The sequence below is a fragment of the Lissotriton helveticus genome, chromosome 1_2 (genome assembly GCF_964261635.1).
Source record: "Lissotriton helveticus chromosome 1_2, aLisHel1.1, whole genome shotgun sequence".
NCBI lineage: Eukaryota > Metazoa > Chordata > Amphibia > Caudata > Salamandridae > Lissotriton > Lissotriton helveticus.
Window position 1 is genome coordinate 205,276,316 of NC_136058.1, and position 144,179 is coordinate 205,420,494.

The window sequence follows — 144,179 nt, forward strand, 5'->3', positions numbered from 1 at the left end:
ACCCTGAGGAAATTGAAACCCTTCCTACCAGCCAAAGACTTCCAAACTGCAGTACAAGCACTAGTAATCCCACGAATTGAATACGGCAGCACCGCCCTCTGCGGTCTCCCGCTAACAACCACTGCACCCCTAAGAGCCTCTCTAAACGCTGCAGCCAGACTCATCACTGGATCAAAAAAACACTCGCACATCACCCCTGACCTGAAAACACTGGACTGGCTGCCTTTTGAAGCCAGAATACATTTGAAAATCGCCTGCATGACACACAAGGCCCTACATCTGAGCTCTCCCGAATACCTCACTCAGAAGCTGTCAATCTCTAGCGGCTCAAGAAACACTAGAGGCACAAACAATCTTCTGCTAAAACCTCGAAGATTCCGGAAGGAAAAAACTTATAAACGCTCTTTCTCAGGAATGGCACCCAGGATCTGGAACTCACTCCCTCCTGAAACCAGGCTCATCTCCTCCATCACACTTTTTAAGAAAGAAGTAAAAGCTATTCTTATGGCCAAATACACTTGACGTATTAGCATGGAGCTGGAAAGACTCTACACAGAACTCTATGACTATGTATTTCACCTGTATGATTATCGCTACTGACTATCTATGTACGCATTCAACTGTAATATTTGTATTATTGATGTGTTGTACTACTTTGATCCCTCACGTACCTACCCTCCCCACCTAATATGTTTAATTCAACTCTCTTGTTGGTATTCCCGGCTTTGTAAAGAGCTCTGATATCTGCAAAGATCTTGTTCGCGCTATATAAAACTTTCAAAATAAATAAAATAAATAAACATAGGAACCCCTGGCCGATGGTCTTTATTGCCTGCTAAAGAAGTGTAGGAGGGAACAAGATAAATTACCAATTATACATTTTCCTTTCTCGTCAGACTAAAGGACCACAGACCACAGACTCCAGATTCAGGTTTTGTTCATTTATTACAAAGCCAAAAATAACAGAATATAGTCACATCTCAATACCAGAGTAAAAAGATACACAAATACTAATACAGAGCAAAGCCTACGAATATAGTTCATTTGACACAATAGGCATAACACAATGAGCTCCAAAATCAGAACACAACTAAGTGTAGACGCTGTGTCCAAATCTCTTTTCATTTGAATTTCAGTAAATAAAGAAAAGTCTGTCCCTACTCTACCTCTAGAGTGACATCCCTACCTAGCTTCCCAGTTGAATTCCCCTGAAAGGTGTCAGCACGTGTTGACTTCCTAGGAAGTACACTCACATTAAATGGGTCAAGTAGCGTACATCTATGGAGCTCGTTATGAGATGCTACCTTTTCTCATTCCAAAGCAGAAGTCCTGCAAATCTGTCCCTGTGCCTTATACGAAAAGACAAAGTTACATCGAGGTCTGCCGGGACCCCTCAGTCCTCGCCTCGCCGGAGGCCGACACCAATTAATGTTCCTCGGACGGGAGGACTGCCCTGGGGATTCGCGGAGGCCCATGCCTGGAGCTGGGACCGATGTGATCTCAGGATCATCATCTGATGCCTGCGGCTCACCATAGTCTCACCTGAGGTGGCCCGCTGAGTACCGTTGAAGTGTCATTACCGGCGTCAGGAGCCTGGTAGGGCCGTACAGTGCAGTCCCCCGTTGCTCACATGAGTTGGGCCTTTTCTAGAACCCCCCCGTTCAGCACCCGAGCAGCGGCTCCCTGCCGCTCACCAGAAGCCCGTTGCCGTGGCCCCGAAATCCACTGACCCGGAACTGCCCCAAGGTCGCTTTAGGCCTGCTGGGTCCCCTCAATCCTCTCCTCGCCGAGGGCTGACGACAAAGTTGGGCCACTGTGGCCCCGCTGAATCCCCACCCGGGACCTGGTTGGTCCGAGCAGTGGCTCCCCACTGCCTGCCCGAATCTTGCCGACTAAGACCACGCCTGCAGACTGCACTGAGTTCGCTAGATGCCGATGTGGGATTCTGAGCCTGCGGGGACCCCACACGCCTCGCCTGTGGTCGATGCTGAATCTGGGCCACCGAGGCCCCCTCCTGATCCTCGCCTGAGAACTGGCAGGTAGTTCTGAGCAGTGGCTCCACACTGCACGCCTGAGAATTCACCGAGATAACCCAGGGATCCCATGAGCCCAGCGCATCACTTGGGCCCAATGAGACCCGTGAAGTGGAGTTGCACAGAAGCCGTATGAGGCTGTTTCGATTTGATGGGGTACTTGTGGGTTCGGCAGGAGCCACTCTGTCCATGTTTTGCTCTAAACCTCCGATCGAGTTCTGGATCATTGCCTCCATTTTGAGTTGCGGTTGAGAGACGCTGCCGAAGGAAACAACAAACGGGGGTACTAGTGGTCTGTAAGGGCTTATGAGATAAATGCTTACTCAAAAAATGTTGTGTGCGTGTATGAGGACTACTAGGTGAAGAAAAGAAGAAAAAAAACATCAGCCCGCCCATTGGCGGAGCTTCATCATTTGGGATTTTTTGTGTAGACTGGTATCCACCAGGTAACTTGCTTTAGGAGATTGCAAGGGAACTACTGGTCACGGATCCACCAGTGATGAGCAGCCAAAAAGATGTTGTAGTAGGGGGCTGTGGGAAAACAAGGTGTTGCAGTTCTCAAAAAAGGTTTATAGTGATAATGTGATGTTAAAATTGACTATCACGGTGCCAAACACCTCTCTCACGCCAATATTCCTGTTATCTTGAGAAACAGCAGAATCCCCGAGTCTCCGAGCTCCCCAAGACCTCCCTCCTCAACTCACCAGCATTCAACTTCTGCCCGCCCCTATCACCAACCCTAAACCCCTTACCTGCATGCTCGTGAACTGCCGCTCGGCTGTCCGACATGCGACCGAAATCTCAGAAACCATTCTTAACGAGGATGCTGACATCGCCTTCCTCACTAAAACCTCGCTCAAAGTCCACTCTACACCCATCCTTGACCTTCTTCCCCCCCCCCCCCGGCTACTCTATTCTCAGAAAAGACAGACCTGAAAAAATAGGGGGAGGTCTAGCAATCATTTATAAAGAACTACAACTCTCCCCAATCAATAGCACTGACTACACAACCTTTGAATACTGAGGAGCCGAACTTAAAATAAAAAGCTCCCCCCAATACAACTTCATAACATCTACCACCCTCCTGGGGAACCTCTTCCCATTGCCGAAGAACTATCGGACCTTCTTACTAAATCGCTACTTTCCAACTCCACAAATCTCTTCCTAGGAGATCTTAACCTGCACTGGAATGAACCCGATGACCCTGCAATCAACCTTCTCAATAGCCTTCTAGAGATTAGCGACCTCAAGCAACTTTGCCACTCACCCACCCATGCCAAAGGAGCTGTTCTAGACTCCATAATTTCCAACCCTGATCTGACATCCTTATCCGACATCATCCCTATCGATTGGTCTGACCACCATCTCATTCTGTTCACGATCTCCCCTCCAGCCCCACCCGCCCCTAAAAAAAACAATAATATTACAACTGTGACCATAAATCTTAGGCAAATCCCCACTGGCGCTTTGGGACATAAACTGAAATCCCAACTCCGTCTCAACCCCCCCCTCTTCAAATGCGAATTAACTCACTGAGCACTTTAACAAAACTGTCTCTGAGGTTTTAGACCAACTCGCCCCTCCAAAAACGAAAACGCTAAAAAATGTCCGCTCTAAATCATAATTCTCCCTCGACCTTAATAAAGAAAGACGCTCACTGAGACTGACTGAAAGAACATGGAGACAACACCCTTCCCCATCCCATCTTGCCCTCCTCAGATTTGCAAGATCCTCCTACAAAACAATTTTTTTTGAAAAAGCATCATTCTTTTGTCTACAACTCTCTCGGGCCAAAAACAGACTTAGAGAACTGTTCAACATTATTAGAAATCAAACCTCACCTGCACCACCTAACCTGGTGGCCTCCATTAACAAATATGAAGAAATCAACAACTTTTTCAGTGGAAAAAATCGCAAAAATAGACCGTGCTTTCCTCGACACTCAACCCTCCCCCACCCATCAACACCCCCTGGATACGACACCCTATTCACCCCTCTCTTTGAACTCACCCCTGACTCCTTCACACCTCCTCCCATAGTACATCCCTCCTGAACCCCTTCCCACTATACTACCGCTTAAAAATAATGTCTCATGGCTTAACTTCTACCCCGTTTCTGAATAGGAAGTCTTTAACATCCTAGCCAAACTCAAACCATCCTCCCACACTAAAGACCCTCTCCCTTCCGCACTCGTCCAAGACCTCAAACACGGCATTGTCCCCTACTGGACCAAAATCATTAAGCTCTCCCTCTCAACAGGGAATGTTACCATCTCCCTTCAACTCGGACAAATCATTCCCATCCCGAAAAATCCCAAAGCTGACCCCAATGACCCTAACAATCTCTGCCCTATCTCCAACCTCCCCCTCCTCTCCAAAGCCCTCGAAAAATGCGCCCTACACCAACTGGACAAACACATTGACACATTCACCCTTCTAGACCCCCTTCAATCTGGCTTCCTACAAAGGTTTCAGCATTGAAACCGCACTGCTTAACATAGTCGATGATATCCACTTATCCCTGGACAAGGGCGAGACCTACCTACTCATCCTCCTTGACCTCACCGCTGCATTTGACACAGTCTACCACCCAACCTTACTCAATGCACTCAAAGATCGCTTTGGCATTAACGGCACTGTCCTTAACTGGTTCACATCCTACTTCCAACATGGAACCCAACAAATTAAAATTCAAAACAGCCTCTCTAGACCAACTTCTGTCTCCCTAGGTGTCCCTCAAGGATCCATCCTCTCTCCCGCCCTTTTCAACTTCTTTATGGAACCCCTTACCCTTATACTTAAACAAGCAAATATCAACTATCAACTGTACACTGACGACACCCAACTGTACTATAAAATAAAATCCCATGCCGATATCCTGCATCTTAACACTGCACTAACTAAGATCCAAACCCGGTTCCATAACAACCATCTCAAACTCAACCCTAACAAAACTGAGATCATCCTCTTCTCTCCCAAAAACAACCCTCTCCCCTTTCAAACATGGATCGCTGACCTTAATGCCCTAAACTGCTCTCTTTCCCTCGCCGAATCTGTCAAATCACTCGGCATCACCCTCACCAATAAACTCACACTCAACTCCCATGTAAAGAACTCAGCAAAAGGTGCACTTTTCACACTCCGGCATCTCAAAAAAATCAAACCTTTTATTCCAGCTGAAGACTTCAAACTAATTATCCAATCTCTGGTCCTATCCAAAATCGTCTACGGAAATGCCCTTCTCTCTGGTACTCCCAAAATCCACCTTGTCCCCATCAAATCCGTCCTCAACCTCGCAGCTAGGCTAACAACTAATTGTAAACGTTTTGACCGCATCTCCCCTGCCCTCTAGACCCTCAAATGGCTCCCTATCGAAGGCAGATCCTCCTATAAAATTGCATGTATTACTCACAAAGCCCTCTAATAGAACAGTCCAACCTATCTCACAACTAAAAACAAAAAAGCTGACTGTGCCCGAACGCTGAGAAGCACCAACACTCTTCTTCTCATACCCCCATTCTAAAAAAATAACACCTTGAAATCCCGCTCCTTCTCTAGCAAGGCCCCAACCATCTGTTTCGCCCTCCCCAAAGACCTTCAGTGCAACCCCTCCTATGACAGCTTCAAAACAAACCTTAAAATTCCCCTTCTCTCTAAATTTTGGGGTAATTAAATCCCGGATCCCCTCTCTGAATACTCCCCCCCTTCTTTAGGCAACCCCGCCTACCCCTCACACTCTCTCACCCCCACCCTCCTGACACCCTCCACCCCCCCATCCCCTCACCATACCCTCCCTCTCCCTAATATGTCCACTAAGTCCTCCTTGGCATACTGTAAAATTACTATTTATAACTACATTCTGGTTCTTTCAAGTTGTTTTCTGTTTATCTTATATGCACTCTGCTCAATATGTAATCTTAATTATTCCTTTAATTTTTGTATGACCATTTCTATAATTTGTTTCGTCTATTGCTTTTGTTGTTTTCTTTTTTATTATCATTGCTGATGTAAAGCGCTCTGATACCCTTGGGTGGAGCTAGCGCTATATAAAAACCTTTCAAACAAACTAACCCTTAACAGGTCACATGGTAAGTTATTCTATGAACATCTCCTTTGAGTAACTTTTCACAAACTCCAATTAATTTGAATCCTTCTACGACGACATTGGTTCCCAGGTTTCACCAGGCACGAAAGGTGTCCTCCCTTCTCTCTGTTCAAGTTCTTCAAAGACATTCCTCTCCTCCTGTGTATCTTCTTAAATCTAAAATAACTAGGTTGAATTCCTGCACCTGCAGTAGGGACGAAAGGAAACTTTCTACACACATATAAATTCTAATTAACTTATAACTTGAGAGCACCTCAAGTTGAAAAGTACAATGGTCCAAACTAGTACAAGCTAATGAAAGACTGAGGTTGCAGGCTCATGTGTATTCTGACCCAACAACTCACTGTGGATATGTTTGTTCTGCTGGGAGTCCTATGTGCTGTCTCAAAGAGACTGCAAAGTGACTTGTGCCGGTATTTGGCTTTGAAAATCTGATCACCCGAATTATGTGTGACAGAATCAGACAGTCTTGCTCTTTGCAGTCAACAGCAGTTTCAAACTGGGATTTGAGTCCATGTGTGTCACCCAGATTTCATGTATTGTAAAGTCTAGACTTGTAAAAACTTTGTGAAAAGCAGTAACTCTGGTATCATTTTCTCTTCAGAAACATAAACCTCAAACAACAAATCCATAAAGATATTAGCTTAAGGGTATTTGATAGCTGTCTAAATCGTTTCAGAGTGAATATTAGCACAAAAAGAGAGATAGTTGTCATCCTACACAAGAATCCCAGATATTTTACACAAATTATTTTTAAACTATCTGTTCTTGGTGGCATCTCTTTCCAAGCATACCATTTAAAATCTTGTAAACCTATATGCGGGCCACTTGAATTATGTGATTGTGTGGCTGTGGCGTTTTTCGCATAATTATACATTTCCCGCATTTGCCACATATAGCAACATCTGCTGCATAATCTGCAGATTAAAAAAAAATCTACCTCAAACGATTCAAAAGTTAATAAAAATGCAGTTACGCATGTTGCCGCGGAGTGGAAGGCTCAATGCAAAGGTTGACTTGTCCCTTTTCTGTTGCTTATTCCTGCATTGGAGTGTAAACTGGTACTATACCCGGCAAGCAATACCCAGGCAGTGTAAAAATAGCAAAATAATGAAGTAATACTATCTCAATTTGTGCCTTATCATACTGCATAATTTGCATTTTTTCGCTGCACAATTTACTAAACCCTGCCACAAAATGTAGCCCTCACCTTCCGCATAATTCCAGTGACCATGCCTATAAGTCTCAGATGCTACTTTTAATGCCAGCTGCTGCTTTTCCTCGATTAGCTATGCCTAGCTCGAACTTCAACAGAGGCTCTGCCAAGAAATGGAATGAACATGCACCCTTGAATAACAATATTCAAATTAGTGTAAAAAAAATTAGGAGCTCATAATATTTAAATAGGTAATTAGTTGGCTCAGCAAGAAGTATAAAATATAGTGCATTTTAAGTCCTCTCTGTAAAATGGAAACATGTTATAATATGCGGTGTACTGTGTAAAATACATTCAGAAATACTGCGCTATCAGTGTTTTAAAGAAGAATGAATGAATGTCCTCTTTTTAAAGAAAAATATTTATAACGCCGATAAGTAGTTTAGTAGAAACAGGTTTTACTGTTGCTGTCGGAGCTTTGCTGTTGTTGTATACCTATCGAAAATGGCGGCTCGACTGGGAAGTCGCAGAAGAGCGATCGAGGCAGGGACGGTTGGCACTCTTGTCCTTCTTCCGTGTCTGAACTGGTACCTGCGCCAGACAAGAGCAGTCGATTGCCGATCACCACGGTCTCTCGAGGGTTTTAAGCTGAGATGCTTGCTTTCGTGCGTTTTCTGGAGGATAACGTCTGTTATGTTGTGCCCGTTTCCTGCGTGCAGGACTTTCGGCCTCTTACTCTGACTGACTTTGACGATCAGCAGATCTATGATGTCTTCCGGGGCCCAAAGGTGGACGAGAGCAACGGCAAAGAGCAAACGGGGCCCAACCTGCAACGAGCTCAGATCCTGGCATTGGCAGGTGAGTTTCTGCCCATTCTTATGGGAGTCTTATGCCCCGGTGTTGTAGCATCCTACTTCACATTCTCAGTAGACATTTAAGTGCATCGTCCAAATTCGGTGTCATCAGTGCCTTATCTACATAGCCACCATGGCTGAACCATGTGAGTATATTTTCCTTTCCATGCACCTTTGCTAAAATGGATAAATGCATTGACACGTGTCGAGTGACATCAAACCTGTGTCCCTTATTTAATTAAATAGTCGCAGCAGCTCAGGAAAAAGTATACCAGATTGTAGTCTGAAGGGAAACTATTTAAAAGACCCAGATATTAGTTTATTGGATGGGGCGAATGATGTCAAACAGAATGGAGCTGTATTTGTGGTAACAGAAATAAATAAAACGGGGTAAGCTACAGGGTGTGTCCCGGGAAGAGGCTGCAAGACACAGGGAGGAGAAGAAGACCTGCAGATGCACTTGTAAAAAGTGCTTGTTAGGAAATGAAAACAAGCAACACAAGTGAAGAGGCTTGTGTTCCTGGTGGGAATTCGGTGCTCCTGGCTCTGTCCCAGAAAACACACTAAAGACAAGAGGATGTGGTGTAGCAGCCAGAGCTGCCAACTTCAGACCTGGGGACCACGGTTTAAGTATTGGCATTGGCTCAACATTCTCTGATTCCGGGCAAATCATCTAATCTCCCTGCGACTACAAAATATGAGTGTGGAATGTAACTGGTGCTCATGCACAGTGCATTTTGCTAAATTGCGAGCCAGAGAATTTAACTAGTTAGAAACGCATAACAATTATCCCTCCCTCACACGTCAAACCATAGAAAATGTGGTGAAATCAAATTACTTGCTGCTGGCTGTAAATTTTGTATTTTTAAACAACTAACAGGCTGTTTGTGGGTTTTGCAGCAATTTCTCTTAGTTTTTAGCACTGTGTAACAGCTCTGGTGGACTGGGTAAATAGTAAACAGTTTGAAAGAGGGGTGATTTGGTTTGAAGGAACGCTGCATAATGACGCTGTAAAGCAGCCTTACTTGGTACTCACAGCAAGATCCTGCCACTGCTGAAAGCCAATCTGCCAAAAGAGTTGAGTTCCATCTTGGAAGGAGGGGGAGGGGAGGTCATGGAGGGGTCAGGGTGAGAGAAGTGCAGGTACCAACGAAGGAAAGACGACCGAAGAAGATCTTGCTGATGGATGCTGCTCGCACAAAGTACATTTTTGAAAGGGTACAAAGCTGAAAACACAGTTTCCCAAATGTACATGATGCCAAAGCTCCAAGTTGTTTTCAAGATCTAAAAGTTGCCAGCTGCAGCCATTGTAGAAGCCATTGTAGAAGTCTTGTCTTGGGTATAGATGTTAAAAACGCCTTAGAGTAATTGGAAATAAAATAATGTTCACTTGTTAGGCAATTGGTTTGGTAATGTGCAAATCCATTGAAATGAATGGTGTCTTATGATGCAGTTGAACGTAGTGTATTTAGGGCATATGGCATCCTTGCTACACCTCTGCTGTATTTGCTTAAAGTGCCCTCCATTGAGACAGCTGAAAATGCAAGGCTTGGAGAGAGGGGAGAGGTAGTGGCTTTGTGGCCAGAGCTGCCGACTGTAGAGCTGGGAAACCAGGTTTGAGTCTTGGCATTGGCTCAACATCCTGTAAGCAAATCGCTTAATCTTCCTGTGCCTACAAATATAAAAATATGCAAAGAACTTGCACCAGATAAAAGAAATGTTAAATTTAGAAGCACAGCAGCACAGTCACCAAGAAGTTGTTCGAAAAAAGCAGCGAGCTGGTGTACTTGCTCATAATTAAAATAACAGAGACGTTTGAAGTAGATGGAAAGCTTTACTAAGGTCTCAGGACACTGATAAGTAGAAGACACAGAGAACAACAGGAAATAATATGCTACAACCAAAATAAACGGAGGAAAAGTATGTGGCAATCACACGAATGAATGAAAAGGAAGCGCTGGATGCAAGTCCCTTTGAAGATTTTTAATAAATTGAGTAGATTTGAAAAGTACAGTGCAATCACTGTGCAGGCGAAAACCTAAAATGGCAGAGAACCCTTTTGGTTTCAGAACTGTTAGTCCAGTGTTTAATGAACAATTCTGTATTGTGACCCGCAGCCTGTTCAGGTTACTACACAAAAGAAACACTTTTTTTCTATGGGATTGACCTTCCTGATCTTCTGTCCTTTTGAACAAGTGTTGTGTATCTTTCAAGATCATTCTAATTTAATTTGAAAGATGTTTTACATCAGTCGGGCCATGCTTATGTTTGAGGTCTAGAACCAACCCAGTTTGAGGCTGATGTTACACTCTGGTGTCTTCCTTTCTAGGTCTGTCATCTTGGGAGCACTATGTAAATGCATATCTGTGTAGGTTGTTTGTCGGGCACTATCTTGCTTCCTTCTTGCTTTCATCTGTGATCAGATAAGAACTTCTCTTTTTTGATCTGTTACATATCTGAATTCTTAAATGCGGGCCCCACAATGCACCTTCAGATCGAAGAACTACATGATCCCTTAGGCAGAGTTGCTTTGTCCTTATTCATGTGCCTACTCCCTATTTGTGGGAAAGTCCTTGAAACCCTTTTACAAACTTCCATTCTTGGTTCATTGTTCACTCTCCTCTGGCTAGTGAAATGCTACAACCATTACAGTATTTAGAGTGAGCACATCGGATGAAAGCTCTAGATTGAAGGCAGTCCTGTATCATAGCAACCTTCAGAAGGGTTCCCATTTACCTTTAACTGAACCTGAGCAATAAATGGTGATGGCCAACCCGTAGCATCGAGGAATTTCTTCCTGATGAGATCATTCTAGGAGTTGGGGTCGATTCCTGGGCTTCCCCCATGAAGTTGTGTCTACATCATGCTTAAGCAGTCATTACCAATCCAGGAGTGGCCCTATTCTAATTCGAGCAGGTAGAGAATCTTGTTTCGTAGTTCTGTCTTCCCAAGAGTGAATAACAGACTGCAGTGCAAGGCGTCGGCTTTTAGACTGGTGTGTGGACAGAGCTGCATCCACACTCTGCAATGGTCAAGGATCTAGCACTTCCACCAGTGGGCCACAGGTTTGTTTCATTCCCACAATTGCCATCTAAGCCTCTGGTGTTTTTTCTGATTGCAGAGCACATGCGTCTGAATCACTAGATTGAGCCTCACACACCTTTGAAATTCGTACTGCTTTTTAGGTCTTGTCTAGCGATGTAGCGCCAAGCGCTGCACGCTAGCGAGACTATTGTCGCTGTGTAGCTAGCGAAGTGGGACATGAGATGTGCACAACCTTACCAAAGCCATTGCAGACAATGGCTGTGACTGCGCGCTTTAGGAGACACGTGCTGTGAACGCGCGCGTCTCTTCTTGCGCGCTCCCACACTTTCACAGCGCGTGTCTCCTAAAGCGCACGGCCACAGCCATTGTCTGCAATGGCTTTGGTAGGCTCGTCAGCAATGCGTCCCCTCGCCGGGACACGAGGTGGACGAAGACGTCAGGGCCCGCTGCAGCAGCTCGAGGCACTCCAGCGCCAGCTCGACATAGGCTTGACGACACTATCATCATCATTCCAATCTTTATTTCGGCCATTTGGCCATAAAAGATAACAATACACATATACAATCACGATAAATCAGCACATTTACAATGTAAAACATTGGAATTACATATTATTAAAAATGCCTTAAAACTGTAAATCTTAAAATTAGGTGGAAACCAGCGTCTTTAAAATGCGGTTGCGGGTGTGCCAGACATTGGTAAAAAATTTTGCCAGTGCAAACACAGTTGGGCCTGAGACATCAGATTTTAAAATCCTATACATTGGGGCATATTCCCTGCAGCCCATGTTCCTAATCAATGGAAGAAGCCATTGTTTCCTCGCAACCCTGTAAGCTGGACAAAAAAGGGCCACGTGTAAATCAGTTTCCTCCGTGGCGTCACAGGCCGGACACTGCTTGGTGGAAGGAAGTGATGACCAGGAGCTGGTGAAAGACCGAAAGGGCAATGTGCCGTATCTCCACTGGAGAAACAGCTTTCTGGTAAGCACTGGGGAAATGGCGTCCAAAACCCCCTCAAACCTATATAGGTCCTTACTTTGTAAAAATACAGAGGATAATGACCCTTCAGCCTGGCTGTCTAGGACCCTAGCTCGTTTTTGTTCATGGTATGCATTGGCCAGGGATCTTTTAGAAATATTTGGTGCAGCATTGGCAGGGTCTGTCCATAAATCAGAGAACCCCAATTCCATACAAGTATTTTGGATGTGTTTTATCCAGGGGATCCGAAGCGCTTTTGGATGGGTCAATAGTTCCATCAATTCCGTCCTATAGTTTGCAAGATCGTTACTACTCCACAGCCTACGCCAGAAGGCTATGGGTCTCAAACCTATTTCTTCGGCTATTGGTCGTAGACCCAGATCAAGCCTCAAGGGGAGGAGCGGGGTGCTGGGCGGAAGCGCGGCTATCTGTCTGATGAAATTATTCTCCGTTAGTGACAGACTACGACAAGATATGTGTCCCCACAGTTCCGCCCCATACATGGTCGTTCCCCTAGCCTGGGCCTTGTATATCTGGATGAGCGACCCCAGCGGTCGGTATGAGGAACCATTCATCATCCGGGCGATGCCCCCAGTAGTTTGTGTCAGTTTGAGGTTTGCCCTACTCTGATGGGATCCCCAGGACATGGTTTCATTAAGAGTCACACCGAGGTATTCGAATGTGGAGACTCTCTCGAGCCGCGCTGCTCCTAATAACGGGTTCGGCCGCAGTTTTTGGCTCGGATTCAAAACCATAAACTTGGTTTTGGCCGCATTAATTTCTAACCCCCTGTCAGAACAGAAGGCCACAAATGAATCGAGGATCCTCTGTATCCCCATAGGGGTTTTAGATAGCAGCAGGGTGTCATCTGCAAACATAATTGCAGGCACCCTGCTGCCATTCAATTTGGGGGCGTCGGTGTAGTCAGTGGCATTCAGGTGGGCGAATACCCCGTTGACGAAGAGGCAAAACAGGGTCGGTGCCAACACACAACCCTGTCTTACCCCTCGGCCAACGGGGAATCTTTCAGTGAGTTCCCCGGACCTCCCACACCTCACTCGAGCATAGTTATTGTGGTGTAGCCTCTGCAAGATTAATAGGATGTCCGGGGGAACGCCCATCTCTGCCAGGACGCTCCAGAGTTTCCCTCTGGGTACCAGATCGAAGGCGGCCCGTAAGTCCACAAAAATTGTGTAGAGACTGCCGCCCTCGAATATTGCTGCCCTCCAGTAGATGATGTTCAATCTAAAAACCTGGTCCACTGTGGAAACTCCCTTCCTAAATCCCGCCTGGTAGGGACTAAGGACACCCACCTCTTCCGCCCAGTCCTGGAGCCGATTCAGCAAAACCCTGCCAAACAGTTTCTGCGCTACATCAATTAAACTGATGGGTCTGTAGTTGGCTGGGAGGAGAGGTGAACCCTTTTTGAAAATGGGCACCACCTCCGCCCCCAGCCAAGTACTAGGGATTTCCATGCCGCTAAGAACTCCATTGAAGAGAGCAGTAAGGTAGGGGGCCCAAACGATGGGCTCCTGCTTGAACAGGTCCCCGGGTAGGCCATCCAATCCCGGCGCCTTTCCCGAGGAGAGTCCTGCTATAGCAGCAGTGACCTCGCCCAGTGTTATTGGATCCCCTTCATAATCTGGCCAACCAACCTCGGTGTCAGTAATAAATTCTCCCGGCTCAGAGCTGTATAGGGACTGGAAATGTGCCTGCCACACCCCTGGAGCGATGTTTGGCTCAATTGCCGATTGGAGGTTTCCCGACCCCCCACTCACTATCCTCCAAAACAGGCGGTGGTCTTTAATCGCTAGGGCCTTAGTGAGTTCTTCCCACTGGTTTTCCTCCCATTCGGCTTTGGCGTGGGCAACGAGATTTTTATAGGCCCGTCTACTTTCTCTTAGGTTATCCCCCCCTAGACCCTCCTTGATAGATCTAAGGAGTTCCCCTTTTGCCCTTCTGCATGCTGGGTTGTACCATGGGGATTTGCATTGCCGCCCCCTACTTGGTTTCCGTATATTACTGAAGAGGTTAGGGGCCGCTGCTTTAATGAGGTCCTCATGAGCCTTACATAATTTCGCCTGGGAGTCTTTGTTAATCACCTCGGTCTCCAAACCCCCCACAATTTCCAAGATGGGAATTATCCCGTCGTAGAGCATGGGAAGTTTCTTCTTACTTGCAGCCAGATGCTCCCACCTGATTCTTCTCCTACTATTTTCTAGGAGAAGCGCAGGTTTGCTCCCCTCCAAAGCGGTCACGGGAGTCTGGAGGCCAGGGTGAACAAGGTCGAGCTCAAGTGCATTATGGTCACTATCTACCCTTTCCCTTACCCTAAAGTCCCGAATGGTTGGCCACTTCACTATTTGGGCCAAGACATAATCCAAGCGGGACTCTCTTCCCACTCTATTGTAGGTGGTTCTACTGGGTATGTCGGATCTAATTCGCCCATTGCAGGCTCTGAGTCCGAACTTTAGTGTAAGGGCTGTGATTTGTAGTGCAAGTGGGGTCCATGCCTTCGGGGGGGAGCTTCAACCGTGGGCACTGCCCATCTAGCCTCTTCTTCCATTGAGAATCCCTCCAGAAGACCTGGCAATGGCTCAAAGTGAGAATTAAAATCCCCTCCCACCACATAGGGTAAGTCACTTGGTAGCTCAGATAGATAGTTCGTAAGTTCATCTATGGGCGGTGATTCCCTGACAATTCCCACAGGCCTGGAATAGATGTTGATTAAAACAAGTTTAACTTGATTTGGCCAGGATAGTAGGACCGCAAGAATATCATCAGAGCTGACTGGTAGCCGTGTTACCTCACAGCCTAGGTGAGATGCGACCCAAGTTGTGAGCCCGCCTGACGGGCGGCCTTTACCCTCCCACCTTGCTGGGATAAAAAACGACTGATAGCCTTGGTGCACATAGTCTTGCCTTGCCCAGGTTTCCTGAAACATACAAACATCTCCAGTCTCAATGTAGTTTGCCCAGTCGGGGTCGGCCAATTTGTTAGCCATTCCGGCAACATTCCACCAAATTAGTCTCAAATGTTCAGGGGTGTCGGTTGCCGTGCCAGAAAGGTGGGCAGAGGCGTTTTCAAACAGTGGATCAGTTGATGGTTCAAGAGCATTGCCAACAATGGGGGCGGATGGCTCAGGGAGTCTGGGGGAGCCATTATCCAGAGTCACAGAGTTGTAAGTAGGCAGTCAATCGACCCCATCCAGACCATTCAGGCAGTTAAAGCGGTTAAAGTGGAAATAGGGCGTATCAGGTAATTGGAAATTTGGGAGTCGGGCATGATCTTTGTGTCTGTGTCTACGTTCCACCCTTGTCCAATCTTCATGCGGTGGATCATAATGCATGCGAATTGGAGGAAAGAAAAAGGATACTGGCAGGGTCTGAATAGTAGAATCCAGTGAACGATTCACCCCTTCACAGATCTGCAGAACAGTACCCGGGTCTTTGAAGGTTACCAAAATACAATCCCCTGTTATTGTTTTTCTCGTCTTCCCTAACCAGGGGACCCTTCTGACCATAATAATCTCATTGTTAAACTGTGGTGGTAGGGGTCGATTCCAATTCAGCCATTTGATGACTTTTTTCTTCAGGGAATGGAAGTCTTCGTTTTCTCCTCTTTGTAATTGAGGGGCGCCTGCTAGCACCACTGTTAGCCTGTTGGCTTCTGGAGGCAAGTCTGGTCTCCGTGGTCTTGGGGCGGGCCGAGCCGGAGAGGGAGAGGATGTGCTAGCAGCTTGGGGGAAGCCAAAGTTGGTCCCTGTCTGTGAGCTATGAGGGGCATGGTCTGTTGGTTGTAGAGGCATATTGGTTAAGTTGTTGCACGGTGCGGGAACTTGAATAGCCATAAGTGGGAGCAAGGGGGGGGCAGTGGGAGCACCCTGAAGAGGGACTTTGGTAGGACCCTGCGGGACTCCTGTTTTTGAAAGGTTACCTGTTGGAGGATTAGACCCCGCACTTTTGGATTGCTTGCTAACTAGGGTGTTCAAAGTAGTAAGAGATGCCTCTAGAATGGTAAGCCTGATCTCGACTTTTTTCAAGCTATCACTAATGGGCTGCAGGAGTGAACGAAGTAAGAATTCTATACTCCCTGAGGTTGTAAGAGAGGGGGCTATATTAGACGTGTTAGCTACTAAGTCACTGTTGGTAGTAACTATGTTGGAACTTGAATCCTTAGAGGGGATATCGATAGGCGCCATATCATCATCCCTGCCATGGGAGGGTGCGGTTTTGTGTTTTTTACCAAAATCTAAATGGGATAGTTTGGATTTCCCCTGCCCCCCCCTTGTCTTCCTTCTACGTTTACTAGGTGGAGGCCCATGCAGCTCCACCACAACACTGTGCTTTGGCTTGCCTTTCTTATTTTTGTTCAGTGGCGGGGTTTGGGTAACCAGGTCTACTGCCATATGGGATGACAAGGATGGGGTGATCTCTGTGATCTTTTCAGTCAGGATACCAGGGATGTTTGGGGTTTCCCGTAGTAGTAGAGGAAAGTCCTCTAAAGTTGGTAAATTTTGGCTATCAGTAGGGGTACCCTCCTCTTGGGAAATAGGATACGGGATTGTCTCGGTCAGGGGTAGATTCGATCGAGCGACGACGCTCCGCCCTACGCCTCTCCAAGGAGTTTTCTTTGCCCCCATCTCCTTTGACGGGTTTGAAATAATTATCCAACGTCCCTGTGTTGCTTCCCCCCGCCCTTGAAGGGGTTTCGCTAGGTGCCGGTGAGGGCATCTCCATATTCAGTTCCTCAGTTCGGCTGGAGATGAGAAGAATCAAATGGAAGAGGGTTAGCTCAGCCCAGCCTCTTTCGGCCCCTGACGGCCACAGACTGTCCCGCCCTTGTCCCGGGCTTCTCCCGGCATGCTCCCGCTTGCTCCCGCTTAGCGGGAAGTGTGCTCGACTTTATACAGTGGTGCAGGTAACCCTTTGGTGGGAGGACATGGGGGTGTGTCCAGCGGGGAGAGCAGCCCAGGTGTGTTCAATGGGCGCGCAGGGGCTCCTGGAGACTGGAGTCCCTGCCTGCTCGCAGCCCTGCCGACGCTCTGCCCTGCCTGCTCCTCCTCCTTAGCACAGCAGCCCCACGCTGTCAGGCACCTCCACGGACACGGCGCTGCGGGACCCGCGAAGCGGGTCCGGCGAGGTTCGAAGCGGTGGCTGCGCTTCCAACACTTGCAGCTACAGCGGCCTCAGGAGCTAGGAATCCTCTTGGGTGGGGTCAGAGTCCGCAATCCGCTGTGTCCCACGATCCTGCAACCTGCTGACTCGGGGTAAGGTTTCTATCAGTAAAGAAGGCACAGCAAGAGGCGTCGCAGCAGCAGCGTGGACTAGAAGCACGTCATGGCCAAACTGGACACAAATGTATTGGAGTGCTGTACACCAGCACTATTACATTACACAAGGACACGTTGATTTTTCTTTTTTTGTTGCTAATCACAGGTGCTGTTTACGTGCAAACCCTGTGCTTGTTTTTAAAACAATGCCTCCTACGGGGTCTCTCGCACCACCGTAGGGATACGTGTCTGCTCCCTTTGCTCATTATATCCTAGGGGGGAGGGCGCGCACCCAGCATCAGAGGCACGGCCACATTCGCTACCCCTCTGCCCCATGGAACATTCACGCATAGCACCCCAGACAACAGGCGGAATACCCCTAATCCAATGGAGCACGAAGTGTCCAACCAACGCCTGCATGTCAATGCCCAACTAGCTCCCTCGCTGCCTCCAAAAATACCCCTACAGGCAAGTGTCCGTCCCAGGTCCATGCACAAGGACCCGCTCCAACCTGGGCCCCTCCTGCAGTTGCATTAAAAAAAAAAACAGGACTACAAGTACAGCAATCGAAAGAAAAAAATACCCCTCCAGGCAAGTGTCCGTCTCAAGACAATGCACAAGGACCCGCTCCAACCTGGGCCCCTCCTGCAGTTGTATTAAAAAAACAGGACTACAAGTCCCACAACCTAAAGAAAAAAACCGAACCAGAGCAGTACATCAGGTGGGAGCTATGCTCCCGTGCTCGGAGCTAGAACGGACACCGGCGCAGAGTTGAAGTCCTCCCACAACAAGTTTGCATAGTGCTTACCACATCAGGCAGTCGTGAGAGCACTTTGTGTACATGTTCTGGCAGCTGTTGGGTCCAATATACATATATATTTAGATTTGCACATCTCCGTGTGCGGGGCGTGGAATCACATTTTGGGCCATCGGGTAAGTAGCAAGTTGCACCGTGGTGCAGTACGAGGCTGGGACAGTGTTCTGTGTCTGTTCGTGCTGTATGGTAAATTTGTTTGCGTCATGGGGAACAACCAGGGAGGTGCCCTTGTCTTGGGTTGCCGTTGTGATAGTCCTATCAGGTTACTGTGTTTATGCGATGCTGAGGCTATTCCCACATAATTAAAAATGTACCACATAATCCCCCCCCTTCTGCACTGCTTACAAATTTCGATAACATATTTACTAGATAGAATGCATTAACAGCACTGCCACGTGTCGAACTCTGCAGTGGTATACTGTTTAGCTACAATAGTGTTCAAATTGACTTCATAGTGAAGCAGTGTGGGACAAAATATGCTGTACATTGACCCTCCATGTTACTCCAAAGTGCCAGCAGACGGACATCCGATCTCATGCCAGCGGGAACACACATCACCAGAGTTTTCTTGAGTTGTTTCTTGTTGTCTGAAAACTGCAGTCCGCTCCCTTTGCCCTCTACAAAACTGGGGGGTGGGCTGGGCAGGAGTGCACATAACAGAGGCAGGGTTACCTAAATAGAAGAGGCACCCCCCAAAAAGAAATGCAGGCAGGTTCGCGGGGGGAAGACCAAACAAACAGAGAGAACAGAGGAGAACCCTGCCGAAATGTTTTCCTTTTTTTCCCTCTTGAGGCCCTATATAGGGTCCTATATATTAATGGAACAACCCATATGCAAGTCAAAGAGCAAAACCAATGATGTATAAACAATTACTTTTATTATTCATTTTTTCTTTTTTAGAGTTCAAGATTAAGTGCAAGGATGCTACAAAAAATGGCATTCATTTCATTATATGACCATTAGATAAAACACACAAACTAGATTATCTGAATATACAGTCCCACACAAACCGTTCAATCTTACATTCATAAATACACATTCTCCACTCATACCCATACAACTAATCTCTCATTCTGCAAATAGTCACAATATTACATTAACGCCATCTGATGGATTGATGACCGGATGACAAACAGATGATCCAATAAAGCAAAGGTGGGGGCAGGAACACAAATAGGACTGAAGATGGACAGAACAATCCTGTTGCCCACAAAAATAACGCCAACGTGCGTTTCGGTGTCCAGCCCAGTAGGGGACCACACCTTTGTCAGGGCCATGATGTAATACGCAGAGGGGGACAAAACATCAGTGTGTACTTCACATAGAGGTAGGTCGTGATAGTAGGTCAGTCCGGGAGGACATCCACTTGAAAATCGCACGATAGTTTTCTTCAATTGTGCGCCACTTAAGAGGTGTTCTGGGGTCGAGTATCTTCAATTATAAAATTCTATATTTAAAAACGGTCCCACACGGATCATAGTATCTTCGGTAAAACGTCGTCACCATAGGGTCTGGCGTTCAAATAAGCATGCTGTATGCAGGCTGGCGTCGCCAAGGTTTTTAGGTCACGACCTGGCTTAGTTAAAATGAATAGCTCCCATTCTTCGTAAGTTCGGCAAGTACGTGGATAATCTCACCGGGACCATCCAAGAGGCAGGGTTACCTCCCTTACACTCCATTATGTCCTGGAGCTGTGTGCCCAGCACACCAAACAACACAAACACCAAATGGACAACCACCATCCAATGAGAACAGAGAAACACACCGGCCTTGGCTCTGGAGACAGTGCTGTTTGTGCGGAAGGGGCACAGAAATTGCAATTTTGTGTTGCACGATTTTTTTATCCTGCAAGTAGCAGCAAACACCTGGTTAGGGCAAATGCACCAGAGGTTTATCCGGAGCTCAAGTATTTAAAAGTACTTAAAGATGTGATAAATTCCCAAGATGACACAGGGTGTGCCTGCAGGACGCCGTAATTGTGCACAGTTATCGGTTTTTACAGTATGCAGTTCAGCCACTGGATGGGGGTAGGATTTGTAAAGTGTGCCCAGGATCACACAGTGTGCTCATACAGCGTTTTTATTGTCTACTGGACCATTAAAACAAAAATTGGCCAGTATACTAGTCAAATTGCTCTCCAATGACCCCAGGCAAAGCAGACACTCCCTCCAATATATCACAAAGCGCACCCAGCTTCGCGACGGCAATCAACAGACTCGTCAACCGTCATTGGAAATGTGCACCGCACAAACAAGATGTCTTATGCCTCCCATTCTGGATGCATCCATTGTCCAACTTAACACTGCACTCACTTAATGTGCAGTGTTAGTGCTTCTTTACAGGCATGTCATATGTGTGTAATTTTATATGCAGTACTAGTACTTTTTCATTTGCAACGCAATAACTCAAACTTTCTCTAATGCGAGACCTATTGCATTGCAAATAATTGTTTTATGGATTGCTGACCAAGGGTCCTGAGTCGCTCAGATGCCTGTTTCGTAATCCTCTTCTGCCCAAACAGCTGTGACATCCTTTCCATTCCGGATCTCCTCCAATAGGGATGTTGCAACCCTGAATCTGACGCTCTTTGCACCATGCGACCTAGCACTAGCCCAGTCCGAAGCAGTGTTGGTATTTGGGATCCTTTTCATGGGAGACCAGAGGAATATGCAGGATGCTACAGCCAGCAGGCAAGAGCTCCGATTTAGGCGAATGTCTTTGCACACACTCCGCCAAGCCCATACTTTTTTTTTCTTTTTTAGAATTATGGCATACATATTTTTCATATGGTGCAGCAATTCCGAGGCATTGTCAGTTAGATAAGTAATGGATCTTGGGTAGTGAATTGACTCCCTTCCAACTCTGTCACCCTTTCAGTTACCAGGCTGACATTTGACTGATTTACCTTGGCCTAACCGTCTCCAGTCCTATATGTTTCACCCTGCAGAATAGTAAGCAAGTAGTTTCTTTACATTGTGTGGACAGCAGATATGTACTTGGGATTCAGGCTTAAAATAAAGTCCAAGACTCTGTTCCACAGTCAGAGTTTTGTGCATTGCCACCTAAACGTTAGAGATTCGGTGTATCAGGGTCTCAATGCAAAAGCCATAAACCGACTTCAATGCATTCAAAATATTGCAGCAATACTGGTCTGAGAAAGTTAGTCTGTCATCTCAGCCCTACTTAAACACTTTTCCTTTGGATGAGAAATGGATTGAAATGTAGATGATCACGATCGCTGTTTGAAACCAGTGGAGCAGGGCAGCCCCAGGCTGGTGGTGCTGAGAAGGCTTCTGGTCTGCTCCAGGTCCAGAAGGCTGTGCTCGTCCCAGCATATGGACTTATGCTCTCCTGCAAGAACTCACCCCTGGACTTCAGCTGTCTGATTCAGAGCAAGCATCCATATGGTAGACGTGCTCCTAGGCTCACATCAGCATGACACTGCTGTAGAATCCCTGCACTCATTTTGTGCATTTGACCCCAAAGAGCTTAAGGGATTGGGAGAGCAGATAGGCCAGGTCACAGGAAGGTTGCACAGACTGACAGATGGTAGGCAATGGGGCATGAGCCAAGGAAGATCATACTTTTTTGGGGGGGGAATGTTTTTATTGGCATTTTCTCGAGTTCAGTACAGAAACAGTATGGGCTTCCAGAGAACATGATCTTCTTCAGTATTACATCAACATTATCATTCAACAGCAGTAGCATACATGTCAACAACAAATGGACTTTCATAGCTGGTAGTTCACGTCAGCACCACCCCCCATCGGGTATCGCTTTGAGTCATTGATCAGGAGACCGTAATGCTTTATCTCCACGGTTTCCATATTTTCTCGAACTTTTTGGGACATCCCCGTGCTATTTAAGTCGTTTTCTCTCTTGACATATACATGTCCATTCCCTTTCTCCACGTATCCATTGAGGGGCTCAGTGTGGCTCCCCATGCGCGTGCCAGGTCACGCTTGGCCACCACTAATCCTGAATTGAGCAGTGTTAACTTTTTTCTGGGGAGGCCAACTTCTGTATGTATGCCCAACAAAACAAACAGCGGGTTCAGGGGTATCTTCTCCTCTAAGATATCTTTTAACTCTTTCAGCAGGGTTATCCAATATTTCTGGATATGCTGACATTCCCATATCGTGTGGAAGTATGTACCCTTGGTCATGTTGCATCGTAGGCAGTTGGGCGTATTAGCCCTCCCAATGAGGTGCAATCGAGCTCTATCATAGTATGCCCTGTGCAGGTATTTGAATTGAATCAATCTAAGGCGGGGCTTAATGCCCACCTCCCGGGGGTGCATCAATTCTATTTCACATTTCAGGTCTTCAATCTCACCTAGGTCTGCCTCCCATTTCGATCTCAATTTCAGAAGGGAACCCGGTTTGTTGTTTATAATGGTTCTATATGTCCAGGAGACTGCCTTTTCCCTGATTTCACCTATTAGGAGCCGTCCCTCTAAAGGGGCGTATTCGGGGAGGTTGCCTATGTCTATTTGCTGTGCCCTCCACGCATGCGCTAACTGCAAGTATTTATAATATTGTGTCTAGCTCGTGTCGTACTCTTTCTGGAGGGAGAAGAATGTTACCAGCTCATTACGGTTTATTATGTCTTTAATTTGCGAGATTCTAGTTCCCGAATCCAGTCAGCTTCACGATTTCTTTAAGTCGTCCCTCCATCCAAAGTGGGGTTTCTCTGGTCACCCGATTGTCCACTTCATTTGCTGTTCTGTTTTTTTCCATGCTGCACCACTATTCGTGTTAAGAGTTTTGCGGAGCCCTTCCCACTGTAGAGGTAGTGTGTGTGCGGGCGCCTTGCAAATTGCGTGCGTTCCAGTGAGTATGTGGGGTGGTCTCCCACCACATGTTCCCATTCATTTACAACGATTAAGTGAGCCGCCCAGTAGTATGCTGTAATATCAGGGAAATGCCGCCATTATATTGATTGCGTTGCAATGTCGCCAGCGCTGTCCTGGGGGGTCTCCCGTCCCATAGGAACGTTCTCAATGTGTCATCAATTTTAACGTCTGGTATCAGTTGATATGTGTTTTGAAGAACATATAAGAATTTTGGAAGCACTATCATTTTGTAAACCGCTGCCCTGCCCAGCAACGTTAACGGTAAGGATTTCCATCTTTCTACATCCGAGCTAAACTCCTTGAGCACCCTTTAGAGATTGCGATTTAGCGCCTCTGCCATAGAGATATAAATTCCAATATATTTTATGCCATTGGGGGCTATATGGAGCTGGTTAATGTGACCACTTGACCCTCCACCCTGACCCACTGGATAAAGGCACGATTTCTCCCAATTAATTTTGTACCCCGCATGTGCGCCGTATTCTTCACAACTAGCCATGATATTTGGGAGCGTCGCTTCAGGGTTTGTAACATACAGGAGTATGTCGTCGGCATACAGTGATATGCGCTCATCAAAGGCCTTGTCCGCTCTCCCCCGGAAACCCGTTATACACGGATGTGCTCGGATGACACATGAAGAGGCTCCAACACCAGAGCAAAGAGGAGGGGGACAGGGGACATCCCCGAAGTGTTCCTCGTCATATTGAAAATTCATGCGAACTAACCATTAACTCTTGTTCTGGCCAGTGGTCTCTCGTAGAGAATGGTGATCCATTGCCTGAAGGTAGGGCCAAATCCAAACTCCTCCAGAGCGGCCATGAGAAAGGGCCAGTGGACGGTGTCAGATACTTTCTCAGCATCGAGGGACAGGATGAGGTGTAGGTCTGCTCTTGTAGTTACTACCTCCAGCCAGTTATGTAGCCTCCTAAGATTAAGTGTTGTCGACCTCCTCGGCATAAAGCCTGACTGGTCTTGGTTGATGAGACCGAATATTACCACCACAGTATGCCTGTTGGCTAATATTCTGGCCAGTATACACTTCTGTGGCGGTCTATCCTTCTTAGGAATTACCATAATTGTGGCTATCCGTACATCTTTGGGGAGACTACCCACCATCTGCGCCTCTAAATATAACTTGGGGAGGTGAGGCCTAAATAGTGTCCTGCCCTGCTTAAAGAATTCAGGGGGAGCCCATTCGGCCCCGGTACTTTCCCAGTTTTCAACTGACGAATGGCTTCTATGATTTCTTAATTAGTTATCTTCTTGTCCATTGTCAGTGATTCGCTTATTGCCAGTTTGGGGAACTGTATTTTCTGTAGATTATGTCTTTATTTGCGCTGGCTCTGCCAGGGAATGTTGTGCATAGTAGGCCTCATAGTACCCAGCGAAGGCGTTAGCTATTTCAGCGGGAGTTGTATGGGTCTGATCGTCTGTATCTGGGCTACCCATCTACTATCTAGCTCTTTTTTGCTAAGCCATGCAAGCAATCTACCCGTTTTATCTCCAGCGTCGTATAGTCGCCAGTTCATGTTTTGTATTGCGTGTTGCGCATCCTTCTTGGCCAGCGCAAAGTATTCTCTTCGGAGAATTTGTATTCTCCGCAACCGGGAGGGGTCGTCGCTCGTGATGGCCTGTGTTTCGATCTGTAGGAGTTGGAATTCAAGCCCTGTGATCTCCTCTCATTCTTTCTGCTTTTTATAAGCTAGAATGTTCTGGGCTCTATCCCGCAGGACGGGTTTATATACTTTCCATAATGTAATGGCTGAGTCTGCAGACCCCATGTTTTCTCGAAAGTAGAGTTCCGAGTCTACCCTAATTTCTTAGCACACCTTGGGGTCGGTCCCTCAATTCCCATGGGTTGAGCTTCCATTCCCCGGCCAGGCGTTTTGTACGGACACCTATCGTGAGCCATAGGTGTGAATGGTCCGAGAGACCCCTCGCCAGGTATTCTATTTTTTTAACCTCCCTTATTTCTCCTGCTGGTACTAGTATACAGTCTAACCTCGAGAAGGCTTTGTGGACACCTGAATAAAAGGAGTAAGCTTTGGTTTGGGAATGTTGCCTTCGCCATTTGTCGATTAGTGTCAGTGTGTCTGTGAACCGTTTAAGTGGTGTCTCTTTGGGGCCTCCTGTTGGTAATGTCATACGGTCCAATGTGGGGTCCATTACATCATTGAAGTCTCCTACAATAATGTGGGTGTTGGAGCCCGCTTCCAGAAGGACCGCAGCGAGCTTCTCTAGTGTTTGTCTTTGTAACCTGGGGCGTGCATATACACTAATGAAAGTGATGTCTCGCTTTATCCCACACACCCTTAACCGCAACATATGTTCCATTTGGATCTATCCAGGTGCGCTCGGTTCTAAATGGCAAACTTTTCCTGATTAGAATGGCCACTCCTCTCGCCCCGGTGGAGAACCTAGTGTGGGCTAGTGTCTTGTGTGCCCTTTTAGGAAGATCATTCTTGACAGCTGATGAGAAGTGTGAGACACTGAATATCCATAATCGGTGTACCACATGATGGCTCCTGTGAGGTGTCTTCTTTTACCTGCTGGTGAAGCGCTTCAGCTGCAGCGGTCTCCACAGCATTTCAGCAAATATTGATACACTGTTTTGTGGGTTACTTGGCTCTAAGTTATCAGTACTGTCACCTATACTTGGGTTGAGTGAGGATTAATAACTACTACCACAGATTGCAAAATGTGTATGCCTTTATGGTCTTTTGTGTGATAGGGTACCCACCCCCCAAACACATTCTATTTACTGTCCCTCAGATTTTATTATCCATACTATATTTTGCTTTGCCAGAACGGGGGGACCCTAAGAAAAAATCCACATTTTTACATAAGATGGATCCTTAAATTCACTTTGAGTCATACATTTTCTGTTTTCTGGTTTTGTACTGGAGAAAGTTGTTGAATAATTTGGATATGAGGAGGAATTTTCGTTTTCAAATGGCATTAACTAGGCCTACTGTTTCTCATTCTAGGTAATGTGAGTGAGTTGGCAGTTAACACCAGTTTCACCACTCGTTTGGTGACGAGCAGTTCCTTTTATTTTGAAAATACTCAGTTTCTAGTCCTTTAGTGTTTGAAACAAGTTATAAATCGGTAAGCATACTGCTGAGCAGGCATGCGTCTCTTTTAGAAAAAACTGTCTATTTAGACACTACTAAAACCTTGTCAAAGCCCTTATAATGTTGAGGCTGTTGCCATGGTAGACTGAACAGTCTTAAGTAATTGGTAGAGTTCCTATGCTCCACACCCTCTGTTCTGGGCGTTAATACTGCTGTGAGTAAGGATTCCAGATGTGAAAACAACAGTCATCTCTAAGTGAAAGAATAAATGTATTATCGCCCACTTGTTGTACACCCTAGAACTATGTTTTACTGTAGGGGGCGCTAGAGGGCGCACAACCAACATGGCCGTGCGCTAGCAAGGCTTCTGTCAGTTCGGGCGGAACTTCTAACATAACCCCCATCCTGAGTTAAATAACTAGTCTTACAAGCACCTGCACGGAGAGCCGAAACAACGCTGACTGTCGTGGTGCAACTTCCAGCAGGAAAAAACAGCTGAGAACTGAGCCGGGGAATCTCCGCGTGGAATTCTGATGCGGAGCGCCGGAGAGATGCCGCGGCAGTGAGAATCAGGCAAGACGAGGGGAAGACTGGGCCCCGCTGGAGGAGGAGTCGCGTGGGCAATAATTGCCCGAGCCGCTGCGGATGCGGGTTCGGACAACACCTGCGCGGAAGGAACTGCGGTAGAGTTGAACTGCAGCTGGTTGAGCACTGCCCAAGCGCCTGCAACACGGTAGGGAGAGGAACTGTGAAGGGAGCGGTTGGACGGGAGAAGAGGGCTCCCACGCGGACAGTGAGCGGCGTGATCGGCACAGGGGGGGGCACCATATTAAAACGTGGAGTGCCACAAACACCCCACAAGATGTGCGAAGGGGTGACGAGGGGGATGACCATATTGAATCCCGCCCTACTTTGCTCATGGCCACAAGTACTGACGTGATTGAGGGAAGAGGAAGCTGACATTTTGTGTTGCTGCGCACGGCGGGAGATCGGAGGGGAATTGAGTGCGGAACCCATCCTCTGTCATTAGGGCCCCCTGCACGGCATCCCAGTGACAAGACAGGGGACAGCGACTGTATAACCCTGGGACGGACGGCACAAGGAGGCAAAAGAAGTGGGACTGACACACCGCCAATATTAAGCCAGAGTCCATAACCCAGTGGGAGTTAGTGTGAGCCCGAGGCTGGAGACTTGAACAGCGAGGAGGGTGCCAGGGAGCGAGGGCAACCCAACGTTGAGCCGCCAGCCCCCAGACCTCAGTAGCAAACCCCGGCGGGACAGGAAGGAGCTGAGCAGGGAGACTTCCAGCTGTGCCCAAGTGGTGGGCCCACACAACCCAGAGTGTGGGTGACAGACGAAGGCAAGACCCACAGAGTAACAGAGCATATGTGGGGCACAAAGACCAAGCGCGGCCAACAGGACCCAAGCATAGCAGGAGCAGGTAACACAACTAGCCTCTGGAGACGGGGGTAAGGGGCCAACAGGAAGCCAGGAGGGTTTGTTCGCCCTACCACTATTCCCTGATCATAGAGAGACGAGGCACCGCCAACATGGGGCGCACAGAGGCTAAACAAGCCAAGCTTTCGTTTGACCCCCGCAGAGGGCAGAGATCGAGCTCAGCGGAGCAGAGAGACATGAACCCAGCGGAACATCAAGACGATGACTGGAAAACACTCCTGCTAGGCATGAAACAAAGCCTCACATCTATTGACGCTAAAATATATAACATGAACGTCAGAATGGACTCTGTGGTGAACAAACTTGAACAGCATGATCAGAGAATCAAAGAGGCTGAAACCCGGTTGTCGGAACTGGAGGATGGAGCAGTGGCGGTCCAAGAGGCTAGACGCAAATATGCAGCAGTGAAGAAAAAACTTTTGGCACAAAACATCCCGTATGCCATGATGTACCCCGCCAAACTAAGAATCACTCACCTAGGAAAGCAACATTTCTTCACAACCCCCCAACAAGCCGAAGAATACCTCAGGAGGAACCTTAGAGTAGCATCCCAGGAGGCAGAGGCTCGCAGACGCTCTAGGTCCCATTCACCCCTGTTGAACCCGGACTGAGGGACTGGAATTGGAAAAGCGTACTGTAGACTGACACGGCCGATATGTATTTTGTGAACATCTCCAAGTTGGTGACGTATTAACAATGTTAATGTTATACTGTTTGTTCTGCCCGGACACTCACCTCAGACCCACTAAGGCAGCCAGCTTAATCGAGTGACGCTGCGGGTCGGTGAAATAGTGGAGGTGAGAGGGCGGGTTGTGGGCCCCTAGTGTCCCCATACAAGTGCAAACCCCTTGACGTCCCTCAAGAGAGGGGGAGACCTTAAAGGACTTTTGCATTATTGAGGGGGGAGGGACTACATGCCCGGCGAGTTGGGGAAGCCGGTGTGGGTGGGTGGGGGAGGGAAGGGGGAATGTGGGGAAGTTCATTGTTGTAGGGATGGGCAATCGACAAGGCATGCATGTAGTAGACATAGGCAGGAGTTTAGACAATGGATGATGGTGCTAATGCTGTAAAAGAAATTACAGTTTTATCTTGGAATATACGAGGACTGAACGACCCAAGGAAAAGGAGACCGGTGCTTAGGTATATGGATAGACATCATGTCCAGGTGTCTATGTTGCAGGAAACCCACCTAGCCCCTAGGAACCAGCCCCAATTCGCAGCAAAATGGGCATCCCATCACTGTTTCGCATCATACTCTACTCTAGAGGGGTGGCCATTGTTAGAGGAGGGGTGCAGTTTGTGCAGGGAGGCATGGAGATGGGTGTAAATGGAAGGTACTGTCTGCACTGGGGGAGGCTGAACTCCCATGAAGTAACGATTGCCAATTTTTATGGCCCCCAACACGGAAGAGACACACGTCTTACTTGTGTGGGGCAGGTTTCAGACAATTGGCACAACTAACGTGATCTGGGGGGGGACGTTATTACAGTCGCAGACCCATCGAATGACAGGTCCCGCGTCAGTCCCATCCATTACACCAACACGCAGCGGACATTAAAGGACATCATAACTACCAATTACTTGCTAGACACGTGGAGATACAAGCACCCCACACTGAGAAAAGGGACACCCTATTCTGCGGTGCACGTGTCCTGGGCCAGGCTAGACTATGTGCTGGTGTCGGTGGGCATGGCGCACTGGGTGGGGAGGGCGTCCCACCTTGCCCGCACATATTCAGATCACTCGCCAGTCATGACTAATCTGCGGACCCCGGTCAACCATTCCCCATATATTAACTCGCGGCTCAATTCTCAGCACCTCCAAGACTCAGTGTTTAAGGCCGAAATAGAACAAGAAAGTCAGGATTTTTTTTAACATAATGTGAACTCGGTATCCAGTTTAACAACGGTGTGGGAGGCATTCAAGGTTACGGTGCGGGGCTGGTGTATTTCTAAAGGGGGAGGCATCCTAAAAGATCTACGCAGAAGCTTAGATAATCTGGAAAGTGAACTTAAAGCACTCGAGAGGGACTTATCGGAGTGAGGCGAGGTAGGAGCCACTAGAGCCGCAGAGTATGAAGAAGCAGCAGATAGAGAGTGTAAATTTAGGGGGAAAGCTCACAGGGCGCGTATAAATGGGCAGGGAGACCGCCCAGGGAAGGCATTGGCGAATGCGGTATGACCCTCTAAATTTGTGAATTGCATTGTTGAAATACAGGATGAGAAAGGCCAGACGCATAGGAACCTGCTGGAGCAACTGAACACGTTCGTGAACTACTACACAACACTATACACCTCCCAGAGGTGCTCCCCTTTAGACCTGCAAAAATATTTTGGAGACACGGCCCTGGCGTGGCTAGGAGATACCCTGCAAAAGTTCCACAATTTGGAGCTGGAGGTAGACGAGATCGCGGAAGCCATTATGCGTATGAAATCCGGACGAGCGCCTGGGTCTGACGGACTGCCAGTGGAATTTTATAAAACATATGTGTCGATCCTGGCTCCGATTCTGAAGGCAGTGTACTATGAAGTGATGGAAGAGGGGAGGTTACCAGCAACCATGAGGGAAGCCCAGATAATTTCATTACTAAAGCCAGGAAAACCCCCAAACTCTTGCGACTTCTACCGTCCGTTATCGCTGCTAAACTGCGACACTAAAATACTCGCTAAGGTGCTGGCAACCCAGCTCAACCTCCTGATGGAGAGACTTGTTTGCCAGATCAGGCGGGCTTTGTTCCAAATAAAGCTACGTCCCATAATCTCAGAACCTTGCTGTCAGTAATGCAAGATATAGACCCTAACAGTGCGGCGGTGGCAGTCACTAAAGCATTCAACTCTGTTGAGTGAGATTACTTAATTGGAACACTAAGTCATATGGGAATGCCATATACCTTCCTTAATTGGGTGAAGCTCCTGTATAGCAGTCTGCAAGCCTCGGTGCATGAGACAAGGATGCCCGTTGTCTCCGGTCCTTTTCGTGCTAGCAATTGAACCTTTGTCAGCGAAATTAAGGCAACGCCATAAGCATAGGGCCCTAGTGTACCCTGCTAGGTAACTACTTATCTCCCTCTATGCGGACAATATAACACTATACATTCATAAACCCCAGGAAAACTTAAATCCGGTATTGAGGGAAATCACTAAATTTGGAGCTATATCAGGGGTTCAAATTAATTGGGCCAAGTCGGAGGTATTCCCACTGACTAGTAAGACTGCTCAGCACCAGCTGGACTGCCCGTTGCAATGGGAGACAGAGGATTTTAAATATTTAGGAATCCACGTCACCAGGGACAAAGACAAACTAATGTGCACAAACTATGGTAAGGCCATCGATAAAGTTACAAACAGCATATCCAAATGGATAAAGCTGCCCCTCTTGATGGCGGGAAGGATATCCCTTATTAAGATTACGATTTTACCGAAATTCCTATATTTATTTATCAACATACCGTACTACCCAGGTGTTTTCTTCATCTGCACCCTCAAAACATAGTTGGTACGGCTCATATGGGGAGGGAAACAGACAAGGCTCAACATTTCTTTTTTTTAAACTATGTTTTATTGCCGGCTTGCACAGGAGCTATGCAACATTCCCAGCTCCAACAGCAGAATGATACACTGAGCTCCCAGATTTACTGTGCAGTATTTGATGTTTAGATGCTAGTTTGAGCTCTTTGAGTCAATTGACTCTCCTGGATAACTCTTTATTGTTTGTAGACCCATCATGTTAGGTTTTCTGTCTGGGTCCTTTCTCATTAATATTGCAATGGAGGAAGGATTCAAGATAGCAGAAGCCAAGGGAATGATGGTTCTCTGTGAGCTCTATATCATGTCATATTATTTTGTCGGATTGTGTATAATACATTCCAATAAGCGCAAGCCCGACAAAGATTGTATTACTTCTAAGTGGTGTTGCCTATTGGTGCCATAACCGTTACACTTCGAGGACTGTTTGCATGTGAAAAATATAACCATCTTCTTTCCTCTTCTGAAATGCATTTTAGATAACAAATCAGAGCTTGAAATCAATGTGTTGCGGAAAAAAATAAAAATTCCTAAACTTTCTGGGGGCAGCCATGAAGACTCTATGAGAGACCATCACGTGGAAGACAAAGTGAAGCTTAAACACAGTAAGGTATCAGTTTTGCAACTTTTTCTGCTTCAGTTTGTATTTGAATGCCATTGCCTCAATGTTTGTAGAATGACTGAATTTGGTTTTGCCATCCGTGATTTCTGAGATGCCTCCGATCGTACCTAAATGACTCATTTCTACGTCTGTTCTTCAATCATTGCTGCAGAATTAGATGCATTTAGCTTAGTAGAAAACGTGGATTTTTGCCTACTTGCAATTTATTAATGTAATTTTATTGGGCATTGTCTTATCATATCATCGCTTCTAATCCACTTTTTGGGTCTCGCTGGCAATGCATCCGCAAGCGGATGCATGTGTCCAGCTGGAGACGTATAGCGATCAGTCTGGGGGGAAGGAGGACAAGAGGGTGTACGAGCTTTGTTAGCCTGGATTCGTGTGCGCGAACGCGCACGTCGCGTCCCGCGCCGTACACATGCGCGCGCAGACAGACACTCGCTCACACACACACCCCCTCCCCCACAGTCACACACACGCACTCCAAGACACATACACACACACACGCACGCACACACACACACACAGCCCGCCCCCCCGCGCGCGCACACACATGCTCCCCCCCCCCACAAGCTCAGCAACCCACTCACCGGCTTCCTTCGTTCGGCGGCTCTCGTGCGGCGGCTCTCCTCAGCTGCAGGGCCCGGCAGCAGGACTCTTCTTCCCTCCTTCGGCACCGGGGCGCAGGGTAGGCTCCTGTCTGCTCCGGTGCTCCAAACAATCGCGGCTCTTCCGTGGGAGGCGGGGTAGGCTCCCGCCCTCCTACTTCCTGTTTCCGGTTGTCGCGCCGGCCTGCCTGACTTCCTGGTCGCAGGCCGGCAGAGTGACGAGGATGTTTGATTTGCGGTATTTATTTATTTATGCATCTTTACATAGCGCGGACTTTACCCGAAGGCGGTATTTATTTATTTATGTATTTATGCATTTTTATATAGCGCAGACTCAGGGCCGGCTCTAGGCGGCCCTGTGCAGGGAGCGTTGGTGTGGGCCCCGGAAGAGGGGGTACGGGCGGGGCAGAGCTCAGGAAGGTGACAGTGAGATTTAATATTCGCCCAAGTTAATGTAGAGATCTTCGTTGTATTATTTTAGTAAGTCAGCATACTTAGGCAGCGCGAGCGGGGCGATAGGCATAAAATCATTTTACCGAAGAGCAAGTGCTCAAAATCGTGAGAATCTTAACGGTCCCTGTATTAAAAAAATGCACACATTAAAAACAGCACTTGTACCTATTGTCGAGAATGTAGCCGGCCATCAACCTTAATGACACTTTCACTTTCGGGGAAAAGCTGTAGGTCACTCTTACCCTGGCACAATGGCCTGCATAAGCGACTTGCAAGGAGCGCGCCGCTGCCTTTGCTTTTGCGCTGTCTAGCATGATCTTGACTGTGCAGTCTCTCAGCAGGCGGGCAGCAGCTGGCACACTGCAGTACTGCAATAATATGTTGGAGATGAACGAATCGATCTCCGATTTCACGTCGCAATGTGGAAAGGCTGCCTGCACCCTCATGATCTAGGGACGAGGTGCCCACTTCCACCTCGAGCAGGCCGATTAGCGGTTCCTTAAGTGTATGTATCTCCTCCTTTTTGCGCCAGAATTTGGAAAGGACAGTACTACTACTCCAGGGTCACTCACTCAGTCAGAGTCAGTGACACCCTGCTCCAATGGATAAGAAGCCAAGTAAATGATCACACACTGCTACTGGTCATGGGTGGATATTTGGGAGGGCAGCCTGGAGGCTCCACGTGCCACCTTCATTCAGGTCGCTTTCTACACAGATGTAAAATGGGGTACATTTATATCATGATGTTAATATGCTCCGGGATTTTGTTGTTACCATATGACCTCAAAGCTGTCCCTTCCTTGCCACAGACCGTAAAGTTATTCTACATCATGAACGTAGACTCACAAAAATAGCAGCAGACGTGACATCACACACCCTTTGTCCCCATGATGACATCAAAGGAAAGTGACATGAAGTATTCTATGGCCGATTCACACACAGAGCCACGCTTCTTACCACAGACAGCAGAGCCACACCTCTTACCGCAGACACCAGAACTATGCCTTTTACTTCAGACAGCAGAGCTATCTGGTGCCTGGCACAGTCGGTGATTGTGAACAGAGAGATTCTGAAGGGTCTCTTGCAGCCCCCCCATAGTTCCGGAGCGGAGTGAAGGCCGCAAGGCGCTTTGTTTCTGCACTCACTACTCAGCGTCCGACCTCGCGCTGCAGCGGGCCTCAGCTCGGGCCGGCCGCTGCTGACATTCAAGCCAAGATCATGTGAAACCCACACACCTTCCAGGTTCATGACGTTGACGCAGTCAGTCAGACTAGTCAGTGACACTGACACTGCAGAATCAGAATCGACTCTACATTCAAAGAATGAAGAAGTAATATTAAACGCACCTGGCGTAACCCACCACGCGCCAAAATCCTGCCAGGGGCCGCCAGTGTTACTAATAAAACTACACAAGACACAAACGATAGAGAACTGTGGAGTTTTAGAGAATGTTTATATCATTTATGCTTCACCAAGTGAAGGGTCTTGATTTGTTTTGTTTGTATTGAAATCGTTGTTTCTACCACACTTCTGAACTACAAAAGATGTGCCTCATTTGTCCTTTCCTAATTGCAGACAGATTTTGAAATATGAGTAGAGTTAATTTACGAGTATTTAGATTTTCTGTGCACCTGGGAAATAAATACACGTTCAGCAGCCTTTCCATTCACCCAGTGAGACTGCCACACAGTTCACTTCACAAAATCCTCTCACTTTGCAGCCAGAGAAAGAAAACGAAACACTAGTCTCCCTGTTAAAAGAGTAAGCAGCAGTTTGCCAGAAGACAACGCCTGACATTTGACTCCTGTCTTCGAAGGCACCGCAAAGATGGCAAGATAACATCAAAATGTAAAGGCCTCTTCATTGCTCATTGCCTTCTGAACTCCAGCACGAATATTGTATGATTGGTATGGTATCCGATCCGATCCTCGTCGTCGTGGCGGCCCCTGGGGTTTGGCGGCCCTGTGCTGGTGCACACTTTGCACATGCCTAAGGCCGGACCTGCCGGACTTTACCCGAAGGCGTCAGAGCGCTTCACATTAGGAACAGAAATGAAACATAATGAGAAACATTACAAAAGAACAGGTTGCAAAAACATACGTTACTTAAGGTAATAGTGACAATTGTGAGCAAACAAAATACATGAGGTAGTAAAAACTATGAGCAACCAAAAATACACGAGGTAGTAAAGGTAATAGTGACAATCGTGAGCAAACAAAATACTTGAGTAAAAATTGTGAGCAACCAAAATACATGAGGTAGTAAAGGTAATAGTGACAATCGGGAGCAAACAAAATACTTGAGTAAAAATTGTGAGCAACCAAAATACACGAGGTAGTCAAAAGTGCACAAGAGGAAATGAAAGTGACAAGTGTGCAGTTATAAGAGAAAATAGAGTATAATTAGAGGTATAGTCCTGCAATAAGTGCTAAACACTCAGGCTCAGGAACAAGCGTTACATGGGCAAGGTGGCACTTGTGCAAGTATCAAAGGTAAAGACATGTGAGAGGTAGCAGCCGTGTGTTGCAAGGGCAGAGTGGTGTGTGCATGTTACAAAAGGGCACCGAACACCAGTACATGGAAAATACTGCAAAAAGGCAGACCCTCCAATCACAGGCATACACTGGGAAGGCACTTCCATGGTCATGGAAAGTAGAAATTATCAGTAGTGGGAAGTCTTCCTCACAAATAGCAAGGGGACGTGAATTACTTTTGGAGGTGTCTCTGGAGGAGGAGAACTTTGAGGTCCCTTTTGAAGGCCTGGGAGGAGACGGTGGTCCGGAGCTTTTTTTTGTCCTCTCGCGGTTTGTAAATACAAAACATATTGCATTACAAATGCTATAGGTATCACATTTGCGAAAGTTATAACTATTGGCATTGTAAATGACGAAGCTATTAATTTAGCTATTTAAAAAAAAAGAAACAAATAAAAACTTTGCCATTTACAATACCAATAGCTCAAACTTTCCTAATGCGAGACCTATTGCATTGCAAATGCTTGTTATAACTGAGGCTACAGCTTGTACCCATCTATAGTGCTCCATGCTCTAACATTTATTGTGAATCCATTTGGCCCATTTGTGAAGGGTAGTTTCAGCATGTCTGCAGGACTGTCCATGAATGTCATTTTCTGAGAGTAAATACATGTTTCACAACTGGCCTGCACGGATGTCCAGTAAGTTGAGCTTATTTAGACCAGAACAAGAGATATGTGCTTCTTAGCAGTAACCACTACCATACGTGAGAATTCTTGGCTGATTCTTCATTCCAATTGTATTTGTAAGTGGTTTAATGTTTTGGGTCTTTACAAGATAATACAGGTCATATGTATCTGTTTGTGAATAGGAGATCATTGATTGTTTTTTTTCAAACTGAATTTGCTTCACTGTAATAATGTGCATTTCTTTGCATTTTATATTTTAGGCTTAACACACATATGCATGACTATCAATTTTGTTAAATGACTACTGAACGCTTGCGCTTCTCTTGAGTTTCACACACTAGAGTATTGCACAGAATCCTCAAAATATGACAAATATTTAATATTTTCTGGTGTTACCTCAATAGTTGCTGTGTGCAAGAATGAGGTTCACCTTGCATTCTACTGTGGGATCAGGGTTCTGTATTTGTCTAACTGCAGTGGTTCTCTGGTCATTATTACGCTGTAGAAATACAATCTATTGTCCATACAAGAGATGTTGGAAAAAGGACTGAATAAGCAAATCATTAGCTTGCATGCCAGAAGAATTTTTTACATAACTTCTCACGGAGACTATACGTGTACAGTCAACAGTTGACATAGGTGTTTAGAAAACTAGAATGAAGAAATACCAGCGGGAATAAAACAAGACACGTTGGTTCAAAATAAAGTCCCAAAAAGTTTAGTAATTCCAAAAAGCACAAAACTAGCACTGGGGTATTCCGAGAGAAATGTTTTGTATCCAAATGACAAAGCTGTAGTTAAGCTTCCCTGGTATTCTGAGGCTGTATTGTGGATATTTGAACAAGAGTTATCTGCAGGAGATGTTAAAAATGGGACTAGTTGCACTTCATGCCTGCCACTCCGGCACCATCATCATATTCCTCCCCACACCCACCTGTTTGTCAAATATTCCTCCTCACACCCACCTCAGTTTGTCATTGACAAGAGAGCAACTCATTACTTTTAGTGTATGAACTGCCTTTTTAATTTTAGAGTTGCTCCTTTCTCTCACAATACACTTCATATCATTTTACGCAGACCTCTCTATGAAGAAACGAACATGGCCAACATGTTGTGTGTGGTATTTCAAATCATTGCCTAGACTTGAAAATTGCATCACAAATTTAGCACACCTCCTGTATTAATGTCCATGACGAGTCAATGATTGATTTATTCATTCCCAAAGATAGGCAATTTGATTCACACTTTGTTCAGTTCAAAACAACAGCAAATGGAGAGAAGTTAAACTTCAAGAGACCTATTGTTTTGTATGTCTAAGAAAATGCAAAGAATGTATTTAATAGATATTTTGAAAGCTTAAAGATTCATCAAATTCCTTCTCGCGTTCCTTCCTTTCAGTTCTCATGTAACTTTTTTAATCTATTGTCATTGTTTTGCTATTTGTCTGCACAGTCTAGCCTTTCATCTTCATTTTCAACCTAATGGTATTCAGATTCCAAACAAGTGTAAAAAGAACTCAAATTCTAATATTCAAGAAGAAAAGCAAAACCTAAAGCATAACCAGCCCAACCACTTTACCTTTGAAATGTTTCATTTCAATTTGTTTTTACTCTTTCATAGAGCCTTTTGTTTCATCAGACAACTAACACATACAGCAAGTTTTTAATTCTCAGTATCCACGAGGTTTCCTTTAACCTATCCGAAAAAATATGAAACGTGCACCATATTAAAACCCACAGTAGCTCTTGAAAGTAAAATTGAGTACTTTTAGACATAAATCAATTTACGTTGTGCACATTTAATCTAAAAGACATGCCCGATCTATTTCCAGGATTATCTAAAAGTGAGAGTCCACATCCAAGGTCCTTGAGGACTTCATTTCTAGTAAGACATGTGGAAGAAGGGAAAATGTTTTAGTAAGATGGCGGAAATGAGAGTGTGTCCTTCTCTTTAGAGGATGTACATGATCAATCATTACAATTCATTATTTGGGTATGCCTTAATTGTTTTGGTTTGCTTCTGAATTATTATATGTTGCCTACTGACATCATTTATATAGCCCACACCAACTGAGTCGGTCTATTGATGTGCTTGATTCATTTTTCGTTTCCTGAATTTCCACCCTTTTCCACACATGTTCGCATACGATAATCTGGTTCTTTTGGTCCAATGAGTTTTATCTCTGGTAAGCAGCATTCTCATATGTGTTATCATTCCATATCTCTTTCCGTGCCTTTTTCCTTTGTTGGGTCACAATATGGCTGGGTAATTCATCATAATTAAACACGATTTTCGTTGTTTTCAGAACTAGGCTTCAAATAATTACTTTTAAACTAGGAGTTTATATGAGTCATTGGCTACAGTAGAAGTTGCTGTTTGCAGTATAGTGTTAGCAGAAAAGAGTGGTGTGGCTCACTGGTTAGAGGCAGCAGACCTGTAAGCAGAGAACAGCCCGGGACCAGGGTTCAATTCCCGATGCGGCAGGGTCTGGGACCAGGGTCAACGGGCTCGATAATTCTCGCCTCAGTGCCTACTCTAACCAGGGAACACACTCGGTAACTCTGGGCATTAAGCCTGCCTCATCTCTACAACGGCCGCCGACAGACGCCGGGGATGCCTGGTTTCACCCTGGAGATACCCAGAAAGGGACCATCTCACAGGGAAAACCAGGACGGGTTCCCCAGCGGTCTACAGCGCCAGGACACTCGGGTAGAGTAACAGTGCGCTTTACAAGAATCCCACATTTACATTTACCATGTAGACTGCCTTTTAAATAAAGCAGTCTAAAAAAACAGAAATGCAGCCCGATTTCCTTAAAGGAAAACGGGATGCATTTAAGAAAGAAAAACGTTTTGGTTTCATTTTTTCAGAGTAAGCAGTGGTCCGAATTTTTTTCGCTGCCCAACACAAAGGGGAAGGGGTTCCCTGGAGACTACATCCGGTTTGAGAGTGGCTTACCACCTACTTGAAGTAGGTGGTAACTGCGATTGTTTTATGACCGCATCATACATTCCAATGTGATTCGCTATTAGGAAGAGACACCCTTGGCACACCCCTTCCTAATAGTGGCTCACAAACCCTATTATGCGAGGCGGTACTAGGTTACCAACTCGCAAAATAGGATTTGGACATACCACAAACCTTTTTAGCAGTCGCTAAAGAGTCATACATCTGTCCACGAGTGCACAAATGACCGAAGATTATTAATGCATGGACTGTTCTCCGGAAACATTTCAGTTAACAAAACATGTCGGAAAATATTTTGTATTGTAAATTCACTTCATTGTGAACTTTCTCAAGTAAAGATTTTAAGGATTGCCGAGGAGCACTTTGGAATATAAGATATTCGTAATAAAACTTTACTAAGCATGGAAAATCCTTACTGCAGTCATCATGTTTGGTTCTAGCTACTATCTGGAAATGTTGGAACCCCAAATATACTTGACATTTTTTTGTTCCACCCCATATGAATGTTTTAGTTAGGGATTGTTCCTGGTATACCTTTAAAGAACAGCATTCCTACTTGTGTATTCTGCTTTAGGCGGTTTGCTGTCGTTGCGCCCCAATGTAGTATACTAACTTGGGCGCCTGCTTCTTTCATCCAGTTCCTACCTGTGTATTTTGTGTAACTTGATTTGCTGTCCTTTCATCTGTATGTAGTGTACTAACTTGGACTCCTCCTTCTTACACCCAGAGGCTTGATGGAAAAAAGGTGACGGAAAATGCTCACAAAAGTATTGAAGCAGTTGTCGCCCGACTCGAACAGCAAAATGGCCTGACACAGACTCAAAACTCTAGCTGTAATGAGGACATCATTGCGCCTTCGGATATCATTAGCGCAGACCATATGAATAGTGCAACCATCCCTCGTGCCTTGTATGAGGAGTTGTTGAGAAACTACACAGCGCAGCAAGAAAACATGAGACGCATCCAGGTAGATCTGGAGAGAACGCGAAGACAGCTTGTACAGCAGGCCAAGAAACTGAGAGAGTACTGGACTCTGGTGTCAGAAGTGAAGGAGCTGAGAGACCTCAACAGAAGACTACAAGATGTGCTGCTTCAACGGTTGGGCAGTGGTGAGTTTGCTGGACACCTGATGGATATTTTATTGGGCATGGTTAATTGTATGCTGGGGAATAGTGTCACTGGGTAAAATACCAACTACCTTGCAATCTGGGAGCGAGTTGCACAGACCCAGTGTGGCCGCTGTGTATCCCATCTGTCTCCCTTCCTTTGTCTGCCCCACTCTACCTTCCAGGAAAGATGTATAATTTGGATTGGGACTCCACCAGTGTGAACAGCGTGAATAAGAAATGCACAAGAAGGCCCCTAACTGCCCACATTTCACTTGCTACTGCTTCCTGTATGTGGTATTCTGTTCTGTTGGTGTTCCAACCGTTGATGCTCCCCCTTCCACCCACGCTTCCTGGAAGTAGACATATGTCCATGCTTCTCCAAGAAAGTCAGTGAATAGGCATAGATATCCACCCTAATATTGGAGAAGAGGATGATGTACAATTCGAATCCAGCCTTCAGATATGTGGGTAAAGTATTCTCATGTGCCTTGCCGAAATGTCTCTGCAAACAGAGACTGAAAATCCAGGTGCACAATGTGCTTGCATGCTCAGTAGTGGTGGTTGGGCGTGGATAGATGGACAACGCAACGAGTCAAAACACTGCCTTCCTTGCCACACCCTTTTGGTGCAGAATGGTTCGGGGGTGGTGATTGGAGAGTGTGCAGAGCAGCAGGGAAAAGAGTGGCAGACAGGGAAGGGGTCTTCGCAACCCTGCTCGCAGAAGAGTGGCCAGCTAGCTCAGTGCCCTAAAGCGATGATGAGCAGAGAGCTGCGAATGCGGACTCATTTGCCAAACTGAAAAGATAGGCTACCATTTCTAATAAATAGCTTGGTAATTGAAATGTGTTGCCATACAAAGGATTTAGCTCTGCATGGGAATCGGATTTATCTGAAAGCGAAACATGTTTCTTGATTTTTTTACCAAAGTTAATTTACTGAATATTATTATTCATTTATGAACAAAGTGGACACAACTTTGTCTGCTTCAGTAATTGCTGTGACAATTTAATGGTATTCAGAACTGCATGAATATTTAACATCGTGCGATGGAGTCAGAATCATACTTAATCCGAGATAATCAAGCACATAATACAGTAGTCCCAGTAACATAAGCTGACTATTTTTTAAGTTATTTTATTAATAATAACAGAAAATCTGATTTAATGGATATTTCCATTGCTGTGTGACATGTGAAATTCCAGAAATGTAATGAATACGGTTGGTGTAATTCCCCTGCTGCTTCTCTTTTATGATTTTCATGTGTGTCCCATTATGTCATTTTTATGGCATGTTTGATAGTGCAGCTATCGCCAGACAGTTATGTGAGCATCACTAAAGCTGGGCTTTTGTTCTTCCCTTATGATGGGAGCCAGGTGTACATGATTTTATTGGGCAGACGTTGTGTGCTGTCTCAAAAAAGCTGCTTGCCCCCCTCTCAGTTGTGATCATTGCGTTTATCCAACTACCTAAGCTTGAACTTTGAGGAGCACACCGATAACATTGGAATGCATTAAAATGTCTCAGATAACTCGATCATTTATTGTGTTTTCTCTGCCAGCAGCACAGACGGGAGGAGGGCAGTCACTGACCTGCATGGATTTTTATGACTAGTTTGACAATGCAACTGTCACCTAGCCTTTCAACATCACTAATATTACTCGGCAATTCTTTGCTTCCACACAAATACATATTTATTCCCAGGCTTTTCACTCGTAATGCTTCACATTACCAATCTACATTCCTTTAAAGCCAGACCTATTAGCATTGCCAATGCATGTTTTATACTGTGAAACCATGTACCTTTTTTAAAATTTGAAATATACAGCACGAAAATATCAACTTTTAATTTTTAAGTCCGGCCATAAAGTGCAGCTGCCTTGAATCGAGTTTTCACCCGGTATTTACTTATACATCAAGGTGGCTTTGGCTTCGCCCAGAAGATTATTTTTCTCTCATTTCATCTCATGCTGTTGGTAGTTCGGTGTATCAGCCCACCTTCTAAGATGAGCCCCCCCCCCAATTTTTTTTTTAGTCCTCATACATGCCACCAGAAGATATAAACTCTAGATGGGATCTTTCTGCGCCTCCCACACAAACGTACTCGAATGCCGCCCCGTGGTCTGTGTCCGGCATACAGAATTCACCCGGAGGTAAGGCTGTCTCCTAGTCCAACTCCCGTTCCCCCTGCTGAACAGACATAGGTACCAGGGAGGACAGGACAACAAACCTCTGGCATAATCATTGGACCAATATTAGTTCTTCCTCCAGGCCTCTAATGCGGACCAGATTTTATTGGCACTCGCTTCATCACAAGCCATGTCTGACTGACTGATCAGAATGATGTTTTTTAAACAATCTGCAAATATAGGTGGAGCCTCCGACTTCCATACTCTACAGATTTCTCTTCTGGCAATAACTATCACAAAGAACAAACATTTTGAGGCAGAGTTATTCATGTTATAGCCCGGTGGCAACCCAAAGAAAACCAATCTAAGGCAGAAAACGATCTGCCTCGATAGGACCTCCTCTAGGAAGCCACATACCGCAGCCCAGTACATAGAGATCTTTGGACAGTCCATAAACATATGTCGATCATCCGCAGCCAGATGTTTGCATCTGGGACAGTAATATGTGTTTGTTGTCACCTTGGATAGTTTAGCCGGCATCCAATGCACCCTATAAGCTGTATAAAGGTGATTTCTCCTCAAATTCGCTGGTTTAATTACTTTCTGAGACATGGTAAAAGAGTCACTCCAGATTTTCTGTATCTCCTCTCGACTTCCAGTGAGGACGTTATCCCAAAGATTCACCAGTTCGAGATCCAAGCTGTCTTTTACTTCAGTGAATGTCCTATACCAAAAGGAGACCTCATGTTTCCAAGCTCCAACTCTACAGATGGAATCAAGGGGCAAGCTATCCTCTCCAATCCCCCACCATTGTCTTGCCCACCAGGCCGAGAGCTGGTAAAACTTGAATCTAGTTAAGGTCCCATTTGTTAAATTCGTGAAGGACTCCCAATTCATAAGCTGCGAGTTTGAACAAAGGTCACCCCACGTCTTAATACCAGCTACTTTTAAGTGGCTGGCACAATTGATCTAAGAAGCAATCCGGAGTGCCAGGGGAATCCCAGATGGGAGCCTGCAGATTGTAATTTGGAATCCCCAAGACTCTCCTGATGTATCCCCAGTTCTTAAGAGCCGCCAACAAGATCTTAAGACGGACTTTTTTGTAAAATTTGGGGTCCCCGTATTTAAAAAGAAAAAATTCCTGACCCTGTGGCTGATCATGCAACATTGCCTGAAAAAGACGGCCCTGTGAGGAAGAATTTAATTTATTGGCCAATATTCTAAAATTCTTAAAGTGGAAGGCATGGCAATATAAAAATAAATCGGGTAGAGCCAAACCGCCAATCTTCAACCCTCTCCTTAATTTCTTCCAGGCTATCCTGGGTGTTTTTGCGGCCCATATAAAAGAACCAATCTTCCCTTGAAGGCTAGCGATATCCTTAGAATTAAATGGTAGCAGGATTGTATTAAACAGGAAGGTTATATTTGGGAGAATCGTCATTTTCACAAGATTAAATCTCCCATAGATATTCAATGGCAGACTTTCCCACCTTAACAATAACTTACACACTTCCTTAGCTACCTTTTGCCAGCTGATCTTAGGGATATCAATCAACTTCTAGTTTAAGTGTATTCCCAAATACCTAATCTGTTCTCTGGCCCCCTGTATGGCAGTTAAGTTATTCCATCCCATTATATCTGTTTTCTCTTTGTTGATTTTATAACCAGATGAGAGGGTGAAGGTAGCGCTAAAAGAGAAAATAACTGATTTTTTCAGTTTTAATATCGGTTCCTCTACCGAACAAGTTGTCTGGCAGTCCCTTAAGGCCTACCTGCGGGTGTTATTGAGCTCTCTAATGATTTATAGGAGGAATACCAGTAAAAAAAAGAAATAGATGGTCTGAAAGCTATTAAGGAGAAAGAGCTAGAATTACAGCAGGCTGCCTTGATAGCTAGGGAGGGTATCCCCAATTGGAGAGGGAGTTGCTCAAATTACAAGCAGAGTTTAAAGCTAGAAACGATAAGATCATTAAAGAAAGGTGGGAGGTTAGTAGATTACAGAATTTCGCCTACGGCGAAAAATGTGGATCCCTCCTGGCATGGAAGTCGAGGACAGAAACGGTCAGAAATAATATCAAGAACTTGACACAAAGGGAGACAGGACTATTGATATCAGAAGATGAGTTGATCAGGGAGGAGGCCAGGGCATTTATGCAGGGTCTATACAAAGAGGAGATCAGGCATGGACCAGAAGCAGTTAGGACCTGGTTAGACTGTAGAGATTTGCCCCAATTGTCTGAACCGGATAAAACATATTTAGCCAGTGAAATTACGGAGGGGGAAATAAGAGAACAACTAAAGAAAATGAGCCCTGGTAAAGGCGCTGGTCCTGATGGACTACCGGTTGAAGTGTATTCCGGCATCCTAGAGATAGTTGTGCCGGTTTTAAAGACACTTTTTAATAGAATACTTATACAAGGCAAGTGTATCCCCTCATCATGGTCAGAAGCCACTATAACATTGATTGCTAAGCAAAATAAAGACCCACTAAAAATTGAGTCATATAGACCAATTTCATTGTTAAAATCTGATCTGAAGATCTTTTCTGGGATACTTGCCACTAGATTAGCCAGAACTATAAAAACAATTATACTCTCAGACCAGAGAGGGTTTATACCAGGGAGGTAGCTCAACGAGCTTACTTTCCAGGTAATTGGGGCAATCGACTTTGCGGAGGAAAAGGGGTTGCCACTTGCCATCATAGCAATCGACGCTGCTAAGGCGTTCGACCAGGTTAACTGGGAGTATCTCTTGGAAGCCATGACGAGGTTCGGGTTTCCATCAATCTTTATTGAAGGAGTCAAATCTTCATATCTGAACCCTCCAGCAAAGGTTCTAGTTAATGGGGCATTATCAGAATGGTTTAGTATCTCTAGAGGTACCAGGCAGGGGTGTCCCCTGTCCCCCTTATTGTTTGATATTTATATTGAGCCTTTTGTTTGTGCACTTAGAACGGACCGTATTATTTTACCTTTTAAAATTGCGGATCTAGAGCTTAAAACCGCTTTAGATGCGGATGATCTTCTCCTGTATACTTCAAATCACATTGATGCAATTCCGCAGTTATTCGAACTGGCTGAGGAATTTGGCAGTTTATCTGGTTATAAAATCTAAGATGAGCTTTCGATTGAAATGCTGAGGTATGTTGTGCGCACTGTCCCACATTAAGGGCCTGTATGTACTAACCTCCTAGTCACAAATTAAACACTTTTTTCTTTTTGGCAAACCGACCTATTTATGTATAAAGGGATGCAGAAATGACACTTACCCCTTTGCGAATCAGTTACCACCCCATCTTTGGAATTTGTAACTGATTAGTGATTTGCAACTGGAATTACTGTTGCGAACCATTAATAGATACCATATCGACTCATATATCAGTTGTGTACATTAGCTTCGGTAATTGAGTCCCTATTATTGTTCATTCTAGGAACTTGAGAGCCCTTTGTTTTCTACCTGATAGATTTGTTTTGGTATTGGATTATATAAATGTTTGCTCACCCTGGTAGTTTTGAAATAGAAATGTCGAACTGATTTTAAACTGGTGAATGATCCTACCCTGGCAGCTTGCATATTTTTAAGGGGAACAGGGCACATTAGAGAAGGGCTGAGGTTCTGCACCTACGAGTCCATGCTAACCCTCCGTGCTTGATTGGTTGAGTAAAAGACATAAGTGAAAAGTCCCAACATTGTTCTTAGGAGTCCGCTGCCTCCCTTCCAAATGCTGGGGCTGCTCAATACCAAGGTGGGGAATTATTGATTGCACGTCATGCCTTGTTCTTCAGCCACCTAGTACTGCTGGTCGCCTTAACGCAACCTTCCATGTTTTTCATCCCTCCTTTTTCCCATTGTCGCTATTTTCCTATCTTTCTCTTCCTCCATCCTTCTCCTTTTTCGGGTCAAAGTTACATTCTGGTGCCAGTGAGGAGTACAGCTGCCATACACATAGTAAACAGTGTTTCTAGCAGATATAGTTATATATTTCCCGATGGCAAAAATGAAACTCGTCAAACAATTGATGGTCAAATTTCGAACCCACATGAGCAACTTAACTTTTGGTTTGTTCAGGTTTCTGTTTTATTTAAAGTCAGAATGTATGTGAGGTATCCACTGCTATTGCAAGTTTACATCTTATTTAAAGCAAAGATATTTAAAATATTTTAATTGCTTTCCTTGTACACATAGTTTTTGGACAACAGATCTAAATTTTTCCTGGGTTGATCTGCTCTTAGAATCTGCACCCAATTATGAGTTGACTGAAAAGCTTCCCCCTGTGTGTGTGATCCTGGGTCACTTAATGTGAGAAAACCCCTTCAGTGTTGTGAAGTTCAGCTTGTGGGTAGAAAAAATAACTATTGGCAAAGTGACTAGGCCTGGCTTTGGCTTCAAGCCATTAGGCTTTGTCAATGCTTGTTCTGCCATTGATTTTGCAAAAACGTATTGTTGGGTAATATGTAAGGCCCTCCGCAATCTATAAAGAACATTGGCTAAAAACGAAAATAATTTTGGTCTAAAAAAGTACACAGTCCCATCATAGTTCCTGACACTGAAGGGAACTAGTTTGTGTTTGGGTGTGCTTCTTGTGAACAGACAGAAATCGGTCACTCACAGAGAGGCTAGCCAATAACTGAAGTGGGCTGAACCGTTCCTCCATGCTGTATACTGTAGTGGGTGGTAGAATATGTGAATGACAATTTAACAGACTAATGGAGAAAGTGGGCTGGCTGAAAGGCCTGTAGGTAAGTATATATATATATATATATATATATATATATATATATATATATATATATATATATATATATATATATATATTAAAATCAAACGATCTTGACTAAAGCCAGACCTAACGATAAAACACCCAAATGCTCTGTATCATATACTTTTCTGACAGTGCCCCCTCATCCAGTCAAAGACATCTTTTTTAAAAATTTGGTTTTGGACTCAAAGTCTCTCTACACGTTTGGGATATTTTGTACTGTCTGCTCTTCTGAATTTCCAGCATGTCAGGCAAAGGGTGCATGTGGATGTTGAAGGGTGCTGAGGGTCTATATAATCTGGCTAGCACTTGCTATATTTGCATTGCTGATGTTGGGACAGGGGTGTACTCTTTTAATGAAGGGAAGGATATTGTTCGTTTTCTTAAGTTTGGTAATGATGACATCAAATAGTTTTGCTTGCCGCTTTGCTTTAGTGGTTTGGGTGTCACCTGGTTTGGATTGGTTAGTAGTGAGGTGTTTGGCTCGATTGCATTAATTCCTAAGCTCACACTATTTCAGAAGTGTGCTACAGAAGAACTGTGTTGGAGATTCTGACCAGTGTGTTTTTAGTTTTTTAGTTTTTTTTTTTAATGCGTGGTATTTCATTCATATTCATATTTTTGAGGGGAAGGTAGGTCAGTGTCTGTTGTGAATGTATGGCCCGGGTGGGCTAAGATTTCACATGATAATGGCAAAGGTTGGTCAGTGGTGATCAAGAGAACTTGAGCAAGTTCCGTTTTTTCTTCTTCTGAGAGCCATTTTCTATTGAGCTAGTCTCCCCTTCAAAGATGTTGACCATGGTATGATATGACCTGGATATGACATAATCCGTGATCTGGAACTAGGGAATCAACAGAAACTCTAGGCCCAGGCTTTCGTCTCTGGCAAGAGTTAATTGGCCAACAAATTGGAAAGTCCAGGCTATCCTGGTTCTATATGATTCCTTAGACCTAAATACTAGACTGATAACAGACATTCAAGTCTCCTAGTATTTTGCCCTACAGGGCACAACAGTAGCATATCTGCTGTATATAAATGCTGGTGGCCTAGCATAGCACAACCGATAAGAACACTGAAAATGTAATTCCCAGTTTTCAAGGATGTACTCTGAGTTGTTTTCTGCCTCAGTGGTGTTGTAGTGACTATGCATGAATGTTGTTGGTGTTACACATTTCCAGCTTTAAACATTTGTAAAGTTATATCATTAGAAGTCATATTGTTGTTTTAAGCAAAGTCAAATCAGAAATTATTTTACAAAGGGATTGATGTGTGTTCTTGATGAGTTGAGTAAAGTATTTGTGGCACGTGTTAGTGGTTAAGCCCAAACTCCGTTTTAATTTGTATTTTGTGTAATACCATGTCTCTGGATTGAGTTAATTTGTGTTTCTGTGCAATAGTTTCTCCAGGTTTATGCCAAGGGTTCCATTAAAGACTTGAACCTTGAAAATATTTCTTTAAAGAAGTAGTACTATATGTTTATTAATAGAGTAGAGCAGTGTTTTTTAAAGATTGCGGAGGACAGGCATTTTGGCTACTCGTGTTTAGCATTAATTTTATCAAAATCATGTGTGTGTGTTAGACCTGACACCTTTTGGCGTGGTTCTTCCCCCATCTTTTTGCCTCTGACTCATGTGTTTTGATGCTGTGCTGGATTTCGTTTTTGCTGATTTAGATGCTTTGGACACTCTGCCACTGCTGATCAGTGTCCGAGTGTAAGTGCTCCCTCTGTAAATTGCCATATTAATTGAATATACCTGATTGGCATATTTGTATCACCATGGGGTCCTTAGTAAAGTGCACTGTGTGTGCCAGGGCTGGTGATGACAGATGCTACTAGTGGGCCTGCAGCGCAGATTGCGCCACCCACATGAGTAGCTTTAAAATAGTGACTCAGGCCTGCCAGCGCAGGGCCTGTGTGCAGTCAGTGGACTGCCCTGTCCCCCTGGCCAGTGTCTCCACTGGCTGGGCCTAACCCTTCCCTGTCTGTGCACATCAGTCACCCCTATGGAAGGCTCAAGGTACCCCCCTGGGCAGGGTGCAGTGTATAGCTAAGGTAGAGCATGTACTAGTGCAGGTCACATGCTCTGGTAGTGGGCAGCAGCCATTTCATGTGCTCACTGCTGTAAGGCTCTCTTGCTCCATAGAGTAACATGGAGGAGACTGGCCCCATGTGATGCCAGCCTATCTTCCCATAGGAACAAGATGGGACATAAGTGAAAGATATCCCTGAACTCAGAATTTAATGACACATCTTTTAGTGAAGGGTGTTTTTAAATCCTGTGTTGGAGAATAGCACTTTTAGAAAGTGGCTGTTCTCTTGTCTAAACCTTTCTGTGTGCCTGGGTTTGTGGAATGCTTGGGTGTGACAGGGGGGCTGCAGAGCCCCCGGAGGAGAGGGTCGGAGCCAGCCCGGGGATGAAAGGGCACATCTGCCTGCCTGGGAGGTGGGAGGAAGGAATGCCTGATAAGTACTGGGCTGTGCCGGCCACCTCCCCCATGCTAGCTCCCTCCTGATGGTCAACTGACACCTCTGGCCCTGAAGCTGACAGGGAGAAGAAAACCAGAGACACCTCAGTGCTCCGCAACCCCCAGAACTGGTTTAGACTGGACCCAGGGCCTCCATGCACAAAGACTTCAAAGGACTTCAAAGACATTGAGGGGTATAAGGAAAGGACCCCTGACTACAGAAGATTAGATTCTGAAATTCTGCAAGCAAGAAGGAACCTTCGCTGGAAGGAGGACAGCTAGAGAACTAAAGGAAGACTGCCTTGCTGTGTGCTCTAAGGGCTGACCTGTTCTACTGTCCAACTGAAAGCTAAGGAGGAGAAAGGGACTTTGCTGTATGCTGTGACCCTGCCTACTTGAAACTGCAGAGACTCTGCTGTGTGCTGTGTCTACAACTGAATCTCCAAGGGCCTGAGAAGAGCTGGCCTCCTGTTGGGAACCCAGGGCTAATGGTTCCTAAAACTGTTCCAGACAACAGCTGCAAAATCGTGCTGTTGTGACCCGGGACGCGTGGTGCTTCACTGCGGAGCGTGAGGAGGGGATCGGTGTGCTCATCGGCACATTACCCGTGAGGGTCGGAGGCTTGTGGAGCCTCCCCTCGTGAAATCCGCTCCGAGGTGGTGGCGAGGTCGAGAGGGGGGTCTAGTCGTGACCAGCGCCCTTGAAAACCCTTTGCCGCCAAATCACCACCGCAGCCCGGGGCCAGGAAACCCCCCGTAACTTGCTCCGAGGTCCCGGAGCTGAAGCGCCAAAGAAACGAAGGAGCCGCGCTCCCATTGGTGGAGGGAGCCGAGCCCCTCACTAACGCCACGATGGGATTGGCCCGTGCGGCGCAGCGTCATCCGTGGTGGTGGGCCGTGATTGGCCGAAGGAGCGGAGCGTCATTGCCTGACTGTCCTTGGAGCCGCTCTGTCATTGGCTGACTCCCGGGTGCACCAGAGGCTCGCCCAGACGCCGCGACCGGATTGGTCCCCGTCCTCGGGACCCAGGGAAGCGTTGTGCGATCACCGCCGGACCCGGGAAGAAGAGACCTGCCCTCGCCGAGGGATTCCCCCGAGTGTCTTCCGCCCTGGCCTGCCGTCCCAGCCTGGAGAGCCTGGCCCGCTCCATGCCGCTCGTTGAATGATCGAGAGCAGGCGGGGGAGCAGGAGGGACCGGGGGGGAAGAGGAGAGCCCCCGGGCCTCGCGAGGCAGCGCGCGTGCAGCGCTTAAGAGCCACAAGTAAGATTTCAACGCTGGCATTGGTTACCTTGCTCGTTTTTAGAGCGGAAGGAATAGAAAGCAGGGGCAATATTTTTAGACCCCTGATTCGAGAGACTTGAGACTGGTTTTGATACTAAGAACTTCCTATTTAAGAGAACCATCCTAAAGATTAAGTGCAACCATTAAGATTGAATGCCACATGTTCCTAAAGAAGTGATTATCATGCAAATGTTTTATTCACCTTGCTGAAACTAGATAAAGCTATATATTTTTATAAAATATACTTACCTGTGTGGTCTCAGTTTGTGGTGGGTTGGGGATTATTGTTGTGTTAAGTGCAAATGTTATCCACATTGCCTCCGAGTTTAGCCTAGACTGCTCGCGCCATGCTACCTAGAGGGTGAGCAGGGGTTATCTCAGAGGGTCATTCCGTCACCCTGACTGGAAGCTAGGGTCCCTACTTGGTCTAAGGTACTTACCTCTGCCAATCAGAGACCCCGGGTTCTAACATTGGTGGCAGCGGTGGGATTTTTTAACTAATAATTGCACTTGACCGGCAGTGATCTCTTGTACATCACTAGTCTAGTTTAGCGGCACAGGTTGCACAAGATTTTTTTCTTTTTGGTGAAACCTTTTTAGTTGAAAAGGTTAGGAAGCATCATGTCTCGGAAAGCGCCAAGCGTGAATGGAGAAGCGGAAGTGGAATTTGAAATCCAGGAGTTGTTAAACTATAACAAGGAGCAACTGAGAAAAGTCTGCAGACAGCTTGAATGCCCAGTAAGGGGCGGCGCAAATAAGGAAGAGCTACGGACAGCTCTGAGGGCCTGGTGGGAGGCCAAACATGGTGACCCAGAGGTTACTACTGGAGAGGGAGGCACACAGGAGAATGGGTTTTTGTCCAGTGAATTGCCAGTGAGGAAGCCAGGGTCTAGGACCGACAGCGACCACTCCAGTAGGGTTATGTCTCCAGAGGAAATAGAGGAGAATCAGCGAGTTAGGGCCCATGAGATTGAGCTTTTGAAGCTCAGAGCGGAAGCCGATGAAAAGAGACTGCGCCTGGAAGTTGAGAAAGAGGCGCAGGAGAGAGCGGCGCAGGAGAGAAGACATACTCTCGCTTTGGAGGAAAAGAAGCTCCAATTGGCTCATGAGAGGAGCATGAAGGAGTTGGACTTCAAATATAAAGAGAGGGTGTCCAGTTCTAATGGTAGCAGCGCACAAACAGTACAGGCGGGTAAGGTATACATACCAAAGGATCTGGTACAGAATTATCAGAGGGGTGAGGATATTTATGCGTGGTTCAGAGCGTATGAACTTGCCTTAAAGATGAATGAGGTGCCTGAGAAGAATTGGGGAGCAGGATTGTGGAAGCATTTTGAGGCCTCTGGGAGGGATGTTTTGGCACCCTTAGAAGCAAAGGATGCTTTGTCCTACTCCGCCATGAAGGAGGCTTTGTGCCTCAGGTATGGGCTCACTGCTGAACAGTACCGCCAGAAGTTTAGGAACTTCAAGAAGCTTGATTCAAGTACTTGGGTGGAGTGTGTGAGTATGTACACGCGTGCAGTGGAAGGTTGGATGAAGGGCAGCAAAGTTACTGATTATGTGGGGTTGTGCCACTTGATTAGTAGGGAGCACTTAAGTAGTTTATGTGTCCCAGAGCTGCGCCAGCATCTTTTGGATAGCAAGTTAACTGATCCCAGTGAGCTTGCTAAAGAGGCGGACCGGTGGACGAGCACCAGGGTCCACAAGGGGGTGGTAAGTACCCCAGCCAAAGGTGGACAGGGTCCCCAGCAGAAGAGTGGGGGGGACACGGGTAATCAAAAGGAGTCTTCTAAAGGGCCCCAAAGTAGTTCCCAGGAGAAGGTGTCTCAACCCCCCAAGCCTAAGAAGTCCTGGCCCCATAAGGGCCCGCAGGACAAAAAGACCCTTACTTGCTATTCATGCAGGGAGGTGGGGCACATTGCTCCAAACTGTTCAAAGAAGAAATCAGCACCCACTGGTGCTCCAGCTCCAGCTCCGGCGTTAGCCAGTGTAGCTTTGGGAGGGGATTTGATTTCTAGTGGGGAGGAGGGGTTAGCATTGATGACCCTTGTCTATCTAGGAGACCAAGAGATGGCCCAGGAAACCTTGCTGCCCCAAAATACTAAGAAATACGGGCAGAAGGTGACCATCAATGGACAGGTGGTGGAGGCTCTGAGAGACACAGGGGCCAGCGTGACATCTGTTAGGTGTCGGTGGGTGTCTGAAGAGCAAATTGTTTCCCAGGTACTCCGGCCTGTGGTGGCAGCTGACAGTTCAGTGCGCTACTGCAAGTTGGCGAAAGTTCCATTCGAATGGGGAGGAGTCTCCGGTATTCTGGAGATTGTTGTAAGTGATGCCTTGCCTGTAGATTGTCTATTAGGTAATGACCTGGAGAGCTCCCCATTGAAAGAGGTGGAGCACAGGACTCACTTGGAGATGTTGGGTTTGCCTGCGTGGATCTGTGTGTCCACCCGTGCAATGACAGCCAGAGAGGGCGGTCTAGCAGAGCTGGAGCCTGGAACAATGGCCCAGGGACCTGCCAAGAGAAGGAGGGGTAGAGGGCGCGGGAAACCGGCCCCCACTGTTCCCACGGTCCAGGAGGAGGCAGACCCGGAAGGGGATGCCCTGGAACCTACAGGGGAGCAGGTGGCCGAACTAGGGGAATTGCCTGAGCTGTCCCAGTGGCAGCAAGAGGGTGGTCCCTCCAGGGAGGAATTCTGCCAGGCTCAGAAGGAGTGCCCTTCTCTCATTGGTGTGCGGCAGCAGGCTGCAGACCAGGCCGCAGGCCTGGGCTCCAAGGAGCATTTGATCTACTGGGAGGATGACTTACTTTATAGTGAGCCTAAGTTTGCTGAGCCCGGTGCAGCCCGTGTGCTGGTGGTACCGGAGCGCTTCAGGAACTTCCTACTGGGTCTGGCTCATGACGTGCCTCTCGCAGGACATCTGGGGCAAGACAAGACCTATCACAGGCTTGTCACCCATTTCTACTGGCCCCAAATGAAGATACACGTCTCTGCCTTTTGTAAATCTTGCCAGACTTGTCAGGCCAGTGGCAAGAGTGGAGGGAAGCGCGTGGCCCCCCTCCAACCCTTTCCCGTGGTGAGCACCCCTTTTGAGCGGGTGGGCATTGACATCGTGGGGCCCCTGGATCCCAAGACAGCAACAGGTTTATCCTGGTCTTGGTGGACCATGCCACTCGGTACCCGGAAGCCCTCCCGCTCAGGACAGTCACCGCCCCAGTGGTGGGCTGTGCCCTGATGGGGATCTTTTCCCGGGTGGGATTTCCCAGGGAGGTCGTCTCAGACCGCGGGACAAACTTCATTTCTAAGTATATGAAGTCCCTGTGGAGTGAGTGTGGGGTGACATACAAATTCACCACTCCTTACCACCCTCAAGGAAATGGTTTGGTTGAGAGATTCAACCGCACATTGAAGGGCATGATTATGGGCCTGGAAGAGCCCATGAGGCGGAAATGGGATGTCTTGTTGCCATGCCTGTTGTTTGCCTACAGGGAGGTGCCTCAGAAATCCTTAGGGTTCAGTCCCTTTGAGTTGCTGTATGGCCACCCTGTCAGAGGGCCTCTGACTCTGTTGAAAGAGGGGTGGGAGAAATCCCGTGGGAAAACCCCTCAGGATGTGTTCAGCTATGTGCTGGCCATTCGCAACCAGACCAAGCGCTTCAGGAAGCTCGCTCAAGAGAACCTGGAGGCTAGCCAGGAGGAAATGAAGAGGTGGTATGACCAGAACACTTCTCTGGTTGAGTTCCAACCTGGTCAGAAAGTGTGGGTGATGGCACCAGTGGAGCCTTGTGCGCTCCGTGACAAGTGGTCTGGGCCATATGAGGTGGTGGAGCGCAAAAGCGAGGTTAACTATTTGGTTAACCTGAAGACTCCCAGGCAGCCCCTGAGAGTGCTACATGTGAACCGCCTCAAACCCCACTTTGAGAGGACTGAAGTGACTATGCTCATGGCTACAGATGTTGGAGGGGAGGAGGATAGTGATCCTCTCCCTGACCTCCTGGCAGTCAAGGAGCAAGATGGGTCAGTGGATGGTGTGGTCCTCTCCCCCACCCTGACTCCAGAGCAGCAGCAGGAGGACTGTCGCCAAGTCTTGGGTCAGTTCGCCTCCCTGTTCTCCCTGACCCCAGGTGTCACCAAATGGTGTGTCCACGACGTGGAAACTGGAGACTCTGCCTGTGAAACAAAAATTTTACAGAGTGGCTGACAAGGTCAGAGCCAGCATTCAGGAGGAAGTTTCCAAGATGTTGACGATAGGGGTTATTGAACCCTCCAGCAGCCCCTGGGCTAGCCCAGTGGTCTTAGTGCCTAAGAAAGCTGCTACCCCCGGTGGCACCCCAGAACTTCGGTTCTGCGTGGACTACCGTGGACTCAATGCAGTCACCAAGACTGACGCGCACCCCATCCCCAGAGCTGATGAGCTGGTGGATCGGTTGGGAGCTGCCCAGTACCTGAGTACTTTTGATTTGACTTCAGGGTACTGGCAGATTGCCTTAACTGACGGGGCAAAGGAGAGGTCAGCATTTTCGACACCAGAGGGGCACTTCCAGTTCCGTGTCATGCCCTTTGGGTTGAAAAATGCTCCCGCCACATTTCAGAGATTGGTCAACCAGGTACTGGCAGGGCTGGAGCAATTCAGCACAGCCTACCTGGATGACATTGCTGTGTTCAGCTCCACTTGGGAGGAACACCTGCAACACCTCACTGAAGTGTTGAAGGCTCTGCAGATGGCAGGCCTCACTATCAAGGCCAGTAAATGCCAGATAGGGCAGGGATCGGTGGTGTACTTGGGACACCAGGTGGGGAGCGGCAAGGTGGCGCCCCTACAGGCAAAAATTGATACCATTCTGGCTTGGGAACCCCCCAAGACCCAGACTGAGGTGAGAGCCTTTTTAGGTCTCACCGGGTATTACAGACGGTTTGTCAAAGGTTATGGCACCATTGTGGCCCCTTTGACAGAGCTGACATCTAGGAATCAGCCCAGAAAAGTGACTTGGACCGAGGCCTGTCAAACTGCTTTTGACACCCTCAAAACTGCCATGTGCACAGCACCGGTGCTTAAGGCACCTGACTTTTTTCCAGTGATTTCATTGTGCAAACTGACGCTTCAGAGCAAGGCGTGGGAGCAGTGCTCTCACAGATCAATGAGGAGGGAGGAGATCAACCAGTGGCTTTCATTAGCCGGAGGCTAATCCCCAGAGAACAGAAATGGAGTGCCATTGAAAGAGAAGCTTTCGCCGTGGTCTGGGCTCTGAAGAAGCTGAGGCCCTACCTGTTTGGGACTCACTTCCGTGTTCAGACCGACCACAGGCCCCTCAGATGGTTAATGCAGATGAGGGGTGAGAATCCAAAATTGTTAAGGTGGTCCATTTCCCTACAGGGGATGGACTTTACGGTGGAGCACCGCCCTGGTACAGAACACGCCAATGCTGACGGTCTGTCCAGATTCTTCCGCCTTAGTGATGAGGACTCCCAAGAGGTTGGGTAGTTCTCCCCACTTTCAGCTGGAGGGGACACGTGTTAGACCTGACACCTTTTGGCGTGGTTCTTCCCCCATCTTTTTGCCTCTGACTCATGTGTTTTGATGCTGTGCTGGATTTCGTTTTTGCTGATTTAGATGCTTTGGACACTCTGCCACTGCTGATCAGTGTCAGAGTGTAAGTGCTCCCTCTGTAAATTGCCATATTAATTGAATATACCTGATTGGCATATTTGTATCACCATGGGGTCCTTAGTAAAGTGCACTGTGTGTGCCAGGGCTGGTGATGACAGATGCTACTAGTGGGCCTGCAGCGCAGATTGCGCCACCCACATGAGTAGCTTTAAAATAGTGACTCAGGCCTGCCAGCGCAGGGCCTGTGTGCAGTCAGTGGACTGCCCTGTCCCCCTGGCCAGTGTCTCCACTGGCTGGGCCTAACCCTTCCCTGTCTGTGCACATCAGTCACCCCTATGGAAGGCTCAAGGTACCCCCCTGGGCAGGGTGCAGTGTATAGCTAAGGTAGAGCATGTACTAGTGCAGGTCACATGCTCTGGTAGTGGGCAGCAGCCATTTCATGTGCTCACTGCTGTAAGGCTCTCTTGCTCCATAGAGTAACATGGAGGAGACTGGCCCCATGTGAAGCCAGCCTATCTTCCCATAGGAACAAGATGGGACATAAGTGAAAGATATCCCTGAACTCAGAATTTAATGACACATCTTTTAGTGAAGGGTGTTTTTAAACCCTGTGTTGGAGAATAGCACTTTTAGAAAGTGGCTGTTCTCTTGTCTAAACCTTTCTGTGTGCCTGAGTTTGTGGAATGCTTGGGTGTGACAGGGGGGCTGCAGAGCCCCCGGAGGAGAGGGTCGGAGCCAGCCCGGGGATGAAAGGGCACATCTGCCTGCCTGGGAGGTGGGAGGAAGGAATGCCTGATAAGTACTGGGCTGTGCCGGCCACCTCCCCCATGCTAGCTCCCTCCTGATGGTCAATCAATCAATCAATCAATCAGTGACACTTATAGAGCGCGCTACATACCCATAGGGTCTCAAGGCGCTGGGGGGGGGGGCGGGGGGGGGGGGGTGCCGCTACTGCTCGAACAGCCAGGTCTTCAGCTTCTTCCTGAAGGAGAGGTGGTCTTGGGTCAGGCGCAGGTCGGTCGGGAGGGAGTCAACTGACACCTCTGGCCCTGAAGCTGACAGGGAGAAGAAAACCAGAGACACCTCAGTGCTCCGCAACCCCCAGAACTGGTTTAGACTGGACCCAGGGCCTCCATGCACAAAGACTTCAAAGGACTTCAAAGACATTGAGGGGTATAAGGAAAGGACCCCTGACTACAGAAGATTAGATTCTGAAATTCTGCAAGCAAGAAGGAACCTTCGCTGGAAGGAGGACAGCTAGAGAACTAAAGGAAGACTGCCTTGCTGTGTGCTCTAAGGGCTGACCTGTTCTACTGTCCAACTGGAAGCTAAGGAGGAGAAAGGGACTTTGCTGTGTGCTGTGACCCTGCCTACTTGAAACTGCCGAGACTCTGCTGTGTCTACAACTGAATCTCCAAGGGCCTGAGAAGAGCTGGCCTCCTGTTGGGAACCCAGGGCTAATGGTTCCTAAAACTGTCCCAGACAACAGCTGCAAAATCCTGCTGTTGTGACCCGGGACGCGTGGTGCTTGACTGCGGAGCGTGAGGAGGGGATCGGTGTGCTCATCGGCACATTACCCGCGAGGGTCGGAGGCTTGTGGAGCCTCCCCTCGTGAAATCCGCTCCGAGGTGGTGGCGAGGTCGAGAGGGGGGTCTAGTCGTGACCAGCGCCCTTGAAAACCCTTTGCCGCCAAATCACCACCGCAGCCCGGGGCCAGGAAACCCCCCGTAACTTGCTCCGAGGTCCCGGAGCTGAAGCGCCAAAGAAACGAAGGAGCCGCGCTCCCATTGGTGGAGGGAGCCGAGCCCCTCACTAACGCCGCGACGGGATTGGCCCGTGCGGCGCAGCGTCATCCGTGGTGGTGGGCCGTGATTGGCCGAAGGAGCGGAGCGTCATTGCCTGACTGTCCCGGGAGCCGCTCTGTCATTGGCTGACTCCCGGGTGCACCAGAGGCTCGCCCAGATGCCGCGACCGGATTGGTCCCCGTCCTCGGGACCCAGGGAAGCGTTGTGCGATCACCGCCGGACCCGGGAAGAAGAGACCTGCCCTCGCCGAGGGATTCCCCCGAGTGTCTTCCGCCCCGGCCTGCCGTCCCAGCCTGGAGAGCCTGGCCCGCTCCCTGCCGCTCGTTGAATGATCGAGAGCAGGCGGGGGAGCAGGAGGGACCGGGGGGGGGGGGGGGGGGTGGGGGGGGGGGGGGGTGGGGGTGGGGGGTGGGGGGGTGGGGTGGTGGGGGGGGGGGGGGGGTGGGGGGGGTGGGGGGTGGGGGGGGGGGGGTGGGGGGGGGGGGGGGGTGGGGGGGGGGGGGGGTGGGGGGGGGGGGGGGGTGGGGGTGGGGGGTGGGGGGGGGGGGGGGGGGGTGGGGGGGGGGGTGGGGGGTGGGGGGGGAAAGAAGAGAGAGAGGAGAGGAGAGCCCCCGGGCCTCGCGAGGCAGCGCGCGTGCAGCGCTGAAGAGCCACAAGTAAGATTTCAACGCTGGCATTGGTTACCTTGCTCGTTTTTAGAGCGGAAGGAATAGAAAGCAGGGGCAATATTTTTAGACCCCTGATTCGAGAGACTTGAGACTGGTTTTGATACTAAGAACTTCCTATTTAAGAGAACCATCCTAAAGATTAAGTGCAACCGTTAAGATTGAATGCCACATGTTCCTAAAGAAGTGATTATCATGCAAATGTTTTATTCACCTTGCTGAAACTAGATAAAGCTATATATTTTTATAAAATATACTTACCTGTGTGGTCTCAGTTTGTGGTGGGTTGGGGATTATTGTTGTGTTGAGTGCAAATGTTATCCACATTGCCTCCGAGTTTAGCCTAGACTGCTCGCGCCATGCTACCTAGAGGGTGAGCAGGGGTTATCTCAGAGGGTCATTCCGTCACCCTGACTGGAAGCTAGGGTCCCTACTTGGTCTAAGGTACTTACCTCTGCCAATCAGAGAGCCCGGGTTCTAACAGTGTGTTGTTGAGGTAAAGACCAGCGCTTAAGATTTTGGGCTCCTGTATGCCCAGTGCAGTAGGAGGAGGAGTGAGCTGGTGCATCTCACAAGATCAAAAAGAATGAAACCGAAAACTCGCTTGTCAAGCAGGAACGTGCGCCATTCAACTGGACTATGGAGCTTTTGAAGCTTTTCTTGTGAGGATAAATACCCTAACGTGCATTAGCCATGCACATTTAAAGGTTTAGCTTCTAGGCTTCAGTATGGTTTGGGATAAATACTTTCTTAGAGTGCTTATTTTGTTTGCTCCTTGTGTGTCAGATGAATGGAAATGTGGGGCTAGATGGGACTACCTGCTATATCTGAATGTTATTTACACTGTGAAGAGTTGTGTAAAGGAGCATGAATGAATGACTGTAAGCAGACACTAGGTATGGCTGCTTTTATAGTAGGAAATGGCACCTGGATCATAGCATGTCATTACAGTTGTAGCATTATCCTAGGGGCCCTCAGGCTTATCCTTGGAGGGTACATTACAGTGGGAAGAAATGTGTTTTTGCATCCATTCATATCTAGTCTGAGGAGAAATAGCTCAAAACAAATGTCTTGGGATCGATCACTCATGGGATGCCCCAAGAAGCATTCCTGTTAACATGTCTGCTCTGACACATGGAATGTTTAGTAGAGGATTGTACTTGCAGTCTAACAGATTGGAGCTCAGTGGAAGTGGTTGATGGCACAATAGACGGTAGTCTTGAGATTAAATACTTGAAGAGCCGTTTAACTTATGCAGCCCAGAGGAATTTCATAGTCTATCTTTGTACTTGTTAGTTGTTTGTAGGCCCTCGAGGGAAGACCATTCAGTAAGAAAGGGCTGTTAAAGCATAAGGAATCTACCTCCAAATACTTTGTTTGTTGCAGGAAGATGGAGATTGTGTTTGATTTTGACATCCTCCATTCAGCTAGTATGACGATGCAGTGATAACTGTGTCGGGTTGGCTTTCTGCACGAGGTAAATTGTCTTGAATTCAGTGCTTTCCTTGATGGGAAGCTTTTTGGGGATCAAAGTCAGTGTAATATGTTTCGAGTTAGATGTGGCAGACCACATACCCGTGTATAAGTTAGTATTTGATAATTGTCTTAGCAGTGAGGCGTTGGTGGATGTCATTGCAATAGTCCATATGGGAGATGAACACTGCAGCCAAAGGTGATCTAATATGGCCAGACCAGAGGGGGCAGCACATCAGAAAGGATATGTCTATGTCAGAGTAAAGTTGTAAACACAAGTGATAAGAGGCAGGTCAGACTTCTGAATAACTTCTAGGGAAGGGGTGCTTTGAGTGGGGTCCGCTAAATAGTTTTTGGGGTGTCCTGGTCCGAGGTGTAAGCAGCAAAATCTTAGGGCATTCATGTAGAGTATATTTACTCAGATCTGCATCATTTTGTTGATATTCATATTGTAGCTCATGAGGCACCTGCTAATGATACTCCCCAGGGATATGATGTAGAAACTGAAAAGGATGCTTGACAGCACTAAATCCTAGTGGACTTTTTGGTAGACATTGGTAGAAAGCTAGATTTATCCATATTTTCCTTTAAGCCGAAAAGGTAAATCTGTTGGCTGAAAGTTCTACCCACTATTTCTATGACCTTCACAGGTCATAGAAAGTCTTTTGTGAAGCAATCTGTTTCATGGTGCCCACAGTTGTCACAATGTTGCAGTTCTTTAGACTGGTGCGCTTTCAGAAATCTGAGCAGAGCAGTCTTTTCCTATCCGACGGATGAACCTTACTTGAAATCGCTGAGGAGCATGTTTACTTCCAGGAAGTTGTGCATTTGATGCTCTTTTCAAGATCTCCATTAAACAGGGGATCCACAGTTATTTGTAGTTAGTCATGAACTCCAGAGTATGTTTGAGGCGCGGTTGATGTCTTTGTTTAAGGGAGAAATTTAGGATATCCCGTATGAGTTGAGTACGGGTGGAGTGGTCTTATTTGCTGACCTTGCACTTTACTCTTCCTTTGCATTTCTGAAGGTGGAGATCCTTGAACAACCTTGTTTGTCATTACTAGCCAATTTGGCCTTGAGCTTGGTCAGGAGGGTCCACCTGGCTTAAATCAATAAATGCCATCTGGTCATTAATGTTAGTTTGAGCTGCTTTGCTTGTGAACAGTGACTGGGAATGCATGGGGAAAAGTGTCAGTACAGATATGCTTTGGTTTCTGTTCCCATGCACAGCTGATGTTGTTGCTGTGTGGGGGGGGGGAGGGGCGGTTCTTAGTGGTGTGCGTGACAAGGATGGATAAGCAGCTCATGGCAAAGTTGTCTGATATGAAAAGACAATTTGAGAGAAAGTGAGAATCAGATTTCTATAACAAACATTTTTATGCATTTCACCAAGTTGGCAGTACTCTAATCCTACTGCATGTATTCTCGTTTATCATGTTTAAGACTTTTAAGCATGTGCCTGTGGAACCCTGAGTTTATTTACTCGAAAGTGAAACCATAATAAAGTAAATTCAAAACCTGTTTGACACTCCTAAATCCCCTCAAAACAATGAATGTTTAAATCAGAGTATTCAAATAAAAACAATTTGGTAAGAGCTGAAGGAGCCTTGCTATATTATTTTATTTTATGAAGATCTTACAGAACCACACGTAGCCACAGGCTGCTTGTCCTTTTAGTTATGTATTTATACGTTTCCACATGCTCTAAAATGTCAAACGTTGAGGTTTATTGATCGGCTTTGGCGCCTTTACAGAATGCCTCCTCTTTGAAGACGTTTTTTGCGATCAAATGAAGATAATCTCATGGAAGGTGGTGCAGCGTTTCAATTGAAGATGTTTTCTTGTTAAGGGCTGGTGAAATATGAGGAGTTTCATGTAGGCGTATCCTCGAATCTTTCGGGGGCCAAGAATGGCTACCTTCGTTAGGTACCTTGTGCATTTTCAAGTTTGTCATGTTTTAATTTCTAATAAATAGCAGAATGTTGATTCTGTCAACATTCATCTAAAATGATTGAGTTTGAGGATCACATTCACAGCTGTGTAATATGTTAAAGTGACCAAGTTTAACTATTGAGTACCCTTTTATGATCTGTGGCTACTGAGATACCAGCTTGCACCCATACTATGCGTATGACTTTGATATCAGGCAGGTTGTATTGCCATGGAGTGTCTACATAGTTGGCAAGAATCACTAGTTGGATCACAAGGCATGCCCTTCTGTTATTTCAGGAGGTTGCAAGTGTGCTCTGGGGAGCCATTGAAAAGATGCACTTCCCATTAAAAATGCACATGGAAAAGCCCTTCCCAAAATGTCACAGTTCCCCCAAAAAATCAGTGACAGCATATGCTTTGACTACACTTTTTACACCTTCTTTACGACTGCTGCTCTGGTCCACCTCGCTGGATCTTCCTTCCAGCAGAGGACACTGAAGCCTGTGTAGTGATTCAGGGACAGCCGGAGCGCCTCTCCTGTTTTTCGAAGAAAACATTCTAATGGAGCCCAAAAGATCATACACCTACCTATGCGTTTCATTGTATATTGCTAGTGTTCTGCCAGTTTAGGCAGGACTTGTGTGGCTACTGTTCTTTGTCTGTATTCTTCACTAAGCTTCCCTCTTCTCCTGTTCTCAGTTTACCTCTTTGTTCATAGTCCAGTAAAGCTCACACCTTCCAGCCTCGTCACCAGTTTAACAGTTAGAAAGGACTGCATGCCAATGGAACACAATGGGGATTGTTCAATTTGCTTGCTCTGTATTTGTAGAAAGAGGTTACAACTTCTCACATTAGATATAAATAGGAGGTAACATCAGCCACACCAGGAAGAGGGGCACACTCCTGCTGAGCCCAGATGTTCCCCTCCTCTGCCAAATGTGGTATCTCGACTTTCCACATCGGTGAGACGCCCCCAGTCTCACAATTCAAAACACATAGCATTGATGCAAGAGGCTAGCTTCTGCACAACATCAACAAGATTGTATAGTACTACACAATTTACGCATAAGTACATTCCAATGGAAAAGAAATCCACCATAGACCTTCACAGCGAAATATGATTTGCATGAAGAAGTTAAGTTGAGCGTTTCACGAGCAACAATGGTTTTTACTATTCCTTTTGTTGCAGTTTGTTTTTATACATGGACATTTTGGAAGTTTGGGGCAGTAACTGGTGAAATCAGCCTGTGCAAACCTTTGAAGTTAAAAGTGCTTTTAGTCACATATCTGCCTGTGGAAGTTTGTCAGTGTTGTCCTGTCATTTGTTTAGAGAGGACAACGTCAGTAGGGAAAATGAGGTTGGACAAAGATTTATGCAAGTGACCATAGAGGTTAAATGACAAAGTATTTAATTGCATTTCCTCTTTAAATGCATCTCTGAGTTATTGAAATATCATTGATCTTCTGCTGTTGCCCACTAATCAAGTCCAAAACCCGAAGCCAGAAACCTGCTTTATCCACAAATCCACCATAAGGTGTTGCATATTTTTGGCTGCTCATGGAAGTGAAAATGTCCATCAGCAAATCTGTCCCCATCAAACCATGAGGTTTATGAACTTGGAGTATTACACAGAAACATAAACCAACCTTTAATGAGAATGGTAGAACAGGGTCCAAAGACAAAAGTTGGCTACAATACTAACTGGGTACCAGAGCACCATTTTGAATAGGGCTATAAGTAGCCTTGAACCCCCCCATCTTCCCTTCCCCTCAACCCCAGCAAGTGAATACTGAGTTGGAATTAGACTTGGAAAATATCCAAGCAACAAGGCATTCCTGTATATTCCCGACATACTTGTTTTCTTTTTCTATTTTTTTTTACAACACTTTATCAGTTTGTTGACTGGTTACAATCAATAGGATAGACTTTGAATTAAGTCTACTTCCTGATAAATAAGCAGGCCATATAGAAATGCGCAGATATGTGTTTTCTTTTTAGATTCACTTTAACCTCACGCACAGTATTTGAGCAAAGCGGCAACCAGATTCTACATAGCAACGTGTTTTTATTAAAAAACAAGTGGTACAAACAAATACAGAGTGTGGCTAGGGGCTCACGGTTTTCTCCTTCCTATGCAAACACTCCTTCTCTAGGGTGGCTAGAGAAGGAGTGGATCTGGGGCACTAAAGGTACACTGTGGAACAACCCCATTTTATATCGGGGTTGTTAACATCGACAACTGCATAATGATTTGGACAGGCTTGATTAATAAATTACAACAGTTTTGCAAATTTACTGAGCCCTAGATATCCCCCAATGGGAGCACAGGAACACTAGATGAGTGCTTACACATTAGGCTTACACAAATGTGGGCACTGTGGATTGTGTAAATGGTCAGATGATAAAAAGAAAGACTTTGAGGGATGCAGAAACACGAAATTTGTATTACGTTCTGCATTAATTCCAACAGCAAATACTTGGTGTGTGTCATAGAATGCAAATATGGACGTAAATATATAGTCAGCACTATCAGATCACTGAAGCGCAGAATAAGTGAACTCATGAGAGCTGTGACACAGAATGGCATCAGATACCCCATTGCAGCACAAATAAGGAATGTGCTGCTCAGGAAAAATACCGTAAATTTAGATATTATAGCATTGATCAAATATCCAGGAACCCCCGGATGAGGGGGGCAGGGGGTAACAGAGAATTGACCCTACGAAGGAGAGAGGCAAAGTGGATTTTATGCTTAAGGAATGTAGAAATAGGCTTTAACAGAGACCATGAACTTCAATATTTCCTGGAAGATTGATGAAACAAAAGTGAATGTATGGTTATAATGACAAACCCATGGATGCCCTTAGACATTAAGAGTTATAAATTGTATTGATATTGTATACATACTACATATGCAACTGAGGGCATCCTAATCATGGTTATACCCAGAGATAAGAAATGTGAATAAAGAGCTATTGGTTTTCTGAATTTACCGTTAGGAAACTTCACTGATTCTGTTTTTTGGATTGTATTTTAACTATATATCAAATTAAAATAGATTGGCACTCAATCGATGATTGTGGAATCAATCCCAATTCCGGACAAGGCTTCCCGGCCCTTTGCTTTAGCGTCCTAATAGCTATGACAGACTGATAGATAGACTAATAGAAAACACTCTCTCTTTACTGAATATAATGACATGCTGACGTTAAGAAATACATGTTGTGCGGTGTAGCAATAGCATTTTAAAACAGAGTTACTGAATCAAAGGGAACATTTTAGAGTGCTGAGAGCAACATCTTGGAGACCACTGTGCCAATTGATCATTACCCATGCCACCAAGAACTCCACTCTATGGGTAGATATGTGGCCCTTATGCCCGCGTAACAGAGATTTCCAATTACTTGTTGTGGGTAGTGTGGTTAATAGAGGCGCAGCGGGGCAGGACATCTCTATGCAAATATCTGATTGATATTAACTGAGATTTAGTTGAATAATATTGCCCGTCATACCAGCCAGATTATTTAAAAATTAAAGTACTCCATGAATTACAACCCTCTCAACAAAAGCTTACAGTTGCTAAGATGCAACGAAGCAAGCTGGTGTTTGTGGTGATTCACCGGTCTTTGTAGATCTGAAAAACTGGTAGGCAAGCGCTTTGAGAGGGAGAGCAGTGCAGGAATGCATGGCTCCCAGTCTTTTGATCATGATGGGTCACAAGCTGGCACACAGACAATCGTGAGACTGCAAACGTCTAATGTTAGGTTCTTGTTGTTACACAAGCTGGTTTGTGCACTACGCCTAGTTTGCAGAAGTGTATGTGCAAATTAAATAGCATCTTGCAGTGTGAGCTTGTAGTGTGAAACATAGTAGCTTGGGGAGTGGTTTGAAGGGCTCATTACTGATGACATATGGTGATTTTGCCATTTGCAGCTTTTCATCATCGGGGGCACGATGCCACATTCGAATTTAGGTATTTGCAGGAATCAACCAGAGCCTTGTATTGTATTGTAAGAGACACACGATGTATATAAAAGTAGTTAGCACCATTTGCACCTGTGACCGTTCAGTAATTTCTGTATTCCAATGAGTTCACCATAACTCGTGTTAAATGTTACATTCTTAAAGCAGGGCTCTTGATGGCACAGCGAACAATGCTCAAGCAAAGTATGCTAGTCCTCCTTAGATACTCACTGATAGTGGTGATTGCATAACATTAACGTTATAGCTAAAGATCCAGGATACACAGGAAGGAATAAGACCAATTACAGCCCAGTTCTGCTCCTAGACATAGGCTCTAGTCTCACTACTGAGCAATGCCAGGGTCCTTCATCGAAGACCAGGTTTTTATATATTTTTCAGCAAGACACAGTACTCATACACTCCATTACAACTTCACTGCTGACAGTTTCAATAGCAGATCCCAGAGGTTGATGAAATACTGGCCAAATGCAATCCTTCCCTTTGTGATTGTGATCATGACGAGCGAACTCGCGAACCAACTCCAGGGAACAATATCCAATACAGGAATCGTTGTTGATCAAACCTTAGGGCATTACATCCAGACTAACACTGAATATCAGATGAATAGGAAATCCTGATTCTTCCCAGCGGTTCTGTGGCAGATGACCGAGCTGACTATGAAATTCTTTTTGGAGTGATCGAACCATGGGCTGCAATCACAGGTTTCATATCTCACTGATCCAAAGTGGTTAGGATTGGCATCTCCCCTTCACTGATTCAATAGAATTTCTGCAACATTTTCCAGGATTCTTATTTCCTTGTTGTTCTCAAACTTCAACTAAAGAATCTTGGCTGAGTTCTTATCCAAACATCAGCTTCATTACCATATTCTGTGACCCAGCTCTGTATTCTGGTGGGTAACCATGTTCAACAGTCACCCTTAGATTGTGGTTCTATTACTATCTGCCCTTTGCTCACCAGATCACACGGGGGACGAGAATACCGAACATCATCTCATGATGCTGGAAAGGGTTTTTCCTCTCCAGCCCCTCTCCAGAAGAGTTACTGTAACACCCTCCCTAGAACCTTAGTACTGTCGTGGCTGGATTACAGCAGAATAATCTACACGTGTTCCCCTTATAAAGAAATCCAGTGAATTCAGCGACAAGCTGGTTAGATATCAACTTTATTGGAATAAGGGGCTCAAAATACCTTGACATCTCACTGTATTGCGATAGTAACTTAGGTGGAACTTAGGCAGGAATCTCCAACTAATGACAAGATTAACCTGAAAGAAACAAGGGTACTAAACAACCTTAGTAATGGGCCAACATATAAGGGATGCCTGGAGCATACTCTAGAGTAACCTTTACTGTCTGCTAGCCTTCATCTGAACCCTGAAGACGAGTCTCTTGTAGTAAAGACTTATCGGGCATCAAGACGGCAACAGACCTAACGTCTCCTTCATGAAGGGCCCTGCCTCTTCAACATCGTCGTGGGGAAGAGTGTTCAGTAAATCAGCTGCATTTTTCTCTTTGCATAACTGAAGTCTTCTAGTGAGGTCCCACAGTTAGTCACTTTCATGTACTGCAATGATGCCCTAAAGTCACATAACCGCACTGTGCATGATAGATAAATAAATCATTACCTGTCCTCACTTTTATTTGCAGCTCATTAGCCTGCAGAGCCACACGTGGTGCATGCTTTCTCAGCCTAATATCATGTGATGAGTGCTTAAGAGACTTGTTTTTTTGGCAGGAGTTTATCGTCAGATGTGTAGCACTTGGATAGTTCTTATGAGCCACTGCATAATTCCATTGACTGAGCTTTGCCTGTTCTTCTATTTTACAGTTCCCAGCTCAGACTTGGCGCCACATGGTATGTTTTTACAAGAGGATTTTGACAGTGCCCTGGAAGGTAAGATTTGTGAGCGGTTCATGTCTGTTTGCCATTGACCATAGCATGCCACATTGGGGTAACACAGCAACTCATGCAAAAGGTTAAAGTCTCCAAATCAGTGACTTCAGTTGCCATGCACAAAACATGTGCATTTAACATGAAACTGGCTTTCTGATGGTTGTGCTTGGAACCTTCAGAAAGGTGTTTCCGGGAGTGGCATAGTACAGAGACAGCACTGGTTATGGCTACTGAAAAACTGAGCTCTATTCTGGATGTTGGGGAAAAGGCCACCCTGATTTTACTAGATCTTTCGGCGGCCTTTGACACGGTGAGCCATGTCATCTTAGTCAACAGGCTCTCAGAATTATATATCAGAGGCACGGCCCTCAAACTGCTGTCCTCATTCCTCTCTGATAGGGCTCAATCAGTAGAGGCCGGAGCCTACTCCTCCTAACAGTTCACGCTCCCGTTTGGGGTGCCACAGGGCTCGACCTTAAGCCCTACGCTGTTTAATCTATACGTTTCCCCTCTGGCTAAAATCATCAGGCAATTTGGCTTCTCAGTGGTCTCATATGCTGATTATACTCCGCTAGTAGTGTCAATTTCCAGCAACATTGAAGATAGTTTCAATCACCTTATGACTCCGGTCTATCAGTGGATGAGTCTGAAATACCTGAAATTGAATGTTGGAAAGACAGAGGTTCTCCTGTTTGGCACAGACACCTCATTTTGGACACCCAGGTGGTGGCCATCCAGTCTAGGAGGCCTTCCAGTCCCTGTGCATAAGGCAAAATATCTAGGCTTTATCTTGACGAGAAACTGACCTTCATAAACCAAATGAGCTCCCTTACTTTTTCCATCTTCTTCATCCTAAAGATGATCAAGAAAATGTGCCCCTTCATTCCTCTGGAAAACTTAAAAATCCTGGTGACAGCACTAGCCTTGTCCAGACTGGACTATGGGAATGCGCTGTATGTAGGGATCCAAACGCAGCACCTTCAAAAGCTGCAGTGTCTTCAAAACGCAGCTGCCAGACTGCAGCTGGATATCCCGAAATTTCAGCCACACTCGTACAAGTTGAGTACCTTGCACTGGCTCCCAGTTAACAAGAGGATCCATTCAAATTCCAATGCCTAGCGTTTAAGGCACGTCACGGTTCTGGTCCTCAATATCTGAAGAATCGACTGAACTGGTACATACTACCTAGAAATCTAAGGTCTTCTCACTGCAAACACCCAGGTTTAAGAGAGCTTGTTGGGGTGGAAGAAGTTTCCTGGTATGGACTGTTAAAACTTGGACCATTTTCCCAGCCGGTATAAAAAACAGCCCAACACTTCCAGGCTTCAGAAAAGCACTAAAAACCTGCCTCTTCGTCAACTAACCTTTCACACACAGTCTCATTGGCAGCCTTTCTGTATTTCCAGGTATTAACGCATAGACGACTATGGGCAGTTGAGCGATTTTATAAATACTCAAATAAAATCAATCAAATCATGCACATTTTGTGCCACTTACAACTCTTATCACTCCACCAAAACGAGACTTTGCTAGCATGGATTTCAACAGCACATCTCCCTATCACTCTTAATACATGTCCTATGCACCTCTCTCCTCCCTGTCAATTGCAAGCATGTTCATGCACTCCTGCACCATAAAAGGGATCAGTATGAAGTCCCCAAGTTGTCAGTTGACTCCCAGTATGCCCTTGAAAGGCACATAACATCCAGCATGTCTCTGAAAATTACTATTGACAAAGGAACACATATTGAGTGTTGTTTACTTTTGTTAAGGACATCAAAATTGCATGTCCTTTCAAGGCACATTTTTAGCATATTTTACACAAATGCCATTGCTTTTAGACATAGTAGTCTCTCGCCTTCATTGTGACATCCCTCATGTAGTCCTTTTCCATTTGCAGAACAAATCAATCCATGCCGAAGGAACAGAGCAGAAGAGGGTGTGTGTGCACAGCCAATTAAGTTACACCTGTCCAGCAATCCCACTGGTAGAATCTCTGGTTCAAGTGATGGTAAGTCATTGACGTTCGGGGAGTTGATTTGGGTCATTACCAGTCAGTGGGTAGCCAGTGATGTGTTGAGCATCAGTATTGCAGTACAGCTAAATTCATAATGTGAAAGCCATAAGGGTTGTACCGGTGGCACAATTGGTGTTACACCTAATGAAGGTTGTTTGACTCTGGGCAAAATGTGTATTTCAACTTGTTAAATGTGGGAGGCATCAGTTGGATTGGGTGCTGTGTCCAAACATAACCTGTTGAGTATGACACATCAGATGTACCTAATTCAGTAGTCACAGTATCTTTTGTGGCTTGTAGGAGCTAACTGCCTTTCAGTAAAACACTCTTAAATTCAAACACCAGCATAATGCTGTGACAAGGAGCTTTGGAAACTAATCAGGGATCTAGGCCTGTAGTTGCTAATGTCATGTACCCAATTCATGTCTGTATGGCACCCACTTTATCTGTGCATAATGGTTTGGTGATAAAATAATTCAAATGTACTTGGGTTGGTTGATTAGGTTAGCATTACAGTTCTACTACAAATTTATGGATGTGACTAATATGCATTTCTATCACACGATGTGGGTGCCACAGTTGAATCAGAAGTGTGTCCATTACATCACCTAGCCATGTTTGCACCTTTAGTTAGTGAAGCAGCAAAGCAGCTGCTTAATCGCAGTATGGGAAACCTGTGCCCAAAGATAATTTTGGCCCACCAAAGGGATATACTGTGCCATATTATTTGACTTTAGGTAATGAGTGGGAGAGCTGTTTTCTTGGTATTTGTAATCTTCCCTAATGAGAGCGCCCCTTTGTGTTTTGATCATAGAAGCTTCTTACAGTATTGTATTGTAAGATTATGTAAAAGGGGACTTTTGGTTTTCAGAAAACATCAATTCTCCATAGGCCTGCTGTTCAGTCTATTAAAGTTTAGGCCCTCATGAAGTCTATTAAAGTTTAGGCCCTAATGAGTCTATCAATCATGATTTCACCTGCATATATTTCTTATTCATGTAATGTGCCTTCAGTATCATTTGCATAACATCAGGGATATAGAATGTGGTGTCCTTTTGCCTCTTGTTTTCCTTCTACTTCTCCATCTGTTAGATTGGAAACATACTGAACAGCAGCTGCTCTTTGGTAGAATAGCCAGAGCTTCCTCCTAAAATTTGTTGTAATCTGGGTTTCTCTTGTAGTAACAGGGCTTGTTTCTAGACTCTTTTTGAGTGTGCAGGGTTTTAGTTCATCAGAACTTAGAATATCATCAGGAGGTTTCTTCTATAACCAGATCTTTCAAGATATTGATTCATATTTATTTAGATGACTTCCTTCCTTATTTCCAGCCTATTCAAGCCTTTTTAGATGTCGGTATTCCTTCCTTACTTCCTTGGGGATTGCTGAGCATAGGGTAAAGCTTTATACAAGACCTCTGAGTTTCTAATGGCCCTTATCTGGGCGAAACTAATGTAATTTTAATAATAGAAATAAATACCCACAAATTGCAATTCTGTAGTTGGGTACTTCATTCTAAAGTATCATTCCATTGACACTCCCCTTGAATACTTACGTATTTAGCCTATACCTCTTGGCAAAAATCTTCATGCTTCGTGGAACTACCCCGCTTGTAGGTGACCTCTATTCGTACAAAAAACACCAAAACAATACTTTGGAGTAGGAATCCACTTTTCTGAGAACAATTTGTAAATGTATTCTATACCTACTACTATAATAGGCAAAATGCTGCCAGTTCCTTGCCCAGGAGACTTCTACAGCACTGTGATGCAGGAATGACCATCCACTATTGCTGCTTCCTTCAGTAACTCTTTTAAATCATTAAAGCCATTTAGTGAAACAAAATCTTGTTTTAGCTGCTATCTCTTGAATATTTTGAAGACCATAGAAAAGGAGGCCACAACCCTGCTTCAGGGGGTTGTGGAGGTGTACATGGTTCTAAGGATATTTTAGGTTATTGCTCTTTCCAAATGGATGCCTTTAAACACTGCCCACAGGTTTCACATCAGGGATTAATAGCCATCCTACGGTAACTTGATTTGTCAGAGTGACCCCATGTGATGCGACTTGGATGATGATCTTTATTGGATCATTTGTAAGCCTTAGTAGTAGAACCTGTAGATTTAGGAGACTTTGAATCTTACCCTTTAGCCCATTATGGAGTGCGGATGCGCTGTACTGTTTAATGTGCCGTAACACAGTTACTGTGATGGCTTGAATTGAGCATTCTTACAATGAGGGCAATGCTCATTTTTCAAACTGACTTTCTTAGTTCTGTCAGATATTTATTACATTCAAAGTATGCTTATGTGCATCCAGGATTGCTTAAGGACTAAGATAGGTTGCATGAATGTCCTCCTTTCTCTGACCTCCATATCCTAATACAAAACCTAATGGTGATTTAGAACTTTTGAACAAAAATAGTTGTTAAAATTACTTTCCAGTCAAAGGCACATATTTATATAAATGCATCATCTGGTATCAGACTAGATCTAGAATTACCTTTTTAGATTTGTTTGGACTCTGTGACACCAGGGAGCTGCCATTATTAAATGTAACATGTAAATGTAACCAGAGAAGACCTGAGAAGTAAGACAGATGTGGCTCTCCCAATTATAAACCTCCCCCCAGAATAATCGCCCTACGTAATTATTTTAACGGGTCCCACCTCGCAAAGATTCTCAGAGGGAGACACAGCTAGAGCTTAGCAATAAGACCTTATTCTGGTTAGCAACACACAGGCAGTTCCCTTATGAGAGGGCTGGGGAAATTTTAATGGTGCGGAGGGTAGATTGGGTGGGACCTAGTAACAAATCTAACCCAGGAGACTGTGTGGTTGTTAACTTTAAAAACCCCCTGATGGTACGCTTGCTATCAAACCATAAATCCACACCTGGTGAGCCCCGTACAGATGTGAGCTTTTCCGCTGGAATTTTTTTATTCCCTCTGTCGTAACCCTTCCAGGGCAAAATTTCCCTTGGGGCATCTTAGACAAATGGAGGAGGAACGGAATCCTAGCTACAGATATCCTCCCAGTAGATCTCTGTTTTTCAACCTGCCTGTAAACAATCGATATGGGCCCCTGGAAGATGTAGATTGACCACAAAGTTCAAACGGTGTGTGTTCTCCTAAGAATATCCAGGAACCCCAGGGAGGGTGTGTGCAGTTAGATCAGGGCAGCTCCAAGCAGTCACCCTTAGTGGGGATGGGTACAACAATGGGGACTTCTGTTTTACACCTATGAATCACTCTACCCATTCCATCGACACTGTACAGGGGATTAACCATCTAAGAACCATCGAAGCTCCCACCGATTCTTCGGGGGGAGTCTCATGCCCAGGTAGTATGCTGAAGATCCTATCCTGGAACGTAGCTGGCATTAAGAATAAACTTTCTTGCCCAGAGTGGGGACTTTTTGTGGATCAGTTCGATGTCTGTTTGTTCCACGAGACTTGGGCAAGAGATGACTATGACAGGGCGGGTTTTGTAATATTTAACATCCCAGCTACCACTAGAGAGAGGGTCAGACCGTCTGGTGGAAAATGCGTTTGGGTTGCCTCTCATGTGGGCTGTACACCTACTCCCCTGACTACTCTAAAGACGTACAATGTGTAATGCTTAGCTTTCCTTCCAAATTGAGGTTTGCCATCATTAATATCTAATCTCGGCCCGTAAGCCTGTCCCAGGAATCAAAAACTCTCGAGGTTTTAAACCCTTTTATCCCTATGGTGCCTTTAAATTCGAGGCTGATAGTAGGAGGAGATCTAAATTGTCATTTCAAACCCCTCTCTGGTGCTCATGACATGATTATCAATGAGGAGGCCTCCAGTGGGCTATTCCAGATCCACAAGTCCAGCCGGTCAAGATATGGTCCCCCTTGGTATTCCAAATAAATGCCATTTTTTAAAACCATTCCCTGAGAGCCTGTAATGGTCACACAACTACTGACAGGCCGGGTAAGCCAACGTTTAATAGAATCGGCCAAGCATCTTTAATTGATTATATTCTAGTGGAGGGCAGATCATGGTATAGGGTTCTGGATTTTGCTGTCTTGCCACGACATGACCGTGACCATAATGCCCTGATATTAACTCTGAAGGTTCCAGATTCTGGTATTCTCCCTGCAAATAACTCTCCTCTGGAGAATAGGTTATCTCTCACTAGCATGGAGAAGAATTAGGTGGGGAGCAATAAAACAAACGCCCGAGAAGATGGGAGCTCTTTATGAAATGGTAATTCCAGTTTTCCAGGAACTCAGCTGCGTTCCAGCTGATTGGGATAATCCAGCCCATATTAAGCAGGTTGCGGTACTCCACAAGAATTTGACAACAAAACTTGCCGAATTTTTGTATCCGATAGTACGCCCTAGAAAAACAAAAATGGCAACCCATATGTGGTTTAATGATAACTGTCGTAAGGCCAAACGTGCGCTGTTAGTGGCCATTCAAGAAAAAAAGCCATTAACTAAAATTAGGAGAGTTCAATATAAAGATGTTTCCAGAGCAAAGCAGTCCTGGGAAGAGAATAAGTGAGTGGACATTAAAACCGCCCTACTGAACCGGGACATGAGAGAACTCTGGGCCATAGTCAGAACAGGTAGTAGGGAGGGTAACCCATCGGTTGAACCTAATATTCCAGCAGAAATATGGGCAGATCATTTTCGGGCATTGTATGCAGTAGACACTGATCTGGACCCACCCTTTATTAGCCATGGAGCTCCCCTAGGTGACTTGGATTCAGTTAGCGGGCGGGTAAAGGACTCATCTGCTACTGCCCCTAGCCACACCAATGAGGTGGCTGTTGGGAAAACTCTTCGTGAAGTCATCTCGGCAATTGAGAAATTACCAGCAGGCAAAGCACCTGGTCTAGATAGGTTGCCAGGGAATTTGTTCCGGGAGGAACAATACATCTGGGGCCCCTATCTCTGTGTGTTATTTAGCACCAGCATGCAAATCCCTGCCACCTGGGCAGGGGCAGAAATTGTTCCAGTCTTCAAAAAGGGCTCTCTTCTACACCCTGCAAACTACAGACCGATCAGTTTGATCGATGTCACACAAAAATTGTTTGCACAGGTACTATTAGATCGAATCCAGAGCTGGTTGCATGAGAATGACATCATAAGCCCCAACCAAGCCGGATTCAGGAAGAACACCTCCACCGTGGACCAAATATATAGACTCCAACTTATTGTTTGGAAGACGGTATCAATTGAGGGTGGCAGCCTCTTTTTGATTTTTGTGGACCTGAAACGGCTTTTGATCTAGTCCCCAGAACTAAACTTTGGGTGTGCTAAGAGAACTGGGGATTCCCCCCTATTTGCTCAGCATGCTTATCAAGCTGCATGAGGCCACTTATGCCCAAGTAAGATGTGGCAGGGGTGGAGAATTAACCAACAGACTCCCAGTTGACAGAGGAGTGAGACGGGGTTGTGTGCTTGCACCAACCCTGTTTTGCCTTTTTGTCAACGCACTCATTGCACAACTTTCAGAGGTTGAGGACAACGATGCCCCCAAGTTAGCAAACTCAAAGGCACCAGCATTGATGTTTGCTGATGACACTCTCTTAATGTCTAAGACGCCGATGGGGATTCAGAGAATACTGGATATGTTTGTCATTTTTTGTAATAGGGGCCTGGTGATAAACATCATGAAAACTAAATTCATGGTAGTTAATCCGCCGAAGAAAATACGTTCAAATCTCCAACCAAATGGCATTGCACTGGAAAGGGTTTCTGTATTTGAATACTTGGGCATCACCCTTACTAAAAACATGGAGTGGGCACCCCAAATAGCTAAAGCCAAGCTAAAATTAGCCCAGACCTCCAGGGGCATAGCTAAATTGGTAAGGGAATCCACTATGAAGCCCATTGTCCCTGCCATTGAGATTTATAGGGCGCAAGCGAGGGGAGCCACGCTGTATGGGGCTGAACTCTGGAGTCACTGTTCATCTGCACCTCTAAATAAAGTTGAGAACAGTTTCCTCAGACAAATTCTGGGCCTCCCGCCTAGTACCCCGTTAATCCCCTTGCGGTTAGATATAGGCATTGCCCTGATCGATGATGAGGCTGCCCTACGACCCATAACTTTTTGGCGTAAACTTTGGGTGACCCCAGAATTGGCTGAGTACCAAGCAGAAACCAAGGACCTACTAGCCTATCCAGGGGTATTAAAAAAAGTTCCTTGGTTTGCACATGTAAGGCACCTATGTGTAAGGATAGGCAAACCAACCCTTTGGAGTAATCCTGAAGAAACCAGCTTTTTGGTTTCTCGAGCTGAACTCTTGAGAATGTATCAAACTCAAAAGCTTGAGGCCATCCAGGTAAATCCAAAATTAGGAGCTTTAACTACACAGTTCCTCATTGTTAAGGAGGACTACAAATGAGAACCCTTTTTGGATGACATCCTACTCCACAAAGCAAGGAAATTATATGTGCAGTTTAGATACAGCACCCTACCCCTCCGGGCCTTCACTTCTAAATGGGCTGGTCTGCCCCTACGTGGGAGTCCTGCATGTAATAACCTGGATGAGTCTGAACTGCATGTTCTATTCTTTTGTCCCGGGTATAAAGCAGCAAGAAGGTGTTGGATTCTACAATTGTGTTGGAATCTGGGGTTTGTGCAATGTATGGCGGCATTCAGAGTTTTGAAGTACGATACCTCCAATCCCATTGTTTTTGCAGTCTTTCGGTTTCTAAACGCAATGTGGCAGAGGAGATGGGCTTTCTTACAAAAGAAAAAACAACTAAAAGATGTTAACCTGACTGCAGTACCAACACAAGTGTCCAATGCATAGACTATCGTAATGGGAAGCAGCTTTTAACATTTTTATGATCAATGTAGTTTTTTTATTGAACTTTGTGGTTTTAATTATTTATTACAATACCGCTGTTTTGCCGTATGCATTGAGCTTATCTATCTACACTAAATTAATTGATTCACTATCTGGTAATTCTGCCCATGGTGTGTTTTTCCCTCCCACTTGCAACTTTAGTGCTGTACTCTAGTAATGGAAATACTATGTCATCTTGTGTACCCAAATCACCTTTGATGGAATTGGTCCCATTTGCACTGTTTGGAATGTTTTAAATTTATAATGCAGTTCTTTTATCTTTGTATGCTTTTATGGTCCTAGTGACCGAAATAAAGGTTTTTGAACTGAAATGTAACATTGATTCCTTTGACACATTGTGTTTTCACCCTTGCTTATCATATCGCTGTCCAAGTGTGTTTGTTTTAAACTTGCATGAAATGTTGGAGGCCAATATCTATCTCTCTAGACACATTCATATTCAATTTGGTGTTCCAGACCGGATCATGATTTATGGCCCCATGATACTGCATCATCCTGGGTCCAGTTTGTTAGAGTAGGTAAGAAAAACCTCTTTATGTCTCCTCATAAAAACAACAGAGGATCAGAGTCATTGACTTTGTCGGAGGGCTGCTTGACTCCATCACAGAGTTTATATTTCATTTATTTCTCAACCACACACGCATCTCTAGGTATCTTAACATTTGGAACTCTAAAGGGACCAGAGAACAAAAGCTATAGTAGCACCAGATCTTAACAAATTGAGTAGGTCTTCAGAGTATTATTAAAGAAGATAAAGTTAGAAATGCTTCAAAGGACAGATGGGAGATTATAACACCGTTTGAGTCCAAAGATCTAAAAATGCTCAGCAACTACAGATATGTTTTGTTGTTTTAGGGATTTATTGATCACAACGACTGGCAATGTAAGATGGAGCATACTTCTGTAATATAGGATTATCTTTGGCAGACAAAGCAACAAAAAGCATGTTGGACCATTTTTCAACAATCACTCCTGATACAGTTCCAATGACAGTGGGATGCTTCTAGATCCTCTGTCCAGCATTTGTTTGGACCAACTAGAAGAGTACCTTCTAATTACCAGGATTTTCATCCTCTTAGCAGTCATTTTGCTGAAGTTTCCCACCATCCAATCCTGGACAGCAAGCAGACGCTGTCACATGCTGGCTAATACAGCAAGTGCATCGGCGGTCGAACCATAAGAGAAGCTGGGTTTGTATCTTTAGCATATCACAATGATGGTATATGATAGAGCAGGTGTACTAGATATGGTAGTTTAACATATATACTGAATAGAATAGTGGAGAGCTGAACCATGCAGGACTCAACAAGTCACTCGAAAATCAGCAGACCGAAACGGCAAATATAAGGTCCCAGTGCCCAGTCATTGGTGAAAGAAAAGCAGCCCAGATAATGTGCACATAGCACAGCTGGGGCTGCCTGGTTTATTATAATATCAGGATTGACGGTATCACATGCTCATACTCCTGTTCCTTCTCCAGTCGTAGATCAAATTGCCCCAAGCGATACCACCGTAGACACTGTTTATCCAGATCATCATTTGAGGTTGTTGTAGACTAACGTTTGCCCAAGCAGGTGTGCTTCCATGCTGCAGTAACGTACCCAGATTAACTAGCAGCCCTTGCATCTCATTATAATGCACCCTAGAAATACAGAGTTGCCCCTTCCATCACCAGCCAAATAGCTGCCTAAATCTAAATGATTTGCATGCTTTGAATAACTTGTTAGCTTTAATTCATAATGATTTGAAAATCATAACCCTGGTGCGTCATGATAGCAATGCAACCTATCCCCCACCTTTTGAGTACTTTGACATGGGCTTATTATCAGATCTTGAAAACTGACATTTCATTCTGGTACTCCAAGGATCATACATCCTCTGCCTTGCTGGGTGGATAAACGCTTCATAAAGCTTTAGCTCCTTCCATCTAATGTAGAGCCAAAACTAAACTTCTCACCAGATACTTTATTAGGAGCTCCAGCTTTGGATACTGTTCAGCCTTTTAATAAGGCTCAGATGGCCATGATATAAGCAGGTTGGGAGAAACCTTTTGCTCTGCCATTTTAATCTGTGTTGCACTCTCAGTCTGCCCCTGATGTGTGTTCGAGTTCTAGTCCGTTCAAGAAAGCTTAAAAGGGCATTCAGATAGAACCCCTTAGTTCTTTCCAGTGGCCAGGTGATGTATTAGCCTTTTCTGAAAGAAAAGCTGCAAAGTAATCTGGTTAGTACATTTTGAAAGAAAACTTATTGGTGCATGTATGAACCACTGCCCGGTGCAAATCTAAGATTCTGACTTCATACAGTTAGCGGTTATGGACAGCAGGCCTTCAACACATGACTTTGCATATTACACCACCCCCTCCATTTCTGGGAAATGCTGTTGCTAGCATGTGTGTCTGTAGATACATATGCACTGCATAGTCCTGCCACCTAGTATTGGGCTCGGACAATTTGCAACTTGTTTTTTATCATAGAAGTCTTACGAGTCATTGGGTATAGTGACTGCTCCCTTAGTTGGTAATTCATATTGGCACCGGCTCCGTTGTTAGATTGTTTTTTTTTTTCACCATCTGGTTGGACCGTGTACCGATCGAGCCTTCGTGTCCGGCACTTAATAGAGCTTGCCGCTGGCCTTTTCAAAGCCAGTTGTCGCATAACAATTCTAACTGATCTGTGATCCCTCTTCATGGTCGTTCAACAAACTTCAATAATTTCACTCACAACGAAAGTTTCTCCAGAGGGTTCTGCCCCTCTTGGGGCCTATCCCCCTCATCTCTTGTGCCTTCTTGACGAAAATGCCAAGTCAGTGATCGAAAGGACTCCCTTCCAATACCTCTCCCAGTGTCATGCCAAATTACCTTGGTATGACCACCATCAAGCATGCAATCTCTGCTACTTCCCGAGCTAGAAAAGACCACATGCCAGGCCTGCCTCACCTCCCACTTTCAAAGAAGACCCATCTATACTGTCGCAAGTGAAGGTAGGGTCATCTGAGACAGAGACAAGACAAAGGAGACACCTCGATATCTTCAGGGAGCGCAACGTTAAGGTAGAGTTAACAGCCAGCCATGCTGAGGCCCAGCTGGTGTAGTCCAGTTCAGAGGCAAGCTTACGCTCTGAACACAAGAGAGAGCAGCAGCAAACCCAAGGCTGCACAGCGACCCCATGGACAGGCAGAACACAGCCCCAGCAGGGGTCGGGCGTCAAGCCCAGAGACAGAGCCTGTTGGACCACCATTGCATTTGGGCTATTGTTGGCACCGAAAAAAGCCTATGGAGCCATCACCGCTCCTTTCTCCTGGCCCAAAGGCTACCCATAAACCATACACTTTCTCAGTGGCAACAGGCTTGTTGATTACAGCATCGAAGGTGATGCCAAACCGATGCTGGGACCGAACTGACCTTGGCATCATGAGTGAAGCATATATTGGTCAACATTGGCACTGAAGACCTTGACGCGGAAGACACCAAAAACCCACTTGGTGCCAAAACTGCCATCGACGGCCAGCTACGACAACTCTAGGCAGCCTTTTCTCCAGCGCTTGCAGGAGTAATTGGACACTCGCAAAAAGCGGCTCTTCATCCACCTATGAACTTGGAAGATCTACACTAAACTACTGCCAACAAAGCCGTAGGAGTCTCTGCCAAGGAAGAGGACGTTATTCTTTGAAGAACAAATATCCTTGAAGTCCACTTCTCCTCTAAAGTATAGGTTCATAAAGTAGATATGCACGTAGTCCAAGAAGGCAATGACTTCCTTGTGAAAACACTTTTGAAGATCCAGTTCCTCCCTACGCTGAAAGGAAAGTTAAGACTGTGCCCGAGACTTTCAGTCAAACAGATATTCATGGTTCAAGACATCACACCTAGGTGAAATAAGATGAAAGATGTAGCCGAGGTAGGATGATTAAGTAAGTTTATTGATGAAGTATAAGTCCTCAGTACAGGATTACAGAAGCCCCACCAGGAGCAGCTCCCTTGCTGCTCAGCTCTATTCTCTCAACTGACACTCATCCACCAGGCATCCCCAACATTCTGTCATCTCATTACACATACCAACATTCCACTGTTCACCCACACTGGCTGAGCCGCAGCAAGACAGATCAACAGGGAAGATGCATTGCACTTAAACCAAGATACAACACTAGGGTCGACAAAAAGTACAGAACCTAACCCAATGCACCCCCTTACAAAAGCGGCCACGTTCCTCCCGACTCTCTCATAGCCCACATGACCCGTAAATGCTCCAACACTCTGGGTACAGGGGTCCCACCTCCATGCAGTGAGAGTAAAATAATTGACACAGCAGGCAAGAGGGTGGCAGTACAATTAGCCGCACACTGTACGATTGCCAACTCAGTTGTCGACTCTCCTTATATGACAGGGTGCATTGGGATGAAATGGAGGAACGTCTCCTACACCTCCCTGAGAATTATAGGTAGTCTGGGCAAGAGCTGGTTGCGGAGGGCAAGACCATCTCAACACCACCATCCGTTGCGCTCTACTTACATCCGGCATTGCTGCCAAGGAAGTTAATACCAGCATCCTGGTCAGCTGTCATGCCTGGCTCCACATTCCTGGCTTCATTCTCAAAGGGCAATAGAACCATTGCCACTGCAGCATCACTGCAAAGAGGTGTACTCCCTGTATTTTCTGATTCCCTCTAAGGCATATAATCAAGTTCTGGCCCTTCAACAAGTGCCTCCTCAGAACACTTCACCATAGTCACGCAGCAGGAGGTCATCCCTCTACTTCAGCAAGGTGACTTCATGACTGCATTCGATCTGAAGACTATTTCCACATACCTATCCACCCTGTTCATCGCCGCTACCTACGGTAAATGGTCAATACAGTAAATGGTCAATATTAACAGTTCAAAGTATTTGGGGTCACTACTGCCTTAGAGCATTTACAAAATGCATCTGTGTAGTAGCTGTCCATATCAGAAGGAGAAACATTCACATATTCACCTTCTTAGATGACTGGCTGATCTAGAGTGCAAGCTAGCAATAGTGTCTTGCTCACACTTAAGCCACCATATTCCTCCCCCACAGTTTGGGCTTCACTATAAATACTGTCATGTCCCACCTTAAAACTCTTCAGATCGAGCGCCTTCCTGGACAATGTACTCAATACATTCACTGGCAAGGGTTACCACAGCAAGCACGGGCCAAAGCTTTCCAGGAGATACAGGCTTTTTTAAAGCCAAATCATCACTTAATCATCAAAACACTTATGTGCCTTCTCGGAATGATGGCCTCTTGCATAGCCGTAGACCCCCATGCCAGACCTCCCATGCATCCGCTGCAACAATGCCTGTCAGCACAATGCTCAAAAGTAGAGTGTCAGTGGGAGGATCTTACGTTTATATGGGCCAGCACCCATTGTTCTCTGCCGGGGTGACACTGCAACAATCTGTTGCCGGGCCAGCCCTTTATAGACCCTGTTCCACAGCTGACCATAACCATGGATGCCTCACTCTCATTGTGCAGAGCACATCTTCATCAACTGACTGTTCTGGGCATTTGGTCATCACATCACATCACAGGGGCCTCCACATCAATTACCTCATGCTTCTGGTCATCCAGCTAACTCTTAAGGCTTTCTTTCACCAAGTTCAGCACAAACAAGTTTTGATAAAGACAGACAACATATATTATTTCCAAATGCAGGGCAACGTACACTCACCGCAACGGTAACACAAAGCATTAGGCATTGACCTCTTCACCATTGGAGATACCTCCTTTCAAAGTACCTCCTGAAAGTGGACAACAATTTTGCAAACCTCCTCAGCATGATGCTGCAACAAGTCCATGAGAAGGAACTCCACCCACAACTCCAACTCCTGCTGTTCAGCCGCTGAGGTTGCGGGGTGGACTTTCGTCGCCCAAAAAGAAAAATGCCAAAACATTGCCTCCAGGTTCCCATGCTCATAGTATGTTGGCAATGTTCTGTGGATTAATTGTTCAGCGATCTTTGCCTACGCTTTTCCTTCTCCTCCCACTCCAGTGGTATGTCATCCGGAAGCATTAGCTGACCTCCCTCACTCTCACTAAGGTGGCTTCCACTTGGCCCAGACACCCATGGTTCTCAACCCTTCTAGAAATGTCACTGGTTCCTCATGAGAAGCTCCACAATAGGCCTGGCGTTCTCACACAGATCCAGGGCACAATCAGGCGCCCCAACCCCATGCAACTCAATTTAGCGATCTGGCTCATGAGATCCTACAGTTTGGCTACCTTAACCTCCCTCAAGAGTGCATGTATATCCTATAGACCCACACTGGCTCACTAACTGGTCCTTTTATGCTGCAGAGTGTAAAAGGTTTGTCCACTATTGCATTCCAAATCCCATAAACCGGCTAAAACCTGCAGTTTAGGATATTGTCTGCTACCTTCTTCATTTATTTATATTGTCTGCTATGTTCTTCATTTACTGGAATCAGGTGTAGCCTATACTTTCATGGGCCTCCACTTATCCGCTATGTCAGCCTGAATGCAGAACAAGGAACACTCTTCTTTATTCAAAATCCCTGTTGTCAAGCCTTTCTTGGCTGGGCCCAACCTAGTTATCCCACCCAGGGAACCCCTGACCCTTGTATGGATCCTTAACATTATCCTTACCAGATGCATGGGCCCTCCTTCTGAACCCCTGCATTAGTGCCCCTTACATTTCCTTTCCTGGAAGGCTGCTTTCATTGTTGCTATCACATGTTTAAAGAGCGTTACCGAGTTGCATGTCCTTACCCTAGAAATGACATTCAAGTTCACCACAACAGAATTGTCCTCAGAACCAACCCTAAATTCCTTCCCAAGATGGTATCCCCCTTCCATCTCAACCAAACCATTCAGATCCTAGGCTTCTTCCCACAAACACACTCTGTGGCAGAGAGGGCCCTTCACTATCTTGATGTCAAGTGTGCCCTGCATTAATAGCACCAAGCCCTTTCGCAGACCTCTGCAACTTTCTGTTGCTTTCGCCAAGCCACTCAAAGGACATGCTCTGTCAAAGGCACAGCTAAACTTGTCAGATTTTTCTAAATCTGCTACATTAAGGCTCAAAGAAATTTGCCTGCGCTGCTCAAGCCTCATTCCACTTTCTAAAAAGGAGCCACTATGACTTTCCTTGGAAATATTCCCCTAGCTGATATTTTTCACGGCAGGTACATGGTCCACTCCACACACATTCCCCAAGCACTGTTGTGTGGATGTCTTTGCATACCAACAAGCCAGAGTTGGCCAGGCTGTCCTAAGAACTCTGTTTCAGTCTTCTGTATCATCCTCCAGCTAGCCACCGCTTATTTATTTATTTATAAAGTTTTATATAGCGCAAACGTGACCCTTACGGGTATCAGAGCGCTTCACAATTTTGGTTAAGAGGGATACAGTATTGGGAGGCAAAATAATCATTACATAATTATGCAAGACGCGTGCAGGACTCCTGTAGGTATCGGAACTCATCACATAAGGTTATAGTAATGGGTGAGAAACATTCGACATATGGATGTACAATGCATGTTAACGATGTTGTTCCAGGTATAAAATTAAGTCACAAGTCAATCAAGATGAGCGAATAGAGTGCAGTAATAAAGTCTAGTAGCCAAGGCCTATTCAGGCAGAAACTTGAGGATTAGGATTTTTTTCACTTCCTTTTTAAAGGTAGCAGTGGTGGAGATTGTACGTATTTCTGGAGGAAGAGAGTTCCAAATCTTTGGAGCATGCCAGAGAATGCCCTGCTACTCTATCTCTTTTTGTGGAAAATCTGCGATTTCAGGAGCATTGTACTTGCACTTCGTGATGCTCTTCAGCCCCCTGATAGTTTCCGATTTTGATAGATGGGGGTCTTAAAATGAAGGGCTTTGTGCGTCATACAGCAATCTTTAACTGAATTCTGGCCTCGTAGGGTAAGCAGTTTAGGGATTTTAGGGCTGGGGATATGTGTTCTTTCATTTTTGTCGCAGTAATCAGTCCTGCTGCGGCATTAAGGAAGGCCCTTAGTTGGGCCAGGCTCTGTTCGGGGAGACCACATAGCGTGGAACTACTGTAGTCTAGTCTTGGTAGAACTAGAGCTTGTACCACCAATTTGAAGTATTTCTGTGGAAGGAATGGTTTGCTTAGGGGAGTACTTCTTTACAGTCTGTACAGAGCATGGGTAACTACTGCCACAGATGCTTCGAAACATAGCCTACACACTAAAGATAAGTTGCCTGATCAGTAAGGTGAAGTTGGGATTCAGATGCAAGAGATATACCACATAGACTGTCTCTTCAAATATTGTCTGGGCTCAAAAGGTAGGGAGCTCAGTTACTAGGAGCTGCTTGTGCACAGCTGCGATTTCCGGTTCTTTCTTGTAATGTTTCCATTCCGTGAATAGTCACTTACTTGAGCTGTGTGTTCAAGGAGTGCTTGATTGAAACATTTATTTTTCCCTAGGTTTCCACTTACTTGCTACCCCTTGTGTGCAGCATCTCCTTCAGCGCGTCTATCTCTGCACTGTTTGCATACTGTATACGGGCTATAATTCCAATCAAATGGCAATCCACTGAGAGCATTTTATGAGATTTGCCCTGAAATTTCTTTGACGAAACCAGTCCTGGATTATTAGTTGTTGGTTATTTCCGAGATAGACTTTTCCCGAGCCGAATCCCAAAGCAAAATGGTGGGATTCTGCTTCCTCTATTTATTACAAGACAATTTCCAGGATACTTCTATAAAAAAGAATGTAAGTTCTGTGCTTGGTCCCCGCTCGGAGGATCCTGTTCATGCTCCCATTTCCATCTTGTTCCTTTTCCTTTTCCAGAACTTTCCACCCCATCTGTTCATTGTTGACCCGTGGTTCTTGGAAGTTTGTTTCGTGAATGTTCCAGTTTTTCCTCTTCCAAGAATTGGAATCTGCTTCTCGTATAATTTCAGCGCTCTTCTCAATCTGGAGTCTGGAAATATTTGTGTAGGCTGGAAGGCTTTATCTATATAAAAATAGACTATTTTAGCATTGCTGAAAATTACCTCTTGACTCAGATATTATGAGATGATGTTAGCTACAGGCTTTCCCAGTATGTGCAGGATAGGCTAAGACTTTAGATTGTAAGATTCTTTTCCGTAAAAAAGCGGATAGTTCATGGCTGAAGATGGCAGAAGTTCAAATAAAGCGGGGCTACTGCTACTCTGAAGATGGCCTTAGACTCAATGCAGCGTCACTATAAGGACAGGACCATTCCTGCCATTCCTCACCGCTGTAACACAAACACCTTAACGAGTGTGGTGAAGAAAGGGGCCACTAAAAAAGGATCTACTCACCACTAGAGGCAGGAGTTGCCAATTTTTGTGATGATGCCGTAGTCAGGAAGAGGTTGCCTGCATCCTATTTCAGATCTTAGAATTATCAAAAAATGTATTTGAAGCAAAAAATCATGTGTTTCACACTGATTCTAAGAGTGCTATAGCTTATGATTAAAAGAAACATTCAAGATGTCACTTCTGCACCCCATCCATGAGTGCCACATCAAGTTTCAACCTACTCTTTGACCTCAACTAATCTCCTGGGGTATATCATCACATTATTTCTGTGGTCTGAACGAATAACCTTGTCAATAAATTCATATTTAACCATTCATGAAGATTGACTGACCAAAGCAACATCATCTTAGAAACCACCAGACAGTCAGTAAACTTGCAGTCTTTTGCACAGCTTTGCCTTCTCTTTAAACGTTGAGAATCTTTGTTCATCCCTTCCTGACGTATGCAGCTCATAGCCATCATGATGGAGAAAGCTTCCTCCTCTCCATCCAAGGAAAGCGAGTTTCACATTCAGATCATAATACCCATTTTCTATCAGATACACCTCTGATACGTGTAGGGCTGACGACATCGTGTATTTTCCTAGTGCCTCAGCCAAGGCTTCAACTAAGGTTGATGCAGTGGTGCCCCAGATAACAGTGAAACCAGTTCTGTGACCCACTCGTCGAATTTGTATTGGTCTAACTATCTTATCGTCCTTTGTAATGAAAAACACAGAAATAGTTATGGGGTGACCTTTTGGAGAGGGAGACTGCTGATGAATGTCAGAGCCCATACTTCCATCAACAATGGGGATTTCGCTTCAGTGATTTACAGACCGCAAAGTCTTAGAGAGTGAATATTCCTAATCGAATTGACCCTGCCTTACTCTGCGGTGCCACAGGACAGGCATTTCACTTCTGCATATCAAAACTTTTCTGCAGTGTGAGATTGGCTATCCAACGATAATCGTTTATTAGTAGTATCCAAGAGCAGATGCAAAGATGCACCAGCCTGTGAAGCTAAATCCTAGATAAAGTCTGCAAAGGAAGGTTTTGTTTATTTGAGATAAGCAACAAAAATCCTCTAATTATAAATTAGTTTCTTTCAAATCCCCTTAGAATGCATTGTTGCCCATCATATTGTGCGTGTTATGTCAAGGCAGTGTGATCTAGTGGCTAAGTTGTCGATTTCGTTACCAGTAGACAAGCATCCTTGACCCGTTTTACAAACTTTACCAGAATTAAGTTGTTGTACTATATGTGTCATGCAGCAGGAGACATGATAGTGTGGTTTTCTGAACTGTAAGGTGGTGGTTGAGAGTGCGGTTGGGAGTGGCAGTTAATGTTCATGGAGGATGAGCCAGTTGCAGTGTTTTTGCGCTGTTATCTGGATTTGTGCTCAATAAAAGCCAGTTCCTGTTCCGGTACCTCTTCTTTCCTCCCTCCTCTGTATAATGGGCTTTGCAACACTGATGACAAGTGTCCTTTAACGGCACAGAAGTGACCAAATCCATGTTCAGGCAACACTCCAGACTGAACAGCAAGGAGGAGTGAGCCTCATCTGCCTGGTGGATCCTTGCCGTGAGTTATTTGTTATTTCTAGCTATGTCAGTAGCGTGGAGGAATTGGCAGTTGATGTCAAAGGCAACTTGGCTGTGACCAGCGTGATGAATATGGTTGCCACTTCTGTGACATTAATACTGGCGGGAATCTTTGAAGAAGGAATATCAATTTAGGTGCATAAGAACAGCAGCATATGATGCTGGTCACTTTCTTCTGCGCAAGGGGGAATTCAGCCAGTGCGCTGTCCTGCATTTTGAATCACAGCATCAAACCCAAGAGGAATCTCATCAAGACTATTTTGGGGGATCCCGATCTGGTCACCAAGAAACAGTTCTGTCTTATTTGGGTCTCACTGATTTTTTGTTTTAAATTGTTGACGCACTATGCTGCCAACGTTTGAGAATGTTGAAAAAATTGCAGAATTCGTTTGGGTCAAGGAGTAGGATGAATCTTTTGAAACCCTTAAGCTTGAGATGGCTCTTGCTCCTTGTCGGAAGTAATTTGTGGTGGGAAAGAAGTTCATTATTTATCTGGATGTCAGTGATGTCGGTGTTGGTTTACTGTTATCATATCAGGTTGGAAGGTGAGAAAGCATCAGGGCGTATGGTTCCAGAACGCAACGTGGGATACACAGACCTTATTCTGTAAATGAAAATGAACTTTTGTCTTATTCTTGGGCTGTGGAATGTTTGTGATTTTTTTTTGTGGAGAAAAGGGTTCCTATTACATACAGACCACAATCCTTTGTTGAATGTGTTCTCATCAGGGGGTGGTAGAACTTTCACAGCCAGACTTTCTGACCTACAGTTTTACTGTTTCGTCTCTTGAATACATTCCAGAGAAGTTAAGTTCTCAACACAGATTTCATTTCCTGTTTACCTCTCCCTGAACAACCATCCGTGAATGAGTTTGAATGTGAACTAGTATATACGTTTGAGGATTGGGGAGGGAGGTGTTGAGTCTGGGAATAACAAAGCAAGAGTGGGTAAAAGAAAAGTTGCTTTTTTCTATGTGTAATTGGTATAAAATCTAAAAATAAAAAAAAGATTGGTTTGAGGAACATTACCTCCAGGGTGAACAAAAGTCTTTTGCTAAAATCCAAGGTAAGTTAGCTGTCGAAGGGGAAATTCTTATGAGGAATGATAAAGTGGGGCTGTTGGTTTCCGTAGACACCTGTGAACAGGAATTCTGGGCTCCTTGGTATACAGATAATAAAGAGGACAGTCTGGCAGTTCAACTAGTGGCTGGGAATTGATGATATGGTATTCTCAAGGACTGTCATTTGTGTAAATCAAGCGATAAGTCAGCCAAGCATGCAGGGTGTGTTCTCAAACTGTTGAATTAACCAAGCGAGCTTTGTGGATATTAGAAATATCGTTGGTCCTTTTCGGATTTTGACCAGGAAGGTGATGGTTGCTTTGTTAATAGTATATTACTTTTCAAAATGGTGCAAATTGAACGTAGTGCAAAATATATCAATTGATTCTGTCACAAATGTTTGGAAGGCATTTTCTCTTGGGAAGGTTTGGCCGAATACTTTCTGACAGATGAAAATGGTCAGTAAGCAGGAAGATGGGAGAACAGTTGAGGTGGGGTATTGTACACAAAAAGTTCTTGGTGTCTTATCCCAGTGTTAATGGACAAGTTGAGTGTTCTCAAGGAATTAGGTCAGCTAGCGGTCAAAGGAGGTTTTTGTTGGGGGAAAGTGTTGCAATCTACAAACCACTCCCAACCCGGTTATGAGTTGCACCACTTTTGAGGTATTAAGAGGATGCAATCCTGGTTATCAACTGACCCCGTGGTTGTTAAGGATTAAGAGTGGGGTCTCTAACGAGGCAACTTTAAGTGACCTAAGAGGGAAGGTACAGGCCTATAGGAGAAAACATGAGTCTACGGACAACAGGAAGGGTGCAGTGTCATCCAGAGAGCTTAGGAAAGGGCAGTTGGACAGGATTAAATTGCCAGTAAAAGCAGGGAAATGAGCAGTTCTCCTACAACTTCAGCAGATATTCTCTTTATTAGAGTGTTGGAGGCTAGCACGTTTTGCAGTAACTACTAATGATTTCTTAAAAGTTAAATACTATTGTTTTTGCAACTGTGCCATTTTTGTATTAAGCAGATTCGATGTTTTCACCACTTATATTGTTGTGCCCTTGTGTTCATGATTTTTTCAGTGCTTTTGCGTTCGAGAGTTTTAAATACATTGTGAAGTGTTGGCATGGTTGTAGTGCAGTTAGCATATTTGAGTGTTTTTCACTCCAGTCATGGAGATGTGTAATGCCACGTGCACCTAATCTTGAGCTCTTGTCAGTGCATTTGTCCTGCAGTTCCTGGATCTTTCTCTGAACCTGTAAGTTCTATTAGTTTGTCTTTCCACGGACTCTTTTCTCATTACAATTTCCCCTTGTTATAATTTTCGCCGTCATCACTTTCGAACGTTTAACTTCCCAAATTGATTGCATCTTGAAGAGCAATCTTCAGCTTACCAAGTCTGACCATGCTTGTAGTATGCTTGGATCGGTGTATGCAAACATTGGGTTGCTTTTAGTAATTTTGCAAGTGACATTAGGAAAGATTGCTTGTAAAAATTGTACATTCTTTATAGCTTTATAGATTATTTAGTCTGACAGATTTAAGTATTCTTTTAAAGTGCAAATTATTTTTTTTCTTTCAAACGGATAAGGCATTATATGTGCAACTTGTTCTTAGTAGCTCCCAGAAGACCCTGCTGGTCAGAGAGAGCCCATTACTCTATCATCCTTCTGTTAAGGTTACCCCAGAAGTGGGATAGTTCACTTCAGGGCTCAAATCTTTCAGCTCATTACCCTTTTTTATAGTTTCCTTTTAAGTTCTTTTAAGCCAATGGTTGGCCACAAGAGGAAATGCTGTGAGCTCATAAGTGGTGATCATACCGACCTTTCCGCCAGAGACGTTAGTAAGCGTGTACTGTTTGATCCCAAAAGTTAATGCTATCGTCACGCTTCCCAAATGAGTTCTCTTGTGTTTGCCCGAGGCTCTTCCTGCCTCATAGCCATAGGCCATATAGCAGGTTGCACAGAATGTCTCGCTTGCACTGTGCTTTCACGCGGAGGTCTAGAAACAGGCCACGTCATTGGATCAATATCCGAATGCTGAGAACACTGATTCCCTTTTATATTAAATGAGGTTTAGCAGGCAGCGGATCACAAAGTAAAATAAGGACACCCCAACGACGTAACCTTATTATATTTCAGTAATATTTGTTTTCTTCTCAAGCAGCTTTATGCAGTTACATAAGATGCCATGTTGCCCAATCATGCATTGGTTGAGTTTGCCCACTGTTGATCGTGCCACAATCAAGCGTTACTTTGCCATAGTCTTCGCTGGGGTCTAAGATGTGGTTGGTTCTCTTAGGCATAGAGATATATCCTTATATCACTAAACAAAAATAGTCTCTGTGAAAGTCGCTCACAAAAACTGCCCCAGACACTATACATTGACGGCCAAAAATGTTCACCAACCACACTCTTCATAAAAAACTAAATATAGTACAAACCAGGTTATTTTTTTTAATTAGATGATAAATACATCGACCATACTTAAATTACCCTTTTAATGCTGTAGTTTATTACTAATCGCCTCATTTGATGTGGGGAAAAATAACGAAAAAAGGGAAGCGAAACATAGGTCACAGAAGGTGTATGGAATGCCTGCCATGGTGCAGTGAGGCTACTAACTAGCTCTCCTTCTAAAGGACACATCAGATGAGCTTACCTGGCTCCTCATATCCCAGGATAACAAGCTAGACAAGGATACATCACAAAAATGCACACACGCCAGATGAAAACAGCATATTTTACGGGGCATCTATCCACATAAAAACTGGGCAAACCAATATGGATCACACTCCATTCAGTCTGGAAAAAGGGGGATTTCTTTTCTAAATAATAAGGGTCTGTAGAATAGAATGGCATAGCTATGGAGACCCTGTTACAGAAAGAAGTGGAGCGGGTGACCAAACCATCCAAAGAGCAGCGCACAACTTTGCGTACTCAGGCAAAGGCGAACTAAAAAGAAACAGAATACTTTAAGCAAGTGCTAAAATTAAAGAAAAGCCAACGCCAGTACCTGAATTAAAAACAAGATGTAAAGGAAATCTGTGTTTAATGTAACTACCTTGAGATAGTAAAAGCAAACCGACAGGTGGTCTTCCTCCACTCGATATAGGTTCTACTCACACCACAATGCTTTTTCCTAGATATCCCCCCCCCCCCTCCATTTAAGGGAGGTACTCCTCAGTAACTTAAAAGCAGAGACATTCCCCGGGATACTTTTCCTCTTGTTATGTCGGTGGGTATTGCTCCAGCAAGTAATCGCCATGTGCAGTGTGCATGAAATGATTTTTAAGGGCATTACCTGCGTTGACAGGTTCTCTTGCGTTGATCTCGGTCGGATTTCAGCGCACCTCTGTTGCTTGGAGGTCATGATTTTCGCTCGTGTTGAAGATTTCCAGAGCATGTGTCGGTGACTGGCACCTCACATGTGTTTATACTCTGGCAGCATAACAAGAGACTCTTTGTATAAACTAGTATGATAGGGTCCTTGCTTATCTGAAGAATTTGAATAAAATAATTTTGTGGCGATTGTCTAAACCAGTGTAGTGTTGTCAGTAGGTAGTTTTTCTTTCCAAAAATTCCTTTCCCTTCACTAAAAAACACAACAGTCTATCAACAAGACTGATGTATGTTTTAGTTAAGGAACCTTTGTAAAAAAACTTACCTACTGATGTGATTGCATTGCTAGTGTTGATTTAACCTTTGGTGATAGTCATCCTGATCACGGTAAGGCATATTTACAATAGATACGAGCATTTTGTCTTTTTTCAGACTTGATTCTTCATCCGCGCACGTTTGTGGGCATTGGTGGTTCAGCCAGTAGTAGATTTTTAGCTGCACTTTGTTTTTTTGTTGGTATGACAGAAGTCTTCAATAGTCCCATGGTAAAACACATAGCTGGTTCACGAGAAGGCAAGAATAAACTAATTTATTATTTTCTAAGTTAGTATGTCTCTTGGCAGTCCTTGACATTAAACATGAGTTCACTATAGACAGTTAGACCACAGTTAAAGTTGCAAACTATCGATCAGTGGACTAAGAAGCAAAACAGACTAGGACACCATCTAAAACTAGTTAGTTTTGTTAAGCGGAAAATGTATTGAGTTTTTACTCCATCAAGTGTTCAAACCTTTGTATATTTTCCAGCACATCTAAAGTGAGCGTCTATTCTTTTTGTATTCTTTGTTGTAACATATACATTTTGTAACTACCTAGATCCTGCACTTGAGCTGGAAAGGGTAAGATCAGAATGCCACAGTTCGAGGCTTGAATTATCGACGACGTTCAGTGAGGAGGCAAATACGTCGACCTACTGTCCTCCTGTCCCCTTTGCAACGTTTCCTGTTACTGACAAGTACATTCTGCGGAATGGGAAGGTACTATTGAAATTTAACCCTAATCCACCATAGACCGCTGCCTGTAGTTTCATTGTTAGCGTGAACGTATAAGTTTTGATACTTCAAGTCATTTCTTAACACGTGGTTAGAACAAATAGTGTGTCAGACTATGGGATGATGCTATTCTTAATGGTTTTTCTTCTCCTTTAACCAGTAAATGAGCTTATCCAGTGTTAGCTTGTTAGCTTTAGACACTTGGGTCCGTATTAAGGAAGGCATTTTCTGGTTTACATACATTTATGGTGGAAAATGGCTTAATTTACACATATCAGGAATTCATATAAGGATTAGTGAAGAGCTTAAATAGATTTCTACATGTTCCATGCTATTGCCAGTAATGTTGCAATAAAATATGTTTCAGTTGGCTCTGCTTAGCCCATTCTTGCGCCTGTGCACTTACCTGCTCTTTGGTCCAATGAATATGCCCAGGCGTTATGGGCCCAAATAAAAGCAAAAAAAAACACACACACACTTCCTCTCTCACTCTCATCCCCTCTCTCGCTCCTCCACTCTCTCTGCTCTCCTGCCTCTGGATCTCCTTTTTGCTCCTTGTGCTCCCGACTTTGCCACTCTCTACATTTTGCTCTCAGCATTTTTCCTCTTTATCTTTTGCTTTGCCATTTCTTTGCCTTCTCACTCATTCTAGCATCTTGTTGATTTACGCACTCATTCTCTGCAGCTTTTCCTTGACTTTCTCACACTTTCTTTGCCTCTTCTTCTGGACCTTGGTATTCATTCTTTGCTGCTTTTTTATTGCCTCTGTGGCCTTTTGCTCTGTGCCCCTGTTAGACGGGGACCCTGAGGGTCGGCCGGATACCGAGGGAGAGATCCCCGAGGGGGACCGTCTCCGGCGATCGTACAGACAAGTTACCTCCCTCCCCACAAACAGGCACCACACCAAGTCGAGTTCAAGGCTTTATATAAGGTTCTTAAGGCAAGGATATCAGCGATACAGGATATCTTGGACCCGGGGGTCCTCTCACTTCTAGTCTCTGTAGGGAAAGGGGGTAGCGGGACAGTCTTGGTACCGGATCGGTACAGGTAGTGGTAAAAAGGCGAGCTCACAATCCTCGAGCTGGAGTGTCTGTGGATCGGGCCGCGGCAGCGCCAGCAGGCCAAGGTGATAGTCTCATAAAGCAGAGGGCCGCGGCAGCGCCAGCAGGCCAAGACGATGGTTTCACGAGGCAGAGGGCCGCGGCAGCGCCAGCAGGCCAAGACGATGGTTTCACGAGGCAGAGGGCCGCGGCAGCGCCAGCAGGCCAAGACGATGGTTTCACGAGGCAGAGGGCCGCGGCAGCGCCAGCAGGCCAAGACGATGGTTTCACGAGGCAGAGGGCCGCGGCAGCGCCAGCAGGCCAAGACGATGGTTTCACGAGGCAGAGGGCCGCGGCAGCGCCAGCAGGCCAAGACGATGGTTTCACGAGGCAGAGGGCCGCGGCAGCGCCAGCAGGCCAAGACGATGGTTTCACGAGGCAGAGGGCCGCGGCAGCGCCAGCAGGCCAAGTCACGGATGAGTTCTTCTCGGGTCTCTCGACTCCAGGATACAACTGCCTTCCTGGTCTGGTCCTGCCCCAGTTATAGGTCTGGTCCCCTTTGATGTCCGGACCCTCGCGCCTGGGGGCCGGGAGGTCCGGGATGAGGGAGTCCAGACACCCAGCAGGGGGGTGGAGCCAGCGCCCAGGCGGCCTGGGGGGATCGACACCTGGCGGGGGAGAGCCGTTGACGATTCCTTCTCCCATTGACTCGCCAAGTGGTCACTCTGCCTCCTGGGAGGATGGTGGGGCCTCGATGTCGGGGCCGGCCGGGCCCGGGGTTAGGGTCGAGTTGAGGCCACGCGGCCTCGTGCTGCAGTGCCCCAAGATGGCGGCCGGGTCGATGTCGTGGGGTAGATGGTGACCCGGGCCAGCTGGGTCCGGAGCTGGTGTCTTGTAGTGGAGGGATTGCAGGGTACTTCGGGTGGTCGTTTGTGGACTCTGGCTGGGGATGCAGGGAGAGCCAGGTCCTGGTCCCATTGCGGGGAGGGGGGACAGCTCGAACATGCGGCCTGTCCAACATGCGTCCCCCCCAGCTGAAGGCGGGGAGAGTCAGCCATCTTCCTGGGGACTCTCCTCGCTGAGGCGGAAAAAGCGTGACAGGCCGTCGGCGTTGGCGTGGTCCTGGCCTGGACGATGTTCCACCGTGAAGTCCATCCCCTGCAGGGAGATGGACCAGCGCAACAGCTTCGGGTTCTCCCCCCGCATTTGCATCAGCCATTGCAGGGGTCGGTGGTCTGTTTGCACCCGGAAGTGGGTGCCGAAGAGGTATGGCCGGAGCTTCTTGAGTGCCCAGACTACGGCGAAGGCCTCCCTCTCAATGGTGCTCCAGCGCTGTTCTCGGGGCAAGAGGCGTCTGCTGATGAAGACCACCGGATGGTCGACCCCTTCGGCGTTGAGTTGGGAGAGGACGGCCCCCACACCATGATCGGAGGCGTCCGTCTGCACAATGAATTCCCGGCTGTAGTTGGGAGCCTGGAGCACGGGGGCCGTGCACATGGCGGTCTTTAGCTTCTCGAAGGCTGATTGGCAGTCCGGGGTCCAGTTGACGGTTTTGGGGCTCTTTTTGGAGGTGAGCTCTGTGAGGGGCCCCACGATGCTGCCATAGTCCTTCACGAACCGCCGGTAGTATCCGGTGAGCCCCAGGAAGGCCCGGACCTCCGTTTGGCTCGTAGGGGGTTGCCAGGCCTGGATGGCAGCAATCTTGAGTTGGAGAGGGGCCACCAGCCCGCTTCCCACTTGGTGTCCCAGGTAGGTCACGGACCCTTGGCCAACCTGGCACTTGCTGGCCTTGATGGTGAGCCCGGCTGGCTGGAGGGCGTGTAGAACCTCCCGCAGGTGGCGGAGGTGGTCGGTCCACTGGTGGCTGTACACCGCAATGTCGTCCAGGTAGGCGGCGCTGAAGTCTTCCAGGCCCGCCAGTACCTGGTTTACCAGCCGTTGGAACGTTGCCGGGGCGTTTTTCATGCCGAAGGGCATGACTTTAAAGTGGTAGTGCCCGTCTGGGGTAGAGAAGGCGGATCGTTCTTGGGCCCTAGGGGTGAGGCCGATCTGCCAGTAGCCCGCTGTTAGGTCGAAGATGCTCAGGTAGCGGGCGGCCCCCATCCGGTCAATTAGCTCGTCTGCCCGGGGGATGGGATGAGCGTCGGTCCGGGTAACTGCATTCAGCCCTCGATAGTCCACGCAGAACCGGAGCTCAGGGGCAACGCCCGGGGCCGCTGCCTTGGGAACCAGGACGACTGGGCTCGCCCAGGGACTGTCTGAGGGTTCGATCACTCCTAGGGTCAGCATCTTGGACACCTCGGTCTGGATGCAGGCTCGTACCCGGTCTGGTACGCGGTATGCTCGGTGTCGAATAGGAGGGCTGTCCCCGGTGTCCACATCGTGGAGGCACCAGGGGTGACTCCGGGGGTGAGGGAGAACAGGGAGGCGAACTGCCTCAGGAGCGTTTGGCAGTCTTGGCGTTGCTCCGGGGACAGGGCCTCGGAGAGCTGGACCCCTTCCACTGAGCCATCCTGCTCGAGGGCCCTCAGTAAGTCCGGAAGGGGTTCGGAGTCTTCTTCTGTCCCAGTATCGGTAGCCATCAGGAGGCTGAGTTCGGATCGCACAAAATGGGGTTTGAGCCTGTTGGCATGGAGGACCCGTAGGGGGTTCCGGGCAGTCTCCATGTCGATTAAATAGGTGACGGGCCCCTTGCGTTCGATTACCTTGAAGGGCCCGGACCATCTGTCTTGGAGGGCACAGGGCTCAACCGGGGACATCACCCAGACCTGTTGTCCCGGTTCGAACTCAATGGAGGACGTGTGCTGATCGTACCACCTCTTCATGTCCTCCTGACTGGCCTCGAGGTTGGCTTTGGCGGTGTCTCGGAACCGCCGGGTCTGGTTGCGGAGAGCCAGGAGATACCGGTAGATGTCCGGGGGAGTTTTCTGGGGAGGCTGCTCCCAACCTTCCTTGACTAGGCTGAGGGGGCCCCGGACGGGGTGTCCGTACAGTAGTTCAAAGGGGCTGAAGCCGAGGGACTTCTGCGGGACCTCCCGATAGGCAAACAGGAGGCATGGCAGCAGTACGTCCCACTGGCGTCGAAGGGGTTCTTCTAGACCCATAATCATCCCCTTGAGGGTGCGGTTGAATCTCTCGACCAGTCCGTTTCCTTGCGGGTGATAGGGGGTCGTGAATTTGTAGGTGACCCCGCATTGCTGCCAGAGGGACTTCATATATCTGGAGATAAAGTTCGTGCCCCTGTCACTGACGACCTCCCAGGGGAACCCCACCCGGGAGAAGATCCCCATCAGGGCCCGGCCCACCACGGGGGCCGTCACAGTCCGAAGAGGGATGGCCTCGGGATAGCGGGTGGCGTGGTCTACAAGGACCAGGATGAACCGGTGTCCTTGGGCTGTTCGAGGGTCGAGGGGCCCCACAATGTCTATTCCCACTCGTTCAAACGGGGTGGTGACGACAGGAAAGGGTTGTAATGGTGCTTTGATTTTTCGGCCACTTTTTCCGCTGGCCTGGCAGGTGGGGCAGGCCTTGCAGTGGTTGGTGACATCCTTCCGCATGTGGGGCCAGAAAAAATGGGTCACCAGGCGGTCGTAGGTTTTATCCTGCCCCAGGTGTCCGGCAAGGGGGACATCGTGGGCTAAGTTCAGGAGAAAGTCTCGGAAGCGAAGGGGCACCACCAGCACCCGACTGGCCCCTAGTTCTGCAATTTTCTGCTCGCTGTAGAGCAGGTCTTGGTCCCAGTAGATCCAGTGGGCCCCCGAGGTATCCCCGGTGCTCTGGGCCAGGGCTTGCTGCCGGAGTCCTTCGAGAGAAGGACAGGTTTTTTGCTCGGCCCGGAATTGTTCCTGCGTGGGGCCTCCCTCCTGCCGCCATTGTGCCAGGTCAGGGACGTCCCGAAGCTGGTCGGGTCCTTCTTCGGTTTGGGTCAAGGGAATGGCTTCTGGGGCGGCCTCCTCTGGGATGAGCGCGGGAGGAGGTTCTGGCCACTCGGGCTCTTCTGGGCTGGGGACCGCGCGGGCGGTCATGGACCGGGTCGTGACGCAGACCCATTCGGGGAGGCCAAGCATCCCCAGGTGCTCCCTCCGTTCGACAGCTGCCCAGGGAGAGCTTTCAAGGTCGTTTCCGAGGAGGCAGTCCACGGGGGCATCATCGCGGACAGTTACTTTTAACATCCCTGTTACTCCTCCCCACTCGAAGGGGACGTAGGCCATGTGGCATAGGCTTTCGGAGTTGTCGGCTGATCGAACAGGGCAAAGAATGTTCGGCAAGATTTGGTCTGGAGTGACGAGGTGGCGTCGGACTGCCGTTACACTGGCCCCGGTGTCGCGGAGGGCTTCCGCCCGGCGGCCATTGATGTTGACCCATTGACCGTACTTCTGGGTGTTGGCGGGAAGGGGGGCCCGCGGAATCATGTCTCTCTCCCCTAAGCAGACCAGTGCCATGGCGGCGGGTGCCCATTCAGAGGGATCGGTCTCGTACTCCTCTTGGTCTTCCGGGATTATTTCTTCCCCTAGGGCCGCCGCTGCAACTTGGCGGGGAGTAGTGTTCGGATTCTTTGGGCAGTTGGGGTCACTGGCGTAGTGGCCGGGTCGCTGGCACCTGTGGCACGTAATGTTGGCCCGGAAACCGGCCCGGACGGCAGGGCTTTCCCGGCCAACCGGGGTCGAGGGGTTTCTGGGGGGTGACGAGGGGCCGGGGTCTCTCCCCCGACCCTGACTTCCTCCTCCCCCTCGGGGGCGATACGATCTGGATACTTCGCTGGGTGCGCTCCGGCCAACTCTGGTGCTTTCCCACCGGTCGGCTTCGGCGGCGAGTTGTCGAGGGTCGGTGAGCTTGCTGTCCAGGAGGTGTTGCCGGAGCTCCACGAAGCAGTTGTTCGACAGGTGTTCCCATACGATAAGGTCAAAGAGTTGTTCGTAGGTGGTTACTTTGTTGCCCTTGATCCACCCCTCGAAGGCTCGGCTAAAAAAGTTCACGTACTCCACCCAAGTTGTACCCGGAATCCGTTTGCAGTCGCGGAACCGTTGGCGGTACATCTCAGGTGTGAGCCCGTATCGAGTGAGGAGGGCGGCCTTCATGTGGTCGTAGGAGGTCATCAGTTGGTCCGGGAGTTGCAGCAGGGCGTCCCGCCCTTCGTTGACAAACCTCCCCCATAATCCGGCTCCCCAATCGCTTCGGGGAATCCGGTGGGAGGTCATTGCCACCTCATAGGCTTTAAACCACTGCTGGATATCATCGTTCTTGTGGTATTCCCGGATGACATCTTTGGGGATGTGAACCTTGGGTTCGGTCGAGGCAGACGGGGTCGGTCGTTCGGGGAGCCCGAGGTCTTTATTCTGTTTCTGGATCTCCAGTGCTTTGAGATTGCGCTCATGTTCGTACTCTAGTCTCTTTTCCTCTAGCTCCCTCTGTCTTTGCTTGTCTTCCCGCTCTTCCCTGAGCCGTAAGTGTTCCAGGGTTATTTTTTGTTCTGCCAGCTTGAGTTCCCCATCCAAGCGAAGTCGGGCAAGTTCTAATTCGTGGAGTCTGGTTTTTTCTCTTTCTCGGATCTCTTCCAGGGAGAGATCCGCTCTTTCTTTAGTTGGTGCGGGGCTCGTCTCGGTTGTTTGTGTTCGGGGTACGGCCGTACCCGTTTCCGCCCAAGCTTCTAGGGCTCGTTTGAAGTCTTCCTTTGTGCTAAGACCTGTGGTTGGAAGTCCAAGTTCTATGCAATATTGCTTCAGTTCCCGGTGGTTGTAGTCTTCCAATTTTTCCATCTGAAATTTCTCCGTTGTTCCGCTCTCTATTGACATGGTTGTTGTGTGTGGTGGGGCGAGTGACTTTCTGTACGATTATGCGTAGGTTCGGATCCCGTCGCTGGCCACCAATGTTAGACGGGGACCCTGAGGGTCGGCCGGATACCGAGGGAGAGATCCCCGAGGGGGACCGTCTCCGGCGATCGTACAGACAAGTTACCTCCCTCTCCACAAACAGGCACCACACCAAGTCGAGTTCAAGGCTTTATATAAGGTTCTTAAGGCAAGGATATCAGCGATACAGGATATCTTGGACCCGGGGGTCCTCTCACTTCTAGTCTCTGTAGGGAAAGGGGGTAGCGGGACAGTCTTGGTACCGGATCGGTACAGGTAGTGGTAAAAAGGCGAGCTCACAATCCTCGAGCTGGAGTGTCTGTGGATCGGGCCGCGGCAGCGCCAGCAGGCCAAGGTGATAGTCTCATAAAGCAGAGGGCCGCGGCAGCGCCAGCAGGCCAAGACGATGGTTTCACGAGGCAGAGGGCCGCGGCAGCGCCAGCAGGCCAAGACGATGGTTTCACGAGGCAGAGGGCCGCGGCAGCGCCAGCAGGCCAAGACGATGGTTTCACGAGGCAGAGGGCCGCGGCAGCGCCAGCAGGCCAAGACGATGGTTTCACGAGGCAGAGGGCCGCGGCAGCGCCAGCAGGCCAAGACGATGGTTTCACGAGGCAGAGGGCCGCGGCAGCGCCAGCAGGCCAAGACGATGGTTTCACGAGGCAGAGGGCCGCGGCAGCGCCAGCAGGCCAAGTCACGGATGAGTTCTTCTCGGGTCTCTCGACTCCAGGATACAACTGCCTTCCTGGTCTGGTCCTGCCCCAGTTATAGGTCTGGTCCCCTTTGATGTCCGGACCCTCGCGCCTGGGGGCCGGGAGGTCCGGGATGAGGGAGTCCAGACACCCAGCAGGGGGGTGGAGCCAGCGCCCAGGCGGCCTGGGGGGATCGACACCTGGCGGGGGAGAGCCGTTGACGATTCCTTCTCCCATTGACTCGCCAAGTGGTCACTCTGCCTCCTGGGAGGATGGTGGGGCCTCGATGTCGGGGCCGGCCGGGCCCGGGGTTAGGGTCGAGTTGAGGCCACGCGGCCTCGTGCTGCAGTGCCCCAAGATGGCGGCCGGGTCGATGTCGTGGGGTAGATGGTGACCCGGGCCAGCTGGGTCCGGAGCTGGTGTCTTGTAGTGGAGGGATTGCAGGGTACTTCGGGTGGTCGTTTGTGGACTCTGGCTGGGGATGCAGGGAGAGCCAGGTCCTGGTCCCATTGCGGGGAGGGGGGACAGCTCGAACATGCGGCCTGTCCAACAGCCCCTCTTGCTCTTTTTCTTTAATTTCACAGTCTCTCAAGTGCTTCTGTCACTCTTACCTTCTTATTCATGCCAGTTTGGCGGCGGTGATCGGAGCTGCGAAAAAACCTAAGCCATACGGACAGTGCTAGTACCTTGACACAAGTGTGACTACAGAATGGCAAAACACACAAGATGATGGACGGAATTTTGCACATTGGCAAAACATTCACCCCCAGTTGTCTTTGCAACCCCGAGTGGGACGGGTATGCTCAGACGTGAGTCCCGTGCTCTCCATGCCACTGGAATCAAGCTAATCCTGGCTGATGAGGGATGAAAGCCCGAAACCGGTCCTAGGATGCTTGTTTCCAGTCCAGGGAGGACCTGGCTTGGCAGTTCGGGCTGGACTGTTCCCGTGGGGCACAGGGTCAAGACTGATTTGCATATGGCTGGCTTCAAACTGGAATGGCATGGTGAGCAAAAAAACGATGGATTTAGGCCCAGATCTCTGTACTGGGGTGAATGTAGGACATTGTTCTGCATTCTGTCCATCAACTGTTGTTTTTGCATTTGACTACAGAATGGCAACAGATACCCATGATGCCCTAATGGCCCCAAATTGGGGTATGACCCACTGACATATTAAAAACCACGGGGAGAGCTGTAGGCCTCTTACACATACATACAATGAATGCGTAGTCTTTCACGCAGGGATACAAGTTTAGCCCTGAAGAAGGACCCAGATCCATTTGCACTCACTGCGAAGGCTGAAACACTATGCCATTCTTTAAAACCATTTTGTATTTATAACCATACCCCCATTATTCTACTGATAAAGGATTTGTTTTGGGATGTAATGTGAGGTATTTTTAAACTCACTACCCACCATTTTCTTTCGATCCCTGCATTATCCAGTGTAATTTTATCTAAGAACTCCCAGAGACTTTTCGCTGGTCGAGTCTGCCCTGGTTGTATTATCCTACCAGGGTGTGCATAGGTGGTGATGATGAAGCATGTCATGATAAGTGAGGGAGGAATCTACTCCAAACTCTTTGGGTACCCGGGAAGATAATAGAGGTTTGGCCTATTTTACCCTCTTTGAGGGTACAGTTGCCCTTATGTGAGTGTCTGTTTCTAGGAGAACGCAATTGGACTAAAATTCTCCCGCTCTCTGGGAATGAGACAAAATGTGTATCTTTTATCCTTACCAAATGCAGGATTGCCTTTTATAGAAAATCAACTCAATGCAGACAAAAAGGAAGTTGTAATCTTGAGCAGAGACACATCACTATGCAACTCCACTTGGTGGGTGGCAAAACTCAAGCCCCCCGCCCGGGAAGCTAAGCAAAAAACCTTGGCATAATGATCGAAGACCAGTACGCTATTACCAACCAATTGTACCCTGTCTCCACCACCGGTTTTCACACTCTAAAATGGCTTAGGAAAATCTTAAAATGGCTTCCGCTCAACACACACAGGACTGACATACAGGCCGTCATAACCAGCAAGCCAGACTACATGCATAACGTTCTGTGTTGGAATAAACACCCAACTGACCAGAAGACTTCAGACCATTCAATACCCAGCAGCCAGCCTCACACTCGCCTGCTGGTTGCATCTACATCTGAAAGTCCTTCTCTAGCCCCTGTTCACATACACGCACACACATACAAATCCCTGCACAATCGTGGCTCCAGCTACCTCAACAACCGCATCCACTTCAGATACATTTGATCAGCCGGACACATCTCTTCCATACTTAAAGATTGGGGCAAGTGGTTATATTTTCTAAGGCCCTTGGTGTGTGGTCCGCAGACAGATAGGGAAGCAAAGAGAATGGGACAAGTGGTTATTTTTTTAAGGCCCTTAAGAATGCCTAAAGGAGATGGGCTCTTGAGAGTTATAGAGGGAGACTCACGAAACAGTCAGATAATTTTCATATTTTTCCCAGGTCCACCAATTACATTCACAAATAGATTGTGTATTGATGAGCAGTGACTTAATCCCTAAGGCAACAGCCATTGCTGCATTTTGGTCTCAAATCATGCCCCAGTGAGTAGGGTACTTCAAATTAACACATGGGTTGGGATGGCAATCAGCCTTCCCTACTGAGGGATGCAGTCTTTAAAGAAGAAATTAACAAACAAAAAATTAGTACACACAGAGTATTGGATGCCTTCAAGGCGGTAAAAAGAGTGAAGTGCACAGCCACAATGGTACACCTCAAATGATTGAGCAATAGAAATAGAGACGTTCGAGGAGGAAATAAAACAGGTAGAAGAGGTGTTTAGGTCCCATCCTACTGCAAGGCTACATCGTAAATTACTGGCAGTTCAGGGATCAGTTGAGAATCTTATGCTCATAAAGGGCAGAACTATCTTTGCTTCACCTGGAAAAAAAATGTGGCTGGAGCAATGTAGACACACTATAAGCAGAAACATTAAGAGGAAAGAGTATGTGAGGGAGATTTTTTCTGCTTCGGGCAGATTGTTATCAACAGGAAGAATTGTCAGATGAATTAAAGACATTCTCTACTACCCTGTATGCGATAGGTAACTACTCAACCACAGAGCAGGATCGATATGTAGACAATCTCCACCTAAGTCAACAAAATAAGAGGGGGGACCAAGAGCTTGTTCAGGTCCAGTGTCAGTGCTCCACAAATGACTATTAAATCACAAGGGACACTGTTTCATGTGGAGGGTGCAAGGTGTCACCGAGTCCAAAAAAGAAAGATGCAGAGAAAGAAAGATGAGAAGAGGAGGATGAAAAAGAGAGAAGCAGAGGTTCATCTCCAGTATCAAGGATCCAATCCCGAAGGGGAGGGCCAAGTCTTTCCTCTTAGTTCCCCTCACACACCCCGAAGGATCTCATGCTTCATCATCGGGCTCTTGTTCCTCGTCGGGCCGGCGCTGCAATGCCTGATGGGCCCCCGAAGGGTTACTTTAACTGGGCTGCGGGTGCCGCTCTGTGAGCTTTCGCAGGCACCGGTCCCTTGGCTTTTGTCGTACTCTCTTCCATGTAGTTGCACTTGCTAGCATGGCCTGGCAGGCGACTTTGCATCCTTTCATTAAAGCCTGGTCGGCTAGCTCATCTTTCGGAGGCTCGTCGGTGTCTTTGTGCCTAATATTGAATCCTCGCCGACTATTATGCTCAGATAGCACTCAAGGGGCCCGATTCACAGAACTAACTTAAGACAAAATCCTAAACTTACTACCATTTTGGTATTCACAGAAGGCACTTACTCATTTTGGTATTCACAGAAGGCACTTACTCATTTCGGTATTCACAGAAGTTAGGACTCCTAACTTTAGGACTCCTAAATGCCGTCTGTGAACACCGAAAGTCTGAAAATTAGGCTTTTTCTCAGTTTAGTAGTAGTAAAGTTAGACTTCATGCCTTCTGTGAACACCGAAAGTCTTAAAATTAGGCTTTTTCTCAGTTTAGTAGTAGTAAAGTTAGACTTTACTACTACTAAACTGAGAAAAATCCTAATTTTAAGACTTTCTGTATTCACAGAAGGCATTTAGGAGTCCTAAAGTTAGGACTACTAACTTCTGTGAATACCGAAATGAGTAAGTGCCTTCTGTGAATACCAAAATGGTAGTAAGTTTAGGATTTTGTCTTAAGTTAGTTCTGTGAATCGGGCCCAATGTTCCTAGATCCATGATATAGTGGTTCATCCAGGCCAGGTTTCTATATTGCACTTTTTTGATCCCCTTTGAAAACAGGACTACAAGTCCCAGAATGCAACGCACCAGCCATGGTGAAGCTACGCATGCATGGGCACAGTATACGCTCATTCCGCAGACCTTGCTAACGGTTTTGTGTCCTTTACTTGTGCTTGGACCGTCGGCGACGCTGGAGCACCTATTATTAAACCTTCACAAACGCCCTTCGTAAGTCCTTGTGGCATCTTATTTGACAGGCTACCCGGCATGTAATTTGCACTGCATGCTCCTATATGTTAAGTTCCCTTCTGACCCAATGTCACCAAGGAAGTCATGAGAGTGCTCGGTGTTTCATTTGCAAGAGTTTTTTTCAGGGCTTCCGTTCAAGTCGCACAACTAAAATTAACCTGGACTACAGTTCCCAGAATTCTTTAGCTTGTGAAAAGAAAAGCATTGGAGTACCTTGCAGCCTCGTTAGTGAAGACGCCATGCGGCATCCTTGGTCCCAATGAACCAATTATTGGAGTACGATCCTAGGAAGCGTGCTCTATAAATTAAGCCATTGACTGGCATGCCCTCTTCATATGGAGTTACCTCCTGGGTGCTACTCTGGAAATGGGCTCTCCGTCTCCTATCCCAGCTGAGGAAGGGTAAACAGAGATGTAAGGGGTGTGCTGTGCACCAGTCCCTGGCACTGCTCCTTTTCCTTGATTTCGGCGGCTTCTGCTCCACGGCTCCAAGACCGGATCCCCAGGGCCAGGCGCAGCTCCTTTCTCCTTGAATTTCAGCGCTCGGGCTTCGGAGCGCACTGCCGCGGACACACCATTTCATTAGTCTAGATTTGAGCCCCGCATGCTCGCCGGTGCCGCCAATGCACCACACACATTCACGCAGCTTCATTTCCTAATGTAGAGCGCCAGTGCGGTCCATCCAGGACGGCTGACACACAGCTCCTTTCTCCCGGAGGTCAGCTACAAGGGCACGGTCTGCGCAGTGCGGCTGGAGCGCTTGACAGTTTTTCCTCCTACCTCTTGAGCGACGCTAGGACACCAGATCTCCAAATGCAATATAGTACGATGAGATACCATACCATGCATTATGATAACATGTTTTATTGCACTAACTAAAGATACTCGTGCTAGCGTAGACGCGAATTACGGAATATTTCTTACACATATTCCAGACCTCTCATGTTTCCCGGGTACAACATGCATGTGGGAGTCAGTCAGGTTTTGTCTTTGCCTTACATTCTGGGACTTGTAGTCCTGTTTAACAGAACTACAAATACCAAAAGACAAAGCAAAACACCTGGACTGGATGCAAGAATGTAGTCAGACAAATATAATAAGCCCGCTTTGAACTCTATGCCAAAAGACAGTGAGTGAAGTGAGCCATCCTTCCTTCTTTTCATCCACCCATCACACCTTCACCCACCCACCAATCCTATTCATCTGTGCACCTCTTCATCATCCCTTTTCCCCTCCCACTTCATCTTATTCTCTCCTTCCATCCTTACTTCTATGCATCAATCAACCCAACATCATCCTTATTTTGCTCATCTAACCATCAACCTTACTTTTCTCCTGAATCCATCATCCTTACTTCAGTTCACATTTCTTCCACGATTCTAACCCTCCCTTTATTCAGCCGCCACCTCTCATCCATCCATCCTCTCTTGTTGCATTTGTTCTTCCTTCCTCAGGTTCATCATGCCTTTTCCACCAGTGTCTCTAAAAAAATCATACACTCAATTAAAACAAGCAGTGGTATAGCCAATAGGTCTTGCTTTGGGACCTTATAAGCGTTTAGCCATGCCACAGTGGATGTTGTTGCACCACGGATATTGTGCTGCACAACTAAATACTTATAAGGTCCCAAAGGCGAGACCTATTGGCTATGCCAATGCTTGTTACACTTTGTTTTGATGAACATGGAATTTGGCCTGAATTAATTGAAATGGTATTTGACAACTATGCCAGTACTACAGCTTGAATAGCTCCTAATGGCCATCTCATCTATCTTTAAGTTTGTATGGAGATACAGGGTACCCTCAGTCTCCCTTTACCTGTGCCTTGGTCATTGAACCCTTGGTGCGTCAGATCAGGCAGTCATCAAGGAGGATTACATTTGGAATAACTAAATATAAAATCCATTTATATGCTGACAATAGCCTGCTCCCTTTAGGTCAACTTGAGGCGTACTTGACGGTTCTAATATATCTCTTCTTAGTGAGAAGGCGAGAAGTTTGTGAAGAGCATACCCTTATAGGTTCAGTAAAAGGCACATTAAGTATCTGGGTATAAGGATAGCCCCATATATCACAGACCTGTTTGTTACAAACTATCCCCAATTGCTTAGTAGGATATAGAGAGCTTGGAAGCCTGGAGGAAGTTGTATATATCTTGAATGGATTGGACGAATACCATCCAGGTGAATATCCTTCCCAGACTTCTGTTCCTGTTTCCGTCCTTGCCAAACCCAGGTGATAAAACGTTCTTGTTGTAGATCCAGATGTTAATGATGAAATTTGTCTGGAACGACAGGAAACAGAGGATTTTGTTCGGTCTTCTTTACCAATCGAAATGAAATGGGACTTGGCGAGGTCTAATATCTCAATTTATTATGCAGAGATGTAGATCACTTTGAGATGTTGTGATTCTGCATTGAATAAGTTTATATTTAAAATCCAACACTGTGGATATATTCACAATTACTTGAGGTTACTTGACCATGTTGGCACGTTATAGCCCCAAGATCAAATTAAACACTTTACTTAACTACCTATTACCATGGGTTATTTTACACACCGTAAGCCCTGAACAAGTTCAAAATTGAACGAAACGCGCACGTTGGCTGCAAGAATCTGTACAAATAATTACAAGCAAAATTGAAAGAGAAACCGATGTTTTCTGTGATAAACAATGAAGAAGGAATTTTAAAAGAATGGGAAAATCGAATCTTGTACGCTTTTAACTGAGTGAATTTTAACTATCAACTTGTCTTTTCTTACATAATGAGAGACCTCCAGATGGCATTCTTCAGTTGAGGGAGTGCCGATGATGGACTCCCTCTATTGCTTCGTGCAGCCTAACTTGATCACTATAATTAGTATTGCTGCGGAAGTTGCTATATGTGCAGTGATTTGCAATTGCCCCAGTTGCTTTTTTAAATTATTTGGTGCGAGTGTTACAATTTGCATTACATATACATTTTCCAACGCTTTTTCAAAGGTAAGCTGAGGGCTGGGATTTATTTCTTAGTATTTGTTCTATTGGCATAAAACAGTTGATGCCAATATATGCATTACAATTGTTTGTAGTAATGTCACAATCTGTATCGTCCCTATTTGCACCAGGTCCTTATAAGGACAAGAGCAAAATCTGTTTGCTCAATCCCCTATTCTACCAATAGTTACATTGGGACTAGGCTGCTCTGCATGTTTTTGTAGTAATGTTATGTTTTTCTAATATGATCTGTAATATAAACTGCAGTATTTGTTTAAGGAAATGTACTAACATTTTCAAGGCATCTGAGCAGCTACCATAAAGCCTATTGCAATTGCAAGAATGTTTGTCTAGGAGAAAGCTTTACTAGCCAAGGAAAATTGAAGAAAAGGGCATCCTTTGTAGGGTAGATCCATCTATCCATTATTGTGATGGGACACTTGTAGAATTATTTTTAGAAGTAATTTTCCCTAATTGCACCATCTATAATTATGGAGGTAATTAAATATAATAATGATTAGTCCATGTATGTCTTTCTGTTTAACATATTTATTAAAGAGTTTTCAAGTGGGTACAAGTGTTCAAGCTTCCCTGCTGCTAACTTGTAATTGCAACCTGAATGCTCAGTCATTGAACGCATTACCCGGAGTTGCTATGCCGCATAGGAGGCACGAAGCAGCCCAGTTTTCAGAGAAAAAGACAGAACAACTACAGGAATGAAGTATGTGTTCTCTTCGTAGCCATAACAGATTTTTTATACATGGTGAATATTGCTGTTTTGTTATGCCGAAGGCTGTGTGCAGTGTGTTGTTGACTGCCTTTCAGGGGTTTGCCACAGGGTCTGTTCGCAGGCCAGCCCTTGTGGCCAACCCCTTACCACGCATGGCTGAAGCTGTGTGCAGCGCGGGGTTGGCTGCATGTGGAGAGGAGGCAGCAGGGCCTGACCTCCGGCCAGGTCCTGTGGCCACCCCCCGCCATGCACAGCTGAAGGGCCAGTACAGTGTGAGGTTGGCTGTCTTTACAGGGTTGATCACAGGGCCTGGCCGCAAGTCAACCCTTGTGGCCAACCGCCTGTTTGTGCATTGCCAAAAGCTGTACACAGCATGGGGTTGCCCGCTTGCGGGGTGGTTAGCCGCAGGGCCTGGCCTGGGGTTGGGTCCTGCAGCTAACCTTTGGCCGTGCACGCAGGGAGTTAGATTTACGCCTAGTAAATGAATATTATTTTACCTTAAAATAAACCTAAAAATGCACTGAAAAAAAGCAAAGGCTAGAATAATGTTAAAGTTAGGTGTAATGTTCAGTAACAGCGTAATGTTTTAAACTCTAAAAACCTTAGAAATGTACTAGTTATAGTTACCTCAAGTAACTATAACTCACTCTCTGCTGTAACTATAACTTGTGCTCTCGCCATGCACTGCTAATTACCCCACATAGTGCATCACTCATTGCATCTTCTATTACATCATTGATATCACTACAACATTTGCAGTGACATTTTTGATGAGAAAAGTGTGCCTGGTGGGGGGAGTTATAACTACTTTAGAGCAAGACTTATGGTTAATTTAGATAACTATAACTGGTGAATTGCTGTCGTTTTTAGAGTTTAAAACGTTACGTTCTTACTGAACCTTTCACTTAACTATGAAGTTACTTTAACCTATATTTTTTTACATAAGTAAATCTTTATTGCTTGATTGTTAAAAACTTAGCAATGGAGTATACAGTAAAATACCTTGAAAATACATACAACTTGCAAATGGTGCCATCATCATCTCTAAAAAAGCAAAAATCCCTCTTGACCAAGCCTTTGAAGACAGATTTAAGAAAGAGGGCTCTCTTCCTGCCCTGTAACTTATAGTGAATTGGCCCCACGGCTTTGTGTGCCAAGTGGCTTGGCAGCAGGGATATATAAATAAAATACGCTTGTGAGGTGAAGCATATTTCCTGAGCGTACCTGCCTTTCGCCAATGTTCCACGCTACTAGCGATTGTTATAGTCTTTGTAAGTATAAAGGTGCGAGTGCGGGGAATAAGGTGCAATGGACGTTATTGATGTAAAGTGCAACTGCAGTAATTTAGGTTCCTTAGTACTTTTTCCAGCTCGTAATGCCTGTATACAGGTATAAGATAAGGGGCGGAAGTTAAGTACAGTGTACGAGGACAGGGTAAGTAAGGTGCAATGGACGTTATTGATGTAAAGTGCAAATGCAGCAGTTTAGGTGTCTTAGTGCCTTATCATGTGTAAGCTGGCCACCCCCCTCCTCTGTCTGCTGGAACCCTGGCCTCAACCTTTTTCCTAAATCTCTGGTTGAATGTTAGCATTGCACAGTTCAACCTAATGTCCAGTGGTTCAAAGTAGGCCATCACTGCCTCCCTGCATGACCTTATACCTAAGTCATTCCATGTTCTTCGTGGGCTCTCCCGCCGATCCTCCATACGGGAGGTACACAAGCAGAATACATGGATAATATCTTGCTGGCCCTGGTTGCATGGCTGACAGTTGTCTTGAGCTTCCGGTCTTTACCATGGGGGATATTGACTTAGGATCAATAGTATCTCCAATCTGTATTTCAGGAACTGTACATTGATCCAATAACTATATGATTCACTTACGTAGCCCTGGGGTTTTAGCCTAGTATTACAATGAAGAGTCATCCAACCATGTTTGTGTCGAGACAGGCAGTCATTGTCCTCAAACAATTGTGTGTTTGCTTTTGCCATGTTTTTAAACTCCAAGTGGCTTATGAGAAAATCCCAACCGCTGATTAAACCAAGAGTATTCAAGGCCTGTAATAGATATATTAGCATGCCTGGGATCTATTCTTTACTATCAGTTCGGACCAGAGGTAATAGCCAAGCGAGCCTTCCGTTGCGAGCTTTAGTTTTGAAAGCACATCATAAAGGCCGCATTCCGGGGCAGTGACTGTTTAACAATACCAAACTCCAGCCTAATCTGGGCCGGAGATGGGTGATAGGGTGGCTGGAAAATTGACCTATACATCTTGAGTACCATTTTGTCCAGTATTGCACTGTCCCGCATCCTAAGAGCCTCGCTTGCATTGGTCAAAGTTGGAAGAACCTTTTCTTGGGCCACCTGCAGAATCATTGTGAGTGTTGTGCCTTTCAATTTGGTGTAAAGAGACCTACGGCCGAAGTCCAGAGAACTGCCCTTCTTTCTAATTTGTTCTAGCTATTCGCTGCACCTCCCGTTCTCATTGAAAAAGACTGATATACTTATAGCTTTTTGTCAACCCTAATTTTTCTTGGTCCAGAAACCACGTGGGCTTTTGAGATCTTGTGCCTTGGACTTTTAAGATTTTTGTTTTCTTTCTGTTAATTGTCAGTGCATTAATTGATGAGTAAGGCCATGGTTGCATCAAGAAGGCGTGCAGGCCAACATAGTTTTCTAATCAGAACTAGGTCACCTGCACACAAAAGATTTGAAAGCTGAAAGCCCCCTAGTTTGGCTGGGTTAGAGTTGCCTGCATTTAGGGTGGAAGTAAGATCCAATAGGCACAGGTTAAACAATGTTGGAGCAAAGACGCAGCCTGGCTACAGACCTTTCATAGTTTTGATTGGCCTAGATAAACAAGAGCACTCTCCAGCTCTAATTCGGACCCCTGTATGTATATGCAATAGTTCCAGTGCCCTTAGTAGGTCATCTGGGATGTTTAGATTGCCCTGTTTCTGCAATAGCCTTCCTCAGTCAACCCTATCAAATGCAGACTTGTAGTCAATGAAGCCTAAATAGGCCGGCTGGCTGTTTGTCTTAGCCAGGTGGGTTAATAGGGAGAGTGCCATGATGTTAACTGAGGTCCTTGTATGCTTGGGGAAACCAATTTGGTTTAGTGGAATGATGGTAGTAACCTCAGCTCAATGCTGTGGCTTCCCCAGTAACACCTCTGCAAACTATTTGGCGTCCTTGTCCATTTAGAGCTATCAGGCGATAGTTCCCAGGCACCCCTTTGTCTCTGCACTTGAAAATTGGTGTGAGGATCTAGCCCTGCCATGAACGAGGGGTACGATTAAGCTGCAAAATGGTGGAAAAAAGCAGGGTTAACTGCAGGCCAGAATGTTGGGTCGTCCTTGTAGATGGCAGGTGGAGTTCCATTTGGGCCTGGCGCCCCCTCTCTGCAGACTTTTGAAATTTGCTTCTGAACTGTACCTGTGGTGACAGTGCACCTAGTTGATTTTCGGTCACTTACTGTAGGCTGTTTTGGCAGGGAGTTTGCGTGCACTTGGTCATCTGCCTGTTTGCTAGATTGATCCGGCTGTACCGCCGGACTGAAGTGATCAAGCAGGAATTGATACCATGTTGGCTATGAGATGTTGGAGAATGCCACTTTTTAGAAGATATATGCCTACTCCCTTTACGGTGTGCCAGAAGTTTTGCAGAATTGTTGTCTTGATATTGTACAGCAGCTTTGCCCAGGATGAGTTCTATCACTCCCTTCTACTCTTCCTTTTAGCCCTTTTTATCATTTTTCTTCCCTCCCGTAGATGTTGTGCAGTATTGAAGAGTCTATTGGTGACCTTTTTATGTGCTCTCCACAGGTGATTTACCTTCTTTTTAGCCCTTCTTATTGAGTAGTTGTTTCCCCACCCTTGGGGAAGGCCATGTAGGGTGCTTGAAGCTTCTTTTTGACTAGGACAGACTTGGCATGCTGGTTTGCAAATTTTGTGAATAAATATATTTATTATTTGTGAAGCGTACGTTTGTGTTTCTGAATATGTCTGTTTCAAGCTGGCACCATCAAAATTTGTTAGACAAGTCTCTCAAACTCAAAGTCACTCCACAAGTTGAAGTCAACAGTATCTGTTCTGTAGAAAGCTTATTGCTGTTTTTTGTAACAGGAGGGTGGGTGCTTGTGGTATTATGCACTTCACATTAAACTCAAGGACAGAACTGTGCCTTCTACTGGCCAGGTCAGAAATATTGACTGCCGTGTTAGGGATTCTGTTAAGGTAGACTTTTTTTGTATATATGAGGGATTACAGAATATGTTGAAGCAATATAGTGTTTGGTGCCAATGGCAGTAGCACATTTGGCATACGGAGATATCAAGCATTGCGTAAACTTGAGTGAGCTTGACAAAAGATTGGATACGGGCAAAGTTCTCTCGCCTGAAATATCTGAGATGGTAGGTATGCTGATTGGGACCAAATACTTTACCACTCTTGATCTCGTGCCTAGATATCACCAATGTAGCTTGCGTGAAGAGTCTAAATATCTGACTTAATTTTCGGTTTATCACAATGTTACAGATGGTTGCATCTTGTATTGGGAATGGTTTGAGGCATTCGGCAAAGGGTTTGGTCCTCGCAGAGGTTTATGAGAGGGTTGAGATGGGAAGAGCTAAATGGGCTGTGGTCCTATGGAGAAATCCTATGGCAGTGCCAAGGACGAGTTGTCTGGGCAGATTTGGTCGTGATTTTAGGGATTCAAGATTGGTACCACCAGAAAGCTTGACGGTATGTTTTATTGATCTAACTCCTGTGGGGTGCCTTGAGGTTTGCAAGACTACACTCTTGGTTGAGAGGCAATTATTGTTGGCAGGGTATAACTATTAAGGTGAGCAGAAAATGAAGTGTAATCAGAGTGATCAGATTATGAACCTTATGATTCCTCCCTTTGTGTGAATGGAGATTTCCACAGACCGATGGGAGGAAATTACCTTGAGCATTGTAGAGTCATTGCAATCTGTACCTATAGACATGCTGCTGATGGTGGATATGTACTCCAGGTGGCCCAAGATAGCTATTGTAAATGAGGTAACTACATGTGCTATAATTAAATTATTAGAGGAGCTATTTGTAGGGAGAGTAATCAAAAGGTTCCCCTGACACACAACAAGGTCCAGTTAACCTTCAAAGATATGGAAGCTTTCCTTAAGGAAAAAGGCATACGAGGTACTCCCTATGCCACCCATAAACCAATGGGATGATCAGGAAATTCATTACTACATACAAATGTCAAAAGGTGGGGTAAAAGAACCGGGAACCAAAATTTAGAACAGAGTGGATGCTGTTCCCACTTGCCATGACTTTGATAGCTTCTTTTGATCTTTTCTGATGATTAAGCCCTTGTTCGATAGTTTGTCCCTTGTGGGTCATGGGTTGTATGTTTGGGTAGTGTAGAGATAGGAAGTGGACAGAGTGGAGTTGCTGGGAGAACTGATTTGAGGAAATAACAAATTGAAGAAAAGAAGAGGGAAGGGAACTGTAATGTGCACAAAGCAGTGCTGATGTAACTGTTGGGGGACTACGCGGTCATGAAACCACCTATGATTCAGCAGGACACCTTTAAGTTCAGTAAACTGCTGAAAGGGGTTCCGATTCCATGGAGCGCCGAATTTTGTAGATTGTCACATTTGGAATCTTAATTCTGTGATCAAAAAATAATTGTATTTTTCACAGTTTATTTTGATTAATTTCTGCGGTTATGTATTTTTCTTTTTGTTTCATGTCTCTCTACCCTTTCCTTAGTTGTGTGTTTCTCTGAGGAGGATGTGTGGATTTGGGGTCCGAGGTCTAGTTTCTTAAGATACTTCCTTCGATTAGGTTATATGGGCTCAATCCTTTGTTAAAATACTGTGTTAGGCATTTTATATTTCCCTCTGTTGGCTGTATCCTCATCTTAAGAATAGACGTGGAACTTGCATATATATACCTCTCTAAAGTCCCACCTCTTGTTTTCCCACCATTCCACCTCGTTATTTCCATAAATAAAGGATATATTTGTTTAAGGAAAGGCATGCACCATCTCGTCTCCAGGCAGAACATTTTGTGGTTCACTTCACTCAACTTCTGTACTCGCCAACCCTGGTTTTACCTTTTCTTTAATTACCCAGAGTATTCCCTTCCCTCTGCATCCACTAAATGTAAGTTTCCTACCACGTTCCTCTATATCTAGACAAACATTAACAAGGCCAATAACTTTGTCTTGGCCAGCCTGCATTTTAATTTTTTTTCAAAAATAAATTAGGCCTTAAACGTATAAAAGCAATCAAAAGTTTATGTCTAAAGGAAAGTTCATATGTGCTCATATCTTGGGGGGGAAAAAGAATAAGTTAAAAATTACACATTACAAAAATTAATTGAATAAAAACATGAAACAAGCAAAAGGAAGTGGACTACAGTTTAGACTGGCATGCACGTATGTACAAGCAACATGTGTCACTCAGTCAGGGCCTGAAGTGGGCTAACTCGTTTTACTATGGTGGGCAGAAGCAAAATGTGAATGACGTTTGATGTGAATGACGTTTGATCAGACCAGTGGATGAAGAGAGATGACCGAAGGCTCCTGTTTATAGAGTTACATGTATGTGTTTTCTATCGTGTTTTTCGGGAAGCAGACTGCTGAGTGTTAGAACAGTCGCCAGACTTAAAAAGAGGGCTAATTTAATTAGTAACTCTTGAATATTCATGCAAGGTTTTGAAAGCGTAATAAGAGCAAATGTCGGGTATATGTTTGCACTTTCTAACAATTTCAGAAATAACGTGCGATTATCAAAACTGCAACATTTCGAATGTGAAGAAGACATTTTCCACAGTGAGGGTTGTGGCTCGAGAAAAGACTTGCGTTAAACAACAAAAGGTTTTCCATGTTTTCGAAGAGATAATAGCACTAGCTAAGATCAAGATGCATCACAATCTTGAAAATAATAGTTTTATAGTTTTTACTAAAATAATATCTTCACAAACAACGTAAATGTTATTGTTTTACTTACGTTATTTTTAGGGTATGATGCATTATTTTTTTATCTGTTCTGAATACATAATGCTATATTGGGACTGTGTCTAGTAATGGAATCTATATGTAGTGGAAGGGCAGAATTAACACTTGTAACGAATGTTCTATTTCTTATATATTTTTTTATTTAAATAGAGCATTTTTGAAAACTTTATAGAAAATTATTCGACGATAGATCGCCTGTATGCATTTCAAGGGACAGTTTGATAACCGTTTCATTCCAAAGGGTGCAGCGTTGCCATTGTTGTGGAAACCACTTTTAACTATCAGCTAACTAAGGTCTGAATTTTTATTTTTTTAGGTCCATCTTGGCAATGGAATCTGGGTGGATGAGGAGAAATGGCACCAACTGCAAACCACACCAGGAGATTCCAAGTTTACCAAAAACCTAGCTGTCATGATCTGGGGTATAGATGTTCTGAAAACCCGAAGCGTCACAGGAGTTGCCACAATTAAAAGAAAAGATGCAGTTCCCAAACCTCCGCTCTCGCCTCACAAGTTAAGCCTGATCAGAGGTAGGTTTTGATTAGAGCGAGGAACTCTAGAAGTATTCACTTAGCATGCATGTGCACTGGTTTACCAGAGATCCCTGGTAGTTCTTGAGGTGTGGATTAATCCTGCTATTGATTAAACTTATACATCAGGAATGCTTCACATAGAAACCTGTCCGAAGGTGCATTGTAGAACATCTCTCTCCAGTTACCAGTTTTACGGCGTCTAAAATCCACCCAATTCTAGCAAACATGGCATAGAAAACCATAGCTTTATATTCTCCAACTTGCCCAGGCATTGTATAAAAAGCAGTAGTGAAAGCTAGTTTGATGCTACTGTGCACTTACCTTTGGTATACAATTCCTTCACGGTCCATAAGGAAGCCCTGTTAGCCCAATTCATTAATTGTGGGATGTCCTCTTAAGAGCATTCACCTCACTCTCACTGCAGCATTGAGTTTGTAATTCTGTTTGTGAGAACATTTTCAAGCTGTGTAGGCCTTATGGTGCTTTGTGAAGTTCATTCATATTGCTGGCCTACTAAATTCAAAAGCTGTTCTTGGTTTTCTGTCCCCGGCTCAACCGTGGTTGTTGTTATCAAAGCCTCAGATATTGACCTGACTAATGGTTTTTGACGATTTGTATTGTGGCAAAGCAGCATACTGTGCTAGAGTTTTGCTTGCTGATTTTACAAAAGGTCCTCTCACGTGTCTTTGGTTGTTATGTAATGCTGTCTAAATTAACATATTCAACTCTTTTCTGTCTCCCCCTTTACTGTTTCTGTGGTACACATTTTTGTCTTTTCTTCTGCATGTCATCACTGCCCACACTTTTAATTTAAATGTCTTCTTTCTCATTGGTAATAATGTCCTTCGCCACATTGGTTGGACTTGTCCCCCTTCTGCAGTCATTCCCAAAACGTGTGCCTTATTCCTCTTGTTTTCTAAACACGTTTTTGTTGGCCTTTAAGACTCTGCACACTCTACTACTGCTAACCAGTGCTAAAGTGCTTGTGCGCTCTCCTTTAAACATAGTACCATTGGCTTACACCTAATTGCCATGTTTAACTTACTTGTAAGTTCCTAATAAAGGGTAATACATGTATCCAGGGCCTGTAAAATGCTATGAGTGGGCTTGAAACACTTATTGTGCCACCCACTTAAGTATCCCTTTGTAACATCTGAGGCCTGCCATTGCAGCCTGTGGGTTCAGTTTTAAACTGTCATTTCGACCTGGCAAAATAAACCTTTTTGCCTTGCCTAACCCTCCTTTTTAATACTTTTAAGTCACTCCAGGGTAGGCCCTAAACAGCCCATAGGGCAGGGTGCATTATATCTAAAAAGTTGGATTTTTAGTTTTAACTTTTACGTGTCCAGCTAGTGAAAAATTCCTACATTTATTTTTGCAGTACTGCAAGAACTACCTCTCTCATATGATAACATTAGGTTACCATATTACATTTAATAAGTGATAACAATTTAGTAGGAAGGTCATGTTTGGTGTTTGAGAAATTGTAATTTAAACTCCTCTTTACTCGTAAAGTCAGATATTAAGTCACAATTCTGAAAATGCCACTTTTAGAAACTTGCCATTTTTTTCCCCCCAACCATTTGGTGCCTGCGACCTGTTCCTGGGTCACATTACTAGGTGTAGTTGGCCTTTCTTATTTTTTTCCTAGACAGCATCACAATAGAGGATCTGTATGTTGGCAGGATGGGCCATGTATGGCAGGATTGGGAGGGGAAGCTTGCACTTCAATGGCACTGGCCCAGCTCACACAAATGATTACAGACTAGCCTATTGTCCCCTATAGTGACTGCAGCCAGGAAATTCCAAACACCTTTGTAGGGGGCAAGAAATTCAAGACACGCTTCTTTTAGTTCAAAGTGGGCAACCAGGTATGAAAAGAGGACCCTCGGATCCACTCTTCAATACATGCACTCCTAGACCTGTGGATACTACAGAAGAAGGACGCCATTCTGTTCTGCTACCTGAGGCCTGCCCTGTTAACTGAGAAGAAAGGTTGGACCTGCACCATTTATCCCAGTCTAAAGTGACTCCAATGGTCAGCTGACTGATCTATATGGACATAACAAGCTCCAAAGGCCTTCTGCAACTGCCCAGCTGAACCTGCTGCACTGGACCTGCCTGAACCAGCAACTGGACTTCCCTGAGCCCTGCTGGCCTCTACTGGAGTGAGTTTCTGATACCAAAGAGGTGCCTTCCAGTTTCTGGATCCCTATTTGAGCTCCTCCTTGAAGAAAGGGAGAAATCCTGAGGTTTTGGGCTGTTCATGAGTACGAACAAGTCCGTTCAGGCAATATCTTAGCGACCGCCAGCACAAAGCCCCAATTACTCTGACCCTTTGCACTATAGCGACTACCAGCGATGACCACCAACGCGATATCTGCACATCACGCTACATCATCGATTGCCTGTAGTGACTGCCAACATAAAACTCCAGCAATGGCCATCCAGGACGCCCGACAAGATCATTGCACTGCACCGACTCCCATTCTGCTCTTCTTACGACAGTAATGACCATCCATTACACACTCCCTGCTCCCTGTGGCCTCCTCAACCAAGAACGGAACTCTTTGCTTTGGACTTTAGAAGGTAACGTTTTCAGATTTGCTGAACTGGTCCCTGTATCTGCCCCGTGCACCATCACGGTCAGCATGCACTTGCAACATTCACCTTTTATTGAACCACCAGAAAACTGCGAGTGACACTTTGTGTCTTTAGGTGCTGTACTTTCCATAAATCAGTCATTGAAATTGCATGTCTCCGGTTCTACTGATTTTGTGGTTGTGGTGTAAAATTTATTACATTTTGCATTGTTTTTCTAAATTATTATGGAATTTTTCTTGTATTGTGTTTTCACTTTTATTACAGTGTGTGTGCTGCATAAATACTTTACACATTGCCTCTGAATTAAGCCTGACTGCTTTTGTGCCAAGCTTCCAGAGGGTTGAACACAGGTACATTTATCCGCTTTTTTGTGGTTTACCCTGACAAGGATTGTGGTTGTTGCTTGAGTAGGGGTTCACCCCTTCAACCAACAACCCAGTTCCTTACACTGATCTTCTCAGATCACTACCATTTTACCGATGCCCACCTCTGATGTTGGACAGTATTATCAACTGCAGAACTGTTGTCTCGTCTGTAAATACATTGATACATGACCACGTCTGCTTTCATTTTTCAGACACAGGGTAGTCAACGGGTTTTAGCATGAAAGCAGTCTAATCTACAGCAATATAACAGTTGCACTGCTTTCTTTTTCTATCCACAGAATGTGTATACGACAGAATAACACAAGAGACCGTGGATGAAACCGAAATCGCACAGAGACTCTCCAAGGTCAACAAGTACATCTGTGAGAAAATCATGGACATCAATAAATGCCGCAAAAAATGAATTTGCAATAAAAGTTCTTATGTTTTTAACGCCTTTGTGTTTGATTCCGTTCCGTTTCGGTCACCCAGAGCGATTTGGGTAGTTATAAACGTTGTCTTAATTTCAGGTCTTCGTCTATAGTTACATGTTCCTGAAGTTGTAATGTAGCTGTTCTGCCAACCGTGTATGGTGTGCACTATTTATACAGAACCACTAGTTTTATCCATCGTAGGATCTTCTTTGATAATCAGACGCATGATGTCTCAGAGCAAGTTTTAATTCTGGAGATTCTTATTATTCAAATTAATTTTACAAAGAACACATGCCTGTCTGACGTTTGCCATTTCTGTTCTTATTTCTTTTTAATTTTTGAAAATTAAGTCCTACTAGAATCACCTTCTTTAGGGCTGTCAAAACCTCACTTCAAATGCCTTTGCACGAAACATAGTAGGAAATGGTGCAGCTAATCATCGCTTTACAAGAATGAATTGGGACTTTTTATGCTGCCAAGAATTCTGCTTTCAGAGGAGTTTGTTTCTTCTCTGTGAAGCAAGGAACTCTGAACACACCTCTACCGTTTCATTCCTACGTTTCCCCATGTTTCTCTCAGAATTTTATTTTATCAGGGATCTTTTTCTTTTTGCAAATTCGAAAATCAATTTTTTCTCCAGTAGTCATATTTTTGTTTGTTTTCTTCTGTAAAATCTTTCCCCAAAAATTCTCTCAGTGACAAAGTTGGTGCGCTTTTGACGTGTCTTCTGTAGTTGGTCTTTCCTGCTCATGTACCGTTTAGTTGACATTTGCTAAAAGATACTTTACTTGCTTATTCTACTAATATTGTCATCATAAACTGATCTAACAATATTCTTCTCTTGAGAGCCTTCAGTAGCAGGATCAACATTCCCTCTTGTGAGAATGGTCCCTATCTGCACACTTTTTGTGTAATTCTATTATCAGTAGGGATCTAAAATGATATTTCCACACTCTCAAAGCATGAGTGGCAAAATGTGATTCTGATTAGGTGTAGTTTTGTAACAAATGTATTATGTTCGATTGGAATGCATTCTTTGTCAAATTAATTTTTGGGGGAGAAATGTATCAATTCAAATGTGTTTTAACATCCATAGAAAGACAGGTTATTGAAACGTTTATAAATTGATGGAAGATACTAATGATGTAGCTCTGGATTACAGGTAAGTAATTTTAGTTTCTGCCATATTAACATTGTGCTCATTTTGAGATCACTATTATCATATTAAACTTATAATAATGGGGATTTCAATATATTGCAGCACATCGTTATGTATTAAACAGGCATTAAAATAACATTTATTTTGGACTGGATAGAAAGATACCAATCATCATAAAAAATACATTGAGCCCATATAAGATTACAGAGCAATGTTTTCCTCTATAGGTTCCTTCGATATTTATGTTTTTACACTCATTGAACACAGGTAATCCAATATCACAACAAGAGTGATTGAAAATCTCTCAGGGCATCTCATAATTGGAACAATTTGTACTTCAAAAATTGGAGTTCATTTTCTTCATTCAGGTACACAAATGTATCAGTACAAGACTTAGTGGTGCTCTACTAACTTCACATAATGTACATCCTGCTGCAGTTGGCGCCTTCAAGAGGGGTTTCAGTCTGTGTGTCTAATAATTGCTGAAGTAGTCAGCAGTTTTCTCTCTGAAAAATATATTTGATGGGGAATTATGTACTGCCATTATGCACTCATTGCTGGTACTGCTTGGCATTGATGTCGACCTCCATACCAACAGCTGTGTAGGTTCCCTTTTAAGATTTTAGAGGGTGACATCTTCACACAGAAAGAGAACTGTTCAAAATGATCGGACTTGAATTCTGATGTCTGAATTCAGGCTTTGCTTACAATTGGATCGCCTCTGACTTCTGAGCCTGATTGGGCCCCGAACGTTAGTTGTTTATTAGATATTTTTATGGTGAAGCTTTCAACAGTTTTCAAAGAGATAGACATCATGATTATCTCTTTTCTACAAAAGAGTGTGCATCGCATGAGATAGCGTAGTCCTTTCCCTTTTCCCATTCCAAACTGATTGTCGCTTTTTTTCCCTATTGACTGTCATGTACATGGCGGATAGCACACGGATCCATATGTTATGCCATTGTTGGCAGGTGGTCCTCTCCCCTCTGCTGACTGCTGCTTGAAGTGGCGAGTGGCCAGAGAAGAACGTGCTCAAACTGGATTCAGAAAGTATTGGGCTGAGAATGGATATGGTACTCGGTCATGGTCTATTAGCAATGATTTTTTTTTGTCCAGCCAAGGCCTGGAACGAGCTTCCCCCATTTTTAGGTTTCGCCTGCCGAAGGCTGCGCTCTGCGCAGCTTTTCGGCGCAGGCGAAATCTATTGTTTACAATATGGGCTTCAGGAACGTCCCCCGGCTCCCATTGGCTAGCTCCATAAATGGAGGCTAGCCATTGGGAGCCTGATCTGTCCGTCAAGGCCGGACCAGATTTGGGGGCGTTTCGGCGATGTTTTTCTCATCCTGCCTCTTTTCTGACGTCATGTGGCTGTGGGCGTGTATTTTTTTTTTTTTTTTTGTCCCGTGATGTTTTCGTCATTTTGAAAAAGCCTTTGGCCGAAGTGGTTGGCGAGTTTGAAGTTGTTGTTATTTCCAATGCCCCGTCTCATGTTGATTTTTGTTCTGAAATGCCTCGTGTTGTCAATGTTTATGTTTGCACAGTATGCTTCTAACACGTTTATTTTTTTGGCTCGTGAATTCAGTTGTAGTTTTCATCAAGATAAAGGTGAGTGCAGCGCTTGCGAAATGCCCCATGTTGTGAATGTTTACTTTTGCACAGTATGCTCCTAACACGTTTATTTTTTTTTCAGAGTATGCTTCTGACACGTTTATTTTTTTATTTCAAATTTGGCTCGTGGCTGGCTCGTGGCCGTTTTCGAGTGCAGAGTGCTCGGGAGTGCAGAGTGCTAGGGAGTGCTAGGTAGTGCAGAGTGCTAGGGAGTGCAGAGTGCTAGGGAGTGCAGAGTGCTAGGGAGTGCTAGGGAGTGCAGAGTGCTAGGGAGTGCTAGGGAGTGCTGAGTGCTAGGGAGTGCTGAGTGCTAGGGAGTGCTAGGGAGTGCAGAGTGCTAGGGAGTGCTAGGGAGTGCTGAGTGCTAGGGAGTGCTGAGTGCTAGGGAGTGCTAGGGAGTGCAGAGTGCTAGGGAGTGCAAAGTGCTAGGGAGTGCAGAGTGCTAGGGAGTGCTAGGGAGTGCAGAGTGCTAGGGAGTGCAGAGTGCTAGGGAGTGCAGAGTGCTAGGGAGTGCAGAGTGCTAGGGAGTGCAGAGTGCTAGGGAGTGCAAGGGAGTGCTAGGGAGTGCAGAGTGCTAGGGAGTGCAGAGTGCTAGGGAGTGCAAGGGAGTGCAGATTGCTAGGGAGTGCAGAGTGCTAGGGAGTGCAGAGTGCTAGGGAGTGCAGAGTGCTAGGGAGTGCAGAGTGCTAGGGAGTGCAGAGTGCTAGGGAGTGCAGAGTGCTAGGGAGTGCAGAGTGCTAGGGAGTGCAGAGTGCTAGGGAGTGCAGAGTGCAAGGGAGTGCAGAGTGCTAGGGAGTGCAGAGTGCTAGGGAGTGCTAGGGAGTGCAGAGTGCTAGGGAGTGCAAGGGAGTGCAGAGTGCTAGGGAGTGCAGAGTGCTAGGGAGTGCAGAGTGCTAGGGAGTGCAGAGTGCTAGGGAGTGCAGAGTGCTAGGGAGTGCTAGGGAGTGCAGAGTGCTAGGGAGTGCAAAGTGCTAGGGAGTGCAGAGTGCTAGGGAGTGCTAGGGAGTGCAGAGTGCTAGGGAGTGCTAGGGAGTGCAGAGTGCTAGGGAGTGCAGAGTGCTAGGGAGTGCTAGGGAGTGCAGAGTGCTAGGGAGTGCAGAGTGCTAGGGAGTGCAGAGTGCAAGGGAGTGCTAGGGAGTGCAGAGTGCTAGGGAGTGCAGAGTGCTAGGGAGTGCAGAGTGCTAGGGAGTGCAGAGTGCTAGGGAGTGCAGAGTGCTAGGGAGTGCAGAGTGCTAGGGAGTGCTAGGGAGTGCAGAGTGCTAGGGAGTGCAGAGTGCTAGGGAGTGCAGAGTGCTAGGGAGTGCAGAGTGCTAGGGAGTGCTAGGGAGTGCAGAGTGCTAGGGAGTGCAGAGTGCTAGGGAGTGCAAAGTGCTAGGGAGTGCAGAGTGCTAGGTAGTGCAGAGTGCTAGGGAGTGCTAGGGAGTGCAGAGTGCTAGGGAGTGCAGAGTGCTAGGGAGTGCAAGGGAGTGCAGAGTGCTAGGGAGTGCAGAGTGCTAGGGAGTGCAGAGTGCTAGGGAGTGCAGAGTGCTAGGGAGTGCAGAGTGCTAGGGAGTGCAGAGTGCTAGGGAGTGCAGAGTGCTAGGGAGTGCTAGGGAGTGCAGAGTGCTAGGGAGTGCAGAGTGCTAGGGAGTGCAAGGGAGTGCTGAGTGCTGAGTGCTAGGGAGTGCAGAGTGCTAGGGAGTGCAGAGTGCTAGGGAGTGCAGAGTGCTAGGGAGTGCAGAGTGCTAGGGAGTGCAGAGTGCTAGGGAGTGCAGAGTGCTAGGGAGTGCAGAGTGCTAGGGAGTGCAGAGTGCTAGGGAGTGCAGAGTGCTAGGGAGTGCAGAGTGCTAGGGAGTGCAGAGTGCTAGGGAGTGCTAGGGAGTGCAGAGTGCTAGGGAGTGCAGAGTGCTAGGGAGTGCAGAGTGCTAGGGAGTGCAGAGTGCTAGGGAGTGCAGAGTGCTAGGGAGTGCAGAGTGCTAGGGAGTGCAAAGTGCTAGGGAGTGCAGAGTGCTAGGGAGTGCAGAGTGCTAGGGAGTGCAGAGTGCTAGGGAGTGCAGAGTGCTAGGGAGTGCAGAGTGCTAGGGAGTGCAGAGTGCTAGGGAGTGCAGAGTGCTAGGGAGTGCAGAGTGCTAGGGAGTGCAGAGTGCTAGGGAGTGCAGAGTGCTAGGGAGTGCAAAGTGCTAGGGAGTGCAGAGTGCTAGGGAGTGCAAGGGAGTGCAGAGTGCTAGGGAGTGCAGAGTGCTAGGGAGTGCAGAGTGCTAGGGAGTGCAAGGGAGTGCTAGGGAGTGCAAGGGAGTGCTAGGGAGTGCAGAGTGCTAGGGAGTGCAGAGTGCTAGGGAGTGCAGAGTGCTAGGGAGTGCAGAGTGCTAGGGAGTGCAGAGTGCTAGGGAGTGCTAGGGAGTGCTAGGGAGTGCAGAGTGCTAGGGAGTGCAGAGTGCATAGGGAGTGCAGAGTGAGTAGGGAGTGCAGAGTGCATAGGGAGTGCAGAGTGCATAGGGAGTGCAGAGTGCATAGGGAGTGCAGAGTGCATAGGGAGTGCAGATTGCAGAGTGCATAGAGAGTGCATAGGGAGGGCAGAGTGCATAGGGAGGGCAGAGTGCATAGGGAGGGCAGAGTGCATAGGGAGGGCAGAGTGCATAGGGAGGGCAGAGTGCATAGGGAGGGCAGAGTGCATAGGGAGTGCATAGGGAGTGCACAGTGCATAGGGAGTGCATAGGGAGCGCAGAGTGCATAGGGAGCGCAGAGTGCAGAGGGAGTGCAGAGGGAGCGCAGAGGGAGTGCATAGGGAGTGCAGAGTGCATAGGGAGTGCAGAGTGCATAGGGAGTGCAGAGTGCAGCGTGCATAGGGAGTGCATAGGGAGTGCAGAGTGCATAGGGAGCGCAGAGTGCAGCGTGCATAGGGAGTGCATAGGGAGTGCAGAGGGAGCGCAGAGTGCAGAGGGAGCGCAGAGTGCAGAGGGAGCGCAGAGTGCAGAGGGAGCGCAGAGTGCAGAGGGAGCGCAGAGTGCAGAGGGAGCGCAGAGTGCAGAGGGAGTGCAGAGGGAGCGCAGAGTGCAGAGGGAGCGCAGAGTGCAGAGGGAGCGCAGAGTGCAGAGGGAGTGCAGAGTGCAGAGGGAGTGCATAGGGAGTGCAGAGTGCAGCGTGCATAGGGAGTGCATAGGGAGTGCAGAGTGCTAGGGAGTGCAGAGTGCTAGGGAGTGCAGAGTGCTAGGGAGTGCAGAGTGCTAGGGAGTGCAGAGTGCTAGGGAGTGCAGAGTGCTAGGGAGTGCAGAGTGCTAGGGAGTGCAGAGTGCTAGGGAGTGCAGAGTGCTAGGGAGTGCAGAGTGCTAGGGAGTGCAGAGTGCTAGGGAGTGCAAGGGAGTGCAGAGTGCTAGGGAGTGCAGAGTGCTAGGGAGTGCTAGGGAGTGCAGAGTGCTAGGGAGTGCTAGGGAGTGCAGAGTGCTAGGGAGTGCAGAGTGCTAGGGAGTGCAGAGTGCTAGGGAGTGCAGAGTGCATAGGGAGTGCAGAGTGCATAGGGAGTGCAGAGTGCATAGGGAGTGCAGAGTGCATAGGGAGTGCAGAGTGCATAGGGAGTGCAGAGTGCATAGGGAGTGCAGAGTGCATAGGGAGTGCAGAGTGCATAGGGAGTGCAGAGGGCATAGGGAGTGCAGATTGCAGAGTGCATAGAGAGTGCATAGGGAGGGCAGAGTGCATAGGGAGGGCAGAGTGCATAGGGAGGGCAGAGTGCATAGGGAGGGCAGAGTGCATAGGGAGGGCAGAGTGCATAGGGAGTGCAGAGTGCATAGGGAGTGCATAGGGAGTGCATAGGGAGCGCAGAGTGCATAGGGAGTGCAGAGGGAGTGCACAGTGCATAGGGAGTGCATAGGGAGCGCAGAGTGCATAGGGAGTGCAGAGGGAGTGCAGAGGGAGTGCAGAGGGAGCGCAGAGGGAGTGCAGAGTGCATAGGGAGTGCAGAGTGCATAGGGAGTGCAGAGTGCAGCGTGCATAGGGAGTGCAGAGGGAGCGCAGAGTGCAGAGGGAGCGCAGAGTGCAGAGGGAGCGCAGAGTGCAGAGGGAGCGCAGAGTGCAGAGGGAGCGCAGAGTGCATAGGTGTTAGACGGGGACCTGGAGGGTCGGCCGAGCACAGTGATCGCACAGACAGGTAACTTCCCCCCCACAGATGGACACCACACAAAGCTTATGGTAACACCTTTTATAGGCACTTCGGGTAGTAGAGTGGTACGATACAGGGTGATCAGGACACGATGATCCTCTCAATTCTAGTCTCTAGTAAGGGAAGGGGGTAGCGGGACAGTCTTGGTACCCACGGGTACGGGTGTGTAACGGTGATAGCTCACAATCCTCGAGCTCGGTGTTCGGATGGGTCAGACCGCGGCAGCGCCGGCAGGTCCCGACGAGGTCGTAGGTGGCACGGGCCGCGGCAGCGCCAGCAGGTCCCAACGAGGATGAAGGTTACAACGGGCCGCGGCAGCGCCAGCAGGTCCCACGAGAATGCAGGTTGCAACGGGCCGCGGCAGCGCCAGCAGGTCCCACGAGGAGGAAGGGTACAACGGGCCGCGGCAGCGCCAGCAGGTCCCACGAGAATGTAGGTTGCAGAGGGCCGCGGCAGCGCCAGCAGGTCCCACGAGGATGAAGGTTGCAGAGGGCCGCGGCAGCGCCAGCAGGTCCCACGAGGATGAAGGTTGCAGAGGGCCGCGGCAGCGCCAGCAGGCAGGACAATAGTTCACAAGGCAGGGCTGTGGCAGCGCCAACAGTCCGTCAAGGATGAGTTCGTCGCGGTGTCTCTCGACTCCAGGATACAACTGCCTTCCTGTCCTGGGGCTGCCTCAGTTATAGGTCTGGCGCCCTTTGATGTCCGGACCCTCGCTCTTGGAGGTCGGGAGGTCTGGGATGAGGGAGTCCAGACACCCAGCAGGGGGGTGGAGCCAGCGCCCGAGGAGGCTGGGGGTGCTCGGCACCTGGCGGGGGAGAGCCGTCGACACTTCGTACTCCCATTGACCTGCCAAGTGGGCCGTTCACCTCCTGGGTGGAGGGTGGTGCCGGGATGTCGGGGCCTGGCCAGGCCCAGGGTTGGGGTCGGGCTGAGGCCGCGCGGCCGCGTGGTGCCGTGTCCAAGATGGCGGCTGGGCCGGGCAATGGTGCTGACTGTGGCCCGGGCCCTGTCCTGCGGGGAGGGAGCGAGCCCTTCATGTGGCCTGTCCAACATGCGTCCCCCCCAGCTGAAGGCGGGGAGAGTCACCCATCTTCTTGGGGACTTTCCTCGTCGAGGCGGAAAAAGCGGGACAGGCCATCCGCGTTGGCGTGGTCTTGGCCGGGTCGATGTTCCACAGTGAAGTCCATCCCCTGCAGGGAGATGGACCAACGTAGTAGTTTCGGGTTTTCCCCCCGCATCTGCATGAGCCATTGCAGGGGTCGATGATCGGTCTGGACCCGGAAGTGGGTGCCGAAGAGATAAGGCCGGAGCTTTTTGAGGGCCCACACCACGGCGAAGGCCTCCCTCTCGATGGTGCTCCAGCGTCGTTCTCGGGCCAGGAGCCGTCTGCTGATGAAAGCCACTGGCTGGTCAAGTCCTTCGGGGTTCAGCTGGGAAAGGACTGCCCCAACGCCATGGTCGGAGGCATCTGTTTGGACGATAAATTCCCGACTGTAGTCGGGGGCCTGGAGCACCGGGGCGGAGCACATGGCGGCCTTCAGCTTCTCGAAGGCCGCTTGACAGTCTGGGGTCCAGTTGACCTTCTTTGGTTGGTTTTTGGAGGTGAGTTCCGTGAGGGGCCCTACGATGCTGCCATAGTCCCTCACGAACCGTCGGTAGTAGCCCGTGAGTCCCAAGAAGGCGCGGACCTCGGTCTGGGTGATGGGGGACTGCCACGACTGGATGGCCGCGATCTTGAGTTGCAGAGGGGCCACCAGACCGCTTCCCACCTGGTGCCCGAGATAGGTCACGGACCCCTGGCCAATTTGGCATTTGCTGGCCTTGATCGTGAGGCCAGCTCGTTGGAGGGCCTGTAGCACCTCTCGGAGGTGGTGGAGGTGGTCGGACCAGTGGTGGCTGTACACAGCGATATCGTCCAGGTAGGCGGCGCTGAATCCTTCGAGTCCTGCCAGGACCTGGTTTACTAGCCGCTGAAAGGTTGCTGGGGCATTCTTCATGCCAAATGGCATGACCTTGAAGTGATAGTGGCCATCCGGGGTAGAGAATGCAGATCGTTCTTGGGCCCGGGGTGTGAGACCGATCTGCCAGTAGCCCACTGTTAGGTCGAAGATGCTGAGGTAGCGGGCAGCTCCCATGCGGTCGATTAGTTCATCTGCTCGGGGGATGGGGTGTGCGTCTGTTCTGGTGACCGCATTCAAGCCCCGGTAGTCGACGCAGAACCGGAGCTCCGGCGTGGCGCCGGGGGCGGCCGCTTTGGGGACCAGTACCACTGGGCTGGCCCAGGGGCTGTCTGAGGGCTCGATGATCCCGAGGGTGAGCATCTTGGCCACCTCCTCTTGGATGCAGGCCCGTACCCGATCTGGTACGCGGTAGGCCCGATGGCGGATAGGGGGACTGTCTCCCGTGTCCACGTCGTGTAAGCACCAGGGGGTGACCCCTGGGGTGAGGGAGAACAGGGTGGAGAACTGTTGCAGGAGGACTCGGCAGCCTTGGCGCTGTTCCGGGGTGAGGGCCTCCGAGAGTCGGACCCCGTCCACGGAGCCGTCCTTCTCCCGTGACCGTAGGAGGTCAGGGAGGGGTTCGGAGTCCTCCTCGGTTCCATTGTCGGTTGCCATCAGGAGGCTGAGTTCGGAGCGTACAAAGTGGGGTTTCAGTCTATTAGCGTGGAGGACCCGGAGAGGGTTTCGGGAAGATTCCATATCGATGAGATAGGTGACAGGGCTCTTGCGCTCGATTACTTTGAAGGGCCCCGTCCATTTGTCTTGCAGGGCGCATGGTTCGGTGGGAGACATTACCCACACTTGTTGACCGGGTTCAAATTCGATGGAGGATGCATTTCTATCGTACCACCTTTTCATGTCCTCCTGACTGGCCTCCAGGTTTGCTTTTGCCATCTCTCTGAACCTTCTGGTCTGGTTGCGGAGGGTTAGGAGGTACTTGAAAACATCTGGAGGGTTCTTTAGAGGGGGCATTTCCCAGCCTTCTTTGACTAGGCTGAGCGGGCCTCGCACCGGGTGTCCATACAAGAGTTCGAAAGGGCTGAAGCCGAGGGACTTCTGGGGGGCTTCTCGGTAGGCAAAGAGAAGGCACGGTAGTAGCACATCCCACTGGCGACGGAGGGGCTCTTCCAACCCCCCAATCATCCCTTTGAGCGTGCGGTTGAACCGCTCAACCAGTCCGTTCCCTTGAGGGTGATAGGGGGTCGTGAATCGGTAGGTGACCCCACACTGTTGCCAGAGGGACTTCATGTATTTTGAGATAAAGTTCGTACCCCTGTCGCTGACGACTTCGCGGGGGAAGCCCACTCGAGAGAAGATCCCCATCAAGGCTCGACCCACTACTGGGGCTGTTATCGTACGAAGGGGGACCGCCTCAGGATAGCGGGTAGCGTGATCCACCAGGACCAGGATGAAGCGATGTCCCTGTGCTGTTCGGGGGTCCAGGGGCCCCACAATGTCTATTCCCACCCTTTCGAACGGGGTGGTCACCACGGGGAATGGTTGTAGGGGTGCCTTGAGTTTGCGGCCGCTCTTCCCACTGGCCTGGCAGGTCGGGCAGGACCGGCAATGGTTGGATACGTCGTTCCTCATTTTGGGCCAAAAAAAGTGAGTCACCAGGCGGTGGTAGGTCTTGTCTTGGCCCAGGTGCCCGGCCAGGGGGACATCGTGGGCTAGGTTCAACAGGAAGTCTCTGAAGTGGAGGGGCACCACCAGCACTCGTCCGGCCCCCAGTTCTGCCATTTTCTGTTCGCTGTACAAGAGATCATTGTCCCAATAAACCCAGTGGGCCCCGGTGGTGTCTCCTTGGCTCTGGGCGAGCGCTTGCTGTCGCAATCCCTCGAGGGAGGGGCAGGTCTTTTGCTCCTGCCGGAATTGTTCCTGGGTGGGCCCCCCTTCTTGACGCCACTGAGCCAGGTCGGGAAGCTCGGGGGTCTGTGTGGACCCCTCTGGGGTGGGGTCCGGGTGGTCGGTCTGGAGGAAGTCTTCTTCTGGAGTGATCGAGGGCGGAGGCGCTGCCCATTCTGGTTCTTCTGGTCTAGGGATGGTGCGGGTGGCCATGGACCGGGTGGTTACGCATGCCCAGTCCGGGAGACCCAACATCCCCAGATGCTCTCTTCTTTCCACAGCGGCCCACGGGGAGCTCTCGAGATCGTTCCCCAGGAGGCAGTCTACGGGGGCATCGTCACGGACAGTTACTTTCAGCATGCCGGACACTCCTCCCCATTCGAAGGGGACGCAGGCCATCCGACACAGGCTCTCCGAGTTGTCTGCCGATCGGACGGGACAAAGTACGTTGGGTAGGATTTGTTCTGGGGTCACCAGGTGACAGCGGACGGCCGTCACACTGGCCCCGGTGTCACGCAGGGCCTCGGCCTTGCGCCCATTGATGCTCACCCATTGGCTGTACTTCCGAGTGTTGGCGGGCAGGGGAGTCCGCGGGACCATGTCTCTTCCTCCCAGGCATGCCAGGGTCATGGCGGCGGGTTCCCACTCGAACTGCTCCGACTCATAGGTCTCCGTGTCTTCGGAGATTTGTTCTTCTCCCAGGGCGGCGGCCGCCATCTGGCGGGGCCCGGGGACCTGGTTCTTCGGGCAGGTCGGGTCACTGGCATAGTGGCCGACTCGCTGGCATCGATGACACGTCACGTTAGCTCGGAACCCCGGGCGCATCGGGGGGTTTCCCCGGCCTGCTGGAGCCGGGGTGGCGTTAGTGGGTGCGGCCGGGGCGGCGTCTCTGCCCCGGCCCGGGCCTCCTCCTCCTCCTCGGGGACGATGGTGACCTTGGTTGGTTCTGTTCTGCTCATTCGGCCCACTCCGGGCCACTCGGGTGCTCTCCCACCGGTCAGCCTCGGTGGCGAGCTGCCGGGGTTCAGTCAATTTACTGTCGAGGAGGTGCTGCCTGAGCTCGACAAAGCAGTTGTTGGAGAGGTGCTCCCATACAATGAGATTGAAGAGTTGTTCGTAAGTGGTTACGTTGTTACCCTTGATCCACCCCTCGAAGGCTCGGCTGAAATAGTTCACGTATTCCAACCACGTCGTACCTGGGATCCGGGTGCAGTTGCGGAACCTCTGGCGGTACATTTCGGGTGTAAGTCCATATCGACTGAGGAGGGCGGCCTTCATATGGTCATAGGACGTCATTTGGTGGTCCGGAAGCTGCAGCAGGGCATCACGACCCTCGTTGACGAATCTCCCCCATAGACCGTGTTAGACGGGGACCCTGAGGGTCGGCCGGATACTGAGGGAGAGATCCCCGAGGGGGACCGTCTCCGGTGATCGTACAGACAAGTTACCTCCCTCCCCACAAACAGGCACCACACCAAGTCGAGTTCAAGGCTTTATATAAGGTTCTTAAGGCAAGGATATCAGCGATACAGGATATCTCGGACCCGGGGGTCCTCTCACTTCTAGTCTCTGTAGGGAAAGGGGGTAGCGGGACAGTCTTGGTACCGGATCGGTACAGGTAGTGGTAAGGGGCGAGCTCACAATCCTCGAGCTGGAGGGTCTGTGGATCGGGCCGCGGCAGCGCCAGCAGGCCAAGGTGGTAGTCTCACAAGGCAGAGGGCCGCGGCAGCGCCAGCAGGCCAAGTCGATGGTTTCACGAGGCAGAGGGCCGCGGCAGCGCCAGCAGGCCAAGATGGTTTCACTAGGCAGAGGGCCGCGGCAGCGCCAGCAGGCCAAGACGATGGTTTCACGAGGCAGAGGGCCGCGGCAGCGCCAGCAGGCCAAGGTGGTAGTCTCACAAGGCAGAGGGCCGCGGCAGCGCCAGCAGGCCAAGTCGATGGTTTCACGAGGCAGAGGGCCGCGGCAGCGCCAGCAGGCCAAGATGGTTTCACTAGGCAGAGGGCCGCGGCAGCGCCAGCAGGCCAGTCACGGATGAGTTCTTCTCGGGTCTCTCGACTCCAGGATACCACTGCCTTCCTGGTCTGGCACTGCCCCAGTTATAGGTCTGGTCCCCTTTGATGTCCGGACCCTCGCGCCTGGGGGCCGGGAGGTCCGGGATGAGGGAGTCCAGACACCCAGCAGGGGGGTGGAGCCAGCGCCCAGGGCGGCCGGGGGTGATCGACACCTGGCGGAGGGGAGCCGTTGACGATTCCTTCTCCCATTGATTTGCCAAGTGGTCACTCTGCCTCCTGGGGGGAGGTTGGTGCCCCGATGTCGGGGCCGGCCGGGCCCAGGGTTAGGGTCGAGTTGAGGCCACGCGGCCTCGTGCTGCAGTGCCCCAAGATGGCGGCCGGTTCGATGTCGTGGTGTGGATGGTGACCCGGGCCAGCTGGGTCCGGGGCTGGTGTCTTGTAGTGGAGGGATTGCAGGGTACTTCGGGTGGTCGTTTAGGGACTCTGGCTGGGGATGCAGGGAGAGCCAGGGTCCAGGTCCTACTGCGGGGAGGGGGGGCAGCCCGACCATGCGGCCTGTCCAACATGCGTCCCCCCCAGCTGAAGGCGGGGAGAGTCAGCCATCTTCCTGGGGACTCTCCTCGCTGAGGCGGAAAAAGCGTGACAGGCCGTCGGCGTTGGCGTGGTCCTGGCCTGGACGATGTTCCACCGTGAAGTCCATCCCCTGCAGGGAGATGGACCAGCGCAACAGCTTCGGGTTTTCCCCCCACATTTGCATCAGCCATTGCAGGGGTCGGTGGTCTGTTTGCACCCGGAAGTGGGTGCCGAAGAGGTATGGCCGGAGCTTCTTGAGTGCCCAGACTACGGCGAAGGCCTCTCTCTCAATGGTGCTCCAGCGCTGTTCTCGGGGCAAGAGGCGTCTGCTGATGAAGACCACCGGATGGTCGACCCCTTCGGCGTTGAGTTGGGAGAGGACGGCCCCCACACCATGATCGGAGGCGTCCGTCTGCACAATGAATTCCCGGCTGTAGTCGGGAGCCTGGAGCACGGGGGCCGTGCACATGGCGGTCTTTAGTTTCTCGAAGGCCGATTGGCAGTCCAGGGTCCAGTTGACGGTTTTGGGGCCCTTTTTGGAGGTGAGCTCTGTGAGGGGCCCCGCGATGCTGCCATAGTCCTTCACGAACCGCCGGTAGTATCCGGTGAGCCCCAGGAAGGCCCGGACCTCCGTTTGGGTCGTAGGGGGTTGCCAGGCCTGGATGGCAGCAATCTTGAGTTGGAGAGGAGCCACTAGCCCGCTTCCCACTTGGTGTCCCAGGTAGGTCACGGACCCTTGGCCAACCTGGCACTTGCTGGCCTTGATGGTGAGCCCGGCTTGCTGGAGGGCGTGTAGAACCTCCCGCAGGTGGCGGAGGTGGTCGGTCCACTGGTGGCTGTACACAGCAATGTCGTCCAGGTAGGCGGCGCTGAAGTCTTCCAGGCCCGCCAGTACCTGGTTTACCAGCCGTTGGAACGTGGCCGGGGCGTTTTTCATGCCGAAGGGCATGACTTTAAAGTGGTAGTGCCCGTCTGGGGTAGAGAAGGCGGATCGTTCTTGGGCCCGAGGGGTGAGGCCGATCTGCCAGTAGCCCGCTGTTAGGTCGAAGATGCTCAGGTAGCGGGCGGCCCCCATCCGGTCAATTAGCTCGTCGGCCCGGGGGATGGGATGAGCGTCGGTCCTGGTAACTGCATTCAGCCCCCGATAGTCCACGCAGAACCGGAGCTCAGGGGCAACGCCCGGGGCGGCCGCCTTGGGAACCAGGACGACTGGGCTTGCCCAGGGGCTGTCTGAGGGTTCGATCACTCCCAGGGTCAGCATTTTGGACACCTCGGTCTGGATGCAGGCTCGTACCCGGTCTGGTACGCGGTATGCCCGGTGTCGGATAGGAGGGCTGTCCCCGGTGTCCACATCGTGGAGGCACCAGGGGGTGACTCCGGGGGTGAGGGAGAACAGGGAGGCGAACCGCCTCAGGAGCGCTTGGCAGTCTTGGCGTTGCTCCGGGGACAGGGCCTCGGAGAGCTGGACCCCTTCCACTGAGCCATCCTGCTCGAAGGCCCTCAGTAAGTCCGGAAGGGGTTCGGAGTCTTCTTCTGTCCCATTATCGGTAGCCATCAGGAGGCTGAGCTCGGATCGCACAAAATGGGGTTTTAGCCTGTTGGCATGGAGGACCCGTAGGGGGTTCCGGGCAGTCTCCATGTCGATTAAATAGGTGACGGGCCCCTTGCGTTCGATTACCTTGAAGGGCCCGGACCATCGGTCTTGGAGTGCACAGGGTTCAACCGGGGACATCACCCAGACCTGTTGTCCCGGTTCGAACTCAATGGAGGACGCGTGCTGATCGTACCACCTCTTCATGTCCTCCTGACTGGCCTCGAGATTGGCTTTGGCGGTGTCTCGGAACTGCCGGGTCTGGTTGCGGAGAGCCAGGAGGTACCTGTAGATGTCCGGGGGAGTTTTCTGGGGAGGCTGCTCCCAACCTTCCTTGACTAGGCTGAGGGGGCCCCGGACGGGGTGCCCGTACAGGAGTTCAAATGGGCTGAAGCCGAGGGACTTCTGCGGGACCTCCCGATAGGCAAACAGGAGGCAGGGAAGTAGCACGTCCCACTGGCGTCGAAGGGGTTCTTCTAGGCCCATAATCATCCCCTTGAGGGTGCGGTTGAACCTCTCGACCAGTCCGTTTCCTTGCGGGTGATAGGGGGTCGTGAATTTGTAGGTGACCCCGCATTGTTGCCAAAGAGACTTCATATATCTGGAGATAAAGTTCGTGCCCCTGTCACTGACGACCTCCCGGGGGAACCCCACCCGGGAGAAGATCCCCATCAGGGCCCGGCCCACCACGGGGGCCGTCACCGTCCGAAGAGGGATGGCCTCGGGATAGCGAGTGGCGTGGTCTACGAGGACCAGGATGAACCGGTGTCCTTGGGCTGTTCGAGGGTCGAGGGGCCCCACAATGTCTATTCCCACTCGTTCAAACGGGGTGGTGACGACAGGAAAGGGTTGCAATGGTGCTTTGATTTTTCGGCCACTTTTTCCGCTGGCCTGGCAGGTGGGGCAGGCCTTGCAGTGGTTGGTGACATCCTTTCGCATGTGGGGCCAGAAAAAATGGGTCACCAGGCGGTCGTAGGTTTTATCCTGCCCCAGGTGTCCGGCAAGGGGGACATCGTGGGCTAAGTTCAGGAGGAAGTCTCGGAAGCGAAGGGGCACCACCAGCACCCGACTGGCCCCTAGTTCCGCCACTTTCTGCTCGCTGTAGAGCAGGTCTTGGTCCCAGTAGATCCAGTGGGCCCCCGAGGTATCCCCGGTGCTCTGGGCCAGGGCTTGCTGCCGGAGTCCTTCGAGAGAGGGACAGGTTTTCTGTTCGGCCCGGAATTGTTCCTGCGTGGGGCCTCCCTCCTGCCGCCATTGTGCCAGGTCAGGGACGTCCCGAAGCTGGTCGGATCCTTCTTCGGTTTGGGTCAATGGACTGGCTCCTGGGGCGGCCTCCTCTGGGATGAGCGCGGGAGGAGGTTCTGGCCACTCGGGCTCTTCTGGGCTGGGGACCGCGCGGGCGGTCATGGACCGGGTCGTGACGCAGACCCATTCGGGGAGGCCAAGCATCCCCAGGTGCTCCCTCCGTTCGACAGCTGCCCATGGAGAGCTTTCAAGGTCGTTTCCTAGGAGGCAGTCCACGGGGGCATCATCGCGGACAGTTACTTTTAACAACCCTGTTACTCCTCCCCACTCGAAGGGGACGCAGGCCATGTGGCATAGGCTTTCGGAGTTGTCGGCTGATCGGACAGGGCAAAGAATGTTCGGCAAGATTTGGTCGGGAGTGACGAGGTGGCGTCGGACCGCCGTTACACTGGCCCCGGTGTCGCGGAGGGCTTCCGCCCGGCGGCCATTAATGTTGACCCATTGACCGTACTTCTGGGTGTTGGCGGGAAGGGGGGCCCGCGGAATCATGTCTCTCTCCCCTAAGCAGACCAGTGCCATGGCGGCGGGCGCCCATTCAGAGGGATCGGTCTCGTACTCTTCTTGGTCTTCCGGGATTAGTTCTTCCCCTAGGGCCGCCGCTGCAACTTGGCGGGGGGTAGTGTTCGGATTCTTTGGGCAGTTGGGATCACTGGCGTAGTGGCCGGGTCGCTGGCACCTGTGGCACGTAATGTTGGCCCGGAAACCGGCCCGGACGGCAGGGCTTCCTCGGCCAACCGGGGTCGAGGGGTTTCTGGGGGGTGACGAGGGGCCGGGGTCTCTCCCCCGACCCTGACTCCCTCCTCCCCCTCGGGGGCGATACGGTCTGGATAATTCGCTGGGTGCGTTCCGGCCAACTCGGGTGCTTTCCCACCGGTCGGCTTCGACGGCGAGTTGTCGAGGGTCGGTTAGCTTACTGTCCAGGAGGTGTTGCCGGAGCTCCACGAAGCAGTTGTTTGACAGGTGCTCCCATACGATAAGGTCAAAGAGTTGTTCGTAGGTGGTCACTTTGTTGCCCTTGATCCACCCCTCGAAGGCTCGGCTAAAAAAGTTCACGTACTCCACCCAAGTTGTACCCGGAATCCGTTTGCAGTCGCGGAACCGTTGGCGGTACATCTCAGGTGTGAGCCCGTATCGAGTGAGGAGGGCGGCCTTCATGTGGTCGTAGGAGGTCATCAGCTGGTCCGGGAGTTGCAGCAGGGCGTCCCGCCCTTCGTTGACAAACCTCCCCCATAATCCGGCTCCCCAATCGCTTCGGGGAATCCGGTGGGAGGTCATTGCCACCTCATAGGCTTTAAACCACTGCTGTATATCATCGTTCTTGTGGTATTCCCGGATGACCTCTTTGGGGATGTGAACCTTGGGTTCGGTCGAGGCAGACGGGGTCGGTCGTTCGGGGAGCCCGAGGTCTTTATTCTGTTTCTGGATCTCCAGTGCTTTGAGATCGCGCTCATGTTCGTACTCTAGTTTCTTTTCCTCTAGCTCTCTCTGTCTTTGCTTGTCTTCTCGCTCTTCCTTGAGCCGTAAGTGTTCCAGGGTTAGTTTTTTGTTCGGCCAGCTTGAGTTCTCCATCCAAGCGAAGTCGGGCTAGTTCTAATTCGTGGAGTCTGGTTTTTTCTCTTTCTCGGATCTCTTCCAGGGAGAGACCCGCTCTTTCTTTAGTTGGTGCGGGGCTCGTTTCGGTCGTTTGTGTTCGGGGTACGGCCGTACCCGTTTCCGCCCAGGCTTCTAGGGCTCGTTTGAAGTCTTCCTTCGTACTCAGACCCGTGGTTGGGAGACCAAGTTCCATGCAATATTGCTTCAGTTCTCGGTGGTTGTAGTCTTCCAATTTTTCCATCTGGAATTTCTCCGTTGTTCCGCTCTCTGTTGTCATGGTGGTCGTGTGTCGTGGGTCGGGTGACTTTCTGTACGATTATGCGTAGGTTCGGATCCCGTCGCTGGCCACCAATGTTAGACGGGGACCCTGAGGGTCGGCCGGATACTGAGGGAGAGATCCCCGAGGGGGACCGTCTCCGGTGATCGTACAGACAAGTTACCTCCCTCCCCACAAACAGGCACCACACCAAGTCGAGTTCAAGGCTTTATATAAGGTTCTTAAGGCAAGGATATCAGCGATACAGGATATCTCGGACCCGGGGGTCCTCTCACTTCTAGTCTCTGTAGGGAAAGGGGGTAGCGGGACAGTCTTGGTACCGGATCGGTACAGGTAGTGGTAAGGGGCGAGCTCACAATCCTCGAGCTGGAGGGTCTGTGGATCGGGCCGCGGCAGCGCCAGCAGGCCAAGGTGGTAGTCTCACAAGGCAGAGGGCCGCGGCAGCGCCAGCAGGCCAAGTCGATGGTTTCACGAGGCAGAGGGCCGCGGCAGCGCCAGCAGGCCAAGATGGTTTCACTAGGCAGAGGGCCGCGGCAGCGCCAGCAGGCCAAGACGATGGTTTCACGAGGCAGAGGGCCGCGGCAGCGCCAGCAGGCCAAGGTGGTAGTCTCACAAGGCAGAGGGCCGCGGCAGCGCCAGCAGGCCAAGTCGATGGTTTCACGAGGCAGAGGGCCGCGGCAGCGCCAGCAGGCCAAGATGGTTTCACTAGGCAGAGGGCCGCGGCAGCGCCAGCAGGCCAGTCACGGATGAGTTCTTCTCGGGTCTCTCGACTCCAGGATACCACTGCCTTCCTGGTCTGGCACTGCCCCAGTTATAGGTCTGGTCCCCTTTGATGTCCGGACCCTCGCGCCTGGGGGCCGGGAGGTCCGGGATGAGGGAGTCCAGACACCCAGCAGGGGGGTGGAGCCAGCGCCCAGGGCGGCCGGGGGTGATCGACACCTGGCGGAGGGGAGCCGTTGACGATTCCTTCTCCCATTGATTTGCCAAGTGGTCACTCTGCCTCCTGGGGGGAGGTTGGTGCCCCGATGTCGGGGCCGGCCGGGCCCAGGGTTAGGGTCGAGTTGAGGCCACGCGGCCTCGTGCTGCAGTGCCCCAAGATGGCGGCCGGTTCGATGTCGTGGTGTGGATGGTGACCCGGGCCAGCTGGGTCCGGGGCTGGTGTCTTGTAGTGGAGGGATTGCAGGGTACTTCGGGTGGTCGTTTAGGGACTCTGGCTGGGGATGCAGGGAGAGCCAGGGTCCAGGTCCTACTGCGGGGAGGGGGGGCAGCCCGACCATGCGGCCTGTCCAACAGACCGGCTCCCCAGTCACTTCGAGCGACCCGGTGGGCGGTCATGGCAATCTCATAGGCTTTGAACCACTGCTGTATGTCGTCGTTCCGGTGATATTCTCGGACCACATCCTTGGGGATGTGGACCTTCTGCTCGGTAGGACCCGGGGAGTGCGGTTGCTCGGGCACCCCTAGGTTTTTGTTCAGTTTGCGTATTTCTATCTCCGCTAGTTTGCACTCGTGCTCGTATGCCAGTCTTTTCTCTTCGAGGTCTCTCTGTCTCTGTTTTTCCTCTCGCTCTTCTCTGAGCCGTAAGTGTTCTAAGTTTATTTTTTGTTCCGCCAGTTTCAATTCTCCGTCTAATCTGAGTCGTGCCAAGTCTAACTCGTGTAATCTATTTTTTTCCCGCTCCTGGATCTCTTCATGGGAGGGGCCTGGTCTCCGATCCTCCGTCCGGGTGGTGTTGACTTCCGGGGCTGCGGGGTCCCGGGGGGTTGCGGTATTTGTCTCTGTCCAGGCCTCTAGGGCGTTTTTGAAGTCTTCTTTTGTACTTAGCCCGGTGGTAGCAATGCCTAAGTCCATGCAAAATTGTTTGAGCTCTCGGTGGTTGTATTCTTCCAGCTTTTCCATCTGGAACTTCTCCGCCGATCCGCTCTCTTTGGTCGTCATTGTGGTTTTAGTCGTAGGGTGAGTTACTGTCTGTACGGTACGCGTTGGTTCGGATCGCGCCGCTAGCCACCAATGTTAGACGGGGACCTGGAGGGTCGGCCGAGCACAGTGATCGCACAGACAGGTAACTTCCCCCCCACAGATGGACACCACACAAAGCTTATGGTAACACCTTTTATAGGCACTTCGGGTAGTAGAGTGGTACGATACAGGGTGATCAGGACACGATGATCCTCTCAATTCTAGTCTCTAGTAAGGGAAGGGGGTAGCGGGACAGTCTTGGTACCCACGGGTACGGGTGTGTAACGGTGATAGCTCACAATCCTCGAGCTCGGTGTTCGGATGGGTCAGACCGCGGCAGCGCCGGCAGGTCCCGACGAGGTCGTAGGTGGCACGGGCCGCGGCAGCGCCAGCAGGTCCCAACGAGGATGAAGGTTACAACGGGCCGCGGCAGCGCCAGCAGGTCCCACGAGAATGCAGGTTGCAACGGGCCGCGGCAGCGCCAGCAGGTCCCACGAGGAGGAAGGGTACAACGGGCCGCGGCAGCGCCAGCAGGTCCCACGAGAATGTAGGTTGCAGAGGGCCGCGGCAGCGCCAGCAGGTCCCACGAGGATGAAGGTTGCAGAGGGCCGCGGCAGCGCCAGCAGGTCCCACGAGGATGAAGGTTGCAGAGGGCCGCGGCAGCGCCAGCAGGCAGGACAATAGTTCACAAGGCAGGGCTGTGGCAGCGCCAACAGTCCGTCAAGGATGAGTTCGTCGCGGTGTCTCTCGACTCCAGGATACAACTGCCTTCCTGTCCTGGGGCTGCCTCAGTTATAGGTCTGGCGCCCTTTGATGTCCGGACCCTCGCTCTTGGAGGTCGGGAGGTCTGGGATGAGGGAGTCCAGACACCCAGCAGGGGGGTGGAGCCAGCGCCCGAGGAGGCTGGGGGTGCTCGGCACCTGGCGGGGGAGAGCCGTCGACACTTCGTACTCCCATTGACCTGCCAAGTGGGCCGTTCACCTCCTGGGTGGAGGGTGGTGCCGGGATGTCGGGGCCTGGCCAGGCCCAGGGTTGGGGTCGGGCTGAGGCCGCGTGGTGCCGTGTCCAAGATGGCGGCTGGGCCGGGCAATGGTGCTGACGGTGGCCCGGGCCCTGTCCTGCGGGGAGGGAGCGAGCCCTTCATGTGGCCTGTCCAACAATAGGGAGCGCAGAGTGCAGAGGGAGCGCAGAGTGCAGAGGGAGTGCATAGGGAGTGCAGAGTGCATAGGGAGTGCAGAGTGCAGCGTGCATAGGGAGTGCAGCGTGCATAGGGAGTGCAGCGTGCATAGGGAGTGCAGAGTGCATAGGGAGTGCAGAGTGCATAGGGAGTGCAGAGTGCATAGGGAGTGCAGAGTGCATAGAGAGTGCAGCGTGCATAGGGAGTGCAGAGTGCAGCGTGCATAGGGAGTGCAGAGTGCAGCGTGCATAGGGAGTGCAGAGTGCAGCGTGCATAGGGAGTGCAGAGTGCATAGGGAGTGCAGCGTGCATAGGGAGTGCAGCGTGCATAAGGGAGTGCAGCGTGCATAGGGAGTGCAGCGTGCATAGGGAGTGCAGCGTGCATAGGGAGTGCAGCGTGCATAGGGAGTGCATAGGGAGTGCAGAGTGCACAGTGTATAGGGAGTGCAGAGTGTATAGGGAGTGCAGAGTGCATAGGGAGTGCATAGTGCAGAGTGCATATGGAGTGCAGAGTGCATAGGGAACAGAGTGCACAGTGCATAGGGAGTGCAGAGTGTATAGGGAGTGCAGAGTGTATAGGGAGTGCAGAGTGTATAGGGAGTGCAGAGTGTATAGGGAGTGCAGAGTGTATAGGGAGTGCAGAGTGTATAGGGAGTGCAGAGTGCATAGGGAGTGCAGAGTGCATAGGGAGTGCAGAGTGCATAGGGAGTGCAGAGTGCATAGGGAGTGCAGAGTGCATAGGGAGTGCAGAGTGCATAGGGAGTGCAGCGTGCATAGGGAGTCCAGCGTGCATAGGGAGTCCAGCGTGCATAGGGAGTCCAGCGTGCATAGGGAGTGCAGCGTGCATAGGGAGTGCAGCGTGCATAGGGAGTGCAGCGTGCATAGGGAGTGCAGCGTGCATAGGGAGTGCAGCGTGCATAGGGAGTGCAGCGTGCATAGGGAGTGCAGCGTGCATAGGGAGTAGAGAGTGCATAGGGGGTGCAGAGTGCATAGGGGGTGCAGAGTGCATAGGGGGTGCAGAGTGCATAGGGGGTGCAGAGTGCATAGGGAGAGCAGAGTGCATAGGGAGTGCAGAGTGCACAGTGCAAAGGGAGTGCACAGTGCAAAGGGAGTGCAGAGTGTATAGGGAGTGCAGAGTGCATAGGGAGTGCATAGTGCAGAGTGCATAGGGAGAGCAGAGTGCATAGGGAGAGCAGAGTGCATAGGGAGAGCAGAGTGCATAGGGAGTGCAGAGTGCACAGGGAGTGCAGAGTGCACAGTGCATAGGGAGTGCACAGTGCATAGGGAGTGCACAGTGCATAGGGAGTGCAGAGTGTATAGGGAGTGCAGAGTGTATAGGGAGTGCAGAGTGTATAGGGAGTGCAGAGTGCACAGGGAGTGCAGAGTGCACAGGGAGTGCAGAGTGCACAGGGAGTGCAGAGTGCACAGGGAGTGCAGAGTGCACAGGGAGTGCAGAGTGCACAGGGAGTGCAGAGTGCACAGGGAGTGCAGAGTGCACAGGGAGTGCAGAGTGCACAGGGAGTGCAGAGTGCACAGGGAGTGCAGAGTGCACAGGGAGTGCAGCGTGCACAGGGAGTGCAGCGTGCACAGGGAGTGCAGCGTGCGTAGGGAGTGCAGCGTGCGTAGGGAGTGCAGAGTGCGTAGGGAGTGCAGAGTGCGTAGGGAGTGCAGAGTGCGTAGGGAGTGCAGAGAGCGTAGGGAGTGCAGAGTGCGTAGGGAGTGCAGAGTGCGTAGGGAGTGCAGAGTGCGTAGGGAGTGCAGAGTGCGTAGGGAGTGCAGAGTGCGTAGGGAGTGCAGAGTGCGTAGGGAGTGCAGAGTGCGTAGGGAGTGCAGAGTGCGTAGGGAGTGCGTAGGGAGTGCAGAGTGCGTAGGGAGTGCAGAGTGCGTAGGGAGTGCAGAGTGCGTAGGGAGTGCAGAGTGCGTAGGGAGTGCAGAGTGCATAGGGAGTGCAGAGTGCACAGTGCATAGGGAGTGCAGAGTGCACAGTGCATAGGGAGTGCAGAGTGCACAGTGTATAGGGAGTGCAGAGTGCATAGGGAGTGCAGAGTGCATAGGGAGTGCAGAGTGCATAGGGAGTGCAGAGTGCACAGTGCATAGGGAGTGCAGAGTGCACAGTGCATAGGGAGTGCAGAGTGCATAGGGAGTGCAGAGTGCACAGTGCATAGGGAGTGCAGAGTGCACAGTGCATAGGGAGTGCAGAGTGCACAGTGCATAGGGAGTGCAGAGTGCATAGGGAGTGCAGAGTGCATAGGGAGTGCAGAGTGCACAGTGCATAGGGAGTGCAGAGTGCACAGTGCATAGGGAGTGCAGAGTGCACAGTGCATAGGGAGTGCAGAGTGCACAGTGCATAGGGAGTGCACAGTGCACAGTGCATAGGGAGTGCAGAGTGCACAGTGCATAGGGAGTGCAGAGTGCACAGTGCATAGGGAGTGCAGAGTGCACAGTGCATAGGGAGTGCAGAGTGCACAGTGCATAGGGAGTGCAGAGTGCACAGTGCATAGGGAGTGCAGAGTGCACAGTGCATAGGGAGTGAAGAGTGCACAGTGCATAGGGAGCGCAGAGTGCGTAGGGAGCGCAGAGTGCGTAGGGAGCGCAGAGTGCGTAGGGAGCGCAGAGTGCGTAGGGAGCGCAGAGTGCGTAGGGAGCGCAGAGTGCGTAGGGAGCGCAGAGTGCGTAGGGAGCGCAGAGTGCGTAGGGAGCGCAGAGTGCGTAGGGAGCGCAGGGTGCGTAGGGAGCGTAGGGTGCGTAGGGAGCGTAGGGAGCGCAGAGTGCGTAGGGAGCGCAGAGTGCGTAGGGAGCGCAGAGTGCGTAGGGAGCGCAGAGTGCGTAGGGAGCGCAGAGTGCGTAGGGAGCGCAGAGTGCGTAGGGAGCGCAGAGTGCGTAGGGAGCGCAGAGTGCGTAGGGAGCGCAGAGTGCGTAGGGAGCGCAGATTGCAGAGTGCATAGGGAGCGCAGAGTGCATAGGGAGCGCAGAGTGCATAGGGAGCGCAGAGTGCA

At 48.0% G+C, this 144,179-nt stretch overlaps 1 protein-coding gene across 1 annotated transcript; it reads left to right on the top strand.

Moving 5' to 3' along the window:
• The first annotated feature begins 7,865 nt into the window (after positions 1–7,865).
• Positions 7,866–119,972, top strand: BEND5 (BEN domain containing 5). The gene is made up of 8 exons (XM_078671387.1): positions 7,866–8,151; positions 31,649–31,779; positions 39,710–40,091; positions 68,024–68,089; positions 69,990–70,100; positions 93,101–93,261; positions 116,334–116,547; positions 119,819–119,972. The coding sequence occupies exons 1-8, from the start codon at positions 7,947–7,949 to the stop codon at positions 119,941–119,943; spliced, it is 1,395 nt and encodes a 464-aa protein (XP_078527513.1). The 5' UTR covers positions 7,866–7,946; the 3' UTR covers positions 119,944–119,972.
• Positions 119,973–144,179: the final 24,207 nt, after the last annotated feature.

Coding starts and splice junctions, on each gene's coding strand:
- BEND5 (XM_078671387.1), top strand. CDS start 7,947: ATGCTTGCTTTCGTGCGTTTTCTGGAGGATAACGTCTGTTATGTTGTG. Junction 8,152..31,648: donor TCAGATCCTGGCATTGGCAG/GTGAGTTTCTGC, acceptor AATGCATTTTAG/ATAACAAATCAGAGCTTGAA. Junction 68,090..69,989: donor TTTTGACAGTGCCCTGGAAG/GTAAGATTTGTG, acceptor TTCCATTTGCAG/AACAAATCAATCCATGCCGA.